The sequence below is a fragment of the Desmodus rotundus genome, chromosome 1 (genome assembly GCF_022682495.2).
Source record: "Desmodus rotundus isolate HL8 chromosome 1, HLdesRot8A.1, whole genome shotgun sequence".
In the NCBI taxonomy this organism is placed as follows: domain Eukaryota; kingdom Metazoa; phylum Chordata; class Mammalia; order Chiroptera; family Phyllostomidae; genus Desmodus; species Desmodus rotundus.
Window position 1 is genome coordinate 67,852,518 of NC_071387.1, and position 144,179 is coordinate 67,996,696.

General features: G+C 38.8%; 1 pseudogene; it reads left to right on the plus strand.

The window, feature by feature from the left end:
- Positions 1 to 60,603: 60,603 nt before the first annotated feature.
- On the plus strand, positions 60,604 to 61,031 carry LOC112302890 (zinc finger protein 706 pseudogene; annotated as a pseudogene).
- The last annotated feature ends 83,148 nt before the right edge of the window (positions 61,032 to 144,179 follow it).

Consider the following 144,179-nt stretch of genomic DNA (forward strand, 5'->3'; position numbering starts at 1 on the left):
GTCTGTGTCTGTCCTTATCTTATCTGATACAGAATTTTTTTAACAAACTGGAATTGATTTTCAGTGAAGCTATAAGCCTGGTAACCATTTGAATGTGTCTCATGTTAGAGAACAAGAACGTTGCTTTGAATCCTCTATCCTATCACACATGTGTTGGTGTATGTAATGTATTACTATACTGACGGATGAAAAAGAAATAAAATGATAAAGGAATAAATTTCACTTCTCATACCTGAATTTCAAATCCTGATGTGGAAACAGTTTTCCCTCTACAAAAGTGATAGACGTAAGATGCAATGTAGCCTTTTAGAAGCACAATTTTAAGTTGCCTTTCAAGGAATCATTAATCTCGACTTGTGTCCCTGGCTTCAATAAGAAAATAATTTCCTTAATCTTTCTTTCCCTGAATCTGGCCAACTTCTCTCTCTAATCTGTTTTGTTTTCCACAAGGTTCTTTCAAACATGAAATGGCCATATGTGTGTTTCTTTCTGCCCTTCAGCAGCTGCATTCTCCGCCACATATTTACATAATCTGGTGGCCAGCTCATCAGTCCAGTCCTTCATGTGGAAATCACTGGAGTCCAAAGGCCTCTCAGGGGTGGCACTGCACTAATTATTTGTATGACATTGCTAGGGGAGCCATGCTTGCTCCAGACTCATTTTGAACTTATCGAGGAAGGATGTGGATGACATCAGGGAAGGATTTTACAAGACTCTGTCTAGACTGCCAAAACAATCTGTGGTGAAAGAAAATTGCGTAAATATGGGCTACCAGGAAGCAGTCATTTTTCTTCTCCCCTCCTTGTGGGCTTTTTTTGGTGTGGGACAGAGTGCAGCCTGGGCTGGCAAGTCTGTAAATTATACTCTTTGAATCATGTAATAATAACTCAAGGACCAGAATGATTTAATGCCATATGGTAAGTGAATGTGGGAATCATCTCAGACCAAATAAATAAATAGAAGAAGCAAGTGACTTTGAGCTAGTTTTAACTTACATGTTTCTTCCAAATTTCTTAGCTTTATCCATGGTTTTGTGGGCAGTTTAGACAGACACTCCAAGGGTATATGATAGAGGGACAAGTGACGATCCAGTGCTTCTCCTTTGGATGGAAGGCAGTTAGGGCCCAGAACCAATCTATGGGAATATATTAGAATCTCTTCACCTGTACCTTCTCCACTCAGGGATCTGACAGAGTTCCTGGTCAGTTAAATTGGGGGGGCGGGAAACCCCATCAAATTCCTCCCATGTTCTAAACAATGTGCTTCCACCCCCCCGCCCCTGCCCCGTCCGGAAACACAAAGATCCACTGGCTTGAGGTGATTATTTGCTTGGTCCAATCCCTAAAAAGCATGACTGGGGAGTTTTCTTCATTAACTATCTCTTTCATTTCTTGCACCCAGGAATAATGACCAAAGAAAGAGAGAGAAGGAGAGGGAGGGGGCAGGGGGAGAGAGGGAGGGGGAGAGAGAGAGAGAGAGAGAGAGAGAGGAAATAAACATACTCCTTGAAATTTTAGGTCCAGGCAAACTTGTGCTATGGGCAACATTTTTTTCTATTTTAAATATAACCTGAGACACCAGAGAGTTATATTTTCATTTTCTGGCTTTCTATTCCATCTTTGGAATAAATTCTCTTCTTCTGACCCACTGACCACCATATATGTTAGATCATCCAAATCTGTTCCAAACTGGCCTATCTGGGGCCTGAACTTTTCAGACACTTACTGAAGGTTACTGACATTCAGATAAGGGGTTAAATAACCAATTACTCTGCAAAATAATAGCTTAAAACTTATTGGCTTAGCCCTGGCTGGTGTGGCTCAGTGGATTGAGTGCCAGCCTGTGGACCAAAGGGTCACTGGGTCAATTCTCAGTCAGGGCACCTGCCTGGGTTGTGGGCCAGGTCCCCAGATGGGGACATGCGAGAGGCAACTGATGGGTTTTTCTCCCTCTCTTACTCCCTTCCTTCTCCTCTTTCCAAAAATAAATTTTAAAAAACTTACTGGTTTAAAACACAACCGATTTTACTATATTTTATGATTCTTTGCATTGGCAAGGACCTGGTTGGGTGGTTTCTTTATCTGTCTTTGTCTCTTTGAGGCTTCTCTTTTTTTCTTTTTCTTTTCACAACTTACTTTTGATGTTATTTGTATTGGTTTTAGATGTACAGCTTAGTAGATAGACAACCATATAACTTACATAGAGTTCTCTTTGATATTTCTAGTATCCAGCTGGCACCACACACAGTTATCACAATATTATTGACTGTATTCCCTGTGCTGTATTTTACGTCCCCGTGACTATTTCGTATCTACCAACTTGTACTTCTTAACCCCTTCACCTTTTTTACCTAGTTGCCCCACCCCCTTTGAAGTTTCTTATGAGGTTGTAGTCAGATGGCTGTTGGGCAACTGATGGGACTTGGTGGCTGATGCCTTGTTGCTCCTCCAAAGGCCCCTTTTTACAGGCCTCTCATATTCCAGGGCCTCCCCATATGGCCTTTCTCCCCATCAAGGTAACCTGGATTTCTGACATGGTGGCATATGGTTCCAAAATAAAGAAAGCAAAAGCTTCTAGGCCCTCTTAATGCCTGGGCTTAGAAGTCTCAGCACATTACTTTCTTCATAGGCCTCATCTAGATTCGTGGTAGGAAACATAAGCTCCACCTCTTGATGGGAGGGACAGTATATATCCACTTGGAGACACAGAATTGCTTGGGTCCATCTCTGAAGATTAACTACTACACTATATAAGAGAGAGAGAGAGAGAGAAAGAGAGAGGGAGAGAAGAAGAAGGAGGAGGAGGAGGAGGAGGAGAGGGGGGAAAGGAGAGGAAGAAGAAGAAGAGGAAGGAGAAGGAGAAGGAAGGGAAAAAAGAATGAAAGAAAGAAACAAAGGAAAAAAACAATGTCGCCAAAGTCATGTCCTTAAGGAGTGCACCTCTACTGTTGGACATGTTAGGCAGCATGATTACATTGCAGGGGGGGGGGGTGATTTGAAGTACCCCTTCAGCTCAGATTGCACCTTGTGGAGATATTTTACAATGACTGAAATCAGTCTATACTTGTGACCCTTCCACATCTCTCCTGAAAGTTACATAGCCTCCATCAGCCTTCATTTACAAAGAACTGGAGAGGACCAACTAGCCTCATTACACACAGCAATCCTCTCCCACACAATGCGGAACCTTGGAGAATGTGTGAGTTAGATAGGTAGTAGGAGCTATTTATACCTATAGCTGGATAGAAGTAGAGGCAGGCAAGGGTGACATTAGTGTATGCAAAGGCTTTGAGACAGAAAAGTATGTTGTGTGGATGAGCAACAGTGAGCAGCTGGGATTAAAAGGGAACTTAGCATTTAAAAGCCAAGGTTCCAGTCATAATCCTGGCATTTGCTGGCAATGTGATCTTAAAAAATCATTGGAACTCTTGAACATCCAGTTTCCTCCACTGGACAATGAGTATGTAAAGCTGCCAACCTCACAGTTTGTGGGATAGAAAAGAAAAAGAAATGCATGTGTAAAGTTCCTTTGTAACGTCTGAAGTGCTTTGCAAAATATCAAAAACATGAGATAAGAAATAGTAGGAATAAGCTAGAAAAATGGCTTATTACAGATCATACAAAGAAAATAATAGGAAATTTAAGTTTAGTGAATCTGAAAGAAATTAAAAAGCACATAAGACTACATAGATGGCCCAAGTAATAAGTCTGTTCAATCTAAAATTACACTTTACAAACCATAATTTAAAAATAAAAATTATTATACTTTACATTGCTCTTACAGTTGAATTTATACTCCTGGTTCTCTGTAAATTATTTTAAAAGTTTTAGTTAGCTAGTGTTATATGTAATGCCTCTACAATTATTTTTACTTGTTTTTTGAGATAGGCCTGTAATGCTATGGATTTCCCTCTTAGGACAGCTTTCCCAGTGTCCCACAGGTTTTGGATTGTGATATCCTTATTTTCACTTGTTTCAAGGTATCTAGATTTCTTCCTTGGTCTTTTTGTTGACCCACTCATTGTTTAATGACATGTTTTCATTTTCCATGTCTTTGTGTGTTTTTCAGTGTTCTTCATGTGATTGATTTCTAGTTTCATAGCATTGTCCGAGAAGATGCTTGATATGATTTCAATCTTCTTAAAGTCTATTTTGTCAGAATAAGTACTGCTACCCCAGCTTTTTTTCTTCCCATTTGCATGAAATATCTTTTTCCATCCCTTTACTTTTAGTCTGTGTGTGTCTTTCAATCTAAGATGGGTCTCTTGGAGGCAGCATACATATGGGTCTTGTTTTCTTGCCCATCCAGCTACCCTATATCTTTTGGTTGGAGGATGTAAGCCATTTACATTTAAGGTGATTATTGATAGATATGTATGTAGTGCTATTTTATTGTAAAAGTGCTTTCCTCTGTTTTTTTTTTCTTTCTCCTCCTCCCCTTCAACAAGCTTCTTCTTCTTCCCCTTCTTCTTCTTCTCCTCCCCTTCCCCCTCCTCCCCCTCCTCCCCCTCCTCCCCCTCCTCCCCCTCTTCCTCCTCCTCCTCCTCCTCCTCCTCCTTCTTCTTCTGACAAGCCCTTTAATATTTGTTGCAGTATTGGTTTGGTGTTAACAAGCTCCTTCAGCTTTTTCTTGTTTGGGAAGCTCCTTATTTCTCCTTTGATTTTAAATGATAGCTCTATTGGGTAAAGTAGCCTTAGTTGTAGGTACTTGCTTTTCATCACTTTAAATATTTCTGGCCACTCCCTTCTGCCTTGAAATGTTTCTGTTGAGTAATCTGATACCAGTCTAATTGGTGCTTCCTTGTAGCTAACTACCTGCTTTTCTCTTGCAGCTTTTAGGATTCTCTCCTTGTCTTTAAGCCTTTTCATTTTAATTATGATGTGTCTTGGTGTAGGCCTTCTTGGGTCCAACTTGTTTGGGACTCCATGAGCTTCCTGGGCTTGGGTGTCTTATTCCATCACCAAATTAGGGAAGATTTTGCTTATTATTTCTTCAAATAGCTTCTTGATCCCTTGTACACTCTTCTCCTTCTGGCATTCCCATGATGTAGATGTTGTTATGCTTCATGTTGTCCAAAATGTTTCTTAAGCTCTCCTCATTTTTTAAAAATTCTTTTTTCTTTTCTCTGCTCTGCTTGAAGGATTTTTCTACCTTGTCTTCCAAATCACTGATTCAATTTTCTACTTCATCTAACCTACTGTTTCTTCCTTCCAGTGTATTATTTATTTCATATATTGCATTCTTTATTTCTGACTGATCCTTTTTTATGGTTTCTATGTCCTTTTTCATAGTGTTGAATATCCTTATAGTCATTATGCTAAACTCTCTATCTGATAAATTACTTGCCTCCATTTCATCTAGTTCTTCTTCTGGAGAATTCTCTTGTTCTTTCATTTCGGTTGTGTCTTTGTCTTCCCATTTTGGCTGCTTTTTATTTTCTATCTTAGATGTTAAACTAATCAAGCTGTAATCATCAGCCTGGCTTAAGCTTCACTGGGTGAGTCAGAGTAATTCCTGTGGGTGGGGCTATTGCTTCCCCTCAGGTTGATGCCACTTGGAGAGGAGTTCTGTGCCTGAGAAAGATGGCTTATGCCCTATGGGGAAGGACTCAGCACAGGCTCCTGGTGGCTGTTCCTTCAGTTTTCTCCCCAGTACCACCAAACCCAGACTTTCCTCAAATGTCTCTATTCCACTCTGTCCTCCCTCTTTCGGAGCTCAGGGTAAGTGGCTGTGAACAAAATTGCATGCATTGGCTTTTTAAGAGGCTCTCTGTATCTCCAGCTGCCTCTCCCTTGCTGACAGAAACTCTGCTGCTTTTCACAGCTGTGTGTTATCTGGATTCCTTTCTGGCTCTGGTGCTGTAGGCTATGGGGTCCAGCTTGGAGTTTAGACCTTGCACTTCTCAGTGGAAAACCCCTGGCCACTGAAATATCCCTCTGGAATTTCAGATGTCACTCATGGAAGCCCAGCCAGCTCTCTTGTGCCTCCTCCGCATTCCCTACCAGTCACGTTGTGGTGAAGTGGTTTCTTCCGTCTGCCCTTGGTTATAAAACTTCTCTCCAGCTACTGTGCAGTTGGTTATTCAAGATGATTTCTCTGCAATTTAGCTGTAATTCCAGATTGTTCCTGGGAGGAGGTTAGTGTATCTTCCACTTACTTCTCTGCCACCTTGGATCTCCAAGTCATTGCCTTCAAGGAGCAAGCATTCAGAGTACTTCATCAGAGTTCCAGAGTACTCTTCATCAGGCTTTCATTGAAGAGTTAAGCTCAAGGCGAAAAGGAACAGCCCACAGTAATGGAACCAGTCCCTGGCCCACTTCGACCATGGCGTGGAAACCACAGACACTGACAGGCCCAGCATCAGGCAGCTGAAAGCTATAGCTGCTTTCCTTCTACCCAGTGTTTACCGCCACCATCTGCCACTCTCCGTGCACCTGCTACAATTGTTTTTAAAGCAGAGAGAGCAGAGATGATTTATCAAGAACATGAGTGACTCCTTTATTTTAAGTTCCACAGGTATTGGCCTTTCAGATCCTAAGACAATTAGCAAACTTGCACCAATGTTGCAGTTGGCACATATAAGACCTCAACAACAACAATGAATCACAGGGGAAATTGTTTTATACTGAGCAATTTACTCCTTGTCTTTGACTCAGATGAATTGACTGGTTTTTGACCAGATGTAATGAGGACACTGGGAGCACAAAAGTGAAGAAGCTATTTCTCCTGCCCTAGGTACATGGTTCAAAGGGTGTGTCTGCACATGAACTTTAGGGCCAGCACTGACACAGGACTTTTCACACACTAATGGAGTGAGGAGTTAGCTGAGGGTGTGCCTGCAGCCCTGTGTGGGTTTTTCTTTGTTTTCTTGATGAAAAATAAAATGCTGTGTTCACTATAAAGAATGACTCATTTGTAGAGCCTCCTTTGAAACCTGAGACTCCAGGAACCTTTGTGTAATCTCCAGGGGGACCAAAATGGTCCAGGGATGAACAAGCATGATGGAACACTTGCCAGCAGCCAGTTGCATGGGATTTGAGATGGTGCAACTGGTAATGATTCAGCATTTGGGAAAGTGGATCAAGGCTTGGGGGTGATCCTGCCTTTTCCCCACTTCACTCAAATTGACATTGAAGTTAATGACTCCTTGAACAAGTGAGGATGTCACAATGACTCATGTTATATTTTATCACCTGCTCTTGAAATATAGTATAAGACCAGTCATGGGATTTCTCTTTCTTCCATGTTTGAAAGTCTAGAAGGCACTATCATCTGAAGAGAGCCTGATACAAGGAGTCTAAAAGAGCAAGATCCAAAGGTATATGATGGACTGGTTCTTGGGGAAAGAACATTTCTTGGAATATTTGACTTGGGAACACAGCATTTAAATTTTATGTCGACAACAAAGCCAGTTTTGAATTCTCAGAGTGGATCCACAGATAAAATGTCCTCAAATATGTCATCCTTGGATTCAAAGAATAGATACAAGCACTTGTAAGATAACTCCTCTTAAAAATTACCCAGTTTTGTTTATATATTTAAAACCCTAGAATGAGGATATCTTCAAATTTTTATTTTTTTAATTTTTAGAGGCAATTTTATTTTATTGTTTTTAAACTATTTTTATTGTTGTTCAAGTACAGTTGTCTCCATCCCCCCACCCCCAACTCCAGCCATCCCCACCTCCCTCCCCTGATCCCATTCCCCTTGCTTTTGTCCATGTGTCCTTTATAGTTGTTCCTGAAAACCCTTCCCCCCTCCCCCCAGCATCCTCTCCCAGCTCCCCTCTGGATACCATCAGTTTGTTCTTAATTTCAATGTCTCTGATTATGTTTGCTTGCTTGTTTGTTTTGTTGATTAGGTTCCACTTAAAGGTGAGATCATATGGTATTTGTCCCTCACTGCCTGGTTTATTTCACTTAGCTTAGTGCTCTCTCCAGTTCCATCCATGCTGTCACAAAGGGTAGGAGCTCCTTCTTTCTTTCTGCTGCATAGTATTCCATCTTGTAAATATATCATAGGTTTTTGATTCACTCATTTACTGATGGGTACTTAGGTTGCTTTCAGCACTTGGCTATTGTAAATTGTGCTGCTATGAACATTGAGATGCATAAGTTCTTTTGGATTGGTGTTTCAAGGTTCTTAGGATATAATCCCAGCAGTGGGATTTCCGGGTCAAAAAACAGTTCAATTTTAAATTTTCTGATGAAATTCTGTACTGTTTTCCATAGTGGTTGCACCAGTCTGCATTCCCACCAACAGTGCACTAGGGTTCCCTTTTCTCCACATCCTCTCTAACGCTTGTTTGTTGATTTTATAAAGATTTAGTCCTGGCTGGTGTGGCTCAGTGGATTGAGAGCCAGCCTGTGAACCAGAGGGTCTCCAGCTTGATTCCCAGTGAGGGCACATGCCTGGCTGGTGGGCCAGATCCCCAGTGGGCAGCATGTGGATAGGCAACCACATATTGATGTTTCTCTCCTTCTTTTTCTTCCTCCCTTTCTCTAAAAATAAATGAATAAAATCTTTTAAAAAAAGACTTACTGGTACCACCTCCATTATTTGAGTGTCAGTGTTTACTTAAAAAGGAAAGAGGGAGTCTTGGGAGAAAAATAAGTACCCAGTTGTTTGAGGACATAAATGTCTTTGGGACCCCTTAACACAAATTAAGTGAAATGATAAGATACTAAGGAGAAAACTGCTGATAGCAAGTAGAAGAAGAGGGAAAAGACTGTCTGACCTCCAGAGGCCTCACATAAACTCCATTAAACCCATCATTCTCCTGGTGGCTCTGTGGGATTTTGGCTCTAAGAGAGGTAGAACTGTGCTTTGAAAAATAAAGTAGAGCTGTTGAATCAGTCACAGCAGTGATTTCTGCCAGCAGTTAAAGTCTAAAACAGGAAGCCAAACCCCTATCCATGATACCAAAGGACTTCCTTCTGAAGGTGACTCACTTGGCACTCTTCAACTGAATGGGGCATTTAATTGATCCTTTAAAAAAAAATCTCCTACTATTTTCTCTTTCCTCATGTGAGTTATCTCAGGATGTATTTGAAACACAATGATTTGGTTCTTTTGTTTTTCTTAGCCTTCTTAAGAAACTTATTCCAGAGGAGCCAGAAAAAGATGTATGTGTATGTGCACACACATATGTATGTATATACATACAGCTAGGTAGATGTAAGTGTAGTCTAAAGTTGCATCTACGCGCAGCCCAAATGCTTCAGTCAAATCAGCTTGGCATCGCTGTTGTCAAAATTATGCTTTGTTGGTTTTAGTTTTAAACTGGCATTATGTTTAGGAAAAGCCTATACATAAAAAAGAAGTGCTGACTACAAAGAGATATTTTTTTCTGTCACATGTACTTTTAATTTGCTCTGTCCATTTTCAACTTAGAATGTTGGGGTAAACCCCTCAAATTCACATATTTATTATGTAGATAGTTCATAGGGATGCTGCAGCTATATTCTGTTTCTGGATTCAGTTTTATTGGGTTTTTTTTTAAGCTTTATGGAGAAATAAGAAAGAAAGCATGCTTGCTTAAAGACTAATTTCTATGTGTAGTAAAATGATTTTGGGTGAGTCAATGGGTGCTTTGGGAGAGTAGGCGAAGAGCATTAGAGGTGGGGTCAAAAGACCTGGATTTTAGTCTCATCAAGGGGGAGGATGGAGGCGGGAGAGGGATGTGGGTTCGGCTGGGGTAGGGTGGAGGCATGGGGAGAAAATGCACACAACTGTAGTTGAATAACAATAAAAATTAAAAAAAAAAGAGAGAGAGAGAGAGAGAGAACTGGATTTTAGTTTCAACTCTGCCTGCCTTTCCTTGATCTTAGTGAGTTAACCACTTGGGGTCTACATTTTCTAACCTTGTAAAATTGGCCAGAAAGTGAATGATTTTAGGTTGAACATTCTATTAGCTTACAAAGAAAATAAAAATACATGTGGAAAGAAAAATACATGTGGAATAGGACCAGTTTACCTAGTCCTATTTTTCTTTGTCTGATATTAACCCCAGGGAGAATTTTATGATGGAACATCCATGTTGATTTACACTGAAGAAACCCAAAGCTTGGAGACAGCTCTTAAGTGCCAATCACGTTGCCTCAACAGTATTTTCATACTTCAGGTATGAAACCCTTCCTACCATCATTTTCAGAAAAACATTTAGATAACATATGCTTTTCTTAACAAATTAAGAACAAGTCTGTGATGCCTTCTCTCTATGATCTCTTCATAGGCAAGTCCATCCAATCTCATAACTGTTATGGGCATAAGTATTATTTTTGTACAGACAAACACTTAAGCACCAAACCAATATTGTCTGTGGAAAATCTCCACTTGGAAGCCTCTGTGACAATTTAAATTCAACCTCACCTCCCTGCCAAAATTGCTCTTCCTCCTGGGTTTCGTATCTTTGTTGTTGGATCTGTCTGCCAGTCATCCAAGTTAAAATCTGGCACTTATCTCTACACATATTTCTGCCTCACATACCACAAGCAATTGTTTTAAGAATTAGAAAATTAAGAATGAATCCATTTGTGTATGTGGCTAAAGCATTCTTATTTTCTTTGCAACAAGATGGAAATTTCAGTGAACCAAGAGACAGAGTCCAATTAAAGAATCTCACATTAAAATGTATTTCTTGGCAAATGCAATACCCCAAAGTATTAAATACTACCTACGTGACTTTTAGCTCTATGTTTCAGTGTGGAAACTTCTAATTGTCCAAGTGGCCCTAACGTTGTAATTAATATGGCTCATTCATGATTGGGGCGAATGACAGAACTCATTAACCAAGACTTACAAACTGAAACTCTGAAGGGAATGTCAAGGATATAGCTCCCACAGAAGGAAAAGGATGGGCTAGTCCCTAGATTACTTTTCTTTAGAAGAGTTTGAAATAGCTCTTCCACTCTCCCCAATGGGCTAATACAATTAGCCCTTACCCAGGGTGAAACCCACTAGCATTAATCAAAGAGAAAAGCCTTTATATATATACAACAGTGGATCTCAAAGCATAGTATCTATATCAGCAAAATGGATGCTACTCCAGACCTATTGAATCAGACAGAAAGCCTGGACATATGTGCAGCAGTCTGCTTAAGGACCCCTCTAGGGGATTCTGATGCACACTAGTCTGAGACCACTGCCCTCCTAGAACAAAGCACTGCAGACACTGAATTTGAATTACTATCAAATCTCCTTCAGTGTAGGCATGCAAATATTTATCGGAAAGGATATTGTGACCCTAGACCTATTTTGTTAAAAAAAAGTCAACTATTGTAACAGGCAAGATTGATAATCATGTAATCTGCAAAAGAGGAAAAAACTTGGATGTGATGGATCTAAATCTTAAAATTTTGGGTCCCCAAAGAAAGGGCCTTTTTCTTTATTTTGCAAATTTCACTATAGAATCCTTTTTTATAGCCATTTCCTCATATCTATTCTTAGCATTACGGCCTGAATTTATGTCACCATCATTTACAAAAGCTATTTAGTAGTCTCTGAAATGTTCACAGGTAGTCATTCTTCATATGACTACCTCAGTTATCTTTCTGAAACTTATGTCAAATCATGTTACTTCATTTTCTCAATATGGCTTTGTTAAAATTATTTTTCCTATTTTTTACTTTTATTGCTAATTATTTCTTCATGCCGTGGGTTTCAAACCTTCTTCCTCTGTTCTCTAGTTTGATCACAATGGATCATTCACTGCAGCCCAAATGTGTGTGTATTTCAAAACTCTGCCCCTACTCATTCTTTTCTGCAAGTGAAATCACCTTACCACAACTGTTAAAGTCTATAGCTTCCTCTGTGATACTGTCTCTGGTTCTTCTTAATGGAATTAATTTTATTCTTCCCTAATCCTGGAAAGAACAAAATAAATATAATACATGTTAGTTTAGCACTCTCTGTATACTATCCAATTTAATTGTTATGATTATATAAAGCCATTCTTATGGACCCCATTTTACAGATGAGGAAGTTGAAGTTCAGAGAGATTAAGTAACTTGCCCAGTATCACACTGATAATAACTGGTAGAGACATGGTTGAAATTCAGATCTATTTGTGGTTCAAGGCTGATGATCTATTGACTTATCATGATGTGTCTCTACCTAATTTTTATTTCAATACCTCATATTATTACATGTGACTACTATATCTTCCATTACTTGAAGGAAGGTATGAATTATCATATATATATATATGTATATATATATATAGCCAATGCAATGTGTTATGTATGTAAATAAGTGTTAGTTGTTAATTAAATTGAATCCAATTTCTTTTCAGCCAGTTTCAACCGAGATATTTGTCAAATGCAGTAATATCTCATCGCTGCGTGAGGGGGTGAGGGATCAATGCTGATGCTGGTAGAATTTTCATTTTTTTACTTCTGCAATGCTGACAATGCTGCCAGTGTATGACAGACATCTTGGCTCAGCTCAGACTTAATAAACCAAACTGTTTGTACATGCTAACGTAGTAGATGGCACCCTTTCTTCTTGCAGAAATTGCAGCTTGATTATTAATTATGAACGCCTAAGACTATGTGTTTTCTGCAAACTAGAAGTTCTTACTTGTCAAAGCTTTTCTTACTGTTCAGAATGAAAAATGAAGAGATGAACCATATTTGTATAAGGGGATACAGCAATGATTTTGAGAATTTAATTACTATTGTCAAGCTGCTTAAAAGTAACTGAAACCAAATAATTGGCTCAAATTTCTGCTTCACATATTTTTTGAAGAGGCAAAATAGGTTGACCCATCCAAACCAAGAAGTTTTATCAGGACAGCAACTGGCTCTAGACCAGTGTAATTCTCACCTAGCTTGATCTCCTCAAGAACTGGAGAGTATCAGCACATTTCTCCAACCCCCAGCTGCCAAGTTAGCATCTCCCTCTGCCCTATCTACATAGGCTTATCAAATGATTGGAGCCCTGATTGGCTACATTTTGACAGAAGTTTTTTTTTTTTTCTCTAGACATCATCTTCCCTTCCTCTTTATTGGTTTTTCTGAGGTTCTGTCTTTGAACTTACCTATTCTTTTGAAGGTCCCAGCAGACTTCTTGTCTTCAAAGCAGATGCAAGTGTTGAAAGGCTCAACCAATTTATACTGTAAAAGCAAAGTCCAAAGAGACAGAGGGAAGGAGGAAGAATTAAGATAGTTCCAAGACAGGCCATGGTGGAAGTGGGCTATTGATTTTTCTGTAGAGATCAAGCACCATCTGGGAGGTATAAAGAGAAGAAAATTAAGTTGAATCGGTTATCTATTTTAAGACGCCCAATACAAATGATCAAAGCAAAGAATTTTATTAAATGACTTGAAATATCATGGGTTGTTGAAGACATAAAAATTTATTTGAAGTCATCAAGACAACCCCCATTTATCTAAATCAGCGGAATTATTTGACGCTCATCTAGTTTTTGAGCATAGCAAGGAACTGTGAGGATGAGCAACATCCTGGTTATTTTTACAGCCTTAATTGCTTTCTTACATTTCCAAATGAAGCAATTCACTTCAGAAAGTCACTCCCAAGTGAATTTCCTGCTCTTCATCTATTTTTCACCAGTTTCTCTTCCTGACTTTATTCTTTCACTTACCTTTTTTTCTCAACATCTTTTCAAATTTTCAAAGAAGCAAACATTGGGGCATAGCCAGGTTTGGGCAATAAGCTTAGGGCAGGAAGGTGTGGTTAGGGTGGAGGTGGTAAGAGGTATTCTAGTTCTTTTATTTTTTCATTTCAGGTCTGGATAAAAATGCAGCCTTTGTATGTGTGGGTGTTTTCTATGATGCACAGGTATGCAAAACTCTATTCCCTCAAATGACTAACTATGAGTATGCCCATCTTGGAATGGTCTATGAATTTATATTAGCTACAAGGGAAATTGTACACTCAGATGTGATTTCTCATGAGTGCTCAACTTTTCAAATAATACAAGCAACCAAATTAGTTCACAAAAAATTAGGAAGATTGATATTTTTATTTGATTTTTATTTTAAATGGGAATAAACATATGCTTTCTTTTTAAAATATCATTCCAAATGGATAAATGCCTTTATAGGCACAAGCCAAATTTAATTTAGCTTTGCTTTAGTAATATCAACATAATGGAAGTGATATAATAGGTGGTTATACAGACAAAAGCACAGTAGGCCAGGTACTGAAGGCCCAAGGTACCTAGCAACAGGCAAAACTGGGCTGGGACCTTGCCTCCAGGGTGACCTTTCCTCCCTTAGCATATCACAAGTCATGTGGTTTAGAACCCCTGACCTTTCATATTACACCGGTCATGAGGTTTGGACCCTCTCCTGAAGTTTTCTCTCCTGGCATGTCAGTAATCATGTGGTAGGACCCCTTAAAGGATGAACAAGGGGGCCAGAGAATTGTCTCATACAGCTCCCATACAAGCCATTGCCCGACCACTCCCTTAAGCATTAAGCCCTAGAGCAGGGGTGTCAAACTCTTTTTCACCGTTGAGCCACATCAGCCTCGTGGTTGCTTTCAAAGGGCCAAATGTAATTTCAACTCCTTAACAGTTAAGGAGTAGTTACATTTATACAGTCCTAAAATTATTTCAGCCCTTTGAAGGCAACCTCGAGGCTGATGTGGCTCCGGGTGAAAACGAGTTTGACACCCCTGCCCTAGAGATAACATCTAGGCCTCAGTTGTGTTTCAGCTCCAGAAGCAGCAAGGCCAGCAGGGGCAATACCATGATGGCTAACATCAGGAACGGCTGCAATGACTAATGACCCACTACCCTCGTGCCAACCAATCAGTAGAGACTACCACTCTGAAAAGACACACCTGGAAAACTGATGAATATTCTATTGAGATCATCCTCTGAGAACCCCAGATAAAAACCCTTAAGACGAAGGACCCAGAGCATGCTCTAACACATGCCTTTTCCTACCCCCTTCTGTCCCCAGCATGCTCTCTCTCTTTCTTTTGAGCATGCCTGTACCTGTCCTCATCTCCTTGCCCCAGGCACATTTTTGCTTTCCTTCTTCTAAGCTCCAAGGGCCCTTCTTGTGCCTCTGTAACTTGCTTCCTGAGTGCATGCAGCCCAGCTGGCTCTTTTTCCACAGGTCACTTCTTCTACCTCTGTGGCTCTATAAATAACCTTTTGCTTGTATTTGACTTGTGGCTCTAAATTCTTTCTTAGCCTAAACTCAAGGACCAACATCTATCATCTGTTGCCATTTCATCATTAACAAAATTATCCTGGAAATATTAATTTCCCAAGAAAAAAGAGATACTTTAGTGACATACAGAGAATTTCTAAGACTATGTGCTCAGAACCTATAGAAAGATGGTTTTAGATGGTTTATGATTTGGGGGTTGGGTGGTTAAAAATGATGCTCCAGAATTAAAGAATGTTGAAGCAGGAGGAGACCTTGGAGACCACCAGGTACAATCTCTCATTTTACAGGCAGAGGTTCCATAGCTCCCAGATGAGGAACTCCAGATAGTCCATTCATGAGGAGCAGAGACAGGTCTGGCTTTTCTGCACTTTTCATTAAGCCACACTGCTTTTCATTCTAGGATGCTATGACTCTGAGCAAACTCCATTAGGTTTATAAGTAATGACAGAAGCACAACACTGTAGGGTTTTTAACATTATAAAGAATAGTGTGTCCTTTGTAGTTCCTGAAAACCCTTCCCCCTTTTCCCCTCATCATCCCCTCCCACGTCCCCTCTGGTTACTGTCAGTTTGTTCTTAATTTCAGTATCTCTGGTTATATTTTGCTTGCTTGTTTGTTTTGTTGATTAGGTTCCACTTAAAGGGGGGAAAATGCAGACAACTGTACTTGAACAACAATGAAAAAAAAAGAAGAGTGTGTATGGAATAAATGTTTATTACAACTTAAATTCAATCAGCTATAGTTGTGTTCTTATTTTAATGTCCATATACTTGTTTTGTCTCCTGCCAAACTAATTATTTTACACTTACAACCATCTAAAAAAGTCCCAATGGATTGTAAATAAATGTTTGTAATATGTGGGAAACATTCTGATTCACAAATTCATGACAAATGTCACATAAGTAGTATAAAAGAGGATAAATTTCACCTTTTTTTCTTATTAGAAAAGTCAGTACATTTTCTTAAAGATTTTATTTATCTCTTTTTAGAGAGAGGGGGAGGGAGGAAGAAACAGAAGGAGAGAAACATTAATGTGTGGTTGCCTCTTGCATGCGCCCCACTGGGGACCTGGCCCACAAACCAAACATGTACCTTGGCTGGGAATCAACCTGATGATCTTTTGTTTCACATGCCCGCACGCAATCTACTGAGCCACACCAGCCAGGGCAGAAAACTCAATATGGAAGTGAAGTTTTCCTGAAAGTAGATTTTCAGTAGTAAAAGAAAATAAGCACATCAAAGTGACTGAATGAAAATTACCAGGTTGAGTGGAAGAGCCTTGGCTAACTCCTAGGAGAGGATCAGTTCCATCCTGATCTTACTAAATGACCTGATTTATTCTAAATGGTCTCTAGATTTCAACACTGAAAATGGTATTTTCTTTTTAATTTTAAAAGATTTAAATCTACTTTTAATTGTTTGGCATGGCATGATCCGGGGGGAATAAGAAAGGAAATATGAAGTCCAGTCAGGGTAATTAACAGATATTATTTTCCCCAGTCTTAATTTTGTCAATTTGTATGCGTAGGTCTACCAAAATTACAAACTTCTCTACAATTTCCTGATGCAGCCTAAAATATTTCTCTTTTCCATAATCTCATTTTTCCCACTTTCCCCTGTGACATCAGAGCAGAGAGAGGGGAACAAAGTGCAACAGGAAGAGCATAGGCATAAAGCTTATTTTGTTTCTGTTTGTTTACGATCAAGATTAACATCCACTGAGATAAGTCATATTGGCAGCACATACTTTTGATGTGCTGTGATTAGAAAGGCACTTTACCTCTGTGGTCTCCCTCCGCAACACACACACCCCCGTCTAATCACTGAAGAAAACAGGAGTCAAATTCCAGTTGTAGGGAGTTCTATAAAATCCTTGACTAGTACTCCTCAAATCTGTCAAAATGATCAAAAATAAGGAAAGTCTGAGGACCTGTCAAAACCAAGAGCAGCTTAAGAAGACATGTGTATTAAATATGCTGTGGTGCCCTGACAGAACCCGGAACAGAGAAAGGGTATAGGGAACAAAATGAGGAGACCTAGATACAGTAAGTATGGACTTAGCTAATAAAAATATGTCAGTCCAGTTCATTAATTGTGACAAAGGTAAGGTAAGGTAAGATGTCAGTAATAGGGAGAATTGAGTGTGGAGTGTGTGGGAACTGTCTGTACCATCTGCATAATAATTCTATAAATCTAAAACTGCTCTAAAATATGTATTTTTTCTTTCTTTCTTTTAAAATACATTGGGGGTTGCCCTCATTGGTGTGGCAAAGAGGATTGAGCACTGGCCTGAGAATCAAAGGGTCGCTGGTTCAATTCCCAGTCAGGGCACATACCTGGGTTGCGGGTCAGGTCAGTTCCCAGTAGGGGGCACACAAGAGGCAACCACACATGATGCTTCTCTCCATCTCTTTCTCCCTCTCTTCCCCTCTGCCTAAAATAAATAAATAAAGTATTTTTAAAAAATAATAAAACACATTGAGTCTCTGTACAGACGAGGGAAGAAGGGCAGGGAAGGCACTTCAGCAGAAGGTACATATGTAGAAAGGCACAGACATCATAGCCTACTTGCCTCCACTCCCTCCATTTTTACTTTTGAGGAAATCAAGACCCAGGAGCCTCAATATCTTACCTAAATAAGATTATTGAAAGAATAATGAAATTGAAGGTAGAAGTCTGGGCTTTGTTATTGTTTCTCCCTCTTTCTAGTCAGTTGAACTTGGGTAAAGTGATTAAATTTTTTAAGCTTTTATTCTCATTTGTAAAATGAAACTAACAATTTCTGCTTAATTAGCAAGACTGTTATATGGATCAAATGGGAAAAAAGATGGCAAAGAACAAGTAGGATTATTCCCCCTTCACATATCCTGAGTGCTCTTTCCAGTTCTGCCCCCTCCAACTCCACCCCAGACCCATGTGGGTAGGTGATTGACTCTTTTTTCCCTAATCAGCCTCCCTGTGCTGGAGCAATGGACAAAGCTGCAACATCAGCAATGAAGAACAATGAGCCTGGTGCTGGGTCTCACTTGGCAACCTCTGCAAACCTGGGAAATGACTTTATTGGGAGTGTTTTATTTACTTTTTTGCCCATTGTCTTTTTTAATTTATAATTTTTATAATTTTTAATTACAGTTGACATATAATATTATGCTGGTTTCAGGTGTACAACATAGTGATTAAACATTTGTATAACTTATGAAATAATCACCCCATAAATGTGGTACCCATCTGGCGTTGTGCATAATTCCCTATGCTGTGCTCTACATCTTCGTGCCTATATTGGAATGTCTTCATGCAAGCGTAGCATCTGTGGTCAGAAAGCCAAGATTCAGACCTCCCATCCACCACCCTTGGCTGCATCCACTAATAACTCCACTTTCAGTTCCTTCACCCATAAGATGTGAATTGTATTACTTACTCTAGCTACTTCCCTTAGCCCCCTAAATTTATTATAGCAAATGCCATAAAATAAAATTTTCCTGTTACCATTGTCTCTATAAGATTGCATATTCCTTCATATCATTAAGCAGTTCTTGTTTATAGTTATATACTCAGTATTGATATATATTAGAGGCTGAACAAATGACTGGTAATTTTAAGATTGGGATTTCTGTGTGCCAAATTTCACACCCATGACAAAATCCATGATCTCATTTAACCTTTAAAATTACTCTGATAGGAGGGAATTATTATGTCCTTTTAAAACTTAGGTTCCGAGAAGTGGCCAAATATATACTCCCATTCCAGGCCTTGGCTTGTGCAAATCTGAATACCTCTGTCTGGAATGTTCTTTTCCCTGTTTTCAACAGTTCACTCCCTTACCTTTTACAAGTTTTTATTCAAATGTCACTTTCTCCTCGAGGGCTTCTCTAACCATCCTACATGAAATTTCAAACCTTACCTCCACCCCTCTCTTTCCTCCCCCATAGCCCACTCCATTTTTCACTTTAACAATTATTATATTCTGATTTTCTAAATAACCTACTTTTACATTTTATTTATTACCTGCCATCCTCTTTGCGCCCGCCCCTCCCCCACCCCAACACACACACTCACTAGAAGGTAAGCATTATCGGGCCAGAGTTTTGTGTCAATTTTGTTTACAGCAATTTCCCCAGAGCCGGAAAGAGTGCCTGGCAATTGAGTAAAGGAATAAATAAATGAATAAAAGAGTGAATGAATGAATGAATATGGTTTAATCCCATTTATTTTAGCAGGATAACTGCAGGCAAGATATGTCCTTTGAGGTTTTGTTGATATTGCTGTTGTCTTATTTGTTTCAATGTCACTTAGATTCCTTCATTAGGGATTAGAAGTACTGCTTAGAATGTCCCAAATGAAATGTCAGCTGCCTAAGCTGAGTCATAGAGAAAGAATTAAAATAAAACGAGAAGTTTCTTTACTACACCTTTAAAGAATCATTGGTTTACAATGTCCCATTTGTACTAAGGAAAAAACAAAAAAACAACACAGGATGAGAATGGTGGGGGTGGAATAATTTTAAGACTCAAAAAGATTACAGACAGCCCTGGCTGGTGTGGCTCAGTGGATTGAGTGCCAGCTTTCGAACTACAGGGTCATCAGTTCGAATCTCAGTCAGAGCACATCCCTGGGTTGTGGGCCAGGTGACCAGTAGGGAGCATGTGAGAAGCAACCACACACTGATGTTTCTCTCCCTCTTTTTCCCTTACCCTCTGTCTAAAAATAAAATAAATAAAATAAAATAAAATAAAAAGATTAGGGACAGAGGGGGGTGGTATCTGAAGGTTTGAAGGACAATTAGAAAATTATATTCTCCAGGATGATTTTCTTCTTTTGACCCATATTAGCTTAAGAGTTCTAATTTATATAAAAATTCTTTAGATTTTCTGTGATGTGACAGGAACTAATTACTTTTAAATTCTAACTTTATTAATGTAAGTCTTTCTGTAAGTGTGGACTGGGAAGGATTTAAAGAAAGTTTGACACATAACCAGTGGTTTCATATTAAGAATCACTTAGGAAACTTGCAAAAATAACAAATTTGGGGGTATTTCAGAAGCCCTATTGGATGGTAAGCTCCAGGAGAATACGGATTTGTCATTTTTGTTCACTGAAGTGTCCTCAGGACTGACAGTGCCTGGCACATCGCAGGTGCTCAACAAATCATGCTGAGTGAAGGGATGGAGGAGTCGTGAGAGCTTGCATCTTTAAAAGTCCCCTTGGTGCTTCTGCTGTAGGTGGTCCCCCACTCAAACACAACTCAGAAGCCCTCATTTATAATTTCAAATTATTTACCACTGTATAGTAGAGATGTCATCACTATTGAATGGTTCTGCAGTGCTTAATATTTCTAACACTTTCCTGAATTTTCAAACATTCTTTTTGTTAAAAATCATACACATAGAGAACATTTAGACATCAACTTGATAAATTATTTTAAGATAAATAGCCCCGTACCCACTACCCAGGTCAAGAAATAGAAAGCTGCCACCTTCTGGGACCCCTCCTATACCTCCTCCCACTATAACATCCTCTTTCTCTCCCAAGGAGACTCATAATCATGATTTTTCTGGTACTCGAGTCCTGACTTCTCTTTACTGTCTTCCCACTTACACATACATCTGTAAACACAATAGCTTATTTTTATTTATCTATAATAGAATCATACAGTAATTGTTATTTTGGGTCAACCTACGTTTGAGCAATTTGTCCACATTGCTGTGAATGTTTGAGTGTGTTCATGCTCTTGCTGTTTGCTACTGCATTGCATAAAAGGGTTCATCTGCATGTCCTTGTTACTGTTACTAGAAGTGGAAGTCAGAGTGGGTTTCCTGACCTTTTCACCAGCCAGAGGATTATACATATAAATATATAGATACCATGCAATGTGCTATATATAAAACTACGCTGTGCAGAGCATACCCAACAAACAAGTTGTGTTTATCAAGTAACAATTTCAGCGATTTGTGTTCATCAAATTATGCTTAACTGCTGCTCAGAGCCTCCCAGTAGGCTGAGTTGGGAAGTGCTCTCCGCCTCTTACTCTGAAGGTACGGAGCCCAGGGAGTGTCCAGAGCTTAATGTGGATGAGCGTGGGCTTTGGAGTCAGGCTGCACCCGTTAGATCTCTGCCTCCCGTGTTTACTGCCTTAGTGCTCTTGAGCTACTTGTTTACGCCTCCTGAACCTCGACTTTCCTGTCTATAAAGTGAGGCTTTAACTAATACTTACCTCCTAGGATCATTGCACTAAGTTAAAAAGATGGTGTTTGAGAAGCACTTGATTAATATTGGTCACTTGCCGTGTGCCAGGCATGCCGCCGTGGCTTCTAAAGCCTTTATGTGTAATTAACTCACTTAACCCTGCTTTACTTAGAGATGAGCAACGGAAATATGAGAAATGCAAAGGTATGAAAGACAAAAGCAATGCGAGATCTGAGTTTCTAAGGTCAAATGAATTTTATTCCAGTTCTCCTGAGCATTTTAAAATAGCACAGAATAACCTCTAAAAGTGAGCCTTGGAAGTTATTTAGAGACATACTAGTAAGGGATGCTATTTTTCAATGTCTTTACTTTTTTAATGAAGTGACTCATTTTATAAATAAAATTGTTTCTTTCTTTGGCTATTTCCTTTGAACAAAGAAAGTTTATGCTGGCAGTTTATACTAGAGTAAGAGCTTCTTTAACTTTTTCTGGAAAGTCATACAGTATAGATCTAGAGGAATATATAAGTGAGAAGAATCTAAAATGAGAGATATGATATCACGAGAAAGGTCTTACTTATAACAATAACAATACTTAATATTGATTAGCCGCTCACGTTTGGATGGTAACAAGGCACTGAAGTACACACAACAAAATGATGTTTTGAGATAATAATGTTTGTTTTTCTCTCTATGTTCTTTTTCCCTTTCACCTCACTTAATTAGAATGTTAAAGCCGAAGGAGTGGCCCCGTGTCTCCTTCCACCGCTCTCGGTCACCTTGCTCTTGTGCAGGAGTCCGGAGCTGCACGCCCAATGTGTGAGCCATGGGCCACAAGTGCTGTGAAATGTGCTGTGAATGTGAAACACACTCCAGGTTCTGGTAACTTTGTACAAAAATGATGTAAAATATCTCATTATATTGATTATATTTTAAAATAACATTTTGATATGAGTTAAAATATAGATGTATTGTTAATATCAGATTTATGCTAAGTGAAATAAATAAGTCAGTGAAAGACAAATACCATATGATTTCACTTGTATATGGAATCGAAAGAATAAAATACATGAGCAAACAAAATTGAAACAGACTCATAGATGTAGAGTGGACTGCTGGTTGCCAGAGGGAAGGAGGGGAGAGGCACTGGGTGAAAGAGACGAAGGGACCAAGAAGTACAAATTTTTAGTCACAATATAGTCACGAGATGTAAAGTACAGTCAGTTTACAGTTGTGAGTATGGGAAACACAGTTTATTCGTGTATTATTATTTATCAATTACTGTGTTATTTTCCACACAAACAACTGTACTCTTACTTTTGCCCCACCCTGTCATCAATAATATTGTGATAATTGTGCATGGTGCTGGCTGGGTACTGGAAATATCGAAGGGAACACTTGGTAAAGTACATGATTATCTAATCACTATGCTGTACACCTGAAACTAATACAACATCATTTTTAATGCAAAGTGTAATTGAAAATAAATTTTAAATTTTTTTTTAAAAATAAGGAAAGTTCATTCTGGATGGGAAAATATCAAATTCATGTGTTTCTTCTAACTTTTAAAAATATGGCTTGTAGGAAATTTAAAATTACATATACAACTTGTATTGCATTTCTTTCAACTGGTCTAGAACATGGGAAATCTCAAGAGAGTGAAGGGGCAATCTGCAAAGGATTGAGGTTAAGCTTCAAAACAGCCAATGCAAGAAGCTTAAAAACAAATTAAACTGAATTTTTAGGATAAAGTCCTATTTCTTACATGCCTGGGTTTTGGGGTTGATACTCATAACTAATGCCTTCGTCTGACCCCTTTTTGTCCTCACAACAGTCCTAAGAAGATATTATTCCTATTTTAAAGCTGAAGAAACTAAAACTGGAAAAGTTAGTGACAAAATCAAAATCACACAACCAGGTCCTGGAGCAAAGCCAAGAAGTCGTCTGCAGAGTGAGCCGCTTTTGCATATGCCACGCCCTGCTACCTCCCTAGGGTAGGACGGTTGCAGAAAAACCGCTTCCAAAGTCAGAGCATCTGGAATGTCCAACATACTCTCCTTCAAAGAACAAATAAAATTTAAACTGTTAGCCAGGCTGACCTCCATAAGATGGTCCAGTGCATGTTCCTACCTCTGAAAGACACAACGAGAAGACTTAAGCTCTGAATTTAAAAAGACGCCTAGGTGCTTTCAGGCTCCACTTTTAGAATAAAGAAAATAACCTGTATAGAGTAATATGTAATTCCTATGTTTGTATAGTGTCCCAGCAATTACAAAACACTCTCACATAAACGAGTTATTTAACGAGAACTGGGAACTGGGAAAGACTGAGTGACGAGCACAGTGTCTAACAACACAAGATGTACGGGTCTTAGACTAACCACCTTGCCACTGCCCCACGTTATGTTCCACAACACTCCCTGTAGGATATTAGCAAAAGTCCCTTGCTCACTCATTTATTCACTCGTTAAATAGTAATTGAGAGTCTACAATTTTTAAAAACTCTTTAAGTATTAGAGCTACAGTGATAAATTTGATAACTGCCCTTAAAGAAGAAATTTTAATGGAGAGGACAAACTTAAATATAAATAATGATAATGTAATGCACTCCCGTAATAGCGGAGGGAGAGAGTAATATGAGTCTTTGCCTGAAGGTGAAGAGAGGGCAGAGGCAGATGGAAGACAATCACGGAGATGTATCTGTGGGCCAAGGTTTGAGTGAACAGAAATTTTTGAAGTGAGTAAAAAAGAGGAGATTCCAAGTACAGGGAACAGTTTGTATGAGGACACAGGATCTTAGGAGAAAATAGCTAGTAATGCCATAAAGCTGGTACCGTGGGGAACATGCAAGGGAGTGACAGGCGGTGCCTTTGAAAATATGAGCAGATGCTAGATCACGCAGAGGGGTTTGCACCACACCCTCAGGTAAAGTCCCTGGAAACTCACTGGAGGGTTTGGAAAAAGAATGAAAATAAAAATCACTCTAAAGGAAAGGAAATGTTTAAGGAGAGAGAGAGAGAGAGAAATAGAGAGAGAGAGATAATATGAGGCACTGAACTGAGAGAGGAGCTGTGAAGGAGAGGAACAGAGGGATTTGAGAAATATGTGAAAGCAGAGCACATAAGATTTGGTACCTGATAAGATACTTGTGATGGCTAATTTTACACATCAACTTGACTGGGCATGGGCTCCCCAGATATTTGGTTAAACAGTATTTTATTTCTGGGTGTGTCTGTGAAGTTGTTCTGCATAAGATTAGCATTTGAATCCAGTAGACTGAGTAAAGCAGTTTGGGTGGGCATCATCTAATTGAATAGAACAAAAAAGCAGAGGGAGAGAGAATTCCCTATCTTTGCCTGACGTCTTCAAGGTGGGACTTTGTTCTTCTTGCCAAATACAGATCATGAGACTTCTCATTTCTTTTTTCTTTCTTTTGTTTTGTTTCTTCCTTCCTTCCGTTCTCTTTCTTTCCTTCTCTCTCTCTCTCTCTCTCTGTTTCATATTGATAGATAAATATAAATATGTAGATATATAACTATATCTATCATATACATATATAGAGAGAGAGATAGACATAGATATATATTTCTTATTGGTTCTGTTTCTCTGGAGAATACTGACTAATACATCTGTTGAAGGAAAGGGAGAGGGAGAAGGCAATGATGACTTCCAGGTTTATGGTTTGGGCACTTAGAGATATTGGGGAGGTTGACCAATTTCAGTGCTGCAAAGGGAAAAAAATTACTCTCCATTTTTCAGATGATGATAGTTTTCCATTTTCCCCTCTTTTTAGTAAGAACAAATTCATCAGAGCTACTGTTACTACAAATTCACATGTATACATATTTAGTTCTCTTTCTCCAAGTGGGTTTGACCCTGTTGTGTACTTTTCCTTATTATGTTGAATTGATAGGACTGAATAACTGAACAGAATTCAGTTTGGGTATACATATCATGTTAGCTGTACCAAACACTGGAGAGGAAAAAAGGGTTATAAAATCTGAATAGATGGATATCAGTAAGAGTGAGCATGTAGAAAGGTTGGGCAAAGAGAGAACCTCATGAGATTTTATCCTTTTCCAATTATGCCGAGATGACTGTTGGCTCCCAGATGTACAGTGAGAGATAGGATGTCTAGGGCATTTGTTTAACTCACTACCTCCAAATCACCCCCTTTTTTATTGTGCGCTTGACTCCATTGAAAAGATCAAATGAGGAAGTCTTGGCAAACAAGCACAAAAAATTCTATAGGTACTTGAGAGAGAAGTGGGTCCTTACGCTGCTGAATGGAGCTTGGTCAGTGCTTCACTCTCTAGAAGCAAGTAATGTTGTTTGTGCATTTCTCTTTTCTCCCTTTTGTCTTCTGCTAATGGTTTCTTTTAATGTTATCTTCCCTTTGATGATTTCTCTGATAGAGACTCCAAAGAAGGTCAACAGAGAAAATGAGATGCTCAAAATGCTTCTCAGCTGATTTTAAAAAGATCTGTAGGGCAGCACGTTGGCCGTACAAAAGTTTCAAGCAATCTAAGGACCAGGAGTGCTTTCGCTGCAGGAGCTCCACAACACTCACTAGCCCTTCCTGTCTTAATGCTGTCTGATAGGGTGGGGTTTGTACAAGCAAGCACATGCAGCCTGAATAAACAGAGACCCAGTTCAGAAACTCAATTTTTTTACAGTATGCCCTAGTTTCTGTTGGGAGCTATATCTCTGGGCCACTAGAGATGGCATAGGAGATGAAAAATGGTTTGCAAACTTTTAATAGCTATAGAATTGGTCTTCAAACAAAATCTTACACGGAAGTCCAATAGCGTAAATCTGATACAAGTTGAAAGCTAGAATAGATCCCTTATCCAGTCCCCTTTGTCCCTTGCAGTATTCCTTAAATGAATGAATTGTACTATTAGGGCTCTGTAGAGGAAGTTTGAAAACCATTAATTCAGACAATATGTAGGTTTCATTATGTACTTCATAAATGTATTCATGGATAATAATTGTTGATATTTTGAAGCACTTTTATTCTGGATATGGTGCTAAGTGCAAATATTTTACATTCTTCAAAAAATTAGTTATTTCTTCTTGGAAGAAAGCATGTCTGATGGATATTACCATGTGTTTAGTTGGTAAGTCTATTAAAATGATTGCCCAAGATGTATGATTAGGGTTTTGATGGATTAACAGCCTATGATAAAGTCATTTGGAGGCATCCATTTCTGGTAATAGGACAGAAAAAAGATCCTGAAATCCTCCAGGTACAAAACTTCTAGCAATATGGGGATCAGACCATACACACATACAGAGACAAACACACTTTTAAATCAATGGAGGAGAATGGAAGAAGATAAAGTCATTGGAGGCTAAGAACAAAGCAGAAGAATCCAGTCCATGAAGGAAAATGAACACTGGGACTGCCACGCCCCCTAAGTGCACAGAAGAGCTCTGGGAGCAGGAGCTCCACACAAACAACTTAAGCAGTATGGAGAGGACTGTGATCTTAGCATGGCGTTGTGCAGGGGGGACAGCTTTAGTCTTGCCCGCAGAAAGCCAAGCGCAGGAAGGTTTCTACTTGATTGCAAACATTGATTGTTAAATTTTGAGAAATTTTGCAGGCTGGTTGACTTCACATAGGTGGCTTAAAAAAAAACAATAACTGGCAAGAGTACTTAAACCACAGAAATCCACACCCACACAGGCTGTAAATCAGGTTCCCTCTTTTTTTTTCAGATGGTCATTTGCTAAATATTTACCAGTATATCTCTGGCTACTTTACAATGAAAATCATAACTTACACTAAATGATAATTTTTGCAAACAGAAAAACAGCACAGGAAAATGTCTACCTTATACTAAGTTCTGGGTAGATGTGAAAAAAACCCTCCCCTGAGATTTCAAGGCCCCATTTGACTCTCAATATATATGTAGTCCTGAATACATATAATTTTCATGGTTCAAAAAAAACCCCTTTCTAAGGCAAATTTTTGAAGTTAAAATTTAAATTTTAAGTTAAAATCTAGAGCTGGGCCTGTTGAGGTATAAGATGAATCTAGAATATCTTCTGCCAGAAAGCAAGGAGGTGATCAAAAAATGATGAGGAAACATCAAAATGGCACAGATCAGTTTAAGAGGAGCTCCTGGTGAAATCTGGGACAATTCGTATCATATTAATACCATGGAGTCTTAGTTAGAAATAGAAAAAAAAAGAAACTACTGATTCTTCAAGCAATATGGATAAATCTAAAATGAATCATGTTTAATGATACAAAATGAGACATTAAGACTGCGTATCATGTGATTCCACTTAAATAAGACATTAGAAAAAAACTGTAGTAACGGAAACACATCAGTTATTGCCAGGGGTCAGTTGAGGGATGGTGGATTAACTCCAAATGGGCACTAGGGAACTCTTTAGGGTGATGGAATTGTTTTGCGTTATGATTGTCATGGTGGCTTCCTCAGTAATATAGCTGATGAAAAGAAAATAAAAGGAAAGCTGGCGTGACTGTATTAACATCAAACAGAATGGACTTTAAAGCAGAATACAGTACTAAAAAGAAAGAAGGAAACTTCATTATGATGAAGGGATCAATCTGCCAGAGAAATGTTAGAATTCTAAAGTAGTATTCCCCAAATAATATAGCTTCACCACATGTAGAAAACAAAAGTTCTGAGAAGGTGAAATAGTTAATTCCAACATCATGGTGAGAGTCATTATATCTTTTCCATTGGCTTTTAGAACAAATACACATCCCACACAAAAATTGTAAAGTAACAAACAGTTGCTAACAAACTTGACCTTACTGATACCCAGCCACTGCAGAGGACATTTTTTTTCATGTGCATATGGAATATTAATCAAAATCATATTCTGAGTCAAAGAGCATTTCTCAACATTTTAGATAATTCAACTCATTCACAGTATGTTCTCTGAACACATTGAAAATTGGCTAGGAAAAATGTTGATAATTAGAAAATTTCTGACTACTTGTGTAATAAAGAGTGTACCTGATCTCTTTTGTTGATTCCTGCTTCATGACACAAAGCTTCAAAAACCCTTGGAATCTCCTGATGGGATGGTCTTTATTTTTCATAGTGAGTCACTCTGACTATACCTGAGTTTACCCGAGTGAGATGACTCATGGTGAGCCCTTAAATAGTGTCAGGCGGGCAGCTAGCACCGCAGAGAAACAAGGCACCTAATTAGAGGGTTAGAGTCTTCAGCCCCATCCCCCTACCTCCAGGGAAGGGAGGGGGCTAAGGATGGAGTTCAGTCACGTGGCCAATAATTTAATCCATCATGACTGTATAACGAAAACTTGAGTAAACGTTCTGAACATAAAGCCAGAGGGAACTTCCTGGTTAGTAGTATTTTTATGTATCTAGAGGGTGGCTGCACCCTGATTCCATGGGGACAGAAGCTGCTGTATTCGGGACTCTTCCCGTCTCGCCCTATGTACCTTTTCATCAGGCTGTTCATTTGTATACTTTGTAATAAAACAGTTATTGTAAATATAGTGCTTTCCTAAGTACCATGAGTTGTTCTAGCAAATTATCAAGTCTGAGGGTGTTATGGGAAGCCCTGAATTTGTAGCCAGTGAGGCAGAAGCATAGGTAGATTGGGGACACCCAGGACGCTCAGTGAGCATCTGAAATGGAACAGCTCTGTGGGACTAAGTCCATAACTTGTGGGGTCCGGGCTGACTTTGTATAGTGAACGTCAGAACTGAATTGAATTGTAGAATACCCAGATGAGGTCAGAGAACTGAGGCTGGAAAGTAAGTTGGAAGTTAAGAAATATATCTCTTAATAATTCTTGGATTAAAAAAACAGTATTCAGTTTTAAACTATTGGGAAGTATTTTAAACAAAATTATAATGAAGAAACAGCATATTAAAACTTGCAGGATGTAGCTAAGCAGTGCTTTGAGAAAAATTAGTAGATAAATGCGTATTAAAAATTGAATATTATATACATGATAAAGTGTTTGACAAGTTAGACAAAATTAGAAAATTCCTATAAAAATACAACTTATCAAAACTCTCAAAAGAAGAACCAGAAAATCTGAATAGTCTAGTATTTATAAAAGAAGCTGAGCACACAATTTAAAATCTTCTCACAAAGAGAACTTCAGGACAAATCACATTCAATTCTGCAAACATTTTAAATACAATGTTAAAACTTAAATATACACATAATATACATTATATTATATATTATATGGATTATCTATCATATAATATAATGTAATAGATATTATGTATAAAAGATAATATATATAATACAAATCTCACAGAATTCTTCCAGAAAATATGAAAATATAGGGATTCTTCCTAATGAATTTTATGAAGACACAATGATTAAATGTAATGTGGAATCCTGGATGGGACCCTGGAGCAGGAATGATATGAGGAAAAACTAAGGAAATCTGAATAACTATGAATTTTAGTTAATATTTTATCAGTGTCAGTTCATTAACTATAATAAATGCAGCAACTAACGTAAGCTGTGAATAATAAGAGAAACTGAGTGAGGAGGAATAGAGCAACTTTCGTTGTACTATCTTCTCAATTTTTCTGTAAATATGAAACTTCTAAAACATGAAGTCTATTTAAAAACACTTAGTAGTAAAGAAAAATGCTGTGTAAATATAGCAAATACATGGATTATGCAATAAAATGCCAGCCTTTACATTGAAATGACTACAAAAAGCAAATATACACAAATAGATTTTAAGGCTGATGAGCATTATGGGAGTTAGAGGGTCAGTGTATAATGATAAAGGCTTCAAATCACTAGGAGGATATAGCAGTTCTGAATTATATGCACCTAAAATATAAATTCAAACACCTGAGGAAAAAGTTGACCGAACTATCAGATAAGTGTATAAACCCACCAGCAAAATGAGAGATATTAGCTCACTTTTCTCAGTAACTGATAGATCATGTAGACAATTAAGTCAGTAAGAGTATACAATATTTGAACAACATAGCTAATATATTTGGCCTGATGCCTACGTATAGAAGTGCCCAGTCACTGGAGATCAGACAGTCTTTTCGAGCATACGTGGGATCTGAAAACTGGCCACATACTGAATGGTACAGCAAGCCAAAATAAACTTTAAAAATTAGTTTCATACAAATCACTTCTTTGGCTCTAGCAGAATTAAATGAGAAATCGGTAACAAAAAATAACTTAAAATTTCATGTCCAAAATACTTTTTAAAAAGACCTGTAAATAACTACTGGGTAAAGAGGAAATCATAGCATATATTCCTATGTTATATGTATAAAGTGTGTGATGCAGCTAAGCAGTGCTTAGAGATATGAACAAAAATTAGTAAAGCAAGAAAGAAAGCTATAAAAGAGATAATCAACAAAGCCAGGAGCTTATTTGAAAATATTAATAACATCAATAAAATGTTAATAATGATCAAAAATAAATATAGAGAGCAAAAACACCAATATTACAATTTTTGAAAGAATACAACTAATATACAGCAAGTTAAGAAGATAAGAAATTGCCAGGAATAAGTTTATGCCAATAAATTTAAAAATGTATTTGAAAAACTGACTCAAAGAGAAAAGTACCTATTATTCTACAACCACTAAAGAAATAGAATTCATATTTTAAAATCTTTCCATGAAGAAAACAGCAGGCCTAGATGGTTTTAGAAGGTTAGTTTTAGCAAACTTTCAAGAATCAGATAATTACAACCTTATACAAATTTTTCCAGAGGCTCGGAGAGGAGGAAATGCTCTCCAACTCATTCTGAGGCCAGTAGTACTTCACCAAGCTGGAAAGGACAGTATGAAAAAAATTAAAGGTCACTCTCACTCCTGAACACAGATTTTTAAAAAATGTGAAACAAAATGTCAACAAATTAAACCTAGCATTATATGGAAAGGAAAATACTTCGTGTCCAAGGATAGTTCATTCTAAGAATGCAAAGTTATTTTAACATTAGACAATGTGACAGTGGCGGGGTAGTAGGAAATCCCGTCACACTCGCCCTTCCATGCTCAGAGTAAAAATCGAAATTGGAGCTACTCTCTTGCAGAATCTTCACACAGTCCTGGGTAACACCATTCAACGTCCCTCAGGAAACAGGATTTTCAGACATTATAATATTGTATCTATCTGTTTGAAAGATTAAAATGTTATCCTTTTTCGTATTCCTAATTAAAAGCCTCTTCCTCACTGGAATTCCAGTGTTTATAGCTCTATCCACCATTAGAGACCATAACCTTGATTTAGAGGGACCATTTCCCAAAACCTCTTATTAAATGAGTTATTATAAGCCTGCAAGAACATACCAGTTTGTGAGATTGCTTTCCCCATAACAGGTAGCTGAGATCTAGACTCTGAGGGAATGAGATGAAGAATGTAAGTTCCAGCGGGAAAAGAACAAAAAGAGTTTCAGAAAATCGGGCTCTTCAGGGGATAAATGTATCGACTGCAGAGAGCACCATTGTACTGGCACCTTTCTGAGCTCAGAGCTGTAGTCACATGGTGAGTGGGTGTCCTGGCTAGCACCAGTATTCAAAGGAGTATTTGGTCCAGATGTAGGATCTTCCACATCATTCAGGTGAAGAAACCAACATAACAGCAAAAGAAGTATGGTTGGTGGGCATGCAATCCAAGGGCCCACATCTCCTCTAGCATCTGCAATCACTCAGAAGCAGCTGGCTTGATAGAACATAGGTCCACCCAGTTGTAAGTGCAGCTGAGGCTCCAAGCTCCACTCCAAGGATGGGGCAACATCTTTCAGAATACAGTATATTCTCCAAATCCACACCATATATATGGTGCTGTGTCCCTAAAAGGTAGAACAAAGGTGTGGAAGTAGCAGTGGTCTTACTTACCATCACTCCCTGTGACCCACCTGGCCAATCTGTTCTTCCTGCCTTTGCAACTCCAGGCAATGCTCATCTAGACGGCCTGCATCCAGTGGGCAAATGCCTCCATCAGGGGACACAGCCAGAGTCATTTTTTTAAGTATATTTTATTGATTATGCTATTACAATTGTCCCAATTTTCCCCCTTTGCTCCCCTCCACCCGATATCCCCCTTCCCTCCAGCCATCCCCTCCTTAGTTCATGTCCACAGGTTGTGCATATAAGTTCTTTGGCTTCTGCATTCCCTATACTATTCTTAACCTCCCCCTGTCTATTTTATACCTACAAATTATTCTTATTCCCTGTACCTTTTCTCCCATGCTCCTCTTTCCCGCCCTCTGCTGATAACCCTCTATGTGATCTCCATATCTATGATTCTGTTCTTGTTCTAGTTGTTTCCTTAGTTTGTTTTTGTTTTTGTTTTTTAGGTTCAGTTGATGATAGCTGTGAGTTTGTTGTCATTTTAATGCTCATAGTTTTAATCTTCTTTTTCTTAAATAAGTCCCTTTAACATTTCATGTAAGAAGGGCTTGGTGATGATGAACTCCTTTAGCTTTACCTTTATCTTGCTGGGTAGAGTAATCTTCATTGTATGCCCTTGCCTTTCATGACTTTGAATACTTCTTTCCAGCCTCTTCTTGCCTGCAAGGTTTCTTTTGAGAAATCAGCTGATAGTCTTATGGGAACTCCTTTGTAGGTAACTCTCTGCTTTTCTCTTGCTACTTTTAAGATTTTCTCTTTATTTTTAACCTTTGCCATTTTAATTATTATGTGTTGTAGTGTGGTCCTCTTTGGGTCCAACTTCTTTGGGACTCTCTGTGCTTCCTGGACTTGTATGTCTAGTTCCTTCACCAAATTAGGGAAGCTTTCTTTCATTATTTCTTCAAATAAGTTTTCACATTCTTGCTCTTCCTCTTCTTCTTCTGGCATCCCGCTGATTCAGATGTTGATACTTTTTGAGATGTCCCAGAGTCTTCTTATTTTCTCCTTGTTTTATTGAATTCTTGTTTTTTCCTTTTTTTCCGGTTGACTGTTTATTTCTTCCTTCTGTTCCAAATAGTTGATTTGAAACCTGGCTTCTTTCCCTTCACTGTTGGTTCCTCGTGGATTTTTCTTTATTTCACTTGGTGTAACCTTCATGTCTTCCCTTATGCTTTTGCCATACTCAGTGAGTTCTCTGAGCGTCCTTATCACCAGTGTTTTGAACTCTGCATCTGTTGGGTTGGCTATCTCCATTTCATTTAGTTCTTTTTCTGGGGTTTTGTTCTGTTCTTTCATTTGGGCCATACTTGTCTCCTTGATTTGGCAGCCTCCCTGTGTTTATTTCTGTGTATTAGGTAGAGCTACCTTGACTTCCTGTCTTAGCATACCTGTTAAGTTGTAAGGGACAGAGCCTTAGGTATTTGCCAGGGCAGGGCAACCTGCTTCACTGTTTTGCCGCTCTGTATGTGGGGGAAGGGTCAGAGAGGGGACAAAGGTGCTGCCTGGCTGCTGGAGGCTCTCTTTCCAGTCACTTCACCCACTTCCTGTTTGTGACTGGCACCCCTCTTGTGGTGGTTCCCAGAGTGGGTGGGTTTGTGTACATTGTACGACTGTGAGGCCCCTTTAAACAGACTCTCCTGAGAGAGTGGCAGTTTCTTCTACTACCCCAAGCCCCACTGGTTTTTACAGCCCAAAGTTATGTGGCTTTCTTTTTCCAGAGCTGGAACCCTGGGCAGCATGGTCTGGCCTGGAGCTGGGATCACTCGCTCCCCAGTTGTCCCTTCCCATTTTTATACACTGCACATGAATGTGACTGCCCATTCTGCTGGCCACCACTGCTGCCTTGCCTCCACCACACTGCATCTTCTCCGCCCCTGGGCCCCTAGCTCTGCCCCTCCTGCGAATATGGATGAATATAGCTTGTTTAAATTCTTGGTTGTCAGACTTCCATACAGTTTGATTTTCTGGCAGTTCTGGGTGCTTTTTGTTTTGAGGTTAGTTGTGATCCTTGTGATAGTTGTGCAAGGGGGTGAAGTGCATCCACCTATGCCTCCCTCTTGATGGAAATAAGCAAGAGTCTTATTAAACTTTAAGCCATGGCTGCTGCCCAGACTCTTCAGGATCCTTGTGCCAGGAGACCAGCAAGCTAGGGGAGAAGCCACGATCCTGGCAGGAAACACTTACTGTGATTATCAGGAGCAGGTGGGGCTGCTGTTATACAAAGGAGACAGAGAGGAAGAACTTGGTATCCAGGTGACCCATTGGACATGTCTTGGTACACTTAAGGGACATGTGAAGCAACCACAGTTTGAAAAGAACATGGTAACCAGGAATGAAGGTCTAGATCATGTCTCTAGGGCTGTCATCTAGACCAGCAGATCTGCTAGCTGAGAATGAGAGGAATAAAGAATAGAAGGTCCATTACTGCTCTAAGACTAGCTGCAGGGACTATAGTTTGTTCCACAAACATTTCTCAAAGTGTGTCCATGGAAAGAGGCCAAAGAAATCGTGGAGAAAGCCCTGGCTGGTGTGGCTCAGTGGACTGAGCGCCAATTTGCAAACCAAAGTGTCGCCAGTTCGATTCCCAGTCAGGGCACATGCATGGGTTGCAGCGGCAGGTCCCCAGTAGGGGGCACATGAGAGGCACCCACACACTGATGTTTCTCTCCCTCTCTTTCTCCCTCCCTTCCCTTCTGTCTAAAAATAAGTAAATAAAGTCTGTATTTAAAAAAGAAATCCTGGAGGAGCTCTTCCCAGGTGGGATGAACTTACGAAGGGGCACTCCCTAAACACTGGAATTTATTTACAAAAAATTGTGTATTTATTCTTACATGTTTAAACTTCAGTCATTTTAAAGTACTCTCTATTTGATGCAGTACACCTATCAAGATGTTTTTTCCACTGCTCTAAACAGTTTTGAACTCATCAATTTTGATGCCTTTTAGTGCTTCTGCCGTTTTTTGTTTCACCTCTTCCACAACTGCAAAACATTTCCCTTTGAGGACTTTTTTCATCCAGGGAAACAAACAAAAAATTGTCCAGGGTAAGCTTGGGTAAAAAGGAAGGGTGGGGCATTGGGAGTCATACCGTGTTTGGTCAAAAACTGCTGACCACTCAGTGTGGCGTGGGCAGGTGTGCTCATAAATCACCCATCACGAAACAACACCATCACCTGGTACACTGATACAGATGGGTTCCTAAAACACTCACCTAGTGGGGCAAGCCTGTACTACAAGGGGCCTGCCTGCCAGAAGATTATCCCATTTTTTCAGGGGGTCCCCTGACATGTTATATAAAACAAGCAGAACCTTCCAATGCAAAGGATGACTGTAGTTGGTTCTGTGGTACCCTGCACAAACCTCCCCTTTCAGGCTTGAGTCATACATGCCCCTAATGGCTGACAGCTGAGAGCTAAGCCCCTAACTGGAACCTGTCTCAATCAAAGGAAGCTGCCTTGCCCAAGGCTGTCCCCTACATGCTACCTGTATCACAGGACTGACTGATGATGTGGGGTGCAAAGGCCTAGCCCCTTTTCCTCAGCTCTGAAGGACTGACTGCTCAGCTCCAAATAGGCCTTTTTTGTGATCCATCACAGTTCAACTTTAACTTTTGACCAAATGCTGGGGCTTTCATTTCTCATAGCTGTTTTTCCTAGAGAAGCCCAGTAAACTTTGTACACTCAAATATTTCTTGACAGAATGCAGGAAACAAGTGTCCTTCTGTTCTGTGGAGCTGAGATGCTTGGATATGTAATATAAAATCGAAAAACCTCTCTTTTCATAAGCAAAGTAAACAAATCAACATACTTTTATTAATAACAAATCAATAATATGGAAATTTGAGTCAGGACTCATTCAATCTTTCATTGATGGAAAACACATTTTTATCACCTACTTTATATAAAACTATTTCAGATTATGGGGATGCAGAGATGATTTAAACATAGCCTCTAACCATAAGGAGCTTACAATTAAATGGAAAATGAGAGAGGTATATGGGAAACTTACATATACTAAAATAGGCTAGACAACACAGAAAAAAAAAACAGCATGAAGAGGTCAGGTGTGGGAATTTAGATCACTTTAGATCACTTCCGACTGGGTATGCCGGTAAGTCTTCTTGCAGGAGGTGAAGTCTGAGCTGGCACTTGGCAAAAGGTATGAATTGGGGGTGCACCTGAACAGAGAGAACTGAATGAGCAAAAGTGTCCAAGTGTTGTGACGTGGAGCTAATAAGGTAGGGGGTGACAATATATAGTTGAGTTTGGCTGGGTTCTGGTGGTTTGGAAGAGAGCTGTGGGAGACAGCCTGGAGAGAGAACTTGGGACAGTAGTGTAAAGAGCTCTCAATGCTAATTTGAAAATATTAAATTATATTCAATAAGTAATAAAGAATCAAGGGAAATTTGAGCAAGTGAGTAATGATCTCAGATCTGTGTTTTAGGAAGATTAGCCAGTGACCTGTCATCAAGAGATGTACATTCAATTCCAGCCTCTCCTAGTTGTGTGTTCTTGAATAAAATATATTACTTCTCTTTGTTTTGGATCCTCACCTGGAAATAAGGCTGGGGTTCAGCTACGTTTTTAAAGCAAAGTGATGGTTTACTGACAATAAGGGATTATAGGAAATGCTATGTTTATAATATGTAATGAGAACTTACTGTCTGATTTTTTTTATCTTGATAGACCCAAACTGTGGGAGCGACCCCTTCATTCTTCCAACCTGAGACTTCAGTGAATGTATCGAGTGGTTCTGTTCAGAGTGGACCCCTTAGTCATAAATGTGTGTGCGTGTGTGTGTGTGTGTGTATTGGTGGAGTTAGAGGGAAATGATAGAGATGAGAGATGTCTTGACTGTTTTTCAATGATAATACCTCCCATATATTACAGGTTTACTATGCTCCAGACACAATAGTAAGTGCTTTAAACATGTCTTCTCATTTAATCAACACATTAATTGTGTAAGAAAGATTACATTCTACAGTAAAATTTCCTGTGGGAACATTGGGTCACTTGTTCACGCTTCTGCTGTCAAGATGTTAGTAGAGCAAAGTTTTCTGACTGTATCATAAAGTTATTTCCCCTTATGGAGTGCTGGGAGATCTGATTATAATCAACTAAACAGTCAGCAGATGCTGAATGTACATGCATTTAATTGATGTGGGCAGAGTTAAATCCCAAGTTGACACCCTCCACATATTAAAATAATGAGAAGTTTTTTTGGATTCTAGCCTGGGAAAATGAGTAAAGATGACTCATTTACTAATTTGCTGAATGGCAGATATCTGAGATGATGCTGATGCTGGAGGAAATATAATCTTCCATGTTCTTTTTTCTAATATCAGAAATGTATTATAAACGAAAAAAACTCACAATATTTCTTCATTGCACGTTAATAAGCCATGATTTTCAGCTCAACAGAAGCAGCCGGGTTTATGTAAACCCTTCATTCTCTCTGAGCTTCAGTTTTCTCATCTGTAAAATAGGATTAACACTCAACTTGCAAAGTTATTAGAAATAAGTGTGGAAGGCACCTCATACACTGCCTGTCACATAGTAATTGCTCAGTTAAAGCGTCTGTGTGATCACTTCTGCCTCATTTTCTCTATAAGCAGATTATTATGATTTTTCACAAGTAGGGTATCTGTCTTTTCACTACAACATCTTTCAAATTATTTGATTTCTTTTATCATGAAAAGTAAGGAAATGTATAAAAGTCAGACAGAAAAAGCTCAAGATGCTACCTTCAGGCTAAAGCGTAGGAACTTACAAGGCTTCTGTGATGTGATCTCTGTGTGACACTTTTTTTCAGCCATGTCATGAGTTCCACATCTGCAAACTTGTATGGCAGCTGAACTTAGCTACTGTATCTCTCCTACGCATGATGTTCCCTTGATATACTGAAATGACTTTTTCTTTTTTCTCAGCCTGGTTAATTCCTATGCAGCCACTATGTCCTCCAAAAAGTCCTCCCTTCTCCACTCCAGCCCCACTCTCCGGCTCCATTTGAACTTTTTCTCTGTTTCCACAGCAATCCATGCTTACCTTTGCTATGATGTACACTGAATTGTCACAGATGTCATAGATGGCTTTCTCAACTGTTTCTCCCACTACATAAGAAGTCTTTAACGTTGGGCATCTGCATTCCTAACCTAAATATTGCCAGAGTCTGATACAGCCCCTGGCTCACAGTCAGTGCTCCTCTACCACATGTAACTTGTTGAACGAGGTGGATGGTTTCTTCTCCTGGGAAGTGGGGCCCCAACAGCGAGCACCTTAGAATGTAAGGACAAGAAGATCATACCATGCCAGTCAAGACTTCTGTTCTGATAGTGACAGTATAACACACCTTTGGAAAGAAGGAAGGTCTGTCACAGAAATAAGTCTTTAATCATCTTTAGTAGTTCATAACAAATGATAATCGATAAGGGATTTATCTAACATCTTCTCAAAACCATATATTCACCTGTATATACTCTTTAACAAAAAGTCAAACATTTATGCTAGCTACATAATAGTACTTGATATGGAAACCCCAAATCATCTTGATTCAAGTTTTAAGAGGGTAGCTCCTAGATTTAAAATGAGGATTTTATTAATAAGTGAATTCATTTATAGCTACCTTATTGTTTATTTCTGATTTGTTAAACTTTAATCATAGCTCCTTTGTTGAAATCATTCTAGCCTCAGGAATTGTAACTCTTTATATTGTTCTTTTTTTCTTTGAAATCTGGGAGGAGAATGTTCATATTTTGATTATAATTATCATTTATAATGAAACCAAAACAAAGGCTACACCAGCTAATAGGCCAAGAAAGGCATTTTAATTTATATTTATAACAACTTGAATGGTTATAAAATGCAAGCTGAAAAATTCAAAGTTGTAAAATACAGTGAATGTATGTAGTTAGGAGAATCCACTTGGTGATTTCAGGCCTATAAATAACTCACAATGATTTTCTCTTGGTTGAAAGCCAGTTTGCTAAATTCTATCACTATTTTGGGGAACAAACATATTTTAAAGGCCATGTGAAAAAATGAATCTTTTTCTGTCCTATTTAATGAGGTCTTTTCCCTCTTACAGAGCCTGCCCTGTTTCACCAACAAGAGCTCTTCTGTAGAAGAGGTTCCCTGAAGGCAGAAAGATCTGTCCCCATGCATACTGCAGAACATGTTCTTATTGTGCTGATGTCATGGACTGTCACGGCACAAGTAAACATTTTCTGATTTTAATCTACCTTTACCATCCCTGTGACTGCATATGCCTTGCTTACTGGTGCCCCACATTGACTATATCAAGTTCTACTTGAGATCGTTCGGATGTAGATGGTGTTGGAACCACCAAGGGTAAACTGCAATGCTTTCTGCATGATTTGTGCTCCTTTCCATAGCGACTTTAGACACAGAAGGAGGGACCTCATAGTAAGAAGCACATTAGACTAAGAGTAAAAAAAAAAAACCATGCTTCTGGCACTTTCTAGTTGTTCTAACCTTAGGTAGGTCTGTAATGCCTCAAGTGATCGCAGCACCAGTATAAGGTAGGGGCCCTCTTAGTCTAAGGGGTTTTACAGGACTTCAGTGGTCACGGCGGTTGACTCCGCAGCAGCACTCCATCTCCAGATGGTTCATGCAGGACAGTGGTCTTCAAATTTGGCTGTACATTAGAGTCACCTGGGAAAGGCTGGGTGTCCTGGCCACTGATCTTGGGAATTCTATGACCTGTGCTAGTAACCAGTTTATAAATGAGCATTTGGTCCAATTCTGGTCAACAAAATGGGAAGCAAAGGCTGCAGGAAAGTTTTGGGAAAAGATTTCTTTCCCTCAAAAGAAACACAAGAGACAACGGGACCTGTTAAAACTCTCAGGCTGAAAATACCTCACAGAGGCAGGCAGAGCTGCCAAATCAGACAAAAGTGAAACCAAAACATGCAGCAGCCCCAACCTCTAAGCTTCCATTTATCTGAGATTATAAATTCCCTCATTGAATAAATCAAATTCACAGTTCTTCTGTTATTAGCTATTGAAAGATCCTAAGTGATTTGCTCCAAATGAAAAATATTGATTATACTCCTGGCTTTTGTAAATCTAGATTAGTGGTTCTCAAGCCTGGTTATGTACTAGAATGGATAGCATCTTTGAAAAAATGCAAAACCCTGAACTTCCCCCTAGACCTACTGAATCAGAATCTCTGGGGCAGAGCTTAAGATTCTATATTTTGACAAAGCTCATCAGCAGACTACAATAAAGCCAGTCTGGATGCTGGTGTTTGGGAATAACTATTTGTATAATAGAGAGAATATAGTTATTCCATCATTCAAATAAAGAAGGAAAGAATTTTAAATATTATCTTATACAACTTTATCACCTCACATATGCAAAAATTGAGACCCACGGAGGTGAAATTATTTGCTTAAAAAGTTAGTTCCTTAGTACAAGTACAAATTCTAGGTCTGTACATGCATTTTGGTCTTTATGCAACTGAATGGTTCTTTCATTCTGAATCACTGGATCAGGATGTGGGTTTATAGATTATGGACACTATTCTAACAAACCAGCTTGGAAACTATCTGAACTACATACTAAAAGATAAATTAATAGATTGTTCAGCTAACATGTAACTTATACCAGAAACTTGTTTCACACACTTGCTCAGAAATATTGTGAATTAATTCCACTGGAATTTCCTTGCCCTTTGTTCTGCTGAGGTTAAATGTGGTTAGAAACCAGAGGTCTAGGGTGAAAATCGCCAATAGCTCAAGCAATATCTCCTGTCAGACTTGTTTGATCTCCTTGTATTTATTACCCTTTAGATCTGACTTGGGATGTTTCCCCTGCATTAGGGTTCTTTAGCTTTCTGCTAAGACCATTTTAGATCATTGACACCATGTAAAAATTGGCATTTAGGTTGGGGGTTCCTATTCAATATTTTGTAGACTGTTCTTTAGATTGTACCACCAGTGAGGAAAATTTGCCTCTACCTAGCCTAATAATAATAATAATAGTAATAATAATATTAAACTGCAATAATGACTATAGTATCCCATTTGAAGGGTGCTAGAAATAGAATGTCATCATCAATTAGGTTCATGGTATAGGTTAATTGTAAGTGGCTATATAGTGAAATGACAAAGTTCAGCTTGTTTCTGAGAAGCAGTAAGACAAGGTAGGGCAAAAGTAGGTTTACAGTTGTTTGTATTAACTCATACAAGAATACTCTATATTTCATGTAGTCACAACTGTTAATCTTCTTTTGACTCACTCTGTATATGCCTTCTCCACATTTACTATAAAATTTAATGTTCTCAGGGTGGAACTGCGAGTCCAGACAGACTTGCTAAGTATGGATCCCTTACCGGTTCAGCATCCGAGGAGTATGTAGGGATTCTGTAGTCTTCACACTCAGATTACCTTTGAGTGTGATGTATAGTGGTTTGGGGATGTGTACATAGAAGATTCATGCTCCTTTATGTCTGATGGATAAAATAATGTTTGTAAATATATGCATTTACAATATTAGTACTATTAGTTTCTGTTTTCCTGTTTCTTAGTATTGCTTTTTTCCTCCATCAGATCTAAACTCAAGGACATTTGAGATGCTGAAGCTCTCAATACATGGGTCACAAAATGTAGGGAAAACAGAGGTCAGAAAGGGAAACATTGAAAACAATGTAAACTTTGTAATAGTAGGAGAGTTAAACCTAAATTAGTGTTTCCCACAGTATGTTCTGCAAGACAATAATTGTGCAGGATACCAAATAAAGTTACATGAAAAAAAATTAAGTGAGCAAATAGTTGGGAGTAATTGAGTTAAACAGGACCTCTCAAACCCTATAATACTCTACAACCCAGTGTGACCATCCAAAATCTGCTACCTTTCCCAACATACTTGACCATATGCTTATTTTTTTTTTTAATGAGCGTTTTGCAGAAGTAAAGTGGTATGTATTCACCTGTGGTATCTCAGGGACTACAATAAGGAGAAATCAGCTCACTGCTCTGAGGACAAGGGGAGTGGATTTCTGAAAGTCGGAGAACGGAGTCAGAGGCAAAAGACTCCCCAGGGTGACTGTATCTGCAAATGAGGAGCGTTAGAACGGCCCATCCCACTGCCTGGACTCCAGACGCAAGGGGACGCTGTTCTATGGTCCCTCGAGATTTACTGGTCCCTCAGTTACAGAAAACTTTACCTACGGATTCTTTTTAGAATTTGCATTTTTATTAAAATGCCTACGTCTATTTAAACAGAACAAAACACAACACACAAACACACATCCTCCCCAACAGGAGTCAAACGTCCAGTCGTACAACGATCGAGGTCATTCTGTTGCTGTTGCTGACGTCATGAATGGGTGAGCCAGCTTGCCTACGAAGGGCTGGCTCTCATCCATGTTAGTGAGGAGCTGTGTAAGAGGGTCAGAATGAGGCACTCCGTTCTGACTCGGGCTCTCTCCTCCAGCATTAAAGCGATAACCCTCAATCACTGAGCCATGTAAAGCATCTCTGTGTTAACCTTTCTCTTGAAAAAAAAACCAACCTTCTGAAGTCGCCATTATTATCTTCATTTTACAAAGGAAGAAACTGAATCTTGGAGGGTTTAAGTAACTTGTCGAGAAAACACAGTTGTCTCCCAATAAGGCTGTACTTTAATAAACATTGAAAAACAGTATATTGATAACTTCAAGAGGTCACTAAAGAGGAACCGTTACTCTTGACAGTGTATTAATTTGTAAGTATCTAAGACGTCAACATGGTGGCTATTTCTCTTTCTTTTCTCTCCAGGTTTGGTTAAAATCCTTCTAGATCCTCTTTTCAGTGGCCAATTACACCAAATTGCTATCAAAATGATCAAATCCAATATGTGCATGTATTAGAGTGGATAAATTACAAAATATCTAAATGATTCTGTAATCAAAACCTTGCATTTATAAGCTGGTAAGCCAACCATGGGAAAAAAAGCTCAAATATAAAGTTAATGGAATAATGGTGTTTATGTTTTATTACCCTATAATTATACCATTCCTGTGATTGTTTTTCTTTTCATGCTGGTCTATAAAATGGTGCTGCCTCGACCTGTTTTAAACATCTACATTTGTAGGGTTAGGACTAGTGATGTTTTGCCAGTTTCCATGAGACTGAAGAAGCCTGATGCACCCAACCCACCGTCTTTGATAAAGTCCTTCATTAATTTGACACCTGGAACCCTCAGCTGTTTTCTTTTTGGTGGAATTGTCCTGATCTTTAAATAACAGTATACTCTTAGCCATGAGAAACATGTTATGAAATTAGTTATTATACTGATTTTTATACTTTACTGTTATAACTTACGTTAGTTATCTTATTTTATAAATGTTGACTTATTGCAAAGTTAAGACTCATCATTTTTAGAATGGTTTATTCAACTAAAATTCTCCATATTATCTTTTTTCTTGCTATAAAATTCTTTATTTCAAAAGCACTTTATACTTGCCTTCATTCATTTTTGCTGTATTCCAAATGCTACCAAAATTTGATTTAAAGTATAGAGACACAATTAGTCTAAATTTGCCAAGATGCATCAATGAGTGGGTGGTTACTTTTTTATTTTCCACAAAAGGATTAATTATAGAATTCCTATAAATGGCAAGTTTTTAGTATGATCACTTTTCTAAAAGTGTATTTTCTATCAAGTTTTCAGTAATCATTTCTTACATTTAGGGAGGTACATTAAGTGAAGTATGTATACCTGCTTAAGTAAAAAGTGTTCTACTTAGAAATTTTTTATTTGTTTCCGGAAACAAGAAATTGCTACTAGAAAAGATGTTAACCTGAACTGCCTACTTCCATTATTAATTAACAGTATATCTTTTCTACCATGGCTCCAATATTACTCTATTTTTTAATGAAATTATCTATTAAAACACTTTGAGAGTAAATATTTAATAGTATATATTTTTCTAACATGAACTCAATATTACTCATTATTTTAACAAAGGAAATCCCTAATAAACCTCCGGCTTTTACTTAAGCTAATAAATGATTAGCCTCTGGCCCAGAATTATTTTCAAAAGATAAAATATTAAATTTGTGAATAGATATTTTCTGTTAAAGTTGGCCTCTGGGTTTATCTGTTGTTCTTGGAGAGGTTCCAGACCCTCCTGGCTTTGGCCTTGTAGTCCAGTATTTTGCAGTCAAAGCAGCATTGTGTGGAAACATCCCACAGCTCTTCCTTGACCTACATCTCTCCAGATTTCCTACTCCCCTCATTTCCTCCCCCCCTGCAGCACTGAGGAGCAATGAGGGTAGTTTCATGACTAATCCTTTGATTTCATAATAAATGCTGCTGGAGGAACAGGGGCCATGGGCTAAATGTGGAGACGACTGTACTCTAGACCTACACTGCTTTTTTATAGTCTATATATTTTAACATGCTCCCAAGTGTTTCTTATGAACAATAATGTTCAAAAACTGTTGTTCTAGGTGTCCAGACTATCTTCACTATACGCACTGAATAAAGAAGGATACTGGAGCCTCTATTGTAACCGTGGAAAGTTGTAATGGTGGGAAATTGTAACCCACCTTACCATTGTTTTGACATTGTTTCTGTAAGTGCTGACTCTGACTAATGCGTGGTTTGTAGATGAACAGCATGTTCGTATAAGAATCCTAGAAACTAACTTCCAAAGATAGATTCCCAACCTTCAGGTATCGCAGCTCTGGGAAATTTGCTGGCCTTCAACCATGGAGCCAGGACGACGTGAAGCCAGGATGACTAAACCAGGATGACGCACAGTGGACTTATCAGAATGGGCTGTGCTTGTCTGTGCTCGTCTGCACGGAGAGAACCTTGCAACCCCCTCCCTTGATCTCTGTTCTGTTCCCCTCTCCCTTGTTATAAAAACCTCTGCCTCCACTGGGAGGTGGATATGGCCTTTGAGACGTGAGTCCCCCATCTTCTCAGAAGATGGGCTTTATAACACGAGCCCCCCATCTTCCAGGTGGCCTGCACCTGAAAATAAACCACTTTCCTTTGTATCAGCACCTGCATCTCGAGTGTTGGCTTTCATAGAGGCAGGCAGACGGACCTGCCTTCAGTTACATGATGAAGAGATGATAAAATGAGGAGACCCCTAAATTTCTTCTAGAGAGATGCTACTGAAATATTTATAAAACTATCAAAAATATTTGTAGTAAGAGCAGTGAGTGACAAGAAATAAGTATGTACCAGGCCATGACATTTTTACAAGTGTCTAATTAAAAAAAGCTCAGTGTGATTACACAGTAAACAAAGGAAGCTAGCAGAGCTTCACCCAGTATGTAAAAATTGTCTACTCTTCCCGCGAAGATCTCGGTCAGCTTCTGTGCACCCCAAGCTAGGTGTGCAAACTAGTCATTCGCTAGTGAGGCACCTGTGAGGTCTGAGCCCTGTCCTTACGAGTCACAGGGTTTGGCGTTCTTCTGGGGCTTCCAACCCAAAACTTTTAGGGCATTAGTTTCAGCGAACTTATACTTCTGTCCTGATTGCTGGTGTTAACATAAATCCAGATCTCACTGGTTCACTAGCAAGTGTCGAGTTTGGTGAATAGTGAGGACAGCTCCTGTGTCCTGCATCTTTCGTTAGAGAACTTGTAACTGCCTTGTTTTCAGCCGAATATAGGTGGCCATAACATTGAATATATCTTGGAAAATAGTTTGTGCTCTCTTCCGGGTTAATCCAAAACCTATCACGCCAGGGAACATGCTGTGTGTGAAGAGAAAAAACACAAAAAAGACTCACTGTATACCATCAAAGAAGTTGTTTCTAATCAAGCAGGAATGTTAAAAGCTTGAAGGTACTTCTTTAGATTAAAGTTTTGTTTTGCAATGGCTCTTGGAAAATGCAAGATAGAGTCATAAAAATTAGATATGCTATGCTGTAAGTCCAACTGACTTCCTCAGCTTTTAAAAATAATAACTATTCTTTAATGAGTGCTTACCATATACCAGATATTATATGAAGAAGTTTACAAATTTTACTTCATGCGACCCTCACAGTGATTCCATTTTGCAGAGCAGGAAGAGAGCCTTATCTCCATTTTACAAATTAAAAAACTGAACAAATAAGTTATTAGTTGCAAGTCACAAAAATAATAGATGGCAGAGAAATGTGCAGACCCACCTCTATGACTCCAGAGTTGGAGGCTCCTGATCCTCTACTGGGGAGGATGTCTGCCATGCAGGTGCATGAGGCAAACACACCCCGTGCCGTGTGCTTAGATGAGATTAATGTGAATCCAAAATCTTCTCATGGAAACCTTTGGCCACACAGCATGATCTGAATTGGCGTTTGTTCCAATGATGCAGCGGATTCAGGGTATGTGGCCATTTGAGCTGATGTAGAGGGTGGGGACAAGGTGGGCATTTACAGCCCTTTATGCATTGTGTTGAAAGTATACGTTTATAATTATAGACCTCCTCTGTCAGACTGTGACCATTTCTAAGGCGTGATTTTTCTTTTCTTATCAGAAAGGCTGTTTGGTGTCTGATTTTGTAATGAGCCACACAATAAGAGAGGCAGATATGCCAAACCTGCCCATAATATTCATGAAGCCCCAGGCAAAAATGCAAATGTAGACCTCCAGTCCAGGGCTGGGCCCCTTTCTTTTCTCATTCCCTGCTCGGCCCTATACCAGAAGGACACTTGAAACTTGTATGTGGGCACTCTCACCCATATGTCCAAGTCCGTCCATTCTCCATGCAAATAGTCATTCTTTGGCTACTTCATAGGCCTGGGCGTGCTCGCCAGCATCACAGTGCAGGTCAGGAAGACAGAGTAGATAACTTGTTAACACTGTCCTAGAACAGGGCCAAGTCCACTGGGGCAGAGAACTCTGGGACGCTGTGTATCAGAGTATGGTCTAGAAGAGGGATGAAGAGGTTCAGGGTGGGCCCAGTCGCCCTTGGTGCCTTTCGCGCTTAGCTCCGTAGGAAGGGACAAGTCAAAGAAAGGCTTTAAAGTGCACGATCTAAAAGTGGTCCTGAATCTGACCATGACCTACTTTATAGAATGTGGAAATAAAAACTTGGATACTTTACGTGTCTCATCCAGGTTTGGAAAACTATTGAAAAGAAGTTCTGGAATCAATGACTTCTAATGTCAAATCTAAGACATTTTCTACTTTACAGTACCCTTATACCTTTATGTTTCTATAAGGAAAAACAACAAATTATCAAAAATATTTAAAAGCAATGAATTCTCTCAGATTTTCTCTGCAGGTTACTCTGGATTCTCCCTCCGAATATCGTTAGAAGGTTTTTATCAGCTTTATACCCTCTGGACCTCTGACCTCTAAAGCAGAGAATGGGGCCGATTGAGTGATAGCAAATTTGTAAGGGCTTCTGTGTCCTGTGGGGCAGGACTGTCAAAAGTGATGCTTGTTGTGTTGAAAGAAAACTGGAGTTTTGTAAGAGCTGTAACCAGATCCGTCTTATCATAACAGGTCACTCATCTAAGTTGGTTTCTTGTCTAGACAGGATTGTGCGAAATGAGCATTTTCTTTCTTAGCAATTGCAAAGAACTAATAATATCAAGAAGTTCTTGCTATTTTTATTTATGGTTCTAATTAATTTTCTATTTAAAGATTAACTTTGACTAGATTCTTCCATTTTAAACGTGGAGATTATGTTAAAATGTTAGGGAAAACTAATACTAGTTTTTGTGTTTCATTTTAATTCTTTTTGTAACTGAAAACATCTCTAAATTGAAGGGGAAGATGGGCACTGCGTCTCTGGCTCTAGGCAAAATATTGACATGATTGAAAAAAAAACCAACCTTTTAGTTTATCTTCTGTTTAATATGAAAGCGGCAAAGATGAAGGCTATTCAGTATCTTTTTAAAAACTGTGGTTAAAAACCATATAACATGGTATTTACCATCTTTTTGAAGCACAGAGTTCAGTAGCATGGAGTGTATTCACACTGTTGCACAACAGACCCGCAGACGTGTCTATGTTGCCAAACAGAATTTCCGCGCCCACTGAACTGCGCTCCCTTTCCCCTCCTCAGCCCCTGGCAACCTTCTGGTTCGATGAGAGTGACTGCTTTAGGTACCGCAGATGAGTGAAACCACAGAGTACCTGTCTTTTTGTGACTGGCTTATTTTGCTTAGTATAAATTCCTCAAGGTTCATACATGTTGTAGCATGAGACACAGAATTTTCCTCTTTTTAAAGGGCTGAATAATATTTCACTATATATATGATATGTATATATATATATAAATACCTAAATATTATATATGTGTGTGTGTATGATGGTTTTTTTGTCCACTTATCCATCAACGGACATTAGGATTACTTCTCCCTGTTAGCTACCCTGAATAGCAGTGCAATGACTGTGGGTGTGCAAATATCGCCTCATGTGTCCCTCTAGTGTCTTTTATAAAGTAAAAGAGTGCATAAACACCCAGAATCGCATATTTCAAATTATTCAAATTATAAGGGCTTATTAATAAGTAAAGTTATATTCAACTTAAATCTCTTTAATAAGCAGAAGCTTCAACTTTTTTGTACTGATTAAGACGCTAGTTATTTTAAGTAAGTACACTTACCTATATCTATCTTAATTTTGTTATAAACTATTTGACAGTGATTTGTTTTGGTTACCTGAAATACAACTTATTGGAAATCAAGTAAGATTCTCTTCTATCATAAGGAGAAAACCCTCCTATATTTTCCTAAAAGATAAAAGATAGTTACATGTATGAAATGTGTATACATATTTATCTTCTCTGAAGTTTAAACTAGTGTTACTTAGTCCATTATTGTTATTATTATTATATTTATTGAGTATGTACTGGAAGTCAGTATATACTGTATACTTTACATGTATTTTTGTTCTTTAGTCTGTACCCAAGTGAAAGAAAATTTTTTTTTACAAATAAAGAAAATGAAGCTCAAAATTTAAATAAAGTTATCCAAGGTTACTTAACTAGAGTGGTTAAATTGAGACTTCAAGACCACACCTGCCTGACTCTTCTTAGCTATTTGCCTTTTATTTTTAAAATCCATCTAATGGAGGTCAGAGTTTTACTCTTTTACTTTACTCACCAATCTATTTGAAGTCATAGTTAATGATTCGATGGAAATGAAGACCAGGTAACATTTACGTTATCAATCTTATGAGATGGCATTTCTCATGTGATTTTATATCCTCTCATGTGACCTATGACGCTTTGGGGAGACAACAATTTTCTTTGATGTCTGCCTTGAGTATCCAAAAGAGAATGAGGATGCAACAAGAAGAAAGACGAAGTACTGAGCCTGTATTTGGGAAGCATGGATCTAGACTTGTGAGCCTACTATACATGCTGTATGTTGCTAACCACCATGCAATGAGTAAGCAGCAACCCTTCAGATGTTTGCATGGGCTGGAGCAGGGTCCGGGAAGGTTTCTAGGTTTCCTCCAAGTCCCAGCGAGGTGAGCTGTTTCTCATCCTGCTGTCAGCTCATCCTGGAGGCTGGCTGGAAGCTCTCACCGAGGGTGCTGATCATGTGGGCTTCCCTGCCCTGCAGTCCCTCTGCCCTTTTGAAAACACATCTCCCTCCAGCAGAAGTAAGTCGCTTTTTCCTTAGGGAACCAAATCCAAACACTAGATCTCTCCCAGCCTGCAATTAAATCTGGTGGGCAGGTCAGCAGTGCCACTGGGCCAGCAAAGAGGAGAAAAAGGAAGCGGAAGAAATGGCATTTGTTTCTTGGCTGATGCTTCTCTGAGACAGAGGCTCTGGCAGCCACACAGTGGAGTCGCTGTGCCCTGAATACTCGTGCTTGCTCAGGGGCTGCCAGCTGGCTCTGAAATTGTCCTTCCCTTCCACAAATCAAGGGCTTGTGGGCTCACTCAGCACTCAAGGCTGAGGCACTTTGCTGGTGGTCTGCTGATGGTGCCTGTTTCCTAATTCACCACCTTGGATTATAAAACAGCAAAGCATCTCATTCTTCAACGTGCGTCACAATCACTTGGAGGGCTCATTAAATGAAGGTTCCTGGACCCCAGCCCAAGGATTCTGCTTTAGCGGGACCTTAGAACTTGCAGGTCTAACAAGCTTCCGGGTAGTGCAAATGCTGCTGGTCCACAGCATCGGTGGTCAAGGGGGCGAAATTAGTTGAGATCAAGTGTCTAGAAATTATGAAAACAAGAAGGTGACTTAGTGAGGATGTCTAGGAGCTCTGTGGTCCCTTAGACATACAAATCTGCTCCACAATTTGCTTTTAAACTGTAGTTGGAGCATTGTTAATTTCAACAATTGAGTGACTAACAAAATAACTCTGTCCCTTTTCTAATTACACAAACATGAAATGCGTGACTCTTAAGTGTACAGTTTGATGAATTTTGACAAATGCACACACCCATGTAATCCATATCCATATAATTTCAAGTACATTTCCATCACCCCAGAAAGTTCTCTCATGCCCCTTCCTAGTTAATCTCCTCTTCCTCCTACCCCTTAAGAAACCACTAAACCATTTTGATTTTTTTTTAATTTTTTACATTTTTTAATTCATTTTTAGAATGAGGGGAAAGGAGGGAGAAAGAGAGAGAGAGAAATATCCATTGATTGTCTCTCTCAAGTCCCCAGCTGGGAACCTGACCCACAACCCAGGCATGTGCCCTGGCTGGAATCAAACTGGTGACCTTTTAATTCACAGGTCAGAACTCAACCCACTGAGCTACACCAGCCAGAGCTAAACCATTTCGATTTTGTCAACCAAAGCTTAGTGTTCTTGTTCTAAAACTTCATATAGTATATTTGAAGTATATTATATAATTTTTTGTATCTTCTGCTTTGCTGAGCATTATGTTTTTGATATTTATCATGCTATTGCATGTTTAACAGTTGTTCCTTTTTATAATTGAGTAGCGTTCAATGTATGCAAATCCTATAAATTTTATCAATTCTCATATTAATGAATATTTTTTAAAGATTTTATTTACTTATTTTTTAGAGAGAGGGTAAGGGAGGGAGGAAGAGAGGGAGAGACACATTGATGTGTGAAAGAAACATTAATCGGTTGCCTCTCACACACACCTCCATTGGGGAGTGGCCCACAGCCCAGGCATGTGCCCTGACTGGGAATCAAACCAGCAACCTTTTGTTTTACAAGACGATGCTCAACCAACTGAGCCACGCAGGTCAGAGCTTGATTAATATTTTTGACTGATTCTACTTTGGGTCCATTTGAGTAAACCTGATATGAATATTCTTGTTCAAGTCCTTTAATAAACCAGAAAATAGGTATATTTAATGTTTTCCAAAGTGGTTGCATCATTTTACACACATAGAATGTCTAATATTCTCCACCATGTCATTTTGTCAGGTGTTCAAACTTCAGTCATTCCAGTGGGTATGTGGAGGTATCCCACTGTAATTTGAATTTACAATTTTAATTTACACTTTTCATGTATTTCATGGCTATTCATATATCTTCCTTTTTACATTTTTTAAGCCTCACTTGAGGATATGTTCACTGATTTTAGAGAGAGGGGAAGGTGGAGAGAGAGAGAGGGAGAAACATCAGTGTGAGAGAGATACATGGATTGGTTGCCTGCCGCACACGCCCCTGAAGGGGGACAAATGAACAACCCAGGTACGTGCCCTGACCTGGGATCAGGGCCCAACCTTCTAGTGTGTGGAATGACTCTCCAACCAACTGAGCCAAGGCTCTCTTCCTTTTTGTTCAAATTTTTGCCAACTTTAAACATTTTGGACTGCTTTGCTTTTTATTATGGAATAGTGTGAGATCTTTATACATTATGACCATAAAGCTCTTGTTAGACAAATGTAATGTGATGTGATTATTTCAGCAAGTGTGTGCTTTTTCATTTCTTAATGATATCTTTTGATGAGCAGTTTATAATTTTGATGTCCTATTTAATTTTTTATACTGAGAATTTTCTGTGTCCTTTGTTTGAAATATTTAAGCCACAAAGATATTCTTCCATGTTTTCTATTTCTATAAAATTTATAGTTTTAGTTTATTTGATATGTCTTACATAAATTTTGGTGTATGGTGCAAAGTATACAACTTCTAAATGATTCCCTTTGGTCTTAGCTGCCAGGGATGTCAGGGCCTAGTTTTAAAGTTAACCATGATTATTAGGTCAGCTTTAGTGGTTCTCACATGTGCAGCCTTCTCCTTTTCCTTACTGTTTACTTGATCTTTTGATTGTTTCTTTTATTGTATATGACTTTATTTAAGAAGAGCATGCATTAAATTCAATACTAAAAATAAATAGAATTTTCTTATGTACCTTAATAAGTAATTAGACTTAAAGTTAGCTACTTCAAATTTTATTCTGTTGTAGAATATGAAGAGCAGGAAGAGCCCCAGGCAAAGGCTTTAGAAGCAATAGCCACCAAACTGAATATGAACTATTGGACTTTATGAAATTCAGATTAATGTCTCCTGCAATCAGTGTATAGTCCAAATGTGTTTCCTGCTACCTGACAAGGAATTTCTGTGATTCTCTCTTACCTGTGTTTGGTTTTGGTCCAAATGCCTAGGATTCCACCTTACTATGCCACTAGCGGGGCTTCCATCTGTTGTGTTTGTTCAGGAAGATAGAGAAAGTTAAAGGATGTCATTTGTCTCACCGTGCCTTATCTCAATGTTTGTACACCTGTGTTTAGGGTATAGTATGAGGAAGAATGAGAATATGAGTCAGATGCCTTGACAATGTATTTCCTCCTAGCAAAAAAAATAGATGTGTGTGCTGGCCCACCTTACTTCCAAGTCTCATACTTCTCAAACATAGCCTTATGTTTATATATTCATTTATGCACAACTATTTTCAGTGTATCAGTAATATTTCTTATAGATTTCAACAAAATTAAGGCAGGCTCTCTGCTGTGCCAAACACAAATCCTAGTAGCTTTATTACCGAGCCAACTTATCTCTCTTCCAAAGAAAATTCAGTAAATGCAATTGAGTAGAAATAATGTTGTTAGAAAGATAGTCTTACATCTTCTGTAATTTATAAGAAATTTAAAATATGGCCCTTGCAAACATCGGTGCTTTATTAGTAATGCATTTCTTGTCATCTATCTCACAGTCTGCTGTGGTGCACTGGTATGTCTGGACTTTGCTTGCAGTCACTAACTTTGAATATTTATTGATCATCAACATCTTGGCAGAAACCTTCGTATTATTTATGGACTTTCTGGTCTGCCATTTCTCCTCTTCCTTCTCATTTCTCCAAACATTATTGCTCATATGTATTGAACTAAAAATCTAAAAAGCCCAAGAGAAGATCCACTGATTTTTAAGTGATAAGTTTTGCACCAGTCCTTGGAGAGCAAGGAAGCATTATAAAAAGAGTGACTGAACAGGACTCAGTATCTACCATTCAGAACTATTGGTCAGCTGTTTTTGCTGAACAATTTACCCTGAAGTGGGACAGAGACAACTTGTATGGTTGAAACAGGCAGGAAATGGAGTGATTTTAATTCCAAAAGCTGAAGCTTCCTTGGGGACTCAGCAATTGTGATAGAAATAGCACAAAATACATGTCTGGTGTGCTCAAAATTTAGAGCAGGTTTCTATCACTAATTTACTTTACTACCTTGAAAAGGGAAGAAGACCAAGAAGTACTAAGTGTCTACTGTTTATCAGGTATTCAAATACATAATTTTGATGAAAACATCCAGGACATTCCTAGGCATTAATTATTATTATCCTCATTCCGCAGAGGGGAACACCAAGGCTCAAGAAGTTTAAGTAACTTGTTCAAGTTTACATAGTTAGTAGGACAGAGTTCAGGACTGGTTCTATTTGATTCCAAAATTCATGCCCTTGCACAAAAACCATATTGACTCCTTGAGCTTCAGTTTGCTTATCTGTAAAGGGAAAGAGTGCCACCAGATGACTTTTCATGTTTCTTTTAAACCTTGTACTCTGTCATTTTAACAAGCATGGCCATAGAGGGTGGGGGTTGTAGAAATACACAGTGTGCCTTATCTGTAACAAAATTTTTCTTCTAACCTAATGCCACCTTCCTAAATTGTAAGGGGAATGAATGCCCAAATCCAAAATTATAGGAAGATTTAAAACCAAAAGGGAAGCACAAATGCTGGGTATTTATTCTCCCCACACTTCACACACACACACAAAAAGAACCCACAACAAACAGTCCAACACCTATTGGATCAACATCCACCAAAGTCCAGTTCAAGTCAGACTTTGTTCTAATGAATGCTCCCAGGGAGTTCCATCTGGGACATATCAGGCACCAAGAGGCAGAAGTATCAGCCTCCCAACTTCCTGTCAAGATGGAGGCATAGTTAAAGACACTTCTCCTGCTACACAACTACAGAAAAAAATTACATCTAGATAACGAAAGAAATATCACCCATAACCATCAGAAAATAGAGCTGTATAGAAGTCTGACAACCAAGGATTTAAAGAAGCCATATGGATCCTGACAGGAGGGGCGGAGACACAGAGAGAGGTGGGGAAGTGGAGAGAAGCAGTGGAGTGGGTGGTCCCACATTCACATGTGGTAGGTAAAAATTGGGAAGGATACCTTGGGAGTGAAGGATCCCAGTCCCAAACCAGGCCACCCAGCAGCCCAGCATTCCAGCACCAGGAAGATAAAACCCCATAATATCTGGTTGTAAAAACCAGTAGGGGTTGGGTGGCGGAAGAAACTGCTGGATTTTCAGGAGACTCATATTAAAGGGCTCACATGGATTTAAGACTTGGTGTAGACCTACCCTCTCTGGAATTCGGTACCAGGGAAACAGCTGGAAGGGCACAAGTGGCATATGGGGGAGAAAGTGAGGAGACTGGAAACAAGGTAAGTGGAAGGAGACAACTTCCTCCCCAGGCAAACCCTCAGAAGCCAGGCAGCAGCATTGTCCAGTCCTCTCGCTCTCCCCGACACAGAGCCACAAAGCAGTGAAACAGGTTGCACCACCCTGCCGACCACCTACGGCTCCACCCCACACAATTTACAGGTCCACTCTTCTACATTAGGCCATGCTACTAAGGGAGTCAAAGCAGTTCTACCTAGTACACAGAAACAAACACGGGAGGCTGCCAACTTGAGGACACAAGAAAATATGGCCCAATTGAAAGAACAGAACAAAACTCTAGAAAAAAAGTTAAACAAAATGGAAATAACCAACCTATTCAATGTAGAGTTCAAAACACTGGTTACCAGGGCACTCAAAGGACTCACTGAGTACAACAACAGCACAAAAAAGACCCAGGCAGAAATGAAACTTACATTAAGCGAAATAAAGAAAAACCTACAGGGAACCAACAGTGAAGGCGATGAAACTAAGAATCAAATCAACAACATGGAACATGAGGGAAAAAAGCATTCAATCAGAACAGAAAGAAGAAAAAATAATTTTTAAAAATGACGATAGAATAAGGAGCCTGTGGGACACCTCTGAACATACCAACATCTGAGTCATGGAGGTGCTGGAAGGAGAAGAGGAAGAACAAGAATGTGAAAACTTATTTGAAAACATAATGAAAGAAAACTGCCTTAATCTGGTGAAGGAAATAGACATACAAGTCCAGAAAACACAGAGAGTCCCAAAGAAGTTGGACCCAAAAAGGACCACACCAAGACACATCATAATTAAAATGCCAATGATTAAAGACAAAGACAGAATCTTAAAAGCAGCAAGAGAAGAGGAGACAGTTACCTACAAAGGAGTTCCCATAAGACTATCAGTTGATTTCTCAAAAGAAACCTTGCAGGCAAGAAGGGACTGGAAAGAAGTATTCAAAGTCATGAAAGGCAAGGACTTACATCCAAGATGACTCTATCCAGCAAAGCTATCATTTAGAATGGAAGGGAAGATAAAGTGCTTCTCAGATAAGGTCAAGTTAAAGGAGTTAATCATCACCAAGCCCTTATTATATGAAATGTTAAAGGGACTTATTTAAGAAAAAGAAGAAGGTCAAAACTATGAACATTAAAATGGCAACAAATTCACAACTATCAACAACTGAATCTAAAAAAACAAACCAAGCAAACAACCGTAACAGGAACACAATCATAGATATGGAGGAGGGTTATCAGCTCAGATGGGGAAAGGAGAGAATGGGAGAAAAGGTGCAGGAATAAGAAGCATAAATGGTAGGTACAAAATAGACAGGGGGAGGTTAAGAATAGTATGGGAATGGAGAAGCCAAAGAATTTATATGCATGACCCATGGACATGAACTAAGTGGGGGGGATTACTGGAGGGAATAGGGGTACCAGGCAGATGGGGGACAAGGGGGAAAATTGGGACAACTGCAGTAGCTTAATCAATAAAATATATTTTAAAAGTCCATAAAAATAATAAAGTTATACAATGTAACAATAAGCAATCAGTTATTGAAATTACTATTTGAAAAATTATCATCATGAAGTTTCAAATCTGACACATTTCTTTTAACTGACAAGTGAAGAAGGTTTAAAAAATACTTTTCTTATTTTATGCTTCTGCATTTAATAGTGTTTTTGTACTTTGAAAGCATTAGGCTTGTCCAAATATTTCCCACATGATCACTGGGTGGAAAAATGGAACAAAAGGCAAAGGATTGAACCAGGTACAACACTATTTCTAATGAGGGATAACCAAGGGTAACAACTTTCCAGGCAAATGTATAGTTTTCTTTTTGCCCTGAAATGTGTTTCTGAACAGAATGTAGCACATAAAATTAACTAAATTGGGAGGCAACCACTCTTTTGGAAAATCCTTACATGGATGTTTACTACATATCAGGATAAGCTGTCACTTATATATTTAATATGTGAGAAACTCATGTGGCAATTATAGTACCTTCACAAATGCAGTCAAAGAGAAGGGTAATTAGAGGTTTTATATTTGTAAATAAAAAAAGAAACTTTTTATTAACCTGTGAGTTCAGTTTCCAAAGGAGTTTTGTTTTCTCCTTTATTACTCGTAGAATCTTGGCTTCGTAAATGAAATTGCTTGCGCCTAACATTAAAGTCTGACAATGAGTTCTTGTTCTTGTTTTATAAGAGGTGGCATTTTTCTTTTTTCCCTTTCCCCATTATTTGTGAATCTGTACCTATAGGACTTTGGCCTAAGCAGGAGATCTGAAAGAAAGCTGTCACAGCTATGTGCTCTCGCCTGCGAGTTTTACGTGTCCCTGTAAGTGTTCGCATGACGTTTCATCAGGTCCCCAGAATGTGTCTCAGGGTCGCTCTTTAATTACTCCTACTTTATGGAGCTAAGCAAAGTTTTAGAGCATTATTTTATTATATTTGAAAGAGAACAAAATAAAATACCAGGTATTTCGGTATTTTACTGAAAAATGTTGGAAACCTAGCTTGAAACATCAGACTGTAAAAAGGAAATATTTTCTTTTTTCCTTGTTCTAAGTAGGCTAAAGATTGTATGTTGTCATTGATACTTAAACAGATATTTAAGCAGATAGTTAGTTTATATCTTAAAATCATCCAAATGATTCAGCTAATTCCTATTCACATTCAAAGACAGTACTCCACTGCGAAGGACACGAGCTAAATTTGTTAAATTCCCCGTTGCACAGACTGCCAAACCATGGGCTGAAGACCAGACTTGCCTAAACCCGCAGAAAGTGAGACGATTCCACAGGGCTGCCCAGGGGAGCTGAGTGCTTCTGTTCTGGTTGTATGTGGAGAGGGGGGATGGGTCACTCACGGCTTTCTTGCCTCTCTTCCCCATTCACCTGGACAAGGGCTTTTTACCTCAGACCAAAACTTCAGAGCCAAGCTTGGAGTAGACTTATGGCCTGAGAAGTATGTGTGAGGTAGTGAAAGCAGCTCCTTTCTTAACAACATTGTAAAAAGCTTAGCAGAGTTCTAGATCACACCAGAAACTATTAAATAAACATATATATACACATATATTTTGAAGTTTCAGTTTCTCTATATGCCTTGGGTTAACAGCTCTTCTATAGAATAGATAAGGTAAAATTAGCTGTAAAGGGTATAAATTTGACTCTCTAAATCTTTGAATATTTTAAGGATATGAATAAGAGAGTAGTAATTATGTCTTATTCTCTTTCATACCTACTTGTTTAGTCAGTAGTGACTAAACCTTAATCAACTTGGAACATGGTCATTATAAATATCATAGCTAAATATACTGAACACTGAATGAAGCATGACACGCTGCAGGGTTTTTATCAAAAAAGCAAGGTATGACTCATCTTTTCATTTGGCATTCGCAAGTGATCTGAATACTGCTGCACCTGCCCTGAGCTTAAATCCAAAACATGTCATCTTACTTGTCCATCTTCTCTATTAAGCCCTATTCTACCGATGAATCCTGAGATTTTTTTCAAAATGGGTCAAAACAAACACTGGGGTATTTTATCTTTGTGACACCATTAAAAATGTTGGGTTTCGGTTTTAAAAAAATCATCTGGATAGGTAATATAAGGGAAACAACTGGGGGTTGTCTGACAATTATATTTGTTAACATTATCTGAAGACGTTTCAATGTGAAGAAGCAATCCACACTTGAGAATATTTCCTAATTGCCTGGAAGACTTTTCAGTTTTCTGGTTTTCCATGCAATATGGTGGTTATAATAAATCCTTTACAAGTCTAGCATCGAAGCAAATTTTCGTAAGTGGAAGTATTTTTTCCTAATATTTTTCTTCCCGTGATCATAGTTTCCATGGCTTCTTTGCAACATTTTGAAGGGGGGTATGAGCGACAGAAGGCAGAACTGTGACTATTGAGGGTAAGGGGACATCATGAGGGCCTGCATGGGCATTGACATTGGGTTTACTTCCGGGTTCGCTCTGCAGAAGGACGTGTGCAAATGTGCTCACGGAGTGTTACATTTCATTATGAGTTGTTTTGTTTCTCCCAAAATGAGGATAAATACTTTTGGGGAAAGAGAAGCCAACCACTTTTTAATTTAATTAGGAGTTAAATGAACAGTGTAACATCTATATTTCATATTGCTCTGAAGTTAAAGCTGCCTCTACCCTACAATTGTGTTGAAATGTTAGTATCAACATCATTGAAATTACTAATTTGATTAGAATCACTTTTAGCAAGTTTTGTACTTTTGTATTTAAAAGCCCAATCATTTTAAATGTCTTTAAATTTTGCCTTTCCTGTCTTTCTCTTTTATTTCTTGCAAAAAAAAAAAAAAACCCCATAAAAATTAGAAAAGAAAATTAAAGGAAACTTCATGTATACCCATCCTCTAATTATAGCTTTGGGTGACATGATGTTGCTGGAATGGAACAGGAACCCTTCGTGCTTTCCTGGGACAGGAGAACTTGTACTACAGGAAAATTATAATCTGAATTAACTCCTTAAAGACAGCTTCCGTGTAAACTTCAATACTAAATTAAACACAAAAATCTAATAACTAAACAATATTATGGCTACACAGCTTTCAAAAGTACACATTTTTTAGGTATATATATACATTTTAAATGCAGGCTGCTTTTTAAAATTGAAATTATTTCTAATCTTATCCATCTTGGATTGTTCCAGCTTTTATAAGAATGTGAGAAAGAACCATTTTATTTTATCTGGCAAACACACAAGATATAGCCTATAGTGGCACGGGGGTGCGGGGCTGGACAAGATTCCTTTATTGCCAGCGCACCTTCCTCTAGCGGGTTTCGGACTTCACCGGAGACGTCACTCTGAGAAACACAAGGGCCACATGACATCTCGGCTCACTGGGTCCTGGATATCTGAACGTTGGTCCCAGGAATTCTAGAAGCATCCAGATGCTAAAATGCTCCTTTGGACAGTTACTGTTTTCATTTCTGGGGAACCAGTATGAGGCAGAGAATTCTCCTTGAAGCATTCTGCAGCAAAAAACTGATTCTAGCCCTGAGGGCAATGGTCTTCAGACCTCCCGTTTGGGTGTTCCCTAAGGGAATTTGCAAACTGATCCGACCCTTGCAAAACTTCACGGTGACATCTAAAATTCGTCCAAAATATAAATACTTATAAGGTATGTAATTTCCAGCTTATTTTAAATATTAACTTTTTTAAATAAAATTGTTTTGTAATTTTAAATGCATCCTATGGAATATGAATACCAAACTGATTTGATCCCCTACCATCATGCATGTAAAAACCTAGCAGTTTTTAAATAAGCTCTTATTTAATAACTAAAAGAAATTTAAATCTCTATTTTTTGAATTTGTTTTTCACTTTCTCACTGGGTTTTATTCTAATTTCGTGGACTCTTATTTATGTAACTAATATAATATTATTTTTAAAAGTCTTTTGTTAATGACTTTATTATACTCCTTTGCAGAAAAAATATATAAAATAAATTTACTTTTTAAATTTCTAAATAGGTCCTAATGTTTAAAAATATTTCTCCTGCTCCCTCTGGCCACCTCCTCCGGCCCCTTCGCACTGCACGGTCTCTCCGACGCAAGACTGTCCCGGCCTGGATATGGCTCGTGGACAACAGAAGATTCAAAAATGCCAAAAAGCAAGCTGGACAAAAGAAGAAACAAGGGCATGACCAAAAGGCTGCTGCCAGAGCTGCCTTAATATTTACATGCCCTGTCTGTAAGACACAAATGCCAGACCCTAAGACCTTCAAGCAGCACTTTGAGAGCAAGCATCCTAAGACTCCTCTTCCTCCAGAATTGGCTGATGTTCAGGCATAAAGTTGTTTACAGGTGAATTCAGGACACCTCTGACTCTTCTACTGTCGCAGACCTTAGGTAACAAACCTGCAGCTGCTTTTCTAACAAACTGGTGATCAGCAAAAATAAAGGGGCTACAGAAACACTCGTTTTTATGCTGTTCCCTTTGGGCTTCATGCAAAGACAATTCTGTGTAAATGTACAGTTGACTCTAATTTGGAAATCTGAAAATCAGCCCCTACTTGTTATAAAATTTTTTTTTACCATTGTAATTATATTGATGTTCATATTGTGTAAAATAACTCATTTAATAAAGTAGTACTTTGATTTTACAACATCAAAAAAAATTTCTCCTGAGTTATATTATAATTATTAGTAGTTAAAATTGAACAAAATAGATTGTACCATTGAATTATGTTTAATATAATTATATTAAAATATTGATAAGCATATTAAATTAAAAGTAATAAGCAATGTTTCAGAAATGCTTCTTTTTGGGTATCTATCTCTTAATGACATGGATTAAGCCAGGTTTTTTCTCTGTGGATCTGTTTATGAATGTAATTTGCTACAAGGATGAGTTATAGATTTAGCATTAATCCTAGTTTGTTACTTTAATTGATGCTAGTGCTAAAACACTTTATTTGTAAATGAGTTTGGAAGGAGTTTTACTATAGTTATGACACTTAATTCTTGGACCTTTAAACAATTTTTATGCCCAAATTTATATATTGGTCTATGATGCAAAATTAATTTTATAAATCTAGCAGCTTAAAATTTGTTTAGTCCTCCTTTAGTTTTGTGGAAGGCAAAGAATTAGAGACAACCAGTGATTTGTTATCCACACATGAAATTCTTCCACTCATCCACACTTACACCAGGATGGTACAGTGTTTCTCAGGTATCCAAGTATTTGGTGTCGCCGACAATGTGTTTTCACTCCAGGGCAATACAAGGCTGAAGATTGTGACTTCCTTTTGTAAGGTGGCAAAAGGGCAATTATGAATAGGGATCCATAGACCCTTTCTTAGGGAAGAATTCCTAGGAAAGGTGTGGCTCGGAAAATATCTTTAGCACTATCCATGTTCTTGGAAAGTCTTTGTAAATTCCTATAGTAATGCTCTTGTTTGAGGACCACAGTCTTGAAGTATCTGTGGTTCCTTGGTGGCCTGGGTTATTACAGGACAAATAAATAGGAAGATGGGCTGTTTTCCTGGCTTTGCCACTGATGGCTTTTCTATAATATGTTAGCTAGTGGTTCTTACAAGGCCTGCCTTAAGGTAACTAACATCCTAAGTCAGTGCAGTGTAGTAGCAAAAGCCTGGACTTAAGTGTCGGAAAGCATGGATTCAACAAATAACTCAGCTTCTAACTGGCTCTATGTCTCTAAAAAATTCTTTGGGCCTCAACTTCCTCATTTGCAGGCCAGACTAGAATAGTATTTTCTAATGCTAAATAACATGATTTTAGGTAGGACTTGTGTAAACTTGCTTTATTTATTATACATTTCTTTTATCGTTTACCAGGAAAATAAAATCAGCATATTAAATATATGGGGTCTTTTAGAGAGAGAGGGGGAGGGAAGGAGAAATATAGAGAGAGAACATTTATGTGAGACAGAAGCATCATCAGTTGTTTTTTGTACGCGCCCGGACTGAGGGATGGAACCCGCGACTCAGGCATGTGCCCCGAACGGGAACAGGAAGAAGCGACCTTTTGCTCTAGTGGAAGACATCCAACTAACTGAGCCACACTGGTCAGGGCTAAATGTACAATTCTGGAATATAGTTTTTTAAAATGCATCTAAAAAGTATTTAAGGGTTTTTAAAAAATTTCTGTTTAAAAATAATGAAATAGCTACGTATGTAAAAAACCCGTGGATGTGGTATGGGAATTAATGAAATCTGAGAAACAGGGTAGTGACAATTGCTATGGCCCCAGCAAATTCCATCATTATATGGTTTTATGAAAAATATTTGGAAGAAATAAAAGAAAGGGAGGAAACAGGGGAGAAAGAGGGTGGGAGAGAGGAACAACTTTAAGAAGGATGTATATTTCTAGGTAAGCTAGTAAAGTGCCACAGTTATGGATGGCAAATATCAACCCCCATAAGAAACTCCAAAGGACAAGTTCAGACATATTACTCAGTTAAGCATTCATAGATAGGTGATTTAAAGAAAGAATACTAATTATGCAAGTCAGCCTTTCTCAACCCGGTGAGCATGAGCTAAAAATCTTCACTATGTCTACACAGCCAAGTGATGTGGAAATTTGATGTAATTACTTGGGCAAAGCAGACAAATAAAACTTACCACAGAACTTGGGGTACTGAGTTACATACCTACATCAGCTGTCTTTACAGATCAAATTACCCAAGTAATCTATTAACCTCCTTGTCACATTGCTTGTGTTGCCATGGCCAATCCCAATGCTGGAATTTTAATTAAGACAACTTACTGAGAATAAATGCCCCCTACATAAGTATGGTTTTTAAGATTAGTGAAGAAATTGAACTTTTAAAAAGTTAATCATTACTAAGAGATAAAGAAAGAAAAAATTACTTGGTATTAATGTGAGCAATTTTATAAGCCTTGTGAATCTTGGATGTAATGTATAATACATCCAGCTAATGATTTTAAGATATTTTTAGCTTTATTACTTTCCTGTTGTTATGGTCAACTTTCCTGAATTTTTTTTAGTAAGATATAAAAAGTAAAATCTATTTTTGTTCTTCTTTCCTCCTATGTCCTAATCCTTTTATAAGGATCAATAAAATAAAAATTGTTCAGCCAAATAAAATCTTTAATGTGTGCACATGTGCACACACACATGTGTGTACACATAGGTACACATAAATAAATACCACCAAAAACAATTAGTTTGGAAATGTCATAGTCATAGCCCTGGCTGGTGTGGCTCAGTGGATTGAGTGCTGGCCTGTGAAGCGACAGTTTGCTGGGGTTCGAGGCCCCCAGCTGGGGATGTGTGAGAGGCAACCAGTCAATGTTTCTCTCCCTCCCTTCCCTGCTCTCTAAAAATAAATAAATAAATAATCTAAAAAAAAAAAAAGAAATGGCATAGTCATACATATTAGTATGTAAAAAATGAACCTCAGTTATGCCTTAAGCTGATTCCTTTCTTTTCTTCTTGTCCTATAGTGTAACAAAGAAAGATGGGTCACTCTGTTTGGTATATACTTCAGTGTTTCTTGGATTTCAAGTGCTTTTTCTCTAAATAACTATGGTAACTTTATATTTGTAGTTTTACAGAGCATTTTCCTGCCCATTTTCTCTGTTTAATACAGCAATCTCATGTGATAGGGATATCTAAAGGAGAACTGGTAAATCTCAGTGAACACTTCCTTTTGCTAGAAAAGTTCAAAATATTAAGAAAAAAATACTAGTAATAGTTGCCATTTATTGAACACATTACTACTACTAGGGAGACTTATGTGCAAAAATCTGTGTTATTCCTCATAACATTATAAAGAGTTTTTTTAATTTTATTTTATAGGTCAGTAAGTAATGCTCTGAGGTTAATTAACATGCCCAAGGACATAGAAATGACCTTGGCATAGTTAGGATTTAAACCTAAATTGATCTTTTTCTGAAGCCAGAAGGATTTTATTCTACTGTACACCACCCTTTGTCACTAATGGTTCCTACTTAATGTCTTTTGAATGAAACCTAATAGTATTTAGATATGCTCTTTCCTGATAAGTTTTGATAGCAGATGTCAAATCCCTTAGGTAGCTAGGACCAAGTAGAGAAGTTTGGAAATTTTCCAGTTGGCTGAGTAATAATGAGGCCATCTGGGTAATATATAAACCCATTCACACCAAACACCCCAGAGCACTTTCATTTAGCAGGATAGGCCGGAAAAAGCTTAGCTGGCTGCCTGAAAGAAAAGGCAGGTCATGAAGAGCTTTGCTCTAACATGGGCAGTAGATTCTACTGCCAGTACAGTCCTGGGAGGGTCTGGTTTTGATGTGTCAGTGCTGGCGCCACTCCAGCCTGGACTGAGCCATACCACCACAGTAGATCTCGGTGCCCGAGTGTTTTAGCATGCAGAAAAGCAGGCAATGGCGGCTTTCAATTAAACCCATGCAGGTTGCCATACTCATTGTTAATGGAAATAATCATATGCTATAGGCATTCTGAGTGCTGGTTTGTTAAATCTACATGCAAATTGCCAAGGACTATGCCCAGAGATACAACCACAAGCCCACATTCAGACACTGGAAAGGAGTGGGAGTTAAATAAAGCCAGTAAATCGCACTTGGGAAGCCCTGTCTCCATGCTGCTTCACCTGACTGCTAACATCTCTTTGCAGCAGAGGACTGTATGCTGTGTTTTATTCCTCCCTTTTCCCAAGTTAGGGAACAGGTTCTGGGGAAAAATAAAATTTATTAAATGTCAATGTATTTAGAACATTGTTCATATTATCTTATTTAACCCTTGAAACAAGTTTGAGAGGAAAATTTCTTTGTTACCTTAGTACTGAGGAGACCGAACGTGAGAGAAGTAAGTCGCAAATAGTCATGTGGCTGGTAAGTGGCAGGAGGGGACAGCCTAACTCCAAAATCCTTTAGCACATTTATTTGATAAGAATTTAAGGTATTTGACCTGAGTTCCTAATCTCACAACCATCTCTATTCACTCCAAAGCCATGTATTTCTCCATAACCACATTCACCTCAATATTGAAGCTGGTAGTAGATTTTATTAAAGGAAGTGTGAATTCTCTAAGAATGTCTGAAGTGCGGTTGGTTATTTACCCTAAGATGGCTTATGTCCAGACAGAGGCATACCCACCAGGAATAAATCTTTCCGAGCACCCTCCATCTGCTCACGCTGTAATAAACACTGGTGAGCTTGCCAAAACGAACCTGATGGCTTCTGGAGTTTCCAGCAGCAACATGTTTCTATAAAACCAATAAAAATAGGTAATCATACCTTTTCAGGTTACATTTTTACTGTTAACGGGAGTAAGGGAAAAAATTATTCCATTTCCCTTTGTGCTCTTTGAGGAACAGAGGTAAAAGCTCAGCCTCTTGTGTTTGAATCATATACCTCGAATCGTCGGTCAGACAAATTGGTGGTCACCTTCAGGTCCCAACCTGCAGAGCAACCCACCTCAGGAAGCCTCATCATACTGGGAGGTGTGTGTGCCAGACTCCACAAACCTGGACTTGCTAGTGGAAGGCCTCTTTAGCCAAGAACAGCAGAGCCAGCAAGGGTGGTGGGAGGTAGGAAGCAAGCTCAGGGCTGGCAAGTGGTCAGGGTGAGTCAGCCCTTTGATGTGGAGTAGTTATTCTAAACACAGCAAAGGTGAGCAAGCGTTTCCTTCCCCTGACTACCCTGACAACAGCCCCTTTGTGTAGGAAACTGAGTCACAGGAAAGCTTCAGAGTTGCAGGAGAGACATTGCTACTCTATATTGTTACTAAGATGGTTTTGGTCTCAGTCTGGTACAAAGTCAGTCTGGTTTGTGTAAATAAACTAGTTCTCTCCTTATATCCAAAACTTTTGCTCACTAGTCCCTATTCTTAATGGGGATGCCAACTAAGAGGTGTCCATAGACAGCAATACCCTTCAGCAGAATTAATGGTTTAAAGGAATCAATTAATTTTAGTAAAAAGACAATTCTTACACATTTAGGAGATTGCCTTACTTGGAGAATAAAAATGCCATAAAGAAAAGATCGTTAAACCCATTGATGGTTCCAGGAATGCCTGGTTCTTTCACAAAAACCGAAGATTCCAATCCTGGGTCAAAATGGATCTGTATGGTCCAGTCTGAATGGATCTAGTTTGACACTAGAAAGCAGACAAAAGTCACTCCTCTAGCTACTGGTTTCAACTTTGGGCCAGATTGTCTCTTGGTATCTCAGCATGCTTCTTGCTGCCTTCTGTGCTCTCCCTGGAAGCAGGGCCTAGAAGCCTGAAGACTGCATTTCCTAAACCAGCGCCCTTGTTTAAGGTCTTCCAATGGGAGACACTTGAACAAGATTTGGCAGGTGTAAGAGAAGGCACTGTAATTGCTCCGGTCGTAACGAGAGTCAGAGTCTTTAGCAGTTAACAGACCTGAGTTTTTGCGGGTGACTTCTGAGAGCCCTCCTGCAAATCACCCACTTGGGCACCACAGGGAGCCAAGGTGATTGATGGAGATTCTCTAGACTTCCATCTAGAAACTCATTCTTCTCAAGTTTTTTTGTATTTTCATTGTATACTAATTCTTGTGGCAATAAATTACAAAATATGCTACTCAGTCATGATGGATGTTTCATTTATTTGCTCCTATTAAAAATATCTCAAGTTCCAGGGCATTCTGGTATACTAGTTAAATGTACATTTGTCTGCCGTACATCATTTATCCCAGCATGGATACTGACCATATTTAGGCTGAAGTGTTCTAGTTGATCAGGAAATATAAACAACATACACAACTGGAACTTTTTTAAAAAGATTTTATTTATTTATTTTTAGAGAGAGGGGAAGGGAGGGAGAGAGGGAGAGAAACATCAACGTGTGGTTGCCTCTTGTGCGCCCCCTACTGAGGTCCTGGCCTACAACACAGGTACGTGCCTTGATTGGGAATCAAACCAGCAACCCCTTGGTTCCCACTCAATCCACTGAGCCATACCAGCCAGGGGTGGAACCTTATTTTTTAATTTAGTTAGCTCTGTCTGAACCTTTTCTGAGCAAAAGTAGATGTGAATGATAGAAATGAGCTGAGTTCTTAACAACAGCATCCAAAATTTTGAATCTTCTAGACCAGGGTAAAGAGGTAGATAAGACTTTGAGAAGAAATATCATCTCTGTGAATTTTCTTCCTTCACAAAAATCTGGCTTAAACTTTGTTTCCTCCTGTCTCTTTATATTTATTTTGTTTTCAATTCCTATCCAGCAAAGGAACTATGCTTAATTTTAAGACCGACTTGTAGCTCAACACTGTAAGTAAGAGGACCTGTTCTGAGTAGCTTAAGCTCTAAACTTTGTCAGTGTTGGGTAAGCATCTAATAAATGGAGTGAATACGTTACTGGGGAATCAAGTTTGACAATGTTGGATGTGCTTTATTTTTGCATGTGAAGAACACAATAACTGTCAGAAATGCTCTGAGATTGTGATGTATATAATTTGATTCCTTGAATTTCTTAGAAAGTAAGAGGTTAGATGTTCACTGCCCACACTTTCATCATGTCTCCTTTCTGGTTGTACCATGAGGTTTTCAGTATAAATCGGAAGTCACAAATGGGAAGCCCAGGCCACAGACCAAAGATGACCTGAGACTTTATCCGTTCATTTATGAATTCATTCAAAACCACTTATCAAGTTTCTGTTATGTGCCAGACCCTGTTCTAGGCAGTGGGGATATAGCTTTAAGTGAAATAAACTAAAACCTTTGCCTTTGAAAATTTATATTCCACCATAAAAAGAGACAAGGAAAAAAAGTCAAATACATAAAATGAATATATGTTAGCCCTAGCTGGTGTGGCTCAGTGGATTGAGTGCCAGCCTGCGAATCAAAGGGTCGCTGGTTCGATTCCCAGTCAGGGCACATGCCTGGGTTGCTTGCCAGATTCCCAGTACGGGGCACATGAGAGGCAACTACACATTGATGTTTCCTTCCCTTTTCCTCTCTAAAAATAAATTAAAAAAATATTTTTAAAAATCTTTTTAAAAATGCATATATGTTAGATGGTGATAGACCTTTCTATCAACATCAAGCAGGAAGAAACATAATGTCGGACAGGATGTGATTTCAAATAAGGTGTCTAAGGAAGGTCTCACTGAGAAGGAGACGTTTAAAATAATACCTGAGGGCAGCAAAGGGTGAGCTATGTGACTATTTAGGGAAAGGCCATTCAGGTGAGGAAAGTGCTGGTGAGAAGGCCTTGAGACAGGAGAATGCATCACACATGCAAGGAACAGCTGGACAGGGTGAGCGAGCAGAGAGCTGTTGGAAGAAGGTCCCAGAGGTGATGAGGGCCTGCTGGGAGCCGTAGCCATGGTGAAGACTTGGCAGGTAGATGTGTGCTTTTAGTCAGCCCATTGGTTTAAAATCATCAATTGGCTGCTAACATTTAAAAAGTAGAATTATTTTATATAAATGTTTTGATTTCTAATACCTTTAGAAAAAAATAAAAGATTTGGCCACGCTAGATGTACATCACCTCACTGCAGCCATATGCTGAGCAGTAGCCGTCTCCTTGACGTGGTTCCAGGGCTCCCCGGGGACCGCAGCCCCTATTTCCTCACACCTGGCCTGCTCCACTAAGAGCTAAAGAGGGCTTGTTTGGACCACCATAAATTAAGTGTTGATTTGGTAGTTAATGTACTGACATGTATGAAACACCCTTGGAGCTGCCTTGGTCTCTTCCTAGCCAAAGTCTGAATGGAATGACTCTGGGCTTTGGGGACTCCTGTCTTGACTGAGAGTCCATGTTGCTCTATAATGGTCACCAGTCACACGTATGATGAGAATCACTTCTTGTGTGACAAGAATGACTATCTCAGCGAAGCCACCCTCCAGGCGCCTGCCAGCCCTACACTCAGGAAGACACGTGGCTCTGGATCAGTGTGTTATAAACAGTAGCCCTGGTTTCCCTCTGGGCATTCAGAGCTGCCTTTGGTATAAGGTGGAGTTTTTATGTTTGTTTGTTTGTTTTCACGCCCAGTTAGGTTTTTTGACAGGTAACATTGAGAAACAGAGTTCAGTGATCTATCCATGTGCTGGGTGTGGTGGAGGTAAGCGTGGAAAGAAAGAAGGGAGAAAGGCTATTGTTCATTATCAGGTCAAAATAAAGGATGCTTGCTCTAAATTTGTGTTACACTTGCCCTCGGCTAACTACCAGTACCCAGGAACTGATGTGGACTGTGTGGGAAATCTACAAGGCTTAAAAATGATCAAATGACCTCTACGTGGACAGCTTTCTCTTCATTATAAAATATATTTACCCATGGGCTGATGACTCAGAAGCTATTATATTTTTATCTTCCTAATTCTGCTAGCCAAAAGTTAGGGTTTAGTCAGCCAAATGCTTCCAAAATGAGTGACAGATGGTTACACTTACTCAGGAGAAATGCCATTGTATACAGCAGACTCGTTCTGGGGCAGCACCGACTTCTGCCTGGGACATTTAGGTATTTAGTGTTTTATTTTAATTAAAAGAACATGAGTAAGAATGATTCTTATAACTAACTTGCACCTTAAAAGGTCTGTATTGAAGAACAGTCACGTTAGTGACAGTCCAGAAAGCTCATGTTAAACACTTCAGAATAAATCTAACCCCAAACAGTTTAAGGTGAAAAAAGAGACATGACTGTTTAGTAATCTCTTTAAAATGATTCAGGAAGATAACTGATCAAACCCTGGAGAATTGGCTTTAATACATCTCTCCTCGAGGGAGAAAAATACTTATAGAAGCAAGAACTTCTCTCTAAAGTGGCTCTAATGGGGGCTCGTGGCTTGCTCAGGAATTGTGGTTTCTCTAGTTTAGTGAGGGCTCTGATAGCAAGTACACAGAAATTGCCTCCACAGAGTAAAACGCTACAACAGAATCTCGTTGGGTATGGATAGAAGTGAAGGTAACTGCAGCTGTGACTACAGTGAAAGTAAAGCAGAAAGCTAAACATTTAGCAAATTTAGACACTAAATTCTTGACTTGAAAAACACGGGACATGTTTGTTAAAATTTAATGTTCACTGTGTCAATAGCCTAGGTTGGATTTCATGAGAAAGAAACTCAGAAACGGAAATTTTTGTGCTAGAAGTTTATTAGAGGTGTCCCCAGGAAGTAATATCCACGAGAGAGTGAAGGAAGCAGGACTGAACAGGAGAAGCTGATCTGTGATTCACTAGCAGCAAAGGTCCTGTGGGAAGCTGTGGTTGGGATGACCTTTCAAGGTTGTATGCAACTGGGGGAAGCAGTCCCCTTGACCAAAGGCATTTCTGGACAAGGGATTTATCTGTGAGCTTTCATAAGTCAACATGGCACGAACGGCTCAGTCACGAAAGGGAATTTGGTTGTGAACTTCAGCATCTGCTACAGTTAATAAATGTACTTTCTTCCCTCAAAGACAAAAGAAGCTGTGGCTTTGGGAATAATGAATGATATGTGGACTTCATTAACTTACCACTATACTGTGAGTATCACAGGAAGAAGTGTGGTACAGTGTGTCGTTTGGATGCAGAAAGCCTAAGATCAAATTGTAACTTGACCGTTTATTAGCTGGGCCATCTACATAAAATGCAGGGTCCAGTGCAAAATGAACATGCAGAGCACCTTGTTCAAAGGGTAGAGAAAACTGTTATTAAAGGCGCTAAAAGATAAAGCTTTTTATTTCCTTTGCAGTCTCTCTCTCTCAGCTTATAGTGTTTTTATTTGCTACTTAGTGTTGTTCAAAGTAAAGAAAAATATCAATTTGAGTAATTAGCACAAATTTTGCCATTTTTCTCTATAGTGATCAATATCATTTTAAAGTGCAAATATAGAACCAGTTAGCTTATACACGTCTATGTATCCCACTCTTACCAGAACAGTGAAAATGTTGCACAAAGCTAACTCAGCTGTGTTGTTTCACGCCTTGATAACTTACATCCCACCCATACTCTATTCTTTCAGCTTACTGATAAGGAAGGGAGGACTTAACAGCAAAGGAACCATGGGTTTCCGTAACTCTGCCTTTCCTTCTACGGCATTATTTTCAGCATAAGCTGGAAATAACACGAGCGTAGAAGAATATAATAGGGTTTCTGGTTATTTGTGGGTTTTTTTAGAACACCGTTTCCTTTTTTTCTTTTTCTTTTTTCTTTCTTTTTTTGCATTCAAAGAGAATTCTGGTCTGAACAGTCATAGTCATAGCACGTTTCCCTTGTACTTCCCTGAGTCTTACTAAACTTCCAGGCATCCCACCCCAGGTTTCTGTGGCCACGGGGGAGCCAGGAGCAGCGTTGCCTGTATTCCGTCTGCTCACACACATACTCCATTGTCCCACTGGACTTTACTTGCAAAAAAACAAATTCAAAGATAAAAGTTTTTAGGAATTTCAAAACAGTGTCAGCAGAGTATTAAGCTAAGCCTGTGATGGGCACTCTGCCACTGCAAAGACTGCATGCCCACGAAGCGGATCCAGGCTGTGGGACTTTGGAAGTCATTCAGTCTCCCTGGGCCTCAGTTTCCTAATCTGTAAAAGAGGAGTAGTTATGCCTAGCAAGCGAACTTAAATGATTGTCAGAAAACTAAAAGAGAAAATGTAGGTAAAATTGCCTTGTAAGAAGGGAACTAGTGTTTACTGAGCTCCTGTAGTGAGACCGGCTCAAGCCATTTTAAAACACTTGCCTCAAAACCACCCCAGCACACTTGAGCCCATAAGCCTTTGTACATTTTTTTCTTAGTCTTAGAAAATGATTCTTGTATCTCTAAGCCCCTTCACCTGCTAATACTTTTTCATCCTTAATTTCTAGCTTTGATGCCACTTAATGCAACAAATGTTTATTAAGGACCTAATATGTATTGAGGATGGTGCTAGGGCCCAGAATGGGGTTCAGCTTAGAGTCCGTGGCCCCCCTTTGCAAGACTGGTCAATTATTCCTTTCTTGTGAACTTACCTCTATTACAGCATGTGTCACATGGTATTATATTGCCTGTTTACACGTCTGTATCTCCCCTAGACTGTCTCCTTGATTTCCTCAACATAGGTCCAGTGCGTAATGCTGGTGCACAGTAGACACTCAGTAAGTACTGCTGATTGACAGACTGAATACTGGCCATTATTGGAATGCAAGGTGAGGAGGTTGAATCAGCAGCTGAACAGATGGTCTGGACAAGGAGAGAGGAATGGGCTAAAGAAATAAATGTGGCAGTAATCCTTAGCACTGATACTGATATAAATAGTAATAAAAATTTTACACACAAAAGCTAACATTTATTGCACTTTTATTTAACCCAGGCACTGTGCTGTGGTCTTTTTTATATTATCAAATTGAATATTCTCACCTGTCCTATGAGATGGGAACTATCAATTACACTACTTTTAAAATGAGGAGAGCAAGAGTTAGAATAACTAAGTCAAAATGCTCAAATTCTCTCTTTTCCACAATGAAATCTCCCCTGATTCACCTAGAAGGAATTTCTTCTTTCTTTGAACTCACAGAATTCTGCCTGTAGCTAAATCATAAAGTAATATTCCTGCTATTTGTGTATATGTCTTATTTTCTCACACTACACACCCATTGGATGTCTACTTCATCCTTAAACTTTTCTAAAATACTTAGGATGGCATCTTTCATATAGAAGATGCTCAGTTTAAAAGACATTAAATGCATCAATGAATTAATATATTAATAAATTAGTAAATCTCCAACATTTAAACTTTCAGATGAAAAGTAGCTCTAAGATTTCTATTCTGTCAAAATGCAATATTTGAAGTGCTGTTTATGTTCCTTGGAAATTTGAGACCCTTTTGAAAAGGACATGAAATCGTAATGACTTTTAAGTAATACTACTGCATTTCTCAATTCACACACTGATGACATGTTACATATCCTAGCTGTAAATTGGTGGCATCGCAAATTTTTGTTCATATAAGCCAATAATACAAAAACATATTTTTTTCATTAAAATGTACCTACTAGTCATGGGTATATAATTTATTCATAATAACTCGCAGGTCTAACAACTGGTAAATTCCAATGACATTAAAAGACTATTAAAGCCAAGAAACCAAATATACTATAAGTCCCAATTTTAATTGGTATTTGATTTATAGAGGGGAAATGAAGATGAGGTTTTGATAGATTTCAGTTTACTTCACATTAAAAAGAAAAGTAAAACCAACCTTTCAACTTTCATAAAAATTAATTTTCTTCCAAGGAAGAAGCCCCTTTGGTCCATGTTGTTACTGATGAAATTATATTTTAACTATTGAATCATTGTTGTCTTGTACACCTGTTGAACATGTTTCCATTAAATTCAGGAAAGGGCATTTGAATTCCATCGGACACCTGTAAATGGGGCTGAATTTTAAAAGCTGACCGCATCTGAGCATATTTAAAATGAAGTGCCTTATTACTCAGATAAAATTTTCTAAGTCAGAAACTATTTAGAAATTAGAATAAGTTGTTAAGTCAGAACCTAGGTTACTAGGCAAATTAATTTATTTGGGGAGTAGAAATATGAGTGTTCTAACGTGACATAAAAAATCATATATGGTTAACAGTGATTTTGTTTGCTAATTTGTTCATTCAAATTATATTAATTTATATAAACTATATATATTATTTATAAAAATATATATTATATATAACTTGACTAGTTATACGTAATATTTTTATATTGTATAATATGTAAATTATATAATAATATGTGAGTTATATAATATTCTATAAATTATATACTATATATATTATATATAATTGGTCTAGCTGTTGGCCTATTTGAGTTGTTCTTAAATACCTTACCTTACACAGTGGTTCTCAACACTGGCAGCACGTTCGAATCACCAGGAGAGCTTCTAGAAAATACCAAAGTCTGGGACCTACTTCCAGGAATTCAGATTTAATTGATTTAGTGTAAAACCTGAGAACTAGTATTTTTGTTGTTGTTGATGATGATGATGAGTTGCCCATTTGGGGAAAAAGTGCCTTTATTTACTTTATTCATTTTTCTATATCTAAAATGTATCTGAGCTACCCATTAGGTTTTTTAAAATTGAAGTAAAATTTATACATAACAAAACATACAATCAATGTAATTCACACATACAGTCAATATAATTCAATGGATATATAGGTGTATATATGTATACACAGACACACAGACACACACACACACACATACACATATATATATATATATTCACCATGTAACTACCACTTCAAGCAAGATATAAATATTTTTATCACAGCATAAAGTTCGTGATTCCCCCTTCCAGTGAGCCTCCTTCTCCATAAACAATCATAGTTCTGATTTTTTCCACCATAGATTAGTTTTGCCTAGTCTTGACCATAAATGGCATCATGGAGTATATGACACTTGTGTCTGTTTCTTTCACTTTGCTAATTTGGATTGATCTGTATTGTTGCATTCTTCCTTGTTCCTTTTTATTGCTAGGTAGTATTTCATTGTGTGAACATATCATTTTTGTGTATCCACTCTGCAATCAATGAGATTTTCTGTTGTTTCCAGTTTAGAGCTATTATGAATAAGTTGCCATTGACTTGTTTGTGCATGTCTTTTTGAGGGAACATGTGCTCTTGCTCTTAGGTATACACCAGGGACTAGACTTGCTAGATTGTAGAGTATGTGCAGGTTTAACCCCGTAAGGAACTGTCACGGACTTTCCCCAAGCGGTTATTTCATTCACACTCTCACCAGCACGTATGAGCCGTCCAGTTGCTCCAGATTCCTTTGTTGACTGCCATGGTTGCTCTTTAATTTTCATCATTTTAGTTGGTACAAAATGTTATCATGGTGATTTTATTGTGAATTTATCTTTTTATGTGCTTATTGGCTAGTCATGCATTCTCTCTTGTACAATATTCAGGTATTTTGCCATTCTTATAAAATTGGGTTTTTACCTTTTTGTCAGTCACTTGTAGCAGGATTTTTAATATTCTGAATAAAAGTCCTTTGCACTGCAAACATTTTCTCCCAGTCTGGCTTTACTGTATGTTTTCTTAATGTACTGGCTTTTAGAAAAACTTTCCAACTGCGGCCAAGATTGAGAATGCTGCCTCCTGCCACAGTTGTAGCTTGTGTCCCTATCCTTCTTCCAGTGTCTCTAGATAAGACATCATTTCTATTTGTTTATTTATTTTAATAAGAATTTTTTAAATTTTATTTATTTATTTTTAGAGACAGGGGATAGGAGGGAGAAAAAGAGAAACATTGATGTGAGAGCAAATCATCAATCAGTTGCCTCTTTTACATGCCCTGTCCAGGACCGAACCGGCAACCCAGGCATGTGCCGTGACAGGGAATCGAACTGGTGACCTTTCACTTTGGGGGACCACACCCAACTAACTGAGCCCCAATGGCCAAGACATCATTTTTAGACAAATTTGTTTTCTACTCGTTCATTCATTCAGTAAGTTTTCTATAGTGTTGAATTGGGGACATTATTATTTTTTTATTGACTGGTTGCCTCCTGCACACTTCCCACCCAGGAACCGAACAGCAACCTAAGTATGTGCCCTGACTGTGACCGTCTGATTTATGGGACGATGCTCCAAGCAGCTGAGCCACACTGGTCAGGACATATGTGCCCGTTTTTATTAATCCCCTTCTCTTTAGCTGGGGCTACAAATTCAAATGACTGAACTTAAAATATCATTTTTAAAATAAAAAGGAATGTACCTTTTTAATATTATTTTGCCCACCAGACCAAGAGATTTCATTTTGTTTCTTCATTGATCATCTGTGATTTTTTTAAGTTTCTGGAAAAGCAAAATCCTGATAGTAAGCCATTACTAGATGGATAGTACTTTAAGACACAAAAGGCAAAAGCTTCAAGAAATTTGATTAAGCTGCTTTTCAAATCTACAGTTTAATACCGATGCTTAAACCTCAGAGTGTATGGAAAAGGTAATGCGTAATTGTACTGTCAGATATTTTTCTGTTATGACCCAAATCTCTAGTACTCGGAATGATGCACAGTTTTCTAAAAAGTCACACTGCCGACAACTTTAAAGTGACTGTGCTGCCATCTTCAAAGGAAAATGGGAGTGTTAGGATCCCCAGCTGATTTTAAGTCACTGTTACCCACCACTTAGACCTGTGCTCCTGAGTAAAACGTGGCCTATCCCATGACATGCATTTAGCCCAGGACCACATTTACGGGTGGAGTGTTAACTCACGCAAAAGCAGAGTTACTGTATTCACACTGATGTTTCAAGATAATTTATTACTGGTTTGTTCTCACTGTAGTTCTCTACGTATGTAAAATAGAACATATTAACGGGCTGGATGATATGTACAAAGCTACATTTTTTAATGATGCAATTATTTTTTCATATAAAATCATAAGCTATTTTGCTAATGTATTTTATTTACTATATATATTGAATTTGCATTATATATTTTTTAAAAAGTACATTTTATTGATTATGCTATTACAGTTGTACCAGTTTTTCCCAATTTGCTCCCTGCCACCCAGCCTCCCACCCCACTCCCTCAGGCAACTCCCACACCTTTGTCCATGTCCATGGAACATGCATATGTATTCTCTGGCTACTCTATTTCCTGTGCTGTACTTTACATCCCCATGACTATTCTGTAACTAACGATTTGTACTTTTTAATCCCATCATCCCCCATCCCCCAGCCTCCCTCCCATCCGGCAACCGTCAAAATGTTTTTTGCAACTATGATTCTGTTTCTGTTCTGCTCATTTTTGTATTTTGTTTTATAGATTCAATTCTTGATAGATATGTATTTGTTGCCATTTTACTATTCATATCTTTGATCTTTTTTTAAAGTATATTTTATTGATTATGCTATTACAGTTGTCCCATTTTTTTTTCTCCCCTTTATTCCCCTCTTCCCTGCACCCTCCTCCCACCAGCATTCCCCCCCCCACTCAATTCTTGTCCAATGGGTCCTACATATAAGTTCTTTGGCTACTCCATTTCCTATACTATTCTTAAGTGCCCCCTCTCTATTTTGTACCTAACATTTATTCTTCTTATTCCCTGTACCTTTAACCCCATTATCCCCTCTCCCTTTCCCCTCCCCACTGACAACCCTCCCTGTGATCTCCATTTCTGTGATTCTGTTCCTGTTCTAGTTGTTTGCTTAGTTATTTTTTTTAGGTTCAGTTCTTGATAGTTGCAAGTTTGTTGTCATTTTACTGTTCATAGTTTTGATCTTCTTTTTCTTACATAAGTCCCTTTAACATTTCATATATTAAGGGCTTGGTGATGATGAACTCCTTTAACTTCACCTTATCTGGGAAGTGCTTTATCTGCCTTCCATTCTAAATGATAGCTTTGCTGGTTAGAGTGTTCTAGGTTGTAGTTCCTTGCCTTTCATGACTTTGAATACTTCTTTCCAGTCCCTTTTTTCCTGAAAAGCTTCTTTTTAGCAATCAGCTGATAGCCTGATAGGAACTCCTTTGTAGGTAACTCCTTTTCTTTGCTGCTTTTAAGATTCTCTCCTTATCTTTAATCTTGAGTATTATACTTATGGTGTGCTCTGGTGAGTGCTTCATTGGGTCCAGCTTATTTGGGACTCTTTGAGCTTCCTGGACTCCCTAGAAGTCTATTTCCTTTGCCAGATTGGGAAAGTTCCCCTTCATTATTTTTTCAAATAAGTTTTCAATTTCTTGCTCTTCCTCTTCTCCTACTGGCACCCCTATGATTCGGATGTTGGAACATTTAAAGGTGTCCCAGAAGTTCCTAAACCTTTCCTCATTTTTTTGAATTCTTGTTTGTTCATTCTGTTCTGGTTGAACATTTATTTCTTCCTTCTGGTCCACATCGTTGATTTGATTCCCAGTTTCCTTCCCTTCACTGTTGGTTCCCTGTATATTTTTCTTTATTTCATTTTGTATAGCTTCCACTTTTTCCTCTATTTTGTGACCATACTGAACCATTTCTTTGAGCATCCTGATTACCAGTGTTTTGAACTCTGCATCATTTAGGTTGGCTATCTCCTTGTTGCTTAGTTCCTTTTCTGGAGTTTTGATCTGTTCTTTCATTTGAGCCATATTTCTTTGTCTTGGCGCAGCGGTTACATTGTAAGGGGCGGAGCCTTAGGTATTCTCCAGGGCAGGGCAACCCACTTCGTTGCATTGTGGCACCATCTGTGTGGGAGGGGCCAGAAAGGGGACAGTGCCTCTTGCACTGCCAGCTTTCAGTCACTTCCCCCACTACCCATGAGTAAATTGGGCCCTTCTGGTGCTGATTCCCAGGTGGGTGGGTTTGTGTACATTCTAGGACCCTGTGGGTGTCTCCAATGAACTTTCCTGTGAGGCTGGGAGTTTCTCTTGCTGCCACAACCCCCACAGGTTTTTACAGATGGAGGTTTTGAGGCTTTATTTCCGCATTCTGGAACCCTGGGGTGCATGGTTTTGCTTCCCATTTGTTCCTCTGGTTTATCCACATGCAAATATGGGACCGCCAGCTGCCACTTCACCCACCGGGTCCTCCAGCTGCCACCTTGCTGCAAGTCCTCTCTGCCCCAACTGCCCATCTCCGTCCCTCCTACCAGTCTGGATGAATGTTTCTTCTTTAACTCCTTGGTTGTCGGACTTCCATACAGTTTAATTTTCTGGCAGTTCTGATTGTTTTTTGTTTTTAAATGTGTTGTCGTCCTTCTTGTGGTTGTGCAAGGAGGCACAGTGTGTCTACCTATGCCTCCATCTTGACCAAAAGTCTCATGCTGGTTTGGTGGTAATATACCCTTTTAGCTTTTTCTTGTCTCAGAAGCTTCTTATCTGTCTTTTGATTCTAAATGATAGCTTTTCTGGGTAGAGTAATCCCATTTGTAGGTCCTTGCTTTTCATCACTTTGAATATATCTTGCCAATACCTTCTAGCCTACAAAGTTTCTTTTGAGAAATCTGCTGACAGTCCTATGGGGGCTCCCTTGTAGGTAACTGACTGCTTTTCTATTGCTGCTTTTATAATTCTCTGTCTTTAATCTCTGGCATTTTAATTGTGATGTGTCTTGGGGTGGGCCTCTTTGGGTTCCTCTTGTTTTGGGACTTTCTGTGTTTCCTGGACTTTTATGACTATTCCCTTCAACAAGTTAGGGAAGAGTTCTGTCATTGTTTTTTCAAATAGGTTTCCAATTTCTTGCTTTCTCTTTTCTTCTTCCTGCAACTTCATGAAGCAAATGTCCCAGAGGCTCCTTACACAGTCCTCATTGTTTCAGATTCTTTTTTCTTCTTGCTCTTTTGATTGATTGTTTTTGCTTCCTTATATTCTAAATCACGGATTTGATTCTTAGCTTCATCCACTCTAGGGCTGATTCCCTGTAAAGTGTTCTTTATTTTAGTCTATCATTCACTTCTGACTGGTTCTTCTCATGGATTCCATGCCCTTTGTTCATGCTGTTGAAGTTCTCATTAAGTTCACTGAGCATCCTGTAACCAGTGTTTTGAATTCTGCATCTAGTAGCTTGCTTGTCTACATTTTGTTTAGTTCTTTTTCTGGAGTTCTGTTCTGTTCTTTTATTTGGGCCATGTTTCTTTGTCTTCTCATTTCGGCAGCCTCCCTGTGTTTGTTTCTATATATTAGGTAGAGCTGCTACATCTCCCAAGCTTGGTGGAGTGGCCTAATGTAATAGGTGTCTTGTAGGGTCCAGTGGCACAGCCTCCCCTATTACTCAAGCTGGGTAATTGAGCTACACTCACTGTGTGAGTTGTGTACACCCTCCTGTTGCAGTTGAGCCTTGATTGCTGTTGGCACATTCAAGGTCAGCCACCATCTGTGTTCTGTCCAGGGTCACACAGCATAAGCTACGAAGTGATCTGCAGATGGCTGCCACTTGTGCTAGGCTTGGAGGTGCCCAGGTGAGGCCAAGGTGTGAATCAAGGCCAGTCGTTGCTAGTGCTGGGCCTGGGGCAACTTAGAGGTACAGGGCTCACTGAAGCCAGATGCTGCTTGTTTGAGATAATTTAGGAAAATCTGAAGTTTAAGCCAAGACAAACCATTCGTATGGAAAAGCCACTGGAAACAGCTTGGTTGGGCCCAAAAGTTGGGTGGGGCAAGGTCTCAGGGAATCACCAGGGTGGGGCAACACAGCGTGAGCCAGGTTGATGGAGTCTCAAATATGTGTGGCACCCATCTGCTGGCTCTGTGGCTTTCTAGGGGGAAAGTTCAGAAAAGGAACAGTGGCCCCTGCCAGACTTCTGACTGGGTGAAAGCTTCCCCCTAGCACTCACCCTGGTGCCAGACAGCTCAGTTCTTCCCTATATGCCTCTGATGCCTTTCAATCTGCTGTCCCCGCACTGGAGTTCAGAGGGAGTAAGTCTGAGTAAGTCTGTGCATGGGCCCTTTAAAAGGATCTGCCAGGGAGTCCAGCTGTTTTGTCTTCCACAGCCTCAATCCGTGCTGTTTTTCATAGCCAGAAGTTATGGTGACTTCTTTTCCTGGCATTGGAACCCTGAGCTGGGGGTCCTGTTGTGGAGCTGGGACCCTTCATTCCTGAGATATCCCTCCTAATTTTATTCTGCCACACTTTGGAGTGGGACCAGCTCATTCTACATCTCCACCCCTCTTACCAGTCACGATGCAGTTTCTTTTTTAATTCCGTAGTTGTAGTCCTTCCATTCTGCTCAATTTCTGATGGTTCTGAATGATGGTTGTTCTATATTTAGTTGTAATTTTGATGTGGTTGTGTGAGGAGGTGAGCCAATGTTTACCTACATCCTTATCTTGACCTGAATTTGGGACATTATTTTTTACTATCGTGCCTCAATTTTGGTACCAGCTAGAGTTTAAACTTGATTGTAATGGCATATTCTGGATGACATAAAAGATCATAATCCAGTTAAATGTTAAATTAATCCAAACATGATCACTTCTTATTTTCATGAATTGCTTCTGACACAAAATTCTGCAAAATCTGGAGTCAGACTTTTCCCTCAGCAGGTCTCACATTTTTTTAAATTTATTTTTCAATGACAGTTGACACACAATATTACACTAGTTTCAGGTGTACAACATAGTGATTAGACATTCATATACATCATGAAGTGATCGCTCTGATGTGTCCAGTGATCGTCTGACACAGCTGGTCTCACACTTAACTGCCGCACAGTAACCAACACAACAAACGCAAACTGGATTCCAGTGTAAATTGTCTTTTAGGTATGTTATTACAGAGAGTATGTAAACTTATCGATAAATATTTCATTTGCATATTTTCCACAGTCTTTTTTGTTGTTATGCTGATTGGAAATTTCAGAGTAAATAACATTTTTAAATAGTCTCCTTATTTTTTTAATGTAGCATGATAGTATATTAAATTCAACAAGTCCATCAGTTTCAAATGATGGGGTCAAATTAAATTTAGTGGGAGCAAACAGATGTATCCATACTCACGAGAGAATGATTACAGAGACATTATGGCTTTAGTAAAATATTCAGGTCATTTTCAGTTTGTCTTTGCTCTCAAGCCCCTCAGTCCATCCACCACCAATCTCTGTAAATGTTCCTTTCAGGACTTCTAATTTTATACCCAATGTTCATTCCCTTTGTCATTTCTGTCATTATTCCCACTCATTTCTCACCTCGGTTTTTGTAAAAGCTGTCTCACTTGTCACCCTCACACTGGGCTGACCCTCTTGTATTCATTTCCGGAACCAGAGTGGTGACCCTCAAATAAAACCTCATCAACTCGCTCCCTTGTAATGCTGCCTAAGGATTCCTCACTTTCCTCAGATAAGACCCAAAGCTCCTTAGGATGGCAACCTGTTATGAATAAACCCTCTACATTTCTTCAGCCTCATAAATAAGTGGAACAACAAATAGATGTTTCCATCTCTCTCTCGTAAATAAATAAATAAACAAACAAACGAATAAATAAATTTCTCCAGCGTCATCTCCCACAGTTGGTACTACATACTTTTCACACCAGACATACCAAATTCTCACTTTTCCTTTTGTGCTTTTGCACACATCGGTACTGCCTTCCAACATCCACTTTCTCCACTATTCCTCCTGGTGCACTTACATCATTGCAGATACAACACAAATACTGCCTCCTTGTTGAAAAATTCCCTACTTCTTGCTTCTGGGTACCATCAACAAGAAGACAATGTATGAAATTTTTATGCAGACTGGTTTCTATAAAAAATTTCCCTGTGAGACATTGAAGATACAACATTGATAGAATTAGAAAGTAATGGTTAAAAGACTTTGGAGTTAGAGCTGAATTTGAAATGCAGTTTTCTGGACATAACTGTATCATTTGGGGAAAGTTCATTGTTTCAGTTTCCTCATTTATAAAAAAGAATTGTACCCACCATAAAATGTGTTTTGAGGATTTAGTGAAATCATGTATACAGAAGAGTTTATCATCATAGTGCCTGGAACATGGTAAGCTCTCAGTAGATGACAGCCATTGGGTTTTTTATTATTATTGATAGATTATACTTTTATGTGGAAAGGGAGAAAGGTATCCAAAGGTTAGGTGTTGAAGAGAAAGAGAAATACCCTTCTAAATAAGTAGAAGAGAAATAAAGAGTATGGGTATGAATGCACATTAATGTGGATTAAAAATTAAAATTCCATCCCCATTTTCCTTACCAATAACTAATTGTGTAGATCAAGAAATCAATATATATAAGACCTGTGAAGAATCTAGAAATATCTATTACTATAAATTGCCTGGCATCCATCTAAAATTATATATATAAACAAAATTGCTTAGAGAGAATTCACTGTATTATTTGCATTTCAAGACAAAGGTTTGCTTTTTTTTAGTTCTATATAGAGTGTCATTAACATTCGATGTTGTGTCCAAAAAATCTTCAGTGATCTAGAGTGAGGAAGACACAACAGCCATGACTCGCTAGAAGATTAAAATTGATCTGAAGTCTTGTGATTTATATTAAAAGTTAATGCAAATTTTGCTCATTAATACATTGGCATATGTTTCAATATGAGGATATTTTTCCTTAACGTGAAGTAAACATTGTTTAGTAAGATAAGGCATGTTCCTCACCCCCAGCACACTGCTAAAACTCTTTAATTTGGGATAAATTGATGTTTTTAGGTCCAGACAAAACAACAACAAAAAAGTTTACTGAAACTGTCACTTCTAATAATCTTAAGTTTATACTTATAAAATATTGTGATCACACAAACTGATCATTACACAAGATGACTGTTCAATTTGGTATGTGTGTGTGTATGTTTTTAATCCTCAGCCAAGGGCATGTGTAGAGAGAGGGGAAGGGAGGGAGAGAGGAAGAGGGAGGGAGGGAAACATCGATGTGAGAAAGAAACACTGATTGATTACCTCTCCTATGCACCCCCATCTGGGACCATATCTGCAACCTAGGCATATGCCTTTACTGGGAATCGAACCTGTGACTTTTGGTTCATGGCATGATGCTCCTACCAAACTGAGCCACACTGGAAAAGGCTTGATTATTTTAATCAATAAAAATAGCTGTTATGTGTTAAATGTAAAAAATTATTTAGTTAGCCTGCAGTTTTCAGTTTCAATTTGGTCTCAGTAATAATGATTACAATAATAATGATGGATATTTCCTAATAAACACAAATATAAATTTTTTTTAATTCCCTGTAAAAAACACTCAGATTTATTTTATTTTCCTGCACATACAAGTTTCATGAATATGCTGATATAACACACTAGAAAGAAATTATTCTAATGACTTCATACAAAATAATATACTATTGTAACATACTATATAAATAATATACAAAAATAATTATTATATAAAGACATAATATATAAATTAGTCTTTGCTTTACAAAGGAACTTGCTAAAGGATTCCCCCTATGTTCCCCTGGGTATGATTTAACTTCTTTGAACTTCTAAAGTCATTTGTGATCTGATTAAAAAATTACAGATTTCTTCTTTTCCAGGAAAAAAAACACATGTTTGCATGTAAACTATATTTTGGATATAATGTTATAAACTCATAGACTACGAAGCTTTTTTTCCTCATGAATCCCACGTGAAGGAGCAGTCCCCTAACGTATTTAGGATGTGATTCATCAGAAGTTTGATTTTCAAATCACTTTTTAGGAACATGAACAACATGTAACAATTGGGCCAGCTAGTTATAACAAAAACAATAGAATCTTTTGGAAGAGAAGAGACACCTTGGTGCCTAATAAAGGCCTTTTAATGGGTTTCAAAGACGCCGGGGGCTGGAGGGAAGCCTGTGCATCTCTCTGTTTTCAGCAGAACTGTCTGCCGCTGGGGCTTGTCTTGGAAAATCATGCTCAACTCACTCCAGCCTCCACCCTTCCTTTACCTGGGGTAACATTTTGACTACACAACCACCAAGTGAAAAAATCGTTTGTCGCATCCTTTTCCTATTTTTTTACAATGTGAAAATTGTAGCAGATGTGATTTGGGTGCTTCTCTCTGATAGATCTGGGTGCTTCTCTGTATGATAGATTTGCTTTCTGGATTCTATGGCTTAATAATAACCTTGGATCATGCATCAAAAAGCAACTATGTATGCATTCATTTCACAAATACTTTTTGCTTAGTACAGTGCTACAGTGGGGCTCCACTGAATAAAGTCAGGGTTCCTGCCCTCATAGGGCTGAGCCTAGTGGGGGACATAAACTGAAATCAAAGAGAAATGCACAAACTAAGAGTCAGCTATGCAGGAGAGGTACATGAAGCTACAAAAGGATAAGATTGCAATATCGGACAAGTCAGGAGGTCAGAAAGACAACTGACTCTGCTGAGATTTAATGAAAAATGAGTAGCAGAAGAAAAGCATTTCTGTGTAAAGGCCTGTATCCTCTTCTGTGTCCCGACTTGCTCTTGCCTTCCCCAATTTGATCAGCTGTTCGTATCTTGCTCTAACAGCCTGGGCACAGGCCGGGTGGCTAGAGAGCAAACTAGTGGAAGGCGCAGGTATAGTTCATATTGCTCTTGCAACTACATTCTTTTTCACTCAGAGACTCAGGGCCTCGAGGTTGCCATAAGACTGAATTGTTCTGTCCTTCTGTATCTAGAAGTGGAGACAGTTTGGTTGGAAGGAGGAGCTGTGGATCTCAGCCTAAGAAGAGATGGCCAGTGCCAGCTGTGCACTTTTGGGCAAATCACACATTCCCTCCCTTCTCAGGCCTTGGTGTTTTTTATTGGGACAATCCATATAGGTGCATTTTAGCAAATACCTTTACCAAGTAGGTGTAGAGAGACTTATAAAGAACAGCATATGGAAATAGTGGTGCTAATTTCAGTAGTGGTGGTGGAATTCTTTTCTAAAACCCTTTCCTGCTCAATGTTTGCCATAAAGTGATGAAATGTCAGCCAAGGAGCTTCTGCTATGTGGCAGGGGCTAGGAGTGGGGAGGAGGTTTTTAACCTTAAGGCAAGGCATATGAGTCTGTACAGAAAGTAGACATTTTTTATCTTCCAAACAGAGCAAAATTATTACCAGGGTGTGTGTTGAGGGAGGGATGGTGGTCTTTAAGTTCAGGTAAAAGGGCTAGAGCTAGAAATTCGCAGAGCATTTTCAAAAGAAGCAAAACTTACTGGAAAAATCAAGTAAGAGACAATCAGACATACTTTGACAAGTTTAATGCTTAGGCCAAGGTTGGAGCAAGACACACTCCTGAGCACAGACCAAACTGAGTAAGGCAAAAGCAGGTCCGGACACGGAAGATCCTCGCTGGACCAGCACAATGTCCCTTCCCCTAGGCAGACCTGTAAGCATCATCCTTAGTGCTGAGAGAGAAGACAGTGGAGAGTCGCTTCAATGTTCAGCTGATGTTCTCCTTACCATGCAGAACATACACAAAGTAACTTTTTCTCTGTCTCATCCCAGAATAGGGTTTCAAACATTCTCAGCAAGTCATTTTTTGCCTTTATAAACTCCCGAGTAAAATAAAATCTTACAAAAAGTTACCCCCACTTGGTAAATCCCTCCAGCCTATTATCCAAGACTTGGATGAATGAACTTTGGACGCAAATCAACATAGAACACTGAACTGAATTCTGTTTTGATTATTTTTAATAACGTATGTGATATTTTATATTGCATCTTGTTAAATATTCATGTTGTTGTCCAAACTTCTATAGTAAGTTGTACATTTAAAGCCAAAGCGAGTCAGAACTTTTCTGACTGACACAGCCACTCCCAATGTTTGTTGATACATTTGCTTTCTAACCTGTATTCAGCATTGCCTACCTCGCTGATGGGGTTAATGTGAACTCAGCCCAGTGGTCTGTGCTAAGCTGTTTCACCTTCCCGCTGAACAATGCTGTTCTTTAAGAAGTGCCAGAAAACCAAAATGACTAGATGAGACCTGACTCAACTTGTTCCTCTATTGTAGCATAAGATTAAAGCATTTTTCACCTACTACCCCCCACTCCACCCCTTCTTAATCCTCTATCTGTCTGATTCATAACAGCTGTTAAATAACTAGACATTTAGGTAAAGGCAAACTGAACCTATAAATCAATGTGAGTGATATAATAACCAGCTCTTTCTGGCACAACCTGCTCACACTCTCTCGCTTTGCTTTTTTATGCTGACTTCAGCTGCAGCATCTGCATGAAGGAGTTTAGCAGAATTGTAAACACTAATCTCCAGGCTGCTAATGTCATTAAGGGAATGGATATAAGTAAATGAAACTCACAGTACATTCCTAGAGATGGAGGGGGAGATTTTGAAGATGTATGTTTCCTCCAAACTGTTACAACCCTCCTGAGTGTGAGTATTTGTTAGGATTGTCTTGGTTGTACACTGTAGAAGCCAACAGCAGCCAGTTTCAGCTGAGAGAATGCAGTAGAGACTCAGAAGGAGACCAATACCAGATTCTGGAAAGGCATATTTTCTCTTTATTTCATCTCTTTTCTTCAGTCCATCTGTTCATTCTTCTCCTCCCTATCAACTGGCTTTCTCTGTGGACACACACTAGCTCGTTGTTCAGCAAGTCCATATTATTTTTCTTCTGGGGATACATCTAGACTACATTTCCCATCAGGTAGAGCCATGTAGCCGAATTCTATCCTCCACTTCAATGCCTGGTCCATAAGAACCTCCTATGCAATTCTCTATTCTCTCTCCCCATCTGATGGCAGGCAGAATACAGACTCAGCTCTTGGAGGAAGGTGGGTACCACAGGATAAAAGGAGCGCGGGCCCTGGATAACTGCACACTCCTCCCTCCCACTATCACCCCCTACTCTCAACCACCATGGACTTGATGTGACTGAGAAATAGAGCTGCTATGAAGTTCTATCCCACCCTGTGAAGCTATTGGGATCTGGAAATTTATCTTTTATAGCAGCTAGTATCACTATAAATCTCCTTTTCTTTTGTGGAAGATTCCCAACCTCAGCTTCAGAGCTTATATTCTACAAGTACAGCCCCTCAAAAATAAGAAAAAATCTTCTCTCCATTGGTCTTAATTTTTAATTTTTAAAAATCATGCCATCAACTTTCGTGAGGAAGGTGGGGTTGTCATGTACAATATGGCCACTAGAGGGTTCACCGTGTGAATGCGAGCTTTTTAGAAGAATAAAACCAAGATTGAGATCTGAGTTCCTCTTCCAGCTCTGATGATACTTTCTCGGTTATATGTGTTATATTTTTATCAATCGTCTAGTCTTAATCAACTCAACCACTTTGAGCATCTGTACCCTCATATCAAAGTAAGAGATTTAGATTAATTCTTCTCCAAAGTCTTGCAACTTAAATATTGTATAACCCATAAAGTTTTATACTATGACTAGATAAAAACAAAAAACAAAAACTCAACCTATGTACAGTGAAATGAGAGTTTCTTTAAATTATTTTGTGGCTTAGCATAGAAATGCCCCAAATATCACAAGACCCTTTTGCAGTTCCCAGACGCCCTGTTCTGTGTCCTAACGTTATGGGAACGCATAAGGAAACTACTCCAAAAGCACTTGGCTGTTCTTTGTGGAACATGCTAATGGCTTCCTCTGCTGAACTTTCTTAAGGATTTTACCATTTCTGGGTCTATAGTATATTAATTAAGAGCACGGATGCCAAAGATTCCCTGGGTTCAGATCCCAATTTTGCCATTTATTAACTGTGGGAATGTGTGTGAGATCTATACATATATATGGAGAGAGAGAGAGAGAGAGGTTGAGATATTTATTTTAAGGAATTAGCTCATGATCATAGAGGTTTGAAAAGTCCAAACTCTGCAAGGTAGTCTGCAGGCTGGAGACCCAGGGAAGACTTGCGTTTGAGTCCAAAGGTAGTCTGTGGGCCAAATTCCTTCTTCTTCCCAGGAGATCTCTCTTTCCGTGTTAAGGTCTTCAACCATTGGTTTAGGCCCCCCACATTATCGAGACGAATCTGCTTACGTAAAGTCTACTGACTTAAAAGTTAAACTCATCTAAAAATCACCTTCACAGAAATACCTACAATAACTTTTGACTTAATTTCTGAGCACCGCGATGGCCTAGCCAGGTTGACATATAGAATTAACAATTATGGGCACTAAGGACCTCAATTTTTGCCATTTCCTCTGCTTATTTGAGTGTTTTCCAGTGGCTGCGAATATGCTCCGGCAAGGCTTATTTTACAAGCCTTGTCTCTGTCCTCATAGTGGGGATTATGACTGCTCTTCTGGAAAAGCAAACCTGAAGTAGGAGGGTTAAAAGTCGGACTAGTAGGCCGGCTCCTACAAGGGCCTGGGAGGACGCTGCATTTGCTGCCTTTGTCTGCCAGAGCTCTCTTGTTTCGTGTTTGTCTCCCCGTGAATGTCGCTTAGAAAACTGAGCTACTATGTCTGTCAATGTACACATTCATCTGCTCTTATGGGAGTTACATTCAGGAAATCTAGATTAATCCCAGATCAAAACTGCCAGTGTAACCACCAGATTCTCTCCTGAATGTACACACACTAACTATGTCAGCATGTACCCGCACTTTCCAAAAACTGTGATGCCAAAATTTGAACCTGGTCAGAGTTCTTAAGTAAAGGTTTATAAGGTGTTTTCCTTGCTTGGATAAATGAAAATCTACTTTAGAATAAAAATACCTTTACAATCTTATCTACAATTCCAAAATTGAACTTATCGTTGAAGAGCACAGTTCTTGAGCGTTGGCTTTTACTCAGTCTAGACTGGATGGCAGGGTGCCAGAGGACCCAGCTCTCCGAATTACCAGAAAAGTGCTCAAGTCACTTGTATCAAAGTCTGTAAAACAAGTTTTGGAGCCAACATTACTTTCATACCAAAAGCTCAAACAGGAATATAGTCCTTAGAAAGAACCGAAGTTTTAAAATAGTCAACATTTCTGTTTAACCCCCATGCCTGTTAGAAAGTTTTTACCCCTTTCTTATACAGAGTGTGTATCAATGATTAAATCAGATGATTTATAGATTGGTTAGTTTTGTGAAATTTTAGGTGAATCTTTGAATAATAATTTCTGATTTATGTATTCATAAGTTAAACCATGCAGCATTTTTGTAATTGCACTAAATGACAAATAGCATGTTATAAATAATCCCACTTATTAAAAGGAAAATTACTGACTTCAAAATTAATAATAATACCCCACTTTAGTTGGGTAGCTGCTCCAATAGCTGCTCCAAACTATAAGGCTCACTATTTCTCTTGATTGACTACAGATTTACTTAAAATATTGAGTAATGGCTTTTTTTATTTTTACAAAATAAAGTTTTATTACATTATACCTTATTTTAAAGTGAATTAAAATTAGGCATATTTTGAAAATTGTCACTAAATTTTTTAATAGATAGGTTAGGAAACTACTTGTTTATTTTAAGCGAGGGACAAATACCATATGATCTCACCTTTAACTGGAACATAATCAACAGAAGAAAAAAGAAAACAAAATATAACCAGAGACACTGAAGTTAAGAACAATCTAATAATAGCCAGAGGGGAGGGGGGAAGGGATAGTGGGGAGAAGGGTTTTCAGGAACTACTATAAAGGACACATGGACAAAACCAAGGGGGAGGGTGGAAGCAGGGGAGGGAGGGAGGTTTGGCTGGGGTGGGGTAGAGAGGTGGGGAGAAAATGCAGACAACTGTAAATGACAAACAATAAAACAATTGAAAAATTGAAAAAAACAAAAAACAAAAAAAAGAGTATTGGAAATTACCTGGTAAGAAATATAAAACTACTTACATCAGGTTTTTCACACTACCTTGGAATAATCAAAAATTTGCATGGAAGATGAATATAGTAAAAGTTTTAAAGCAATAAGTCAATATCACTTGTGAGATACGTAGCAAATAATTTGTTACTGTGACAAAAATATTAAGTGAAAAGATTTGTAAAATTGCACCCTCTTCCTCTCTGACTCCTACCTCTAAAAAGAAAGACTTTTTGTTCTTTGAATCAGCTTTTGGAACCACTGCCATTTTGCTGCCCAGAATGCAGGTAAGGGAGGAAACTTAAAAATTAATAGAAGCAAGAGAAGTAAAGGTCACCTACATGATAAACAGCTGAGCCAGAAAGCAGAGGAGAGAGGAATAAAAAGTTAATCAGACTGGGTTTGTGAGTTTTGGGGACAATAAGAGAAGAAACATTGTTAGGGGCATCAGAAAATTTTTTTGAAAACTTGAAAGTAGTAGAGATGAAAAAAGGATTTATTTTTAAGGATAAAATACGAATGTAGTTTCTTTTGGCATTTTCAAGGGAAGTGAAGTGAAGAATTAAATTGCTTCTCAATTGTTTTGAATGTCAGACTAATGTTTTTCTGAATGTGATTCCATGAAGAGAGCCATAGAGAGGCTCAGCTTTATTTAGGTTATATAACTAACGATAATAATTTACATATGAGTATCATTACTTTTATTTAGTAGCACACTAATATGGGCCCATGAGTGAAGTGAAAGGGATGAAGTCAAAGTTTTTGCCAGAAACGGCACACATAGCCCATGAAGACCCTGGTGTTACTATTAGATGTGGCAGTTTTGGTATACTGGAGAGCTTATAAATCACAATTTTAAAAAACTACCCTCATATTGTTCATTTATCATACTGGTGGAGGTTTTACACAGCTGGTGTCAGAGTCAGATTAAAACTCAAATTAAGTTAAAAAGATTGAAATCATATCAATTACCTTCTTTCTTCTCCAACCACACTGGTGTGAAAATAGAAATCAATTACAAGAAAAAAACTGACAAACATACAAACACATAAAGGCTAAATAACATATTACTAAACAATTAATGGGTTAAGAAAAAGATCAAGGAAGAAATCAAAAGTTACCTTGAGACAAAAGAAAATGAACAGAAAACAACCCAAAATCTGTGGAACATAAGGAAAGCAGTACAAAGAGGGAAATTCATAGCAATTCAGGCCAACTGTAAGAATCAAGAAAAATCTCAAATGTAAACAATCTAACTTTATACATAAAGGAAATACAAAAAGAGCCAAGTGAGTAGAAGGAAGGAAATAAAAATTTGAGCACAAATAAATGACATAGAAACTAAAAAAATACAAAAGATAAATGAAACCAAGAAATGGATCTTTGAAAAGATAAACAACATTGACAAACAACTTATCCGTATTCATCATAAAAACAGAGTGAGAACCTAAATAAATAAAATTAGAAATGAAAGGGGAGAAGCAATAGCTGATACCACAAGAAATACAAAGGATTATAAGAAAATATTGTGAACAACTATATGCCAACAAATTGGACATCTGAGAGAAATGGATAAATTCTTAGAAACATAATATCTCCTAAAGCTGAATCAGGAAGAATCACAAAACCTGAACATACCAATTACAACCAATGAAATTGGAGCAGTAATCAAAAAACTCCCAGCAAACCAAAGTCTTGGACTGGATGTCTTCACAGGTGAGTTTTAGCAAACAGGCAAGAGAGAATTAATACCTATCCTTCTCAAATTACTCCAAAAAATTCAAGAGAAGGAAAGATTCCCAAGCTAATTTTATAAGGCCAGCACTATCCTAATTCTAAAACCAGATAAAGACACTACAAAGAAAGAAAATTATAGGCCAATATTCCTGATGAACATAGATGCAAAAATCCTCAACAATCTTGAGAACAAAGAACAAAGTTGGAGATATCATGCTACCTGATATCAAACTATATTACAAGGCCATAATAATCAAAACAGCATGGTACTAGCAGAAAAACAGACATATAGATCTGTTTGGAACAGAACAGAGAGCCAGAAATAAACCCACATCTATATGGTCACCTAATACTTGACAAAGGAGGCAAGAATATACAATGAAGTAAAGATGATCTATTCAACAAATGGTGCTGCAAAAATTGGAAAGATACCTGCAAAAAAAAATAAAACTAGACCACCTTCTTATACCATATTCAAGAATAAACTCAAAAATGGATTAAAGATTTAAAAGTAAGACTTGAAACTATATATAAAAATCCCAGAAGAAAACATAGGCATTAAAATCATGGACATTTCTCTTAGTAATGTTTTTTTCTGATATATCTTCTTGGACAAGTGAAACAAAAGAAAAATAAACAAATTGGACTACATCAAACTAAAAAGTTTTGGCACAGCAAAGGAAACCATGAACAAAATGAAAAGACAGCCAACTAAATGGGAGAACATATTCACCAATGATCCAACTGATGAGGCATTAATCTCCAAAATTTATAAAGAACTCATAGTACTCAACACCAAAAAACCCCAAGCAATGCAATTTAAAACTGGACAGACAACCTAAATAGACACTTCTCCAAGTAGGATGTACAGATAACCAATGGGCATATGAAAAGATGCTCAACCTGATTAATGGCCAGAGAAATGCAAATTAAAACCACAATGAGATATCACCTCACACCTGTCAGAATGGCTATCATTAATAAATCCACAAATGACAAGTGTCGGCGAAGATGTGGGGAAAAGGGAACCTTCATGCACTGTTGGTGGGAATGCAGACTGGTGTAGCCATGATGAAAACCAGAATCAAGTTTCCTTTAAAAATTAAAAAATGGAACTGCCTTATGACCCAGCAATTCCACTTTTGAGGATTTATCTGAAGAAACCCAAAACACTAATTTGGAAGTTTATATGCACCCCTATGTTCACTACAGTGTTATCTACAAATATCATATGATTTTACTTGTATGTGGAATCTAAAGAACAAAGTAAACAAATAAAATTGAAACAGACTCATAGACACAGAGAGCAGACTGTTGGTTGCCAGAGGAGAAGGGTTTGGGGAACTGGGACAAAGAGGTTGAAGGGACTAGGAAGTCAAATTGGTAGTTACAAAATGTGAAGCGCAGCAAATGTAGTGAATAATATTGCGATAACTCTGTATAGTGCTAGTTGGGTACTGGAAACATCAAGGGAACTCAAAATGTAAAGTGCATGATGGTCTAACCACGAAGCCATACACCTGAAACAATACAAAGTAGTATTGAAAATAAACTGTAATTGAAAAAATAAAAATTCAGTGTTAGAAAAAAATCCAAACCAGCCTTCAGCTCTAGTGGATCTTGAGGGATATGTTTCAAGGTGACCCATGGAACTTTCTCTCAAATGCAATTGCCATCTGAGAGTAGAAAAGACAAATTTTCTTGTACAGTATGCGTGGGCATATTAATTGGTATAATCTTTTTGGAGGGCAATTAAATAGGGTCCATGAAATACTTAAGTGTACACATGTAGAAATCTGATTTGAGTGGGAATATATTACATAGCTGTACTCACACCAGTGCCCAAATGTATATTTAAAGGAAGTTTGCTGAAGCATTCCTAGGAACTGGGAAAAAGCATATTAGGAAGCCACTAAAAGGAAGTAGATGTTCTGTAAATATAGGTCGATCCTATGGGAAGGAAGCCCATATAATTAAGTGAATAAAGCAAATTGCAGTACAGAATATGTATAATAATATAATTCCATCTATATTTAAAATAATAATAAAAGCAGAGATACACATATACTTATGGGCTTATGCCTACTTGGTGATATAGGTGCAAGCTCATATGCATAGAACACTTCTAAAACTATACGTAAACTGTCAACAGGCTTAACTCCGGGAAGTAAGAATAACATGTTCCTCAAAAAGAGCTTTTAAAAATACTTCATGCTGCTTTTGTCACCTGCAACCAAAATACCCTCAGTGAAGACAATTTGGCTGGGGTGGACATCGTAGTTACGGACTGAAATAAGTGTTGAGATTGTCAGGTTCACCGTAAAACACAAAACCAAATCAAGTTCTTTGTAAAAAAAAAAACCATTTTATTTAAAAAGCATTTTAAATATACAGGCTTCTATATAAGACTTTTGAGAAAAATCCTCTTTTCCCCATTTCTCACCCAATTCCTCCTTGGGAAGGGATTTTTTTACTTTTCATGTTATACCTCTTTGTCCTGTTTTGTTTGCTTGTTTGTTTTTAGTGTAAACATATATAAGTTTCATATATAATAATCATAATTCACTTTTCTAGGCCCTTACTGAGACCTATTGAATCAGGTTTGGAAAGAGAGGCTAGTCTCGCATATTTCAAAATTAACTGCCTTGGTGATTCTGATGTACATTCCTTGTTAAAAATCACTGCTAGCCAGAATCATTTTCTGCATCGAAAATGTCAACATAACCTCAAATAAAATTAAAAAATTTTAATTATGGAAAATAGCCTCAAATTTTTAAAAAGTCATTATAATGCCCCACACTACTGCCAGTTTTTAAAAAAAACAACAAAAGCTTGGTATCATTAACATTTGCTTCATTGTCTTTTTTCATCAGATACACAGATATATTAAAGTAATTTTTATAGTAGATACATATTTTTATCAACCTGTTGAATTGCCATCAATATTTCCTATATTGAACAATAACAACATTAATTGATAAAATATCAGTGTTCTTACTCCTTGGTATTCAAAATGTGCTCAGCAGACCAGCTGCATAGGAATCTCCTGGAAGCTTATTAGAAACGTGAAATCTCAAACTTCACCCCAGACGTATTGAATCAGAATCTGCATTGATCCCTAGGTGATTCATAATTACATTCAAGTTTGAGAAGCACTGTTCTAATTCATAGCTCCTTCAGTGAAGCCAGTGACTCCCTGCATTAGAACTACCTAAGACGTTTGTCAAATGCACATTCACTGGATCCTACTTGAGATATAGTGAGGCCTTTGAATACAAATTCTTCATACTATTCTGTGTGTTGTGTCGCAGATAAAGCTTGAGGAATAAAGTGCTTTGCACTTTTGTGTATCAATATTTTTACTGATCTGCTGCTTCAGTTACATTTAGCTCAAAGCCCATAGTCACATGAGTATTGGGTTTGCTATACTTCACGTATATGTTGAATTTTCTTGTGGGGTGCCCATTAGTACCCCATCTTGCTGAGCCATCTGAGACACACACCCATCATACTTGGAAAACTCTTTCTGGGCTAATCTTATTGGCTTTTCCTATTTTTTCCATATTTTATTTAACTATTGGGGGAAAGGGGTTTTTTACATCTTGAGGATAAAACCTCATTCCCTAAAAGAGTCACATGCAGACTCTAGCTGATTCCTAGGGATCCTTTATGGGGAAGACATTTTTTTTTTACTTCCTAAATGTATTTTAAATTTATAATGTGATGCTAAATGCTTTCAACCCAGTTTAAGGAAAAGAGCAATGCAAAGGAAACTACAATGCCTGCTTCCACTGGCCTTGGGCAGATCACGTGTCCTTTCTGAGCCTCCTTGCCTCATCTGTGAAATGAGAATAATGAGACCTGCCCAAAGGTCGGGCACGGCTCCAGGCTGTCCCTTGAGAACCTTCCAACTCTGAGAAGCATAAGTTCAGTATTCTGTCAAGTCAACATATATCACAGTAATCACCATTTTGTGTTTCTACACCCCGTCTTCTTTCATCTCTTCCTTTTTAACCTATTATCTCCTTGAAATCACTCATGCACACCTCTCCCTTATAACTATTTCTAATAAAAACGGATTTAGAACATTCTTATCAGCAAAATGTGCATTCACCGTAAGTTTAAAATATGCTCGTATTTAAGATAATTAACTTGTCACAGTTGAAACACCATGTGTCTCTTAATTATCTAGGTAAGTAGGTACAGGTGAAATGAATGGGGGTGGATAAAGAGCCATATTAGAGAAATTTAATAGTAGCCACTTAATTTAACTACCCACTGATCTCATCTAAAGTACATGAGAACAAAATAGGTAAGGTGGAGCCTCAAAAGATTCACCTGCTATGGGAACAACACAGCAAGTATCACTAGTGAATAAGAAAGGTGGAAAATTCAGTGAGCCACTTTGTAACAGTGCCCAGTACACTAAACAAGTGTTAATACCATTATTGTTGTTGCCATTGTTATTATTATTAAAAATGCCACATTTGTAAAACTTACCTCATGCTCTTGAGGTTATTTACATTGATTGTATCTATGCAGCAGAAATACTATTTAATGCTGTGGCACTGCGCATCTCTTTCCGACTCTGTTCAGTGATTTCATGGTGCTAGCTTGAAATTGGCCATGATGGGAGTATTTCTGCTGTGGAAACGGACAAATGTTAGGGATCAGGGCTTGATTTACTGTTTTATAGGTTGTCTATACGTAAAAATACAATGGAAACATGTTTATAATACTGATTAAACTTAAAAGTGTTCAGGTCTGTAGTGGTTACATTGTCAATAACACACAAAAAATAAGGAAATACTTCTTCAGTATTTAAAAACTGTCACCTCATTCAACAAGGAAGTCACTCACATTATTTACTGACCAGTGAGTAAGGTTCTGACATACATCTTCATTGCTTTACTTTTGTCTTGCTCATTAATGTAAATGAAAATATCGACCAATATTCATATCAGAAGCCATTGTAGGACTGACAGTTGAGAGTGAGCCAGTTAAGGAAGAATAAAAATGTTGTTGTAGGAAGTAGGGAATGTCATCAGTATTAGTCACAAGCGTAGTCTTCTGCTAAAGTTGTTTTATCTAGCAAACATTCAATAATGTGTTTCATCACTCTTTGAAAGGCCAAGAGCAAAAGTAATCTGAAAAAGTTTAGGGCACTTAAAGAGTTTATTTTGGAGGCTTATAAGACATGCTATTTTCCATCAGGAAAACTCCTATAATGGTTTATTTTATGTGTCCACTTGATTTGCCCAAGAAATGCCCAGAGAGCTGATCAAACATTATCCCTGGATGTGTCTGTTAGGGTGCGTTTGGAATTAATTAGCCTTTAAATCAAAGGAATCAGTAAAGTAACTTGCCCTTCCCAATAAGAGTGGTGTCGTCCAATCCGTTGAGGGCCTGGATAGAACAAAAATCAGAGAAGGGAAGGATCTGTCCCCTTCTTACCTGTCTGCTGAGCTGGGACATCACCTTTTCATTCCCTTGGACTGTGATTTATACCACTGGTTCCCCTGGTTCCCAGGCTTTCAGACTCTGTCTGACTTATACCACTTGTTCTCCTAGGTTTCCAGTTTGCAGATAGCGAATTGTGGGCTTCTCAGTCCTTGTAACCACATGAGCAAATACCTTATCATGAACCTCTCTCTGTCTTCTCTCTCTCTTTCTCTCCCTCTCTCTGTGCACATGTAGGTAGGAAGATAGAGAAGTGTAGGTGTAGATACACATATTGATATATATAATATTAGTTCTCTTTCTCAGGAAAACACTAATACAAATCTCCTTTTGGGTCAAGTCAAATTTCCTTCCTATCCTGAGTTAATAAGGCCATGTCAATTTTTCTGTCTGATATTTTCTTTCAGTTGAAGAAGTCATATTTTTTATTGAGTAACATGAACCCACAGGGAAGCCAGTAGAAAACAGTAACTGGTACATGTAACTCAGAAGGGGATCTAAGACATTGTCTGATCCTTTGTAAATATTGGCCAGATTCACATTATACTTTTATTACGTGCTTTTATTTTATCTTCAGGAAGATTAATGTACATCAAGGGCTCATTATATTCTTTTCTTTTGGTTATGTCTAAAATTTTCTCTACAAAAGAGATTGAAAGAAATCTCAAAGAATATTATTTCATAGAAAGTGTATGTTAAACTGTTTTTAGCAGTATTTGTCTATCCTGACTTTGGTCCTTGGACAAAGCTAATAGCCCTTTCTGGAGTTGAAATTTAATGATGATAATTAACACGTGTAAAGTCTGCATGTCCATGTAACTGCAAACCTATTGCGCACTAACTGGAAGAATTTACAAATTCTCTCCATCCCTTTCCACCCTGTCCACTCAGACTCATATGCTCACTTCGCCCTCACCCAGATAGCCCATGGAGTTACTTCAATGCTCGGGTTTCAGACCACAAAGGGCCTCCCGGGAGTATGAGCCCAGAACAATTATTCTAACTCACAGCTTCACTGACGACTAGTTTAACTGTGGGGAAATCTGTTGCTTTTCTTCCTCCATGTTGCCACCCACCTACAAACACAATCTTCTGTTTTCAGGATCTCTCATGCATTTGCACCACTGTGAAATATGTACCATGACATTTTCCAAATGCATGTTCTCATGGAAACTGTTTCCTAAAATGTTCTTTGGGATTTGTGTTCCATAGAACATGCTCTGGTAATTAATGCCGTCCTTATATTACAGGAGGGCAAAAGAAGGTCTGGAGACAGCAGCCCAGAATCCCTCAGATATATATATGGCAGAATAACGATATATAGTGTATATATGATAGACAAGAACACTTGAGTTCTTTTTCTCACACTCAAGTTTTCAGTATCTTTGCGTGGGTCCAGCCACACCATTTTCTTGGTACTTGTAAATAATCAAGAGGCCACATATAGTTAGTAGATCAGATATCAGTGAGGCTCAAGGTAAGGTTTGTTCTGAGACAAAACTTCTCTCTAGCTGTGAACCTTGTAAGACCAGACAACTTATGTGCTTCCAAAATACAATTGTGGGATGCGCATAAGATAGACAGTCCCTTTCCACAAGGGAGAAATATGAAAGAAGGAAGGGTCACATGCCCCTAGTAAGGTGAAAACCCATCAATGCAAACTTTATGAGATCTTAAGGCTAGAAAAAAATTCTTTGGCTCAATGCTCTGCCTTCCAGATCCACTGAGGTAGTGGACCTGCCCCAGAAGCTCTGCTGGGCAGAGTCGGTCCCACAAGTTTGGGCTGCCCTGCTCCCACAGCCCTGGGAGGCCTCGCTGTGGGAAAAGGTTGTCTGGCTTGTTCAGAGTGAGGTAATTGTCTCCCGTTTTGAAACTGAGAAAGCAGCCCTGCCTGATGATCTCTGAATCGCCTTTGGGTCATTCTTTCTTTGTTGTAAAAATTCGCACACATATTTGCAGCTGAATAATTCTATGGTCCTGTCCTATAAAATCCAAGAAGCACTACATTCTTCTTTCATTCCCTCCCATGTCCTTCCTCTTCAGTTCAAACTGTCAATTATCCTGCTGGGGTGGCTGATTAAGCCTGGGGTTCACACCATATCCCTTTATCAAAGTGATGCTCCTTTCCAAACATACTTTCCCGTTTTTCGATATGGAGAGGCTGAGAATTTTCCTAATTGTAAATCTCTAGTTCTTTTTTGCTTTATAATTTTGTCTTCAAATCACTTTGTTCTTCTTGAATTTTACTGTAAACAGTTAGGAAGAGCCAAATTACATCTCTAACATTTTGCTTAGAAATCGCTTTGGCTAAATAACCAATTTCACCACTAAGTTCTACTTTCCATAAAACACTAGAACAGCAACATGAAAGCCAAGTTTTTTGCCACTTTATAACAAGAATATCCCTATTTCCATTTTCCAATAGAACATTCCTCATTTCCATCTGAAAGGTCATCAGAATGGCATTTCCCATCCATATTTATACCAACATTCTGTTCAGGTAGAAATATGGATTTTCTAAGATCAGGAGAGCTGCTTTTTCTGCAGCTCTCCTCTTTTCCTCCCGTGCCCTCCCCAGAATCACCCTCGATAGTCCATTCATAGCAACGTGGGCTTTTTCTAGCCTCAAAGTCTTCCAACCTCTAGCCATTTACCCAGTTCCAAAAACACTTCCATATTTTTAGGTATTTGTTAAGTAGGACCTTCACTTCTTAGTGCCAATTTCTGTCTTAATTTAGGCTTTTATAACAAAATACTACAAACTGATGGCCTATCAAAACAGAAGTCCATTTTTCGTAGTTCTGAAGGCTAGAAGTCCAAGATCATGGTGTCAGCATGGTCTGGTTCTGGTCAGAGCTTACTTACTTCCTGATGGGTCTTCACATGGTGGATGGCAGAGACAAAGGGAAGGAAAAGAGAGGGGGAGAAAGAAAACAAACTCTCTCATGACTCTTATAAGAGCACTAATCGCATTCGTGAGGCATCCACCTTCACAAATTCATCTAGTCCTAACTACCTCCTAAAGGAACCACCTCCTAATACCATCGCATTGTGGTGAGCGTTTTGACATATGAAGGTTGGGTAGACACAAGCATCAATCCACAACAGCTAGTTCCCAGAGTAGAACGGAACTTTGTAAAGGAGTCACAACACCTGTGCCTAATTTTGTTAATATAGAGAATAAAGGTAGGGTCTGAATATATCCGTGTTTCAGACTGTCCTAGTTTCCAAGAGTTTATCCCATTTCCTCCATGAGGATAGTCATATCTTTAAGATCATGATTTTCAAGTTTTATTTGGGAAAATTAAGTCACTATAGACATAAGTACGAGAAATTCAGCATTAACAAGAGACATTCAACAAATTTAAGTACCTACAATGCTCCAGGCACTATATTAGGTTCTGAGGGTAAAACAGTGAACAATCAGATACAATCCCGAGGCCCGTGGAATTTACCATGTAGCGAAGGATACCCACTAGTGAACAAGCAACAATGAAATATAAGTACAGAGTGATGCCAAAGCACAAATTAGGAACAACTAATCCAGGCTTAAAAGGGAGGTGGTCGAGAAAGATTTCATAAAAGATTTCACGGAGGAAGTGATATTCAACATGACCCCCTGAAGGATGAGTGGGATTTAGGTGAAGATGAAAGGGATTCAGAAAAAAAGAAAAAAAGGGTTCTAAACTGAAAGAATGTCTTCAAAGACTCAGACTAAAGAGAACTTGACATATATTTGAGAAACTGGTAGCGTCTAACGTGGCAGGGTGAGAGATGATGCTAGAGTGATAATGCTGCTAGATCACAGAAGGCCATGCAAGCCGCATTAAGGATTCCGGGTGTTCTGCAGATGGGATTGGGAGTCACTGAAGTGTTTGATGTGAAGGAGTCTTGCATTTGCATTTAAATGGCTGGCTGGAGTGCAGAGTGGAGAACTGACAAAAGGAAGTTGAGACTGGAGGCAAAAGACCAGGTGGAAGGCTTATGCAGTTACCCTGGGAAGAGATCATGACTGTGCCACGGGGGTAGCAGTGTGGATAGGGAGGAGCAGACAGAGATGACGATGTGGACTAACAGGATTTGGGGGTTGATATGTTGAGACAGGTGACACAAAGCAAGTCAAGGATAAACTGAGTAGATTATGGATTATTAATAGAATAAGGATCCCAGTGGGAAGAGAACATTGGAGGAGGGGAAATGAGTATATTAACAGATATTATGAGGAGACATGTTTCTTAAGTTAGCATTCTGTATAAACCTAGTATGAGATGTGTATTAAAAATGTATACTGTCATATTGTTATTATTGTCACACATCAGTAAGGAATATAATAATAGAGAATTCCTTTGGCATGAGGTAGTACAGTTTGAAAATAATCTTTTCTCCTCTTCTGGATTTCATAGATTTTTTTTTCTAATTCTCAACTACTATTGTATTATCTTAGCTCTCCTCATTTTAAATACCTATATATAGATATATATACATATATATAATTACATTTATTGGGCTGGCATTGGTTAATAAGATTATATAGGTCTCAAGTGTACATTTCTATGAAAATATATTTCTGATACAATAAAAGAGAAACTAAAAGTCCAAAGTAATCATGCAAAAACAAATATAAATTATGAGCTACAGATGAACTCACATTTCTGTATTTGTACAGGCTTTGCATGCTTTTATTTCATACTGCCAGATTGCTTTGTGCTCTTTCTGAGACAGTTGGTAAAAATCCCCACGTGGGAATACCTGCAATTATAGCAGCTGGTGTTTGTAGCAAATGACAAGGCTGAATTAAAGAATTATTGTCTCCATTTCAGGGTGGTTTATAAAAACAATAAAATCATTTTTTAAAAAGTGCGGACTTTTAAATGAGGCCCAGTGGAATTTGTGTTCCTGTAGGAGCTATAATACAAATGTGGAATCAAAATTGAATGCTACTAACATGGAAAAGTGACCCCAGAAGTTGTGGAAAAGTTTAAAGTCCATAGCAAAACCTACTCTGAAAATATATTACAAATTTAATGTTCTAGCTAAATTGGTAAAAGTGTCAGGAATTTTCGTATAAGAACTCTAGTAAATTCCTAGCTTTGAAAATCAATAAGAACGCTTACTCTTTATAATCAAGGAAGAACACCAGAAACAATAGTAATCTGTTTTAAAAGAAAAAGAAAAAAGCACGTCCCAAATAGAAGTACTGTATTTTTCAGACTATAAGACGCACCAGACCATAAAATTCACCTAGGTTTTAGAGGAGGAAAATAAGGGGAAAAAACCCACTCCACTACCGCCCCCCGCCCCGCCCCAGGGAGCCAGATAAACTACATTCAGACTATAAGACACACCCATTTCCTCCCAAATTGGGGAGGAGAAATGCATCTTATAGTCCGAAAAATACGGTACTTCTTTATTTATCATAATTGTGTTTGGTTTATTTGTCTCCATTTTTGTTTTAAGTAGCATCTCACAACATTTATTTCATGTTTTAAACGAATATGGTAGAAAAAATTAAAGGGATTCTTTTTTGTTGTTTCATTTTTTAAATATTTTTTATTGATTATGCTATTACAGTTTTCCCAATTTTTCCCCTTCTATCTCCTCTCTGCCCTGCCCCCCAACCCTCCAGCATTCCCCACCCCTTAGTTCACATCCATGGGTTGTACATATAAGTTCTTTGTGTCCTCTGTTCCCCCATATCATTTTTTATCTCTCTCCGTCTACCTTATGCCTACTAACCATGCTTCTTCCCTGTACCTTTTCCCCCTATTCCTCCCTTCCCCCTCCCCACTGAAATCCCTACATGCAATGTCCATTTCTCTGATTCTGTTCCTATTCTGGTTGTTTGCTTAGTTTTTGTCTTCGTTGTTTTTCTTTTCTTTTAGGTTCATTTGTTGATAGTTGTGAGTTTGTTGTCATTTCACTGTTCATATTTTTGATCTTCTTTTTCTTAGATAAGTCCCTTTTACATTTCATATAATAAGGGCTTGGTAATGATGAAATCCTTTAACTTGACCTTATCTAGGAAGCACTTTATCTGCCCTTCCATTCTAAATAATAGCTTTGCTGGATAGAGTAATCTTGGATGTAGGTCCTTGCCTTTCATGACTTTGAATACTTCTTTCCAGACCCTTCTTGCCTGCAAGGTTTCTTTTGAGAAATCAGCTGATAGTCTAAAGGGCACTCCTTTGTAGGTAACTGTCTCCATTCCCCTTGCTTCTTTTAGGATTTTCTGTTTATATTTAATCTTGGGTAGTTTAATGATGATGTGCCTTGATGTTCCTCCTTGGGTCCAGCTTCTTTGGGACTCTCTGTGCTTCCTGGACTTCCTGGAAGTATATTTCCTTCGCCAGACTAGGGAAGTTTTCCTTCATTATTTGTTCAAATAAGTTTTCAGTTTCTTGGCCTTCCTATTCTCCTTCTCGCACCCCTATAATTCAGATATTGGATGGTTTCAGGTTATCCCAGAGGTTTGTAAGAGTCTCTTCACGTTTTTGAATTCTTGTTTCTTCATTTTGATCTGGATAGATGTTTATTTTTTTTCTTTTGTTCCAAATCGTTGCTTTGAATCCTGGCTTCCTTCCCTTCACTGCTGGTTCCCTGAACATTCTGCTTTATTTCACTTTGGGTATCCTTCATTTGTTTTTTCATTTTTCAACCTACCACAATCAGATCTGTGAGCATTTTGATTACCAGGGCTTTAAATTCTCCATCAGATAGGTCAACGATCTGATTAGCTCTCTTTCTGAGGCTTTGCTCTGTTCTTTCATTTGGGCCATATTTCTTTGTCTTGGTGCAGCTGATAGGTTGTAAGGGAGCAGGGCCTTAGGTATTCATCAGGGCAGGGTAACCCTCCTTGCTGTACTGCCTGTGGCGGAGGGACCAGAGAGGCAAAGGTGTTGCTCACCTGCTTGTCCCTAGAGCACTTTTCAATGCACTCTCATGTGAGACTGGGAGCTTCTTGTACCTAGGCAACCCCAGCTTTAGCCCATGGCCTCCCTGCACAGCCTGCAGAGCTCGGCAGCCAGTTCCGCCCCCCAAGCCATGGTTTTTCTGAGTGGGCCCATGCAGTCTGCCACCTTACTAGTCTGGTTGTTCTGGTTTTTTTCTTTAATTCCTTTGTTGTTAGAGTTCCATGCAGTTTGATTCTCTGGCGCTTTTAGTTGTTTATTGATTTCAGATTGGTTGTTATCCTCCTTTTGATTGTGCGAGGAAGCAAAGGGTCTCTACCTACGCCTCTATCTTGGCCGGAACCCCAAATTAGAGGAATCTTTATTCATGTTTTTCTGGTTTTATGGGAAGTACCTCCAGATATTAGAAATATTAGAAATATTTTTTTATTGTTGATCAAGTACAGTTGTCTCCATTTTCACCTCACCATGTCCCCCAGTCCCACCCATCCCTGCCTCCCACCCTGGAACCTACCCCCTTTGGCTTTGTCCAAGTGTCCTTTATACATGTTCTTTGAAGGCCCTTCTCCTGTTTCCCCCCATTATCCCTCTCCCCCTTCCACTCTGGTTACTGTCAGATTGTTCTCTATTTCACTTTCTCTGGCTGTATTTTGCTTGCTTTTTTGTTTTGTTGATTAGGTTCCACTTATAGGTGAGATCATATGATATTTGTCTTTCAACACCTGGCTTATTTCACTTAGCATAATGCTCTCCAGGTCCATCCATGCTGTCGCAAAGGGTGGGAGCTCCTCCTTTCTTACTGCCATGTAGTATTCCATTGTGTAAATGTGCCAGTTTTTTTATCCATTCATTAACTAGTGGGCATTTAGGTTGCTTCCAGCACTTGGCTATTGTAAATTGTGCTGCTATAAACGTTGGGGTGCCTCGGTCCTTTGAATTGATGTTTCATGATTCTTAGGGTATAATCCCAGCAGTGAAATTGCTGGGTCAAAAGGCAGTTCCATTTTTAGTTTTCTGAGGAAATTCCATACTGTTTTCCACAGTGCACTAGGGTTCCCTTTTCTCCACAACCTCTCCAGCACTTGTTTATTGATTTGTTTATGTTGACCATTCTGACCGGTATGAAGTGGTGTCTCATTGTGGTTTTAATTTGCATCTGTCTGATGGCTAGTGATGCTGAGCATCCTTTCATATGTCTCTGGGCCTCTCTGTATATCCTCCTTGGAGAAGTGTCTGTTCAAGTCCTTTGCCCATTTTTTAATTGGGTTGTTTGTCTTCCTGGAGCGGAGTCATGTGAGTTCTTTATATATTTTGCAGATCAAACCCTTGTCCAAGTTATCATTTGCAAATATATTTTCCCATACAGTTGGTTCCCTTTTCATTTTGCTGATTTTTCTTTACTGTGCAGAAGCTTTTTATTTTGACGAGGTCCCATTTGTTTATTCTTTCCTTTATGTCCCTTGCTCTAGGGTACATATTGGTGAAAATATGGCTGCATGGAATATCTGAGATTTTCCTGACTATGTTCTCCTTTAGGACTTTTATGGTGTTGCAACTTATACTTAAGTCTTTTATCCACCTTGAATTTATTTTTGTATATGTTGTAAGTTGGTGATTGAGTTTCATTTTTTTCCATGTAGCTGTCCAGATCTCCCAGCACCTGTTGTTGGAAAGGCTGTTTTTACTCCATTTTATGTTTCTGCCCCCTTTGTTGAATATTAATTGGCCATAGAGACTTGGGTTTATTTCTGGGCTCCCTATTCTGTTCCATTGACCTATGTGTTTGTTCTTATGCCAGTACCATACTGTCGAAATGTTAGAAATATTGTTGAATGGCGGAGAAAATATTTCTGTGTATCTCAGAAGTATAACAAGTGCAAGATGCCAGATACCATGGGTTTTATATCAGCAAACACAGCAGATTTCTGGCTTCTCTAGCCCTATGAAGTGTATATAGCTCTTCTTCTCCACTCACAATCAGTTGGCAATCAAAACTTAACTATAGGTATAAAGATATTAAAGAACAGCCAAAGCAGCCATAAATATAAGATGCTAGAGAAGAAAAATGCATTGCAGTGATCCTACATTTGCTGCTACTTTTTCCTCTTGGAAACTTGCTAATTCACAACTCAGGGCACCAAAGCCAGCAAAATTAGGGTTCTAATGGCTGGCAGTGTCACTGGCCTGAAACGTAAAAAATTATTGTTCAAGACTGCAGAGACAGCTATTACTTAAAGGCCCAGTACTATAAAGAAAACTGGGCCCAACATTCTGCATGTATTTTACCCTAAAACATTTGCTAGTGCTTAAGCTATGCATTGGTGATAGACAAAAAATTGAGTTTATATCCTGTTAGGGAAAATATTCCAAGATTTTATTGAATATCCTTTAAAGATTAGGCCCTAGGAATAAATACAAATTATAAATATACCAGTTCTCACAAATCCTGAAATATAATTTCAAATTAATTCAGTCCCTCATTGAATCTAGATATTTTGTTGTACTCTATCTTTCTTCCAAAAGAAAATTAAAATCTTTCTGGAGAAAATTAACATCTCCTATAATTTTTCATAGACAATGTCCAAAATTCAATCCGAAATTAGCAGGCATACTTGTACAAAGGATCAAATGGCTGAAGGCCAAGAGCAAAAGTAGACAATGGGAATAGATCAATAAATGATCCAGACACTAAAGTTATCAAACAAAGACTTTAAAACAATCATAATTAATATTTTCAAAAAAGAGATTTAAAGATAAAAGAATTTCACCAAGAACCATAATCTATGAAAAATAATCCAATTAAAGTGATAAAACTTAAGACTACAGTAACCATATTTAAAAAGTCAAATTCAATAAATGGGCTTAATACCATGGGCAGCAGAATACAAAATTAATGACCTGGAATAGAGATCAATAGAAATACCCAAATTGGCACCTGCTCAGACAAAAAGATAAAAAATACACAAAGGAACATAAGAAAGACCCGGGACTCAGAGAATATATTTAACATATGTGTAACTGAACATCCTAAATAGAAGAGAAGAAATAACCAGCCAAAACTTTTGCAAAACTAATGAAAGATACCAGAAATTTAAGAAAGTCTTTGTTCCCCAAGCAGAATAACTACAAAGAAAAAACATTTTAAGCCCCCCCAAAAAGAACATCTTAAAAGCACTCAGAGGAAAAAAACAATATCACCTTCAAAGGGTTAACAAAAAAACAACTGACTTCAAAATTTTCAACAAAAATGTTGGAGACCAGAAGAAAATGAAATGACATCTGCAAAGTGATAAAAAAAAAAAAAAACCCTGCCAACTTAGAATTCTTATCTAGGGAAAATAGCTTTCTAAAATGAAGCCAAAATGAAAATGTTTTCAGGCAAACAAAAACTGAGAGAATTTTGTTGCCACTACAGAAATCCTTCATGAGATTCTTCAAGCAGAAAGAGAATGACTCCAGATGGAAGGTTAATCATACAAGAAGAAATGAAGAACACAAAAAAGAATAAATAGGTGGATAGACCTAAATGAATAGTAAATTTTAAAAAATAGGTGAATGATTTGAAACTACAACTTGCAGTTTGAAAAACAGCCTCTACTAGACTTTTGAGACATACATTGCAGTTGTTTGGGTTTGATGGGGATAAACACAAGATACCGCAGAGTGGAAGAGCGAGGGCATCTGGACACCTTGGAGGCATGGGAAAGATTCCCCTGAGAAAGTAATAGAATATAAATTATTTTTGATTACTCCACTTATTAAATTCTTTGCTCCTGACAAATTAAATAGCCCATGGTTTCTCGTACATATTCTATTGTTTCTTTGCTGAAGGTGTTTGCTCATGCCATTCTGACTCAGATGCAAACATCCTCTTCGCCCTACCTCCCGATCTCAGTATGTTCAGATCTTTCAAGTTTGAACTTTATATAACGCCTCTATCACTAGTAACCCTTTCCTGGCCACACTCCACCGACAATCACAGATACTCACCCCACCTCAAACTGTGATGATCTCTTTCTTTTATAACAAGAATGTGTTTTTACATCATCTTCTTTATTAGGGTTTAGGTTTTTCAACAACATTATACCTTATTCATCATTGTTTACCCTTTAATAAATGCCTATTGAATAGATGGATAAATTGATGGATGGGGAAACTTTATGACCATTCTCCAGGCAAATATGAAATTTCCTGTGATTTGGTACTTGCTTAACTGTCGGTCAAGGCCTATTATGTTTAACTGCCTGTTTTCTTCTGGTTTTAATCACACATTTGCTGGACCATCAAATGCTACAGCAGGAACATGTCCAAGCTAATAAAACCTCTTAATAACTATTTTTGACCTTAAAGTCAGAAGGGTACTATCCAAGGGGAAACCGGTAAGTTGTTGACACTGTGATTTGCTGAGGGAGAAATCTGAAAGACAGAGTGGTTTTGAATACATCTAACGAGTTCATAAATTTCAGAGTAAAACATCAGCAAGTATATGTCCTTGAGATCAGTGTTTCTCCATGTTTTTTGTCTGGATCAAGATAGGGAAAGTAAATAATATTCATAGGAAAATGAAAACAAAATACTGAATTGTTCTTTTGTGCGATGTACTGGCTTGCATACAGATGAATGAAGTTTATATAAACAATCTATATTCAGTCATGCATAGCTAAAAATTGCCACGAACACCAGCGATTCAGAAGAGAAACACTGCCTGGACCTTCACACACACAATGAAACAAACCTCCTCAACCCAACACATGTAATGTTTTTATTTTTCTAGTAAAAATTCCAGCAGGTTATCTAGGAAGGTCAGAATTAACTAGCAGTGACTCTTAATTTGCTAACTGAAGGCATCTAAAAAGAGCCTGTGTTGCCCTGGCTGGGTGGCTTTGTGGGTTGCAGTGTCACCCTGTACCCTGAAAAGGTTGCAGGTTTGACTCCTGCTCAGGGCACATGCGGGAGGCAACTGATCGATGTTTTCTCTCTAACACTGATGTTTGTCTCTCTCTCTCCCTTCCTCCCTCTCTAAAATCAACAAATATGTTTTTTTCAATTTATTAAACATATTTTTTAAAATATAAATGCTTACCTAATATTCATTCTCTACTTCTTACTAACATTCATAATTTTGCTGGAGATCTCAATGTGCTCTGTTTAAAACAAAACAAAACAAACAAAAAATATAGGCATTTCATAATCTTTCTAGAAGCTAAGGATAGGTCCCGTGACACAGGTCTGGTCAAGGAAACGAAGAGGTCAGGTGCAGATACCTGACAATAGTTTTCCCGGAATGAACACTACTCTCTTCTTTTCTACCCTCTGGAGCCTGAGCGCAATGCCTGGAGCTGGAGCTGCAGCCGCTATCAGGTAGCCTCGAAGAGAAAGTCAGAGAATGGCAGGATCCTCTCTGATCTCTCAAGGTGTGACACCGATGCTAACAACCGCACACCTCCAGGCTTGAATGAGAAAAATGAATGTGTTTTCTAAACCAAAAATGTTAAGGCTTTTCAGTCCCACTTGGCTGAAATTTAATCCCAGAGTGAATCACCCCTCAAGAGCATGAACCATTTTTATCGATTTCTATATCAACTACCTAGCATATACTGTTCTCTCAATAAAATAGGAATGAATAAATGAATGACTGAATGAACTAATCATTCTACAATTCATAGCAACATATGTTGAAATGTCTATAAGAAAAGAAGTGTGAAAAGGCAGGACCAAACACTATGGCAGGCAAAATATTACCCCAATTCAAAATAGAATACTGGGCAGCATGAGTCATAGAATACCCATTTGAACAAATCAAAAGTGGCCACTGTTTTATCTAAGATCTGTCACTGAGGCCATAGAACACTATGGCAGTCAGCTTTCTGCAGAGAGAGGCATTAAAAATGTGGAATCAGACCTGTTCGAATTAACTGCTTTCCTGCGATTATCGAGATCAGCAATGTAAAGGGAGTTAATTCTGCCTTGGAGAAAAATCAGTACAATCAATCTTGGGCCAATGGGGAATGCAGGAGCAGGGGAAATACATTGAGGGAGTGAAAGTTTAACCCTTCCACCTTTAGAAAGATCTCTGAGCAATATGTGCCAAGATCGCAAGGTAAGGACATGAAGTTTCTCTCCTACTCTCTTCACGAGTCTTTATGTCTAGGTCCCTTGACTCCACTGGCCAGTTTTTGACTTCAGAAACAAGAAAAGTAGCTGCACATAATAAAAAGTTCAGAGACTTCTCTGCATTTTGCTATTTAAAGTATATTTGCAATACAATGTTGCTACAGCAGCACTGGCATCAAGTGGGAGCTTATAAAAATGCAAAATCTCGGGCCCCACCTACGACTATTGAATCATCTGCTTCCTTTGCATATTAAAGTGGAAGATATACTGTGCTAGAAGGTCTTACTAAATACTGGCTGTCTTGATATTTGTGTAGTTACTTAACTGTAATTAAATTTGTCCAGAAAATTTAAGAAATCTCCTTCTGTTTGTCTTTTAATAAATAATTTATTGATTATAAGTTCTATAAATTTTAAGTATCAAATAACTTAAGAATGTCTCTCATACAACTTTCCCACACTATTCTGTAAAATGATTATGTTAGGGAAATAATCTTGAGATAATTTCATCAATGAAAACAAATGAGTCCTTCCTCTTCTCCCGGAGGCTGATGGAGGTGTGCCACGCACCAGGAACTGTATTTACTAAGGCTAGAAACTAGTCCCTGTAGTAGTACTTTCGTTATCTACTTCAAGGTGAGGTTTTAACTGTGTCATTTAAGAGCCTACAAAGACCTTGGGAATTTGAATCATTCTTTTTTTCTGTTTGCTAATGTACTTTCACTTGTAGGGAAGCTCTGAATGAATGGCATGAGGAAGGGCCAATGTCTTGACTGGAAGGCAGCCGTGAGTATTTATAGTCATTTCCAGACATTCTTAAATAAAATGAGTAATAGTGAGGTTAGGAAATTAGAAGTCTTTCTGCTGAACTTGCCTACCCCGGAAATGATACAACTGGAAATAAATTTATTGTTTCTGTATTTCTTCAAAGAAAGATGTCAGGGTGATTAATTTATGAAGGGCTCAGTCCTCTGTCCACAGATATGCACATTCTTGGGAGTAATGGTTGCAGTTTTAAAAAGTGCACCTAGATATACAGAGAAAATACAATTTTTTTTAATTTTCCTTGTAAACTATTGGATGTTCCTTAATACCTGGAAGGCGGGGCAGGAAGGGGGCTTCAGTTCAGCCTCATAAATTTTGTCTTATATAATAAATAGTCTATTGGAGTAAATGCTTTGTCTGTTTTAGGTAAAATGCTCAGTCCTGTAGGTTCTGCCCCTGCCCAGCCCCTCTCTAAGGCCCTGGATGTGTGGATTCATACCTTGTGCTGTCCTCTCTTTTTTTTTGCTCAAGAGTGGCTGCTCTGGACTGCTTTCTGGTGGTTTCCGGGAACCACCAAGTATAACTGGCTCCATCCCATAGCTTGCAGGCAAGTGCTGCTAAAGATTGCAACAGGCACAGTTGTAGTTCCTCCCTCAGTCTAGTCACATCTTACCATCTCTGAGTGATTTCACCTCACCTTGGGTCACACGGCTACTTGCAGACCACTCTGAGACTCTAGTGTGTTCTCCATCTCTATCTTGGCCTCACCCATCCAACCCACAACCTCTATCACATGGCCACTTGACACCTTGCTTCAGTGACCTATAGTAGACCCAATGCTCACCATTCAGCTTTGTTCAGCATTTGCCAAGGGACAGGCAGGCACCCCTGAGTTCTTCATCTACCTCCCTTGTTAGCTCTTCCAGTAAGATATGCCATTGCCCTTGGCCATAATGGAAGTCAATGTCAGTGGGAAGAACAAAAGAGGCTTGTATTCTGTCTTCTTGATCTGCTCCTCTCTCTTCTCTGAAATTTCTAGGGCAGGAAGGTACAGATTTCTAGCCTTCCAACTCCTGTACACCAGTGCTACTCAAACAGTCTCCAGTCCACAGAGTCCTACTGGCCCACGACAAGATACACACAGAATTGAGAGCACATTTTTATGATCACATAGTAATTTGGCAAAGTAATTTTATATGCTATATCTAATTTTTAAAGGTAGGGCTTATATTTTATGTGTATTTGTTTTCCTATTTGATTTTTCATAATTTAGTTTCATTACATTTTATAAAATCATGGGTTCAAGACGTATTGAAACTTTAGCAAAGTGGTCCTTCCCCACAGATAGTTTGAGAAGCCCTGCTCCTCATCATCCTACCTTCTATGCAGTGAACTTCATGCTAGAATCACAGATGGAAGGGGCATCTTCTATGTGGTATGGAAGAAATAGGTGAGTTCACCACACTGGAGCCTCGACATGCTTGAGAAATGTATGACATCTTTAATTCTCAGCAAAGCTTATATTTTGAGCTAATTTGCAAGCTGTAGACACAAAGTAAAATCTAATTAACAGTCAAAGCTGAGCAGACTCCCTGTATTCTCTTGGGGACTGAGTTCTGGCACCCTTCCCCTGAAACACCAAAACCCACTCTTTCACAGAGGGAATGGCCCTACACAAGTGTGATTTACAAGGTAAGAGGACATATCCAAGGAAATATTATCCTAAAGTTCCTGGTATAAAAATGATCTGTTGAAGAATGACTATATTGCAAGAAAATCTGAAAAGAATATTTTCATAATCTTAAAAAATCCACATCACCAATCAATATAGTGTGTCCAACGTGTTCCTATTCTTTGTAAGAGAAGAAAATTTCTAGCAAACCATCAGCATTCGTGTATACTTTGTAATACATGCAACAAATATAAATATTGGGTCCTAGGCTTTTCCAGTCCAAAGGCCAATGAAAAGAACTTGTAGGCCACTTTGGAACAACCACAAATTGAGTGCCGTTCCCCCAAGAAAGCTCACACAAGCTAAGGTGCCTGAAGCAGTTCTGGCATTAACTAGGTGAGTATTATTACCACTAATATTTAATTAAGCTTCTGACAGAGCATCCTGCTGAAAGAATCTCTAGAAACTAACTTAACATCATTAGTCTAAGAAACTAAGATCTAAATTAGGAAATAGGAGAAATCTGCAGTGATTTCTCATCATACTAAGCTTCCTTAGCAGTAATGTTAAATCTCCTTTCAGTTGGTTTCCAAAATACAGTTCATTTGACACCACCCAATTAAAGAAAGGCTAAGTTGTGCTTGAACATAATTGTCTTCAGGTTGTCCTATGCACAACAGCCTCCCTGTGAGTGCCTTTCTGCTATGCTCCTTATTACCACCTCTTCTTCAGGGATGCACTTGTGTTCAATGTGCCTGCCAGCCTTGGCCTCAACTGCAATCCGAATGAGAAGGATCTGACATGAGTTATCCACCTAAGCTGATGAATTAGCCAATTATACTTTAGGGTGACTATTAGTCTATATACTACTCAAAGAGTATTTACATTTCACTCTGCAATTGGTCTATAATTGTAGAATGAAAGGCTTTTTTACTATTTAGCAGATGTCAGACAACTGCAAGTACAGTGGGTCTATCTTATTTGAGAGGAGAGAGACTTTTCTTCAAGGAAAATATGTGGTCTTCCCCACCCAAATGGGAGCCTACTTCCTGAGCAGAATGCGTGCTGTAAATGATGCAGGCAAGAGGGCAGTGTCCTTCCTTACCAGCTTCTGGAATCGGACAGGGCCACAGCCCTGTTGCCTTTGAAGATGACATTCCCCAGCATCGTTAATATTACACTGGAATATATTCACATTGTGGATTAAATACATATGTAATCAAATCAACTCAGTTCAGTTGCAATAGACATTGATTTGCTGTCAGGTTTTATAAGAATTTATTTCATTGTGGTTGTGCATATATGATATATGAATATGTATTCCAATTTGGTAGTTTTCTTGTTTTGGTGTCAATTCATTTTTAGGTCTCAAATATTTTTATTAGTTGTCTTAGGCCAGAGCAGAATCTGAGATAAGAGCAGAATCTGAGATAAGGATTCATGAATGGGCGGTTTATGACAGAAGTGACTTCAGGAGTTGAGAGAAGTGAGAGGGACGAGAGAGAAGAGGAAGAAGCCAAGCAGGGCATGATTTCAGCTGGAGTCCCAGTCTCAGCACTGTCCCTTGGGAAACTCTGGAACATAAATGACACAGCAGGGTTTGTCCTACCTTTTGAGACGAAGGAGCTGGGCTTTTGTGCCCTCACCTCAGTCTGTCATTGGCAGGCAGCCAGTGGATAGAAATAGTCCCAGCCAGTTCTTTTACTGGTGAGGCCGTTTATGTGCCCAAGGATAGTCCTCTGACAAAGTGGAGACTTTAGCAGCAAAGAATACAGAGTCTGGGGAACTCTAGGAAAGAGTACAGTGCTGATGGAAAAGACTGGGGGCAAGGCATCTGGGCAGGACAGTGTCCAGTACACCAGGTTTGAAAAGATCACAAGCAGCATGCTTGGAACACCTAGCAAGGGTGTCCCAGCTGTAGCCCGCAGGCTGCATGCGGCCCAACGCAAAATCGTAAATTTACTTAAAACATTTTGAGGGTTTTTTGTTTTTGTTAGTGTTTGTGTATTTAATGTATGACCCAAGACAACCCCTAAAGGATGAAATAAGCCTTGAAATCTGGATGGTTTCTGGCATATCAAGGTCTGCCAAGTGATACCTCTCTGCCCAACCTCATTGCATCTTTGGCCTCTTTTCGCCTTTTGCTCAAGACTCTCTGAGAATTGTTTGTGGTATCTGACACACTTGAAGAATTTGCTAGTTCTACAAAATTAAACAGAGCAGATGAGTGTTTTTGTATCCTATCTGGTAAAATGAAAGAAATATTTTTAAAGTTATAATTTCATATTTGCTTGTCTTATTTTCTGATTGATTCTTATTCAACAATGGTTTACAATATTTTAGCCTTGGGTGGTTCTGTCTCTTACTTAATGATCTGAATCTAATTTAAGAGATGCCAAGATCCTTTTTGTAATATGATGCTTGCACTCTAATCAATTCTTTTACAAGTGCAATGCTCAGGTACAGTTATAAAGTTTTCTACTTCAAAATGTAAAAGAATGTAGAAAAAGAAGATCAAAATGGTGAACATTAAAATGTTCTGGAATAAACAGTTGCAATAAATTCACAACTATCAATACTTGAATCCAAATAACACACTAAGCAAACAAGAAGAACAGGAACAGAATCATAGATATGCAGATCATTGGGAGCACATCAGTTGGGAGGAGGAAGGGAGAAAATGAGGGGAAAGTTGCAGGGATTAAGAAGCGCAAATTAGTAGGTACAGAATAGACAGGGGGATGTTAAGAATAGTATAGGTAATGGAGTAGCCAAAGAGCTTATATGCATGACCCATGGACATGAACTAAGGAGGGACTGCCGGATGGAATGGGGGTTTGAGGTGGAGGGGGCAAAGGGGGAAAATTGGGACAACTGTAATAACATAGTTAATAAAACATATTTTTTAAAAAGTTAAAAAAAAGAATGCAAGACAACTCTATGAAGGGAGGGAGACTCAACAGAAAAATCTTTTTGAAAACCTCTGCCCCAGAAAGTGGCCTAATAATTTTTGTAAAGAATAATCTGGATGTTTAAATGCTACTTTAATTAGTACTCAGTAAAGAACCAAAGAGGAGTAAAGGAAACAGTCACCCTTGCGGAGAATTTGGTCTCTGATGCCCAGATTTGCCAGCACACGGGGGTTATATAAAAAGCAGATTGACTTTTGGTCAGTTTTATCATTATTTTTAGTTCTCAGCAAGCAATGCATTCCCTGTACCTCAGGTGGGTTGCTTTTGCCACCTCCATTCCTTCTCCATCTTGGTTTGGTTTTGGATGATGCAATTTGTACTAATACCAGTAAGTTCTATGAATATCACATTGCCACTCCTTTTGCTGCAACATGAATTTCTTGGACAGAAGCTTCACTGAGGATGCCATGGCAGTGAATAGGTACTCAGCAGTGTAGGAATGGCGGTCTAGGTAAAAGCACTGCGAGCATGGAAAAAAAATCGAATCTGGAACACATAACCATTCCAGATCAGCCTTGCCGACGTGAGTTCCATGTTGTTTACACATGGCCACATTCCTGCCATTGGGAAAGTTTTCTGATTCCTCACTCGTGCTTTGTCCTAAACTTACTGCTTTCTCTTTACAAGCTCTCTAACACAATCAGATGCAGTTAACACATCTACAGTATTTGTTATCATGTTGCTGCATCGGGGTTGGATGTAACCTCTACCTGATGATGCAAAACCTTGCTCTTCAGCCACCCACCATCACCAGTGAGAATGTCAGGCATCATGACGCCACTACCTGCTACTCATTCCCAGGGTTCAATTTCTACCTAGCAAGGCGGTCATTCACGTGACCACAAAATATGTGGGCCACCCTAGTGTCAGAGTCTCCTCCAGAAGGTCTGTCTCCCGAGGCTACTCTTACCACAAACTATTATATCAGATAGAATATTCTCCTGCAAGAGAACACAAGCACAGAGCAGGGCAAAGGGCGTGGGTAATAATGGTGGGCAATAGGAAGGAACGATGAGGTAGAACACTTAAGAATGGCCAATTACCAAAAACTGGGATGATTACTTGTGCCATTTCAAGCCCGCTGCTTTATGGGATTGAATGTATAATTAGCAGAAGCTAAAGAAGATAAGTATAAAAATGCACAGAAACCTAGCTCTTTGAAAACTTGTGTATTTCAAGGACTTTTCATTGGTTCTACCACTCTTCCATGCAGATATCTTCCATGCATGATTCTTTCTGATTTCTACTTCTCCTTCCCAGAGTTCTCGCTCTTGCCTTTTATGTGTTTCACCCAAATCACAACCATTTGATTCAATGCGTGGCTTCACTGCTAACTTAATAGCTGTATAGAGTGACCACTGTGGAAGTCTCAGGTGTTAGCACCTATGACGATACAAACCGTGTACTCATGAGCTACTACTTATCTGAGGACAAGCTCTACAGAGACATCTAATCCCCTAGTTTACTTAAAGTTATTTTCCACCACATTGTGGGATGCTGCTTGGCCTAACACAATGGGGCATAACATAGTGAGTGTCATGGGAGTGAGGAAAATATAGGAGAAATTTTATCAAGAAATGAAAAGAACGTAAACCTTTCTGCCAGAACCCTCATTCCTGACTTGCTGGAAACTTGGACCTACCGTCATAGGCTTCGGTAGTCAAAGCAAACCTTGAGTGGCGCTAAGAAACCTTTGACGTGTGCAAATTGGCAGCTCGTATTGCTTCTGATTCAGCATAATTTCTTAAGCTGCTTGGCATGTTTGTCAGGGGTTATGAAGCACAAAAACTCATGTCTCTTTTAGAAAAGAGCCTATTGAGTAATTTGACAAGTTATAGGATCAAGAAGACTAACACTTAGCACTTAGTGACTGCAGCTGATCGCTCAGGACCTTGGTGGGTGGGGGTGGAGATTTTACAGTCTTGTTGTCCCATGAAACTAAGACCTCTACTCAGAAACTCACAGTTCTGCTTTACTTACATGCCATTGTCTTGTCAGAGGTGGTTCCTTCTTGGATCCTCTAGATCTGGATTAGATGCCCAGTGTTTAACACCACCTAGATATATTAACAGTATTATGTCAGTGACCATATTATTTGCTTGTTGGGAAAAAACAAAACAAAACAAAAAAACCCAGTTCTCCAAATGCAGGGATATGGTTCAATCCTTTCAAATTTTGAACTTGCTATATTTCATGATCCTAATTAAAGACATAAATCCAACTATCCAACTCACAAGTGAGCTACAGACATGAGCAAAAGAGTGCAGTTGGGCTAACACAATTGATTCATAAAGCGCCCCACAGTGCCCATTCTCCGGCTGTGAAACACAGCATGCCGCACTAGCCCTTACTGCCCCATATCGCAGCCTGTCAAATTTCCTGGCCAGAGAGGGCGCAGAGGTAGATAATGCTAATCTCTGGCTTTACTGCAAAAAAATATTCACTCACGGTGTCTTAACTGCATCAAAAGTTACTTTTTCTGGAAAACATTCAATTTTTCAAGTTGTTGGAAACCTACTACCTATCTAGGCACTGTAGATTGAACAATAAATATGAACAAACTAATGCAGCCTACATTCCAGAGGAGGAAGATGGATATTAAAAAATAAATGTGTAAAATATGTATAATATATAAAATGGTGAGTAACAGAGAGAAATGAAGTATAAAGATGGATGTCAGGGAAGCAGGCAGGCATCAGTTCTAAATAAGGTAATCAAGGAGGACTTGACTACCTTAGTCACGGAAGAGAAGGCAACATTTGAACAAGGACCTGAAGAAGGTAGAGTGAGGTCACATGGGCATCAGGAGAGGCCAGTGTAGCAGGAGCAGAGAGATGAGCTCAAAGAGGGAAAGAGGAGCCAAAGCACAGGGAGGGCACTGCAAGCCACTATGACCTTTACCCTGTGTAGTGATGAGAAGCCATTGGAAGATTTTGAGTACACCAATGAATCCTTTAAAAACAGTACGTGTTGTATGATTACTCTGTTAGAATCAGCCTGGCTGCTTTTCTGGAACTGACTACAGGGGAGCAAAGGTAAAAGCAGAGAATCCAGTCAGGAGGGCATTACAATGATCCAAATGAGAGACATTCATGGCTTGGGCCGGGGTAAAAGCAGTGGGAGTGTGAGAAATGGTTAGATTTTGAGTGTATTTTGTAGCTAAAGCTGACAAAATTTGCTGATGGGTAGAATATGGAGTAGGAGAGAATGAAAGATGTGAAGCTGGATCCCACTGTGTTTTTTTAAAAAGTATTTTATTTATTTATTTTCAGAGAGAGGGGAAGGGAAGGAGAAAGAGAAGGAGAGAAACATCAATGTGTGGTTGCCTCTTGAGCACCCCCTACTGGGGACATGGCCTGCAACCCAGGCATGTGCTCTGACTGGGAATCAAACCAGCGACCCTTTGGTTCACAGGCTAGCACTCAATCCACTGAGCCACACCAGCCAGGGCTATTCTAATTATTCTGGAACTTGCTCTGCCTAGCAGGTGTCTGGCACATCTAAATGCTCAGGTTGTTAGACTATATTTAAGAATCTAAGAATACTTAAAGGCATAGAGAGTTATTACTTATTTGACCAGGTTCGATAGGACTGAAATTTCTGATAGATGTGTCAGGAACATTCACAAATCCATAGATCCATTAATAACCTGTCCGGGACAGTGAGGTCAGCGCAAGGATCCCACTGTTTTTAAACCAAGTAACTGGAAGACCAAACTCTAATGTGTAAGTAGAATCACCTGGCAAAGCCAGATACAAGATGGATTTATATGTTTATGCCCCCATGCAAAAGGTTGCTAACGTTGGCTTTTTTCTTATGTCATTCATAAATCAGCATAAATTAACTGCTGGGGTGTGTCATTTAAAGGACAGGATATGGTCTGCACACACTTACGTTTCATAGCAGCAAATACTACTCCTGCCTTGTTAACTGGGAGCTGACATCACCCTCCATCAGCCTGTGGTTGAGTCCTGCAGAGAGAAAGCCACTGAGTTTTCATTGGTACTAAAACCTGTTCTAAATGGACATAGTGAAAAAACTCACTATTTCCTTGAGTTGATTTCTGAAAAATTTTCACCTTTCTAATTTTCTTTCGGGCCCTCCTATCATTCTTATTTTAGGAGGCCAATGCCTTATCCATTAGGATACTGGGACTTCTCCATCTTTCTTATTTTAAACAAGCCATCATCATCCGCTCTAACAGGGTGATTCACCACCTATGGGTGTCAAGTTTACTGAAGAATACCCAGGACCCTCAGGGGAGAATGGAAGTGTCATTTCAAATGAAGCATGAGGTCCATTGTGAAGTTCTGGCTGGAAAAACACATGCAGGTGAGTGAGTGGGTGGGTGTGGGTATGGAGGCCTTTATTTCTGTTCAGAAGCATTAAAGGTCCCCCAGGTGTGGAAGGGCCGGCCAAATCATGTTAGACTGAAATGCAGTGGCTGAAGCTCTGCCAGAAAAGGAGAGGCATTTGAGTTAGTTGCAGTACACCTGGCCCATTAGTTCATGGGCTGTTCTTTAGTGCTCATATAAAGACGGGATTTATCAGAACCTTATTTAACCATTAGTTGTATTATGAGTCAATAAATGGTGGGAAAGTCCCAGGAATCCTGATTGTTTCTAAATTGTATCATACAGTGCCCGACAGAAGAAATTTATGAGTGTGCTGATGGAGCGGGTCACCAAGTCCCCTTTGACTAAGGGTTACTTCCCTGTATATTTTTTGACATGGGAATGTAATTTTTAAAATAAGAGGTTTTTCATAATAATAACGTACAGGCAGGAGTTACATTGTGTCTTATGACAGGCTTGCAAGAATAATGGCCTTACAATGTTGGTTCAGCAGCTACGTGATAAGCAGACATCATGTGTGCCCGACATCATGCTATTTGCCAGGTGTGCCATTGTGAAATAAGATAAACATGGTCCCTGACCTCCACTGTCCCGAACAGGTTATTAATGGATCTGGGGGTTAGTGAATGTTCCTGACACATCTATCAGAAATTTCAGTCCTATCGAATCTGGCTAAATAAGTAGTACCTCTCTATGCCTTTAAATATTCTTAGATTCTTAAATATAGTCTAACAACCTGAGCATTTAGATGTGCCAGACACCTGCTAGGCAGAGCAAGTTCCAGAATAATCAGAATAGCCCTGGCTGGTGTGGCTCAGTGGATTGAGCGCCAGCCTGAGAACCAAAGCGTTGCTGGTTTGCTTCCCAGGCAGGACACATGCCTGGGTTGCAGGCCAGGTCCCCAGTGGGGAGTGTGCAAGAAGAACCACACACTGATGTTTCTCTCCTCTTTCTCCCTCCCTTCCCCTCTCTCTAAAAATAAAAATAAATAAAACCTTTTTTTAAAAGAATAATTAAAATACATGGCCCTTGCATGCAAAGAACTAGCAATCTAGGGTGTGCATATACATGTGCAATACCACATACCATAGAGTATGCATAAACCATCTGCATGGTGGGTGTGCTGGAATAAGCATATAAAAATGTGGGAGCACAGAAGTTACTTACTCTCTCAAAGAATATGGTTGGTGGTTGTACAGAGGAAAGAGGTTGTGGAGTTTTCATGGAGAAAGTGGGGTTTGAGCCAGATCTTAAAGATTAAAGGATTTGGATAGGTAGTGAAAGAAATGAAGAGAATTCTAGTTGGAGGTAAGAGCTTGAGGAATGGCCCAGGGGCATGAAAGTGGTGTTTGAAGGAATGACAAGTAAGCAGACTTTCTGTCTACTCTTTTCTCTGTCACATCTCAAAGAGGAAAGGCTCAGGCCCAGAAACTGTTCTGGTTAAACATTTCAGTGGAAAGTTAAGACCCGCCTGTCGTTTCTCATTTGAACACCTGGAAGCTCTCTAAGCACATCAAAGTACACATAACTTTCTGGAGCTTACCACATATTCAACTTTAATTTCTATAAAAGCAAAAGACAGGTTTAATAGGTAAATAACGTTGAGTGATAAGATCCTGCCATGTCAACATTAAGTAGAGACTAAAGTTGAAAAAGTACAGTATGTCCTTTAGCAAAACTGCCACTGGATAGTCCTTTGATTTCCTGGGATAACTTTAACTGGGAGAGAGCTGACAACGCTGTTTCTGAGGACCTGTGTGAACTGGATTACCACAGGTCGACCTAATGGAAGCATCACAGCTTCTGGTGGCAAGCTCTGAAATCTGATTGCCTTGGTCTAAATCCCAACTCTTCTACCTACAAGGCTAACTCTTTTTGAATCACACAAACTCACTCAATCTTAATTATTTTATCTGTAAAATGTAGATAACAATCGTACCTGTCTTAAGGGCTGTCAGGATGATGAAATAAAATAGCGCGTGTGAAGCCTGGCACCTGTATGGCATCGGCACAGGTAAACTGCCAGTGCAGAGTCGTGGGGGAGAGCCTGAGCATCCCTCCGTTCCCGCTTGAATCTGAATCCAGCCTCTGTGGGATCTTTGACAATTTACTTAGTTTTTAAACCTTGGTGTCCTCATCTATAAACATACCATCTATAAACATAGATGTTTAAACATAAACAGCAACATATATATGTTAAACATCTATAACATACCTTACTGTGGAGATTACATAAGAAAATTATGTTCAATAAAACTGGGAAAAAGATATATTGAGAAAACAAAAGATAGTATATGTAATGTGATGATAATAATACCTGGCACATATTAGGTATTCAAAAAAGCTCTTCTTTTATTTTTGTTTATGTATTTCTTTTTCTTTTTTGGTGAATTTATTGGGTTGACATTGGTTAATAAAACTATACAGGTTTCAGGTGTACAGTTCTATAATACATCATCTGTATATTGTATTGTGGGTTCACCACCCCAAGTCAAGTCTCCTTCCATCACTATTCATCCCCCTATACTCTCTTCTGAAAAAAAGGGCAGCTCTTGCCCTGGCTGGTGTGGCTCAAAAGTCGATTGAGAGCCAGCCTGTGAACTGAGAGGTCATCGGTTCAATTCCCAGTCTGGGTGCATTCCTGGGTTGCGGGCCAGGTCCTCAGTTGGGGGGAGTGGGAGGCAACAGGTCCATGATCTCTTGCACATGGATGTTTCTCTCCCTCTCTTTCTCCCTCCCTTCCCCTCTCCCTAAAAGGAAATAAATACAATCTTTAAAATAAGAATGAAGCAGAAACGCACAGAGGAAAAAATAGAAAAAAAATTTTTTTTTAAAAGGCAGCTCTTGTTGTTAATATTAATATCATATAAGTCATACTAAAGGGAAATTTAAGTATTCTCAGTAGTGATAATTTTTAAACTTTTTAAAATTCATTTTTAGGGTGATTTGAACACATTCATGATGTTTAAGGAGCTTGTGGTTGGCCCTTTTGTACAGTGAAGATCACTTGATGACCGTCTCTTTATTTGTTTTAGGAATTTCACGGGGAGTTTCCACTTGCCAGCAGCATTTGCTCCTTTCCGTTTTAATGTTTAGCCTTCATAGTTTTAATATCCATTGGAATATATCAGCGATTTTCAACCTTTTTCATCTCATGGCACACATAAACTAATCACTAAACTTCTGCAGCACACCAGAAAATATACTTTTTGCCAATCTGACAAAAAATGGGTATAATTTTTAATCATTCACACCAGATGGCTATTGTTGTGTTGGCTGTTGTCATTTCTTTATTTGACAGTCTAAAGGAAAAGAGGTCTTGTCCCTGACTAAGTAGTCAGGTATTGCACATTTAAAAAATTCATGTGGCACACCAGTGTGCAATAGCTCACCAGTTGAAAACCGTGGATGTGTATGTTGTTCGGGGGAAGTGTTGGAGTTGGTTTCCCTGGGAAGTAGACCCTGAGATGTAATAAGAAATGCGAAAGGTTTGGGGGGAATAAAGCAGAAGGAAAGAAGGCAGAATGGGGCAGGGATAGCTTTCAGATGCATTACAGACTGACTAGCAAGGTCTGTGCCAGGCCATAGGAGAGCTCCAGATCAAAATTTGCTTGTTAGTGTCATCATAAGCCTGGTGGAAAGGGCCCTTGTATCCACCCTGCCTCGATCCATTACTGGCCAGAGCAATCCTGAAAAGCACATAGCAGTGCCCACTACATGGCTTAGTCACTTTTCGGAGCACTCCAAGAAAGGCATGCCATTGGTTTGATGTGAAGGAGATAGCTGGAGGCCTCCAGGTAGTGGAATTCCTCGTAGATGAGCAGCAAGTCCCTTCTTGGAGGACCAGCTGAAAAGTGCAAGCCTGCGTCTGCCACAGGAAGATTTTAGCAAATAATAATGGGTTACTGTAAGGCAAAACCGTGTTTTTCTCTGTGATCAGGCTATCTGCATTTGCTGTTTACTTGTCCATAGGCACCCACCCTACCTCAGAGACCAGCCGATAGGGGGTTAGCTTCCTTGATGATTACATTTCAAAATGTAATCTCTCAAGCCATTGAGAAGACAGTCCTTGGTGTATGACTGGCAAGCGATTTTTAAAAACATTTACAAAGGAGCAGGGAAAGAATTTACAATGATGAGTTTTCTTATGTAAATGATCTAAGAAAAGGGAGGTCAGGGCCTAGGGTCAGGAAGAAGCCTGTCTAAAGTTTAGTCATGCTGAGGGAAACAGAAAGCCATTTTAGTCAGTACGTACACACACACACACACACACACATATTTGCGCATAATTTATCTTCAAATAATAGGCTATGCTACCAATATTCCCAGTGCTTTCTCTATTATTATGTCATGCTTATTTGACAGAATCTACACAATAAGTATTTTTAAAATGTGTTTTATAATTACACGAAAGTTGCCTTATATCACAATCAATATGACAGAAAAAATAATATGCTTTGTATGTAATCCATCATCGCTAATAAAATTAGACAAACCAACAGAGATGCGTCATGGGTATTTCACAAATGCTTGTTTGTAAACAAGGTAACAGCTTGTTTGCTGATTAATTATTCTAATTTGTTTGATGTTATGATCCTTTCTTCCTAAAGTGTCATTGTGGAATATCATAAACAAGACTGAGAATGATTTTTAAAGACTAATACCCATGAATATCTAGAGTAGCCAAGGAGGAAATTCAATAATGTTTATGTAGGGAATGTCCTAGCATTCAGTTTTCTATCAAATAGAGGATCCATTTTCAACCCAAACTTGGCGGAAGTTCTTCTTTCCAAAGGAAGCAAATTTTAACAATTCCCTTCGGTCTACTCTTAAGAATGTGGAGGGAGCAGGCTGACTGACAGACAGCAGGCAGACCGTGCGCAAGAGTGGCAGAAAGCAGGAGAGCCAGGCAAACAGAGAAGCTGTTCCGGATGGTACCTAAAGGCCAGCAGTGTGGGCAAGGGTCACCTTCTATCAATACACTTGATAAAGAGCATAAATGAGATACTTCAATAACCACAAAGTTTTTGCGATTACTGATAAACCCTGACATACAACAAAATGACCATCTTAGTAAGGTCAACAAGGATCATACAGTTGACAATCAACAGGACTAGATACCAAAAGGGAAAGAAATCCAAATGAGACCAAACCAGACACAGTTAGCCAACACCCTTTAGCTTATTCTTGGAAAGAAATGATTTGAAATTTTGGCAGAAACCTACAAATTTCATTTATAATAAGTAAACTATGTTATGATTTAAATAATTATAAAAAGTAATTTGCTTAAGTGAATGTACTATAAACTCTATATAGTTTTTATTCCAAAGCGTAGTTTCAATTATTTCAACTAATCCTTTATTTTTTTCATAAAGCCTAGAGATAAAATACCTCTCCAGGTATTGAAGATGGGAAGCCAGGTCAGGGGAATCCCAAATGACCACTGCAGCCAAAATTCTGGTGCCCAGTAGGACAAGGAAGATAAGTAGAGCCCTCCTCTTCTTAAGTCTTCTGGTCTGGGTCTGCTCCCAGGACACAGCCTGGAATAATGAGGATACCAGCCACTGTTTTCCCTGTGCTTCAAGTAAGGCCTCGCAGCGTTTTCGCGCAAGAAATCCATGAACAGTGTTTAAGCAAACTTGGCAGTGCTCCTTGAACTCTCAGAGCTTGCCATTGGAGATCAACCTTTCATTTTCTAAACAAAGGTCAAGATTAAGCTTGAAGGATTTTAACTAAATCTCTAATAAAGAGGATTCAGTTCAGATTGGAGCTCACCTCCTCCTGCTTACACTTCAAAAGAGACAAAAATCTGTCTGAGGCACTGGGGAGCAAGGGTGCCTGCGTAAATGTTATTTATAATATTTCCCTCCAGCGTTTTGTGAAAATGAATCTATAGGAGACGTTAAAACTCCCTTCTGTTTTCTTTCTTTCTGCTTTCATTTTATTTACTTCGACCCAGGGTCCTCATGTGACTGAGATGATTAGGCCCAAAAGAGAGAGGAAAATGGTGGAGTGGATTCTGTTTCCACCGTGTATATCTGGCTTGGTCGATCATTGCAGCAGGGAGGTATGGACATTACTTACGCCTCAGGCAGGCCTAAGTAATTTCTATTCTCTTGACATTTTAATAATGTTATTAAATTGAAGGCATCAGATATCGCTTTTGTCTGCAAGGGTATTTTCTTTAAAGGAAAGTGACGCCTTGAAAGAAGGAGGATTGTTCAATACGGGTCCATTTGCAGCTCACTTACGTTTTGATGCAGCTTTATCAATGTTTTCTTTTCCTGGTCAATGACAGTAGCCAAACCTCTCTGCCTGTGTGTGCACAGGGAACCGGCCGGCAGGTGGATTTAGTAGACGTGTGGTGCCATTGGGCTGGGGAGAATAGACGGCGGCTCCAGGAAGTGGGCAAAAGAATCTCTCAAAAGGCAGAAGCGGGTACCTGTTTCCCCAGCCTTGGTTTTGATTTTTTAAAACCCTCATTTTTGTTCCTTTTGAAAACCCAGACAATATGCAAACTTTAATATATCCAGGTTTTTAATCCTACCAAGAAAACATTATACATTTGAGATTATCAAGAACATAGCACAGCTCCCAATATCCAGGAAAAATGAAAGAGAAAAAATACCAAACCTCAGAGCTGATGAGAAGACCCTAGAGGAATGAGCGTGTAAATGGAACCAGTTGTTTCCTTTGGTTCGAGTTTTTCCTTTCATGAGGAAAACTAAGATGCACAGAAGGAGTTCTTCACGGCTGGAGGCTCTTATACTGCTGATGGCTTTTGACAGTGTGTTTCAGCTTGTTTAACCCAATTGGCTTTGATTATTTGTGTCAGCAACAAGATAAACCAGTTGACAGGGGGAATATTTTTCAGCCACTGGTTCATATCAAACCTACAATTTCAGTTGTCTAAAAAGAACAGATAAGGTCAGGAGAGAAGCTAGAGAGATGTAATTCTAATCCAGGCTATGCCTAAATTTGAATTTGACTATGCAGAAGATATTAATTGTCGAGACAATTTGTGCTGATTCTCTAAAAACACAGTGTAAAAACTTCCCAGTGGAGTATACCCCACTCATGGAAAGATAGTCCCAAACCGTATTATCAACCATGTCCACCCAGCCCGTTTACACACACAAACACGCACGTACACCCCTATGCTGCAATTACACAGATTCCTGATGCTTCTTAAATAGAACAAATTGCCACTTTCCTGTTTCTTTGCCTTTGCAAATTGTATCCTTTTCCCAGAATATCCTTTTTGGTGTTACAGAGCAAAATGGGATTTGGTAGTCTGCTGCCTTGCAGAACCATAAAATAGAGATTGGTGGGAAAGGAAAAAGGTTTTTATTAACAGGGTGCCCAATTTGGGGGAACTGGGATTTCCCCTGCTCCAAGCCATTCTCTTGTACAAAACACAGAAATCCCCTTGTTCCCCAAAAGACTAAAATTCAAATCCATTTCCAGAGACCACCCTATCTGCCCTTGTGGAGCCCAAGGCTGCTACACGGGTGGGCCTCTGGTCTCTCCAGCTCCAGGCTCTCTCTCTCTGGAGCGTGCACTGGTGAGGCCAGTGTCTCCACGGCCTCATCATACTTTTCTCCGTCTCCCGGGTTGGGGAGCAGCGCCAGATCACTGCAGTCAGTTGTGTGAGGGGCTCAGTCCTCTGGGCCCTGGCGCCCAGGGCTGCTTGTGCCCTCTGGGACCGGCAAACGTTCTCAGCCCACAGCGTCTGTGCGCTACTCTCAGGGCGAGAGAATGCACGCAGTCCAGGACCTGTGCTGTGCGTTGCAGAGCTGCAGTGCCCTGCCCCAGCCCACCACTGGCAAGTGGCGCGTCCTCCGTGAGCCTGCTCCAGATCACGTGAGCAGGGCAACGAAAGAGCCACAAGTGGGGCCCCCACATCTTGCGGTCTGCCGTCGGCTGGGTGTGCATCCTGCGCGCAGGGCTCAGTCTCCAGGGGCTGGCTCTCGACCTTACAAGCAAGGGGAAAGCAAAAAGGGAAGGGCTTCTGCATGCCGTCCGTTTTAAATCTTTTACCCCCAAATCCTACACACTGTGGAAGGTCCAAGTTGTTAGCCAGTTCGGACTAATTAATGTCCACCGTGCATGTCAGCCCACACCGTGTCCCTGCCCCTCCTCCCACTGCCATGATCTGGAAGCAGTAGGAGGGTTTTCTAGCCACACAGGGGCACCACGTCTCTGGCCGGGGTGGAATGTCTCATTGTTACGTGTGTGTTGTGACCTTTTCAGCCCCCTGCAGGCTCTGTGCAAGCCGTCTCGGCTGTGCCATGCTGTTCTGCTCAGGTGCCAGCCAGAGCAACGCAAGCTGGCGCCGCCTAGCTTGTTTACTGGTACCCGAGCCAGTGAAAAGGCTGTCACATGGTTTCAGTTGCAATTTCAATCAGCATTTCTGGACCCCTTCCCAGGGATCCCTTCTGGGAGTGCAGGCTCTCAAACCACCTCAGGGTCCGCGTCCCCACTCCCCAGCGATCAGGCTAGACCCCTTTGTTACATTTGTACTGACAAACTTCTTATTCTGCAAAATGCAGCAAAACCGCCACAGTCTCAATGAAGTTTTGCAGGATCCCTTTGTGTTCATAGCAATTTTAATATTCTCTTAATTCAATGTCCCTCAACTTCCTTGTGCTCCAGCAACCCTGGGAAATGGCATGATCCTGTTAGTAATTACGGCTCAGTGGGATTCTACACGGGAAAGGAGTGTCACAGTGAGAGGTGGGGGCAATGCCTCTCCTGTGGAGTTGACATTTCCAGGGTAGGAGTGCAATTTGAAACACTCACAGTTGTCCTGCCCCACTCACACTCCAACGGAAATTCTGTTTTATCCACCTTCAATTTCCAGAGCCAATCACTAGTCAAAGTTTTCCTCTTCTCAAGATATTTGTGTAACCATTTGTGTAAACATATATCTTGTGAATATTTGTTTACACCTCTGTCTCTGATACTACATGGTATTGTTCATCTTTAGTCATCTTGCCTCTTACCCTCAGTACAATTCATAGTACATAGTAAGTGCTCGATAAATGTTTGGTCAATGAACAAGTAAATAACAGTGAAGGAATGATTTCTGGGGCATGATAGGCAGTTAGCATTGAAGATACATGTCTGTGAGCAGATGCAAATGTGAGGTACATATATACAATGAAATATTATTCCGCCTTTGAAAAGAAGGAAATTCTATGATTTGCAAAAACATGGATTAATCTATAGGATATTATGCTAAGTGAAATAAGCCAAGTACAGAAAACCAAATATTGCATGATCTAATTTATATGTGAAAGCTAAAAAAAAAAAAAAAAGCCAAACTCATAGTAACAGAATTGAATTTGAATGGTGGTTACCAGAGGCTGGGGGAGGGGAGAAGTAGGAAGGGAGAGACCTATCAAAGGGCACCAACTTTGTTATTAGGCGAGTAATTTCTACAGACGTAATGTACAGCACGGTGCTATACTTAATAATAATGTAGTATATACTTGAAATTCGCTAAGAGAATAAATCTCAAGTGTTCTCACCCCTTCAAACACATACACACAAGTAACTATGCGACGTGATAGATATATTAAGTAGTTTTATTGTGATAAATCATTTCACAATGTATACATATATCAAAACATATTGTGCACCTTAAATATGTACAATTTCTATTTGTCAAAAACATATCAATAAAGATGTTAAAAGAAACCATCAGTAAATAAAGTAAGAAAAAGAAAAGCTCACTTGAACATCAAGGTGAGCAGTTTCTCTCCCAGTAATTCACATGCTTTCAGCCAAGATAGACGCTGAGGTAAAGGGAAACCTGCTAAAAGCAAGAAAGTAGAACAAACGCTTCCTAAATATAAGAAGCTGACAGCATGCACTCCTTTCTAGTCTCAGGGCTCGTTTCTGCACTCGTCTCCAGCTCGGAAAGAAACTTACTTGCCCTCTAGGGAGGTAAGACTGGATGCCACCTCCAGGTAGGTTCAGAGGGATAATGGCCTCTGATCAAGCTGCCTGTCAGCCATCGCCCTTAGGAGGACCTTGACAAAGGCCCCTAAGACAAGACTCTGTTGGACAATAATAAAGGAGTCACTGTTCCCTAAATGCTCCATTTTCCCAAGCAGATGGCTACCTTTTCCATCTCCTGAGGGAATTTTCAACTGAAGTACTAGCATTTTGCTAGCTATATATGCTAGCATTTTCTTACATAGGGCTGTATTATACTTAGCTATCAGAGGAAACAAACTTTTAGAAGTCGGGCCCATTTAACAAACAATTCATTTACATAGCATATGGAGTATTTTCCACACTAGACCTTTTGTCCTCCCATAAGGCCTGGATTTTATCCATCAGTTAGAAAAATTGCAACACATTGCATTATCTGAATTATTTAGAGATTTAACTTTCTTGAGTGGTGGCAGGGCTGCAAATAAAAGATAAATATCCCTACCTTTCCTAAAATTTTACCTGTGATTCCATTTTACCGCCACCTATCAGAGAGGTGGTGCAGGAATAAGGGAGTAGAGATACAGAGAAAGAGGGAGAGAGCGAGGACCATAACTATTGCTTTAAAGTTTTAGTTCTACATCCAGTTTTCAAAATCTGTTCTCATTTTTATATTTTATTGGAAATTTATTCAGAGTGAAGGTGCTAAACCTATCCATTTATGTGAAATATATGAAATGCTATTAATGCAAACATCTGAAACAAAAAACTGGCCCAGTCCAAAAACCTTAGTTTTCAGAAATATCTAGATGCACTAAACACAGTGACTTAATGACTGGAGTTTCACATTTTCTCCCAGGCAATTGGAAATCTTTTGATAGAGCCTTTGTTTTAAGATGCTCACAAGCATATAAATATACAACAAATTATAAATAACACAGAAATATGATTGCAGTGTACGCTGATGTTACCCAGCAGTTCTTGACCAGGGTATAGGTGATGCTCTTAGCAGCTGTAACCAGAGTAGAGATCTGAGTCAGTATTAGTCTGAATTTGCCTGTCCCTTATCCTAAATTTGTATTTATAGCCCTTGTTGATTTTTTCCTACATCCCCACACTGCTATGTGCCAGATTGTCATTTCCTAGCAACAGAACAGTACAGTACAGTAAAGGTGGAGCTTTTTTGCCTACTTTGCAACTGTTCTAAACTCAGAGCTGCAAATGCAGGCTTTCTTAGCCATGCAAACTTCATCAATTACATTTCTACAGCTCTTGCTATTTCTACTTGTGTCCTGAATTGCTCTTCTATAAGTTCCTATTGCAAGAAATACAGCACTTTTACATGAATAATGACAAATGCTTTAGCTTTTTTGCCTGCATCTCCATGAGTGGAAGCATTGGGAGGCCATTTGTGGCTTTCAGAATGAATTAACCTTCTCACTCAAGTGCTGCCCTTAAAGTTTCCCTTATTGCTGAATTCCAAGAGGGATTATTTTCTGATTATTACTAATACATTCTCCCCCGCAACTTTATTGAGACATAATTGACATGTGACATTGTAAGGCACACTCTAGATGCAGAAGTCAGATTAGTCTACCTATAACTTGGCTTTTTTAAAAAAAGATTTTATTTATTCATTTTTAGAGAGAGAGGAAGAGAAGGAGAAAGAGAGGGAGAGAAATATCAATGTGTGGTTGCCTCTGGTGCACCCCGTACTGCGGACCTGGCCTGCAACCCAGGCATGTGCCCTGACTGGGAATCGAACTGGCAACCCTTTGGTTTGCAGCCCACACTCAATCCACTGAGCTACACCAGCCAGGGCTGTAACTTGGCTTTTTAACTCACAGTCCTCAGTGTCCTCAATGGTATTTTTGAAAGGTGCCAATTAACTGCTCAATGAGGAATATAGTCTATATACTCCAACTTACTCAACAAACTTTCCCCAAGTTCTTAAGCCCCCTTAGGTATAATTAAAACAGATAATTATGTAAGGATATCATACAGCTTCTCTCTTGTCACTGAATCCAGAGGGTTCAGAAGATTCTGAAATGGGTATAAATGGTAATCAAGTTAAATTGAAGAATCTAATTCCTAACTTTTAAGGCTTTAAACTGGTAGAATAGTTTGTCTTCTTCTTCAAAAAGTTTTAGAATAGACAATTCTTGTATAAATATTTATTGAGAATCTACTAAATGCCAGGCAACTAGAACCAGTAAGACACTGTCCCAGCTCCCTGGGAGGCTGCAGTGTAGAGCAAGGCAGCTAGCCAAATAGGAAGCTGTGATGAAATTTGATGTGTGCTCCAACAGGGGAGATGCAGAGTGTCCTAGTGGGAAGGAACCGTCAGGAAAAGTTCTTCTGAAAGAAGTGTCACCTATAAAGGTACCTGAATGGTAGGTAAGTTGGAGTTAGGAAGAAAAGTAGGGGTAAGAGTGTGTTTGAAACATTCTCCAAAGCATTCATTTGTTTGTGCCAAGGAAAGCATGGTGAGAACATGGAACTGACAGAAATTCAGAATGGCTGGAATTTGAAGAGAGAGGGTACAATGTTACAAGATGAAATTGAAACCTAAGGATGACATTGAGGAGAATATTGCAAGCCATGTTAAGGAAGTCCCTCTGCCCTGCTCCCCAAGGAAAATAAGAAGCCATTGAAGAGCTTCTTGTTTTAGGGAAAAAATGTCACTGGCAACAGTGTGGCCAGCACTGTGGGGAGTTAGGATGTAGGAGCCCAGTTAAGAGGTTGTGCAAGAAAATGATGACTTGGGCTAGGAAAGCAGTGGAGGGAAGAGAGAGAAATGGGTGGAGTCTGGAGAATTTTAGAAAGTCAAATAAGTCGATTTGAAGGGAAGAGGAAAGAGAAGGAAGATGGGAAATGAGTAATAAAGAATCATTCTCCTGCCTTGAGCTTCGGCTGCCAGACCTGCAGGCCACTGGGCGCGGAGTCCATGAGTATGCAGGCCCCCCCAAAACTGTGGTACATTTACACAATGGAATACTATGTGGCAGAAAGAAAGAAGGAACTCCTACCTTTTGTGACGGCATGGATGGAACTGGAGAGTATTATGCTAAGTGAAATAAGTTAGTCAATGAAAGACAAATACCCTATGATCTCACCTATAAGAGGAATCTAATGAACAAAACGAATGAGGAAAATAGAACCACAGGCATGGAAACATGGAACAGACTGACAGTGAGCAGAGGGGAGGGGTAAGGGGGATATGGTCAAAAGAAAGGGAAGGGACTAATCAAGGAACATGAACGGATGACCCATGGACATGTACAACAATGTGGGGATTGACTGTGGGAGTAGGGGGTTGGGATGGGTGGAGGAGGGCAAAGGGGGAAAATTGGGACAACTGTAATAGAATAACAATTAAAAATTATTTAAAAAAAGAAAGAAAAATAATGCTATAGCTTGCAAGTGAGGCTATTACTGAACTCAAAAATATGATTTCAGGAACTTAAGCATAGCATCAAAGAATTAAAACTAGAAAATAGTTTAAGTGATTCAGAGTCTTTCTTTTTCAATGATTTCACAAGTGTCTCCTAGTCATTTGGTGGTAACAGGCAATTTATTTTTTCAAGTCATCTCCAGCTTTAAATTAAATCGACAGTATTACCCTGTGAAACAACCACCCTCATTCAGAGTTCAGTTAACCAACCCCACATGTAAGAAAAACCCAATGTTCACACTTCCAGCACTGTAAAATATCTGTATGCAAATATTGATCTGCTTAGCATAATCTGAAAAAGCATAGTGTGGAAAATTTTGAATGCAAAATTGTTTGAATTACACAGTAATAAAGAATATTTTCCATAAGACATTTTGTATTCTCTAAGACATTTGAAGAATTAATATGTTCTTTATATAAACAATTGAAACAATCAAAATTTTAATGGAGTTCCATAATTAGACTCCATCTTAAAGGATTATGAAAAGAAAACAGAATATTAATCTATTCATGACATGGGGATTCTTCAATATTTATATGTGGTGTTTTTTAAAAAATGCCTATTCCATGTTCTATATCTATAGAAACTATTGAGAAAAGATACTGGGAGACAGACACATACCAACAGCTCCTACCAGAGGTGTAATGAATGTTATAGAAGATTGAGGAAAATAAGAATCCTGAAAATAAATTTTGAAATTCTATCCTGCTTAGGATCAATATACTGGGAATATATTTTAGAAACTCAACATTGCTAGAGGAGAACATAATAAAACTGAACTCCTATTAATCAAGATATCATTTTGAAATACTAAGCTATCTAGTTTATTTGTTTGTTTTTCCTAAAAAATATTTAGAGTATACCAGCAATGAATAAAGTGCTTGGAGAACCACCCTGGATGTGTACATGTGACAAAATAACAACCTCCTCAATCCCCCTGTGTCCCCTATCTCAGTGGTAGTGTGTTCTTCCTACCAGGCACCAAAATAAAAATTTGAGAAGCGTGCTAGACCTCACCCTGACACTGACTCAGTCTCTGATTTCAGCCAATTGCATCTCCTAAATATCACTCAGTTCCGTCTTTCGTTCTCTAGAACCACCTATCCAGCCCCTGATGTCTCCCACCTGAATTATTGCAATATTTTCCCAACTGGATTCCCTGAATCGAGTTTGTACTTTTCTTTCAAACCCACCACCCACCCCATTCCACCGGAGAGATGTATCTGAAACAGATCAAACCAGGTCACACTCTGTCTAAGCTCCTTCATCACCTTGCCAGCGCTTCTTTCAGTATAGAGATTTTGTTCCTTCTCTGAAAGGTTTTAATGGAATTTCATTTTGATGATCTCAGAGTCTTCCCGGCTGATAATGACTGAGTATCTTGTATCAAACTAGTCTTTCCTCAGAAAACAACTATAAACTCTGCACAAAATACTTAAAAAGCAACCATTTAAAGGCGCTGGAGAATGACCACAAGCAGGCGGAATAATGAGATGATGTGACCCCTGAAATTAGGGAATCACACTGGGTTTATACAGTTCTTCCTGAGGGCCTCTCTGGTCTCTGTGGTGTTTGAATGTAGAGCTCCAAAAAAATCTGAAGTCTTACTGGCTTTCAGAGTCAAATTAAGGATTTTCCTCCCAGAAAATGCGGAGTCAAAAATGAACAAACCTTCAGTGATCTGGGATAACATTGAGCAATCTAACTTGTGTGTAATTAGAATTCCATCAGAGAAGAAAACAATGAGTTTTTTTAAAGGGTATATCTATAGCTATACAGATAAACCAGTCAAAAAATTTTCCAGATTTGATTAAAAACTGTACTCCAAAGATATAAGAAGTTCAGTAAATTTCAAACACAATAAATCTAAATGTTGTGCCTTGAGTTTGATTAAAGAGGCACAGAGAACCCGTGAAGTTGGAGGCTCACAGCAAAGAGCTTGTCAACAGCTTTCTGAAGAGTGCTTTTCTCCCTGTAAGGACGAAGTAGTGAGAAAGAAAAAAAAAAGATCTTTATCCTCAGTTGTCAAACTGGTATACATTTACCATTTATTGAGTTTCTACTATGGGCTAGGTCATTCTGGGTGCTTTAACATGTTGTGTCATTTAAGCCACACACCCTTGTGTATAATTTAACTGGAGAAACCAAGGCTTACAGAGGTTTGCAACTGCTGCAGATCATAAACCTTGTAACTTTCAGAAGCAGGATTTATATATAATTCTGTCTATAAATAAAATCTGTACTTTTCCCATCACTTTTTCCTGACACCACCTCCACATATACATATATACGTACAAAGAGTTCAACAACTATTTGCTAAATTAATGAGTCACGTTAAACTACCGCATGAATCTATGACATGTCCTGCACTGTCATTTCCTAGGTTTGGTCAGCTGTGGCCTGAAACCAGCAAGAAAACCCTGCCCACACCCTGAGCTAATCCTGGCCAAAGCAATTAAGTATGTGCAGTTTCGGACTCATCCACTACTTCAATCTAGAATTAGTCTTGTTCCCCTAAAAAGAATAGTCTGTGTACCAAGATGACCTCACCAGGCTGCTTTCTCTGCTCAGCAACTGGCTTGTTTGCTCTATGGTTCAACACTAAACTCATACTTCAGTTTCCTATTGTGTATTCTATTTTCCTACTTAGTCCTAGAGCTGCCCTTGGCTGAAGTCCAGTCATCAAGATACCTTTCAATGTGAGCAGACCCTACCCTCTATCAACTGGCAAGGGCCTTGATCCAAACCAATCCAGGCCAATTGGAGTCACACTAATGACTTAGAAAATTACTCTGTCCCCGATGGCTATCAGACACGGAGATTGAGTGAGTGCCAGTTTAATTTCTGGCCCTTTTGGGTGCTGAAAAATGGACTGTTATGTATATCTACGATGGCCATCCTGTCAATGAAGGTTATATCCTGATCGTCATAGCATTTCCCAGTTACCTGATCCATCGTGAGTGAACCAGGCAGATACTGAGTTCCCACATGCCTAGCAACAAAGTCTGCTAAAAATTGTGTCATTTTCAAATCCAATCCCCATGAACACTTACCTGAATAGAAAGGGTGCTAGTATTTGTGATTGGTGAGCATTCGATTGGAGGTAACACATATAAAACCATGCCTTTACGAGGAACAATAATAATATTAACTAGGATTTATTGAGTTTTTGCTATGGGCCAAATTTACATATATATTGTCTCCTTTGATCCTCACAACAATCAGAGAAGTGTGGTAAACAGAATAATGATCTTCAAAAGTTGTCCACATCCTAGTCCACCAAACCTAGGAATATGATATATTACAATGCAAAAAAAAAATACGTAAGGTAGCAGATGAAATTAAGGCTGCTAGTCAGCTGTCTTTAAAATAGAGAGGTTTTACTCAGTTGTCTGAGTGATCCCACAGTAACCACAAGAATTCTGAAACATGGAGGAGAGAGGCAGCAGAGTCAGTGTCAAAGTCATAGAACGTGACAAAGACTCAGCTGGCTCTTGCTGGCTTAGAAGATGGGAGGGGATCTCAAGCCAAGGAGTGTGGGAAGCTTCTAGAAAGAAGACCTGCAAACATCTTTACTTTAGTCCAGTGAGACCCACATCAGACTTCTGACTTACAAAATAAAGAAAAGGCATACAACTGTAATTGAATAACAATAAAAATTTTAAAATAAATAAATAAATAAATAAATGTGTGTTGTTTCAAGCCACTTAATTCATGACAATTTGTTACAAAAGCAATAGGAAACTAATACTGGGATGAGGGGTGCTGTTATTTCCTTGAATTTTTGTTAAGAAATTTTGAGTCCCAACTAAGGTGAGTTAATTACCTCATTACAGAAATACTTTGTTATAAGACGATCTCATAATTTGGACTATGAAGAAGACAAGAAGGTAAAGTTTCTGTTTGTTTTTTTTAATGGCACTATAATTTCTTCCACCCCTTTCCAAGAATGGATATATCATCACATAACACACGGCTTTAAAAACTAAAATAAATTAGCCTAATAAAAGAATTTTCTGAAAAAATTTCTTTATCTCACAATCATGAAATAAATATTTCACATAATTCAGGTAACAAAAACATCCTCCCTATTCTACTACAATTTTTCTTTTAAAAATATTGTATTTATTTTTAGAGAGAGGGGAAAGGAGGGAGAGAGAAGGAAACATCGGTGGGTGGTTGCCTCTCACGCACTCCCAACCCAACCAGGGACCCGGCCTGCAATGCAGGCATGTTCTACTACAATTTTTCTTTTTTTTTCTTTTTTTTTCCTACTACAATTTTTCATGTAAGAAGTCCAAAAACGAAAACCAATCAATAAAAGGGAGTTAGTCAAGCAAAGAAACCTACCAGAAAATGGTTTAAATCTATCAGAAAATGGCTCAAATGTGGGAATAGCCCTTGGCTGTTTTTAACTGAGCTGAAGTGCTGTTTTTTGTTCTCTACTGTAGAAATCAAATAGTTGTCTCTATTGACGTAAACCACCTTATACTGGTGTCTCGGCATCATGTAATTAAGCTTTAGTGTTTCTGCCAAAGTTCTGAGGGGTGTCAGACACATCGCATGAGCATATTTCATGATAAGCGCCATATGAGCTTTTATTACATGCTATAGTAAATCCTCACCTGCATAACCCTGAATAATATATTTCTGTACATCCTTCACCGGGTGTGATTTATGCTGAGACTAAAATTGCCTCAAGCACCTTCAGTTTTAGTACTTTGTTCCAGTGGCTTTAATCTTCAGCTTACTTCATGAGCAAAGTACACACCAATATATCTAATGAGGCCTAAACCCTATTTGGCTTAAAATACCATTCTCTAGGGAAATGAAATGTGGTTACCATTATGAAACTAGCTAGTAACATAAAAACAATGTTTAGCGATTTATTAATTTCATTTGTAAGGCTGCAGAGCAGAGAGCCAAGACAACTGCCTTAATCCTTTGCTCCTTATACTATTTCCACCCACTGACAGGCAGCATTTGGTTGACTCTTAGAGCTAAGCGTAAGAGTCTGGCTGGGGAAGACCTTTCACCCCGGTGGGGCTCTTTCCACCCCTTGCCTTCAAAGTCTCCTCTGGTCACACAAATAAACACTCAGGAACAGATCTCCCATGTGTGCTCAGGCCATGGATTCAAGTCTCTTACTCATGGCCCTTCATTTCCGACTTTCTGTCTTACACGACTCAGAAAAGACTAAAGATCAGGAAGAACATTTTCCTTCTTTTGCATCTTTAATAATTTCATGTGCACCTTATGGCTATCTGAGTCACCTAGAGACACAATATTGCTGCTTAACAAGTAGTGTTGCTGCCTAAAACTCAGTGGCTTACAGCAATAAACATTTATTCTTACCCTCGTGGATCTGTATGTGATAAGGTTGAGCTAATCTAGCTCTCCTTCAGGGTGTGGGTTGGCCGGCATTGGCTCTCAGCTGTAGGTTCAGTTCCAGTCTGTTTCCAGGGTCTTTGCTCTGGGACTCGGCTGATGGGAAACCGCTATCTGGAGCAGGCTGTTCTCCCAGCGGAGTTCTGGCAAGCAGCACCACTCAGGCATGCTTCTGATCTCTGTGTCACCAACACCCCATTCCCAAAGCAAGTTATATGTCCAAGCCCAACGCCGAAGAGTGGGAAAGATACACTTCACTCATACAAGAGTAAGGCAAGGGAAGGAATAATGTAAGTATTTTATGGGAGAATGAAGAATTGAAATAAAAAATTCAACCTACCACAATGGCCAATACATCCATAGGATATGTTGTGCTTCCTGGTGAAGCAGTTCCTGGCATGATCAGAGGGGAGGAGGGTAAAAAAAAAAAAAAAAGGCAAACTGCAGTTAGAATAACAGTAAGTTCCCAGCAATAATTCAAATTAAGCAGTTATACATTTATATAACATTAGATGATTTTATTAGCCAGCATCCTTAATTCTTGTATTTTTAGCATAATTGCAATACACTGACACCTTATTTTATAGTTACTCTCCCATTTCTCCCTGTGTAGATATTCTGCTACTAGGTCTGAGGTATTTAAAAATAGTGCTAGCTCTGGAGTTTGAAAGACCTGAATTTTAATCACATACCTACCATGTATTTGCTAAGTAACCCTAAGTGAGTCCTTCTCAGTTGGGGGGCCTAAGTTTCCTCATCTTTAAATTATGCTCTTATCTGTGCTGCAGGGTTCCTGCAAGGATTAGACATAATGCATGTGATACTTCGGGCACACAGTAGGGGTCTAAAAACGGGAACTGATTTTCTTATCATTTGTCCTTAGGTTCTCCCCTTCTGTCTGGCTTTTCATCCAGCATCCACCACAGAAATTTGTTTGTTCAGAAGGTCAGTGGACATCTGACCATCTGTCCATTTTGATCATTTGTCAGTGGTCATGTCACTTGACACAGCAGAAGCCCTATACATTTGTCAAATAAATAAAGAATTAATGGACTAAACCCAAATAACAATTTGAGGCCATGACGTTGGGGGTTTCAGGAGCACACCATCTGGAGAACTTTCTCACAGGCTGGCGAGCCCCTGGCTTTGCTGCCTTTCTTGTGGCGTGTCCTGGGGGAAACATAGGTGTAGAATTCCAAGCATGTCAGCGTGTAATCGTACAATCATATTTCAGCTAGGCTACAGGGAAAAACAGATCCCACCACCTGCCAGGGTACTTTAGGTCAATAGGGTTTAGAAGATCTAAATATTCCTTTACAAGAATCCCTTGAAATGCCATAATCCACCTCAAACTTAATGTTTGGCCCCACTTCCATTTTCTAATACAGTGATTTTCAACCTTTTTCATCTCATGGCACATAGAAACTAATTACTAAAATTCCATGGCACAACAAAAAATATATTTTTTGTCAATCTGACTAAAAAAAATGATAATTTTGATTTATTCACACCAGATGGCTATTTGTTGTGTTGGCTGTTGTCAGTTTTTTAATTTGACAGTCTAAGGGGAAAGAGGTCAGCTCTTCTGGCTTAGGAGTCAGATGTTGCATGTTTTAAAAATTCTTGCAGCACATGGGTTGAAAAACATCGTGCTAAGATGTATCAGAAATATAACTTACTAATAAATTATGTAATTAATGGACTAACACACTATTTCAAGAAGATAGGATTCATTTCTCTTTAAAAAAACATTTTATTATTTATTGTTAGAGAGAGAGGAGGGGAAGGAGAAAGAAATGGAGAGAAACATCCAGGGACCCTTACGGTTTGCATGCCCGTGCTCAGTCAACCGGGCCACACCAGCCAGGGCTCATTTCTCTTTTAACCACTGTACTCTTAGCATTTCACACCCAGAAGTCCTATAAATTTGTTAAATAAATAAATAAAAACAATTAATGAATTAAACCCAAATTGTAAACAAATTAAAGTTTATTGAAACTACTTAAATAAAACTAAGCCCATTAATTTTATTTCTCAACTCAAAAGGCAAATTCATTACTTTCTCCCCTATCACCTTTAGGCTGTTATTTCAAATAATTTTCAGTCTGAGTCCTTAATATTTGTATTATAGTAAACTGTCTTTGTGACGTACTGTGTAATAGTTCAATTTTCCACTTTATATGCATGCAGCATATAGGAGTTAATGAGGAGGTCATTATCATCTATCCAGAAATATATTTGAATTTAGAAAATGAAAAATAATGCCAAACAAAGCTCTCATTATTCCACAGTTTGATCTTTAGACAATTGGACTTTAAAAGCCTCATAAAATGATGTAATTGCACTTAGACTTATTTATTGTTATTATACTTTCTTTAGGATAAAAAGCAAATACTTGACAATCATTTAATGGGATTTTTATAAAATCACACACACACTTCAGATTTGAACTGAAGTAGCCATTCAAGGGCTGCCAAGGAGCTCACTACACTATGAAGTCCTGTGGCTGTGCGTGTGCGCACGTGTGGGTGTGGACATAATACGTACAGCACATTCTAATCCACTACTTGGTACAAGTATGTATGTAAAATATAACTATATGTAATATATAACTATGTGTAATATTTTATGTATATAGTTTTATATATAGTGCTCATCTAATGCCAAAGTACAAATATACTTTTTAAAATGCTTAAGATGTTATGGGTTTTTGTAGAAAGATTTCTTCTAAATAATATAGTTTTTATTCTTATTAAATTAATTTAATTTGACAAAATTTATAAAACTATAGGAAAAATTAAAATCACCTATAATGGGGATATTCTTATAATCCTCAACAACATGACCAGCTAGGAAAAAAGAAGCCCTGATAAATTTCTGGTAGATTTTCTTTTGTGTGAAGAGATACATATACTGAGAGAAAGAGAATTAACAAAACTGAAGTTATACTGCAGAAAGAACTTTGCTTTCTGCTTCTCTCACTTGCAATACACATTACATAGAAATCATATCTTCCAAAGGTCTTTATTTACATCATTATTTACATCATTTTAACGACCGTATACTATTCTATACTATGCCTTTACCCAATCCCCTAAGGCTGGACATTCAAGCTATTTAAAATTTTCTCATATTGTCAACAAGACAGTCATGATGGTCTGCCAGCTGCTCCATCCTACCCGGAAGCAGGCTTCCACCTAACTAAAGTATTAATAGCCTTTCAGGCCAAATTTTCAAACCAGGCTAACTGTCTGGTCAGTAAGCAAACAATAGTTTGGTGGGTTTTGGCCAGGTACCAGCCCTGGTTGAACCCCCAGGGCAGCAGATATCAGATGCTCACAGGCTTGAGGTCAGTGCTCATGGAAGTGTGGTACCGCATGACGTTCCAAGGTGAGCAAGATGCTTTCAGGTGGCACATGAACCCAGAAAGAGTTATATGGTGGGTCTTAATGAGTAATAAAACAATATCAATAAGGTAGCCTCTTTGTATAAATACATGTCAGTTTTTGTGATGATCTACTATGCCTTTCATTCATTCATTGAACAAATATTTATTGAGAACCTCCTAATCCTAGGCTCTGTTTTTAAGCAATGGGGATGCCACTATGCACAAGACAGATAAAAGTTCTACACTCAGGAGTCTTACATTCTAGGAAGAGAAACAAATAATTAAAAGTAAAGATTTCATTTAAGTTCAGGTGGTGATGAGTAAGGAATATGGGGTAGATAAAGGAAAGAAAATAGAATACGATTGGGCAGCCTTGGCTTGATTTTAGATAGGGAGGTCTGGATATTTCCTTTAGGGAAGGTATCCCTTCTGTGAAACAAGGGAAGGAGCCATGTGGACATCCAGGGCAGCAGCACTCTCAGCAGAATGAAGGACGAGCACAAGGACCTGAAAGAGAGCAAGCGTGGTGGATTCCAGGAAGCAAACCCAGCCAGCTTGACTTAAGCAGCCTGAGCAGAGGGGAGCTGGTGAATCAGGAAGGTAAGTCAGGGGTCAGATGGCAGAGGGCCTTGTAAGCCTTGGTAAGGATTTACCTTGTTCCGATTGTAAGAGAAGCCATAGGAGGTTTTTAAGCGGGCTTACTGAACAAATTTGTATTTTTAAAACACAGTCTGCTGCTGTGTGGAAAACTGACTGGAGGAAGGCTAGAACACAAATAAGAACACGAGTTAAGAATTTAATGTCCCAGCTGGATATAATAATAACTTGGACCACAATGATGGAGGTGAACATGGTGAGAATTCTCAGGTTCACGATATGTTTTGGAGGTACAGCTGACAAGACTTGTTGACAGATTAAGTTTGAGAGAGTGAAGGATGATGCCTAGATATCTGAATGGGAAATTCAGGCAGTGGTGACACCATGCACTCAAACAGAGAAGCTGTGTAAAAAGCAGATTGGAGAAGGAAAAAATTAATAATTTTGTTTTTTATCAGTAATTATAAATAATTTTAACAGATAAGTTATTGATGAAGGATTTTTAGTTACACTTTTTAGACACACAAGTGGAAGTATCCAGCAGACAGTTAGATATTCAAACCTAGGGGGAAGAATGGAGCAGGATAATCATCAGCGTGAAGATGCTCTTTAAAGCCTTGTGCCCAGATGAGATCATCTTGGGAGTGAGTACAGTGAGGAGCGCAGGACCAAGAGCCTGACACTGGAGCGCTCTCACATTCAGAGTTCTGGAGAGAAGGGGGAAGGCGCAGAGGAAACCACAAAGCAACAGTGTGAGATGAGAGGCCAACCAGCAGAATGGGGTCTGCAAGAGGGCCCAGAACCAAGTGCTTCGGCGTAGATGATGATTATGCCAAATCTGCTGAGAGGTTGCA